We start from the raw sequence: 110,330 nt of genomic DNA on the forward strand, positions 1-110,330 counted from the left end.
TAATCCTGTCAGTTCTCACCAACATCTTTACAGAATTTTTAAAAAGTCTTTTTAATTTCTTTGAAATAAAGTAACTATGAAACATGTTATGAAACATATATTTTCAAAGAAAGAAAAACATGAAAAAGTCCTTTTCATCTTTATGTCCAAGCTAAGAGTCAACAAGCCCACTTGGCATGCTGTTTTTCTGCTTACCACTCCTTTTTTTCTTCTTCTTTTTAATTACACTTTTCAACTATTTAATGCCATTGCTATAAATAACTAGGAAGTTTGGTTTTGGTCAATGAAGGCTTGAAAGTTAAAAGCAGTAGTTAAAGAAAAACCAATAACATGTCAAATAAAAAATATAAGTAGCATATCAATAATTAAATTTTGATTAGTTTAAGTATCAAGTTGATTGAAGTAATACCTAATTCCGAGTTCCTATGAGTGCTTATCATGCAATTTTTTGTGCTAATCAAAGTGGCCACAGCCGTAAGTTTTGAATAAATAGATTAAAGGTAATGATTAGAGAGTGCATGTTAGACAGAAGGTACATTCTATCTAACTTCCTATAACATCATATGCCCTTCCAATTTTGTCTTGCAAACCAAGCCAAATTAAACTATACAAAATTATTCTAAACAGCAAATCGATGTAGCAAATTTATTTCTTTACTATAATGTCTATTTTTATAATACTATAATGTCTATTTTTATAATACATAACCAATGAATAAATTAAATAAAATTAAGTATTTGAGAGACGTTCCAACTCATAAACATAAAATAGAGGTTATATGTAACACAATAATTAAAAAAAATTCTATAAATATTTGTATTGTTCGGTTAAGATCGAGTTAACCCGTGATCATTATATTCGGATAGTTAAGTCCATATAGGTTGAAGCTGAACATTAAAATCTCGATTAAAGTATTTATTATTTGTTGTATTTATGTTTGTTTAATTATTTATTCATTTGACTACATGTTTGACCAAAAATAGTAAAGAAGATATTTATGTCCAACTATTCTTGAAAAGCGAAGGATTCAAAACACAATTAAGAGGTTTGTTACGATTTTTCAAAGATAAGGAGATTGACAAACGTTACAAAAGGCGAGTCTCCAACAAAAAGTAAGTTCCATTCTATACTAGACATATGATACAAAAAAAAATTATGCTTACACTACTTTGATCAATGCCAATCGGTAGAGCTCTACTCAGCTCATTGTGACTTCCAAGCAACCAAAGATTGCAATTATGATAGATCACCTCGAAAACCACCTCCAAGCATCTGCTCTCAAATTTTAGCGAGAACAACATTTTATATATCTTATGAATGAATGATTTGTAGAAAGAAACCTGACTAATTGTCCAAAATCAAAATCAAAATGATATAACCCAACTATAATATATATATATATATAGCATGGTGAAGCTATAATTTGATGTCATAATGCTTCCATGCTTGCCTTAATTACTATATCTATTCACTATTATAAAATAAAGCTCATGCATCATGATCAATAGTTCAATACTAATATTCTATACAATGCTATGATTCATACCATCCATTTTAGTCGCAAGTGTACAACTCTATCAAACAACTGTTAATTTAAGAGTAGAAAAATGGAAAAAAATATTTGCAAGAAACATGAAACGTGTAGATATTAATATACGAAAGGTAGAGAAAACAAAAAATGAATGGAAGTTCCGGAAAACAGGCAGAGAATGTCTCACGTTGTTTCAAAAAAATGTGACAAATGCTAATTACCCTTTGCTTTTTGTCCTTTCTTCCGCGAATGATCTCTTTTTTCTCATGCATATACGTGATTCACACTTTCCTTTCCTTTCATGTGGGTAAGTCAAAATATAAATCATATTGAAGTTTAGTTATGATATGTCAATATAATAAGTATTCAATTTAGTGATATGTGAATATGATAAGTATTACAAAATAGAATAATCCAAAGATATTGGCACTTTTTAAATATATCAATAAAATTGAAATTCTGCAAATCTAAATCATTGTTAAATGGGAGAAATCTGAATATCTATTAGCTTGATTTTAAAGACATTGCTAACATAGAAAAAGGTCAAACAAAGATAAGTAACATATTCTAAAATTTATATGCATAGTATGAAAATGTCTTTATAACTGCCTCATCTCACTTTAGTATCAATATAAGAAGAATATCACATAAAAAAGTATTATCAGAGTGTAGGTTCTCTTATCTATATAAGGAATTAATGCACTTTAAGAGTTACAGCATATTTTTTTGTTTTTATCAGATGCAGTTAGTTTTTTTATATTGGAGTTAATTTTGGTTAATTAAGACAGACATATGTTCCTTTGCCTTTTTTTTTTTATAGATTGAAATATTTCTTAAATGTTCTAATTATAATTTATTATTTTTTTCGAAAAAAAAATAATTACGATCGTAAGTCGCCTTTTATGATCTACACTTGTGAAAAGTATCAATGTCTTCTTTCCTGAAAGGATATTTTCCATTTTTGGTCCATGAAATAACTATACTTATATGTTGTTATATCATTAATGTTTTCTCTGTGTTTTGTGTACTTATATTAAATTTGCATCAGTTTTTTCAAAAGTTTGAATACTTCACCCAGTCAAATATCCAAGAGTGTTAACATCATACCCTTAAAGTATGTTACTTTGTTAAAATCACAAATCTTTTTCTTCCTTTTTTTTGTCACTTTTTCCATTGTGATAGTTGGGTTGGTGCTTTTGAATACAAATTACTAAAAAAAATCATTAAATAAAAATTAATTTTAAAAATAAAAAATAATTAATTATTATATTAATTAAATTAGATATTATTTTAAAAATTAAAAAAATTATTAATTTTTAAATTAATTTTTCTTATTAATAAATAATTTTTAAATTAGTATTTAATTAATTATTAAAAATTTTACTACTAAATTTAGAATCTAAATACCAATTTAAAACTATTTATCAATAATATAAACTAATTTAAAAATTACTAATTTTTTAATTTTTAAAATAATATCTAATTTAGTCAATATAATAATTAATTATTTTTAATCTTTAAAATTAATTTTTATTTAATAATCTTTTTAGTAGTAAATGATTGCAATATTCAAACCATTGCAACTTCTCATGCTATATTAAAATGGTGAAGATATAAAGTTACTCCAAATCTTGAAGCTTGGAATGTGGCATGTTTATTGAAAGTTTAGAAATAAAAGAAGTGAAGAAGACGATATAGTTGGTTATGGAATATGGAAGCGTAGCCTTAAACTTAGTTTTCGTGGGTCATACATAGTTCAATCCAAAAATGTGAGTGTGTAAGGAATATTATATATGTTCAAACGTTGTCTTCACAAAGCAATCCAAAGCACATGCTGTCCAATTCATTGCATCTCATCGTTCTTCCTTCAATTGGAGCATTTGATTTGTTTGACCAGAGTTCAAATTTGGCAGTTTCTTATATCAAAATTCTAAATACCCTTTTTACACTCATGCTTCCTTAAAGAAAATGGTAAAAAACTGTGTCCCCTCTTAAACTTTCTAATTGTCTTTGTGTAAAATTGTGTTAAGTTCACAAAACACAGTAAAAAAAGTGATTCTTCCATGTCATTCAAATCAGAATAGCATTACATCTTATTTACTCTTTTTTTTCCAAAAGAAGGTTAGAAAGAAATTGGGAAACAAAATTGCCCTTAAAGGCATTGCAATATCTTGAAAAAATAAATGGAAAAAAGACTATAGAATACATGTTTATATCATATTGTTTTTGTTATTTAAAGATGATGAAAATGAAATTGAAGATGAAGACAAAATTGACCAAGGGAAGCCGGATAATTTGATATAGAAGCCCTTGAAATTAGGCTTTGCAATATCAAAGATTGTAACCACAGGTCATTCCACATGTGTCACACCAAACCATTTGTGGAGATGAACAGTTGAGTCAAATCACCACAAGCTTTCTGTTTAATTCAATTTTAACTCCCTCTTTTTTTAATGTTTATAAATTTTTGGTTTATAAAGAGTATCTATCCAAAAAAAACAATAAAAAAAGTTTAAAATTGTTCATTACAACAATAAAAAAAGTAATACCCTATATATATATATATACACACACACACCAATGTAATATATTTTAAAGAGTTAGTACAATATATGAGAATGTTCATGTAATATTATTTAAATGATTTAAGAAAGTTAACAGTGGTAAAATATGATTATGTCCCTATTGGGTTAAGGGGAAAATGGAAAAAGAAAAAAAATAAAAGTGTTATTGATTAAATTAAGAAAAATAAAAAGGAAATAAGTGAAAAGTTTATAGTTAATTCGATCTATATGAAAAAATAAAAAATTAAATTAATTAGATAATATAATAAATAAGTATAAATTAAAATATAAATAAAAAAGGATTTGATAAAAAAATAAATTAAATAAAGAATTACAATAAACACTTAGTAAGTAAAACATTATATTTTAGAATAACAATATTAAAATAAAAAATTATTATAAAATTTTAGTAAATAAAGAAATATTTAATTAATAATATTAAAACAAATTATTTTATAAAAATTAAAAATTTAATTCATTATTTTAATAATTTTCTATTAATATTTATTTTATTATAATATAAATATAAAATATTAGTAAAATATGAATAAAAATTAATTATATAAATAAAAATAATTAATTACATATAATCACAAATTTTTTATTATACATTTCTTCGTAAATCTTTATTTAAATTATACGATCGTAAGAACTTAACGTCGTTTCTTTACTTTTATTTATTTATTGTATCTTTCTTTTCCCCCTTATTAATTCTTTTTAATATGATTTTAGAAATAAACGCATCTTAAAAGATTTCATGAGTGTTAGTATATGATGAGTAAGATGAAAATTTTCAAAATCTCTAGAGATCAATTTTTAAACTAATTCATCCTTTTTAGTTGTGTTTTTAACCATTCACTATTTTACAAATTGTTGATGGTGGTTTTGAGGACAAAAATATTTGAGATTTGAATATTTTGTATTAAAAAGTATAACTAAAAGAAAATAACCTATTAGATAGGGTCTGTCAAGTCTATCAGTAATACTATTTAATTTAATTTATTTATTGAACTTAATTTCTTGATAACCAGTTAATTTTATAAAAATAGTTTTTCTTAATTTCATTTCTTCTCTGTAATTCAAGAAATTGATCCCTTAACTTTCATATACAACATACCACGTATTAAAAGAAATAATAACAAATATCTAAAAAAAAAATTTAGATTATAAATAAAGGGGAAATAAAAAAAGAGAGAAAGAAATTAGTATAAAAATAGGAAAAAATATAATAAAAAAGATATGTTGTTTGAATCGACAGAAACAGAAAGTAGAATGATTTTTATCATTAGTTTGGATGAATAGAAATGAGATAGAATTTTTTCTATAAAACACTTACCTAAATAAAAAAATAAATTACTTTAAAGTTTTATTCTACCGTTACAAGTTATAAAGGTTACACATGCTTTTCTTTATTGCTTATTTTTTTCTGATTCGCATTACCATTTTTTTTTACATTAAGGCAAGACTTTTATTGATTTTATTTTCGTTTTAAAATGCTCCTTAAGCAAGTTATATGACTCATTTAAGCAAATTTCACTTAAACGTAACATACTGATACTTGAAGGGATTTTACTTAAGCATGATGTTGCAGTCATTTTAAGCGGAAGTCGCTTAAGCGAGATTGTATACATCGTTTATGTGATTAAAATCTTTGTTTGAATTAAATAAATTATGTTTTTGAACTTTTTTTCTAGATAGTAAGGACACAAATTATTATAAGTCACGGAAAATGTTCAAGTTGTCAATAAATAATGTCTTTCACTAAGAGAAAGTACATTATTTAGAGTGAATGTTGATTTTGCTTTAATCCCAAGTCTCACATCGGTGGGTTCATTGTTCGGAAAGGAGGTTTGAGGGTTATAAATTAACATCTCCTCCTTCACTCTTATATATCCCAATTTGTCTAAATCTAAATTGGCCGAACTCCGTTAACAATTTTCTGGTGTGTTTTTTTTCCTCTTTATCTATTTTATTATTCCGCTTTATTTATTCAATATTATTTGTCGGGTAGCTCTGTTAGAGTTTTGTTTTAGTGGGAAAATTACCCGTTTTTCCCAACAAGTGGTATCAGAGCCTGGTTCGCCTTGGGTTGTTTGAAATTGTTTGTAATATTGAATACAATATTTTGAGTTTGTGATGGGAAGAGGTTGTCAGCAAAGTCAGACAAAGGGGAGAAGAGGGAGGTCTAAGTCTAAAGGTCGAGCCGTTGCCAAAGATGAGTGTGCTTTCTGTCATGAGAAAGGACACTGGAAGAAAGACTGTCCAAAACTGCAGAAGAAAGAGAAGGCTCCACAAGATGAAAATGTTGCAGAATGCAAAAGTGATGTGGAATCAGATATCTCTTTAATTGTCTCGCTTTCAGCATCATCGTATCCAGATGAGTGGATATTGGATTCAGGTTGTACCTATCATATGTGTCCCATTCGGGATTGGTTCTTTGAATTTCAAGAACTTGGTGGCGGAGTTGTTTACATGGGTAATGATAATCCATGTAAGACAGCTGGGATAGGTTCAATCAAGCTGCAGAATCATGATGGATCCACCAGAATTTTGCGGGATGTACGGTACGTGCCAAAGTTGAAGAAGAATCTCATCTCATTATGGGCTTTAGAATCTAAATGCCTAGTTGTGACGATGCGAGATGGAATTCTTAAAGCAACTTCAGGAGCACTGGTGATGTTGAAAGGCGTGAGAAAGAACAATTTGTATTACTACCAAGATAGTACAGTGGTGGGGACAGTAGCGGCAGCAACTTCTAGCTTTAAGAAGGATGCCGAGGCAACGAAGTTGTGGCATATGAGGTTGGGACATGCTGGAGAGAAATCCTTGAAAATTCTTACCAAGCAGGGATTGTTGAAAGGTACGAAGGCTTGTAAACTTGAATTTTGTGAGCATTGTGTTCTGGGAAAACAACGAAGAGTGAAGTTTGGAACTGCAATTCACAATACCAAGGGTATTCTAGATTATGTGCATTCAGATGTGTGGGGACCTGCCAAGACTCCGTCAATCGGAGGTAGGCATTATTTTGTCACTTTTGTGGATGATTTTTCCAGGAGAGTTTGGGTGTTTACTATGAAGAACAAAAATGATGTGCTTGAAATTTTCCTTAAGTGGAAAGCTCAAGTTGAAAACCAGACAGGAAGGAAGATTAAGGTTCTCCGAACAGACAATGGAGGAGAATACAAGAGTGATCCGTTCCTGAAGGTATGCCAAGATTGTGGCATAGTTCGACACTTCACTATTAGAAAAACAACACAGCAGAATCGGGTGTCGGAGCGTATGAAGAAGACACTTGTGGAGAAAGTTCGTTGTATGTTGTCTAATGCTGAGTTAGGCAGAGAGTTTTGGGCTGAGGCTGTGACATGCGCTCAACATCTCGTCAATCGTTTGCCATCTTCTGCTATAGATGGCAAAACCCCGTTAGAGGTATGGACTGGAAAACCTACAACTGATTATGATTCTTTGCATGTTTTTGGTTCTATTGCATATTATCATGTGATTGAATCAAAGTTGGATCCACGGGCAAAGAAAGCTCTTTTCATGGGCTTTAGTCCTGGAGTGAAGGGATACCGTTTGTGGTGTCTAGAGGCAAAGAAGACGATTATCAGCAGGGATGTTACCTTTGATGAATCTGCCATGTTAAAGAAGGTAAATCCAGAAGGAGCTGATAGTACTCCGCAACAGGTGTAGTTTGAGCCGACAGTGGTGATCCCAACACGAAATACCATAAGTGACTCTCTTATGGCAGAAGAAGAGTCAGATGAGGAAGAGGTTCCTACCCAAGAATCTCAATAGCAATCAGCACCAATTGCAGTTAGAAGACAAAGATGAGATATTCAGAAGCCTGCTCGTTTCATGGATATGGTTGCCTATGCACTTCCAGTTGTTGATGACATTCCATCCACTTACCCAGAAGCCATTCTGAGTTCAGAGAGTGGTAATTGGGCAGGTGCGATGGAAGAGGAGATGCAGTCTTTGAAGAAGAACAAGACGTGGAAGCTGGCACAATTACCAAAAGGTAAGAAGGCAATTGGGTGCAAATGGGTATTTGTAAAGAAAGAAGGATTTCCTAATAAAGAAGATGTTCGCTACAAGGCAAGGTTGGTTGCTAAAGGCTTTGCTCAGAGGGAGGGAATTGATTATAATGAGGTATTTTCTCCAGTTGTTAAACATTCCTCCATTCGAATTTTGTTGGCCTTGGTAGCACAATTGAATTTGGAGCTTGCTCAACTTGATGTAAAGACCGCGTTCCTACGCGGTGATTTGAAGGAGGAAATCTATATGACTCAGCCAGAAGGATACAAGGTTGATGGTAAAGAAGATTGGGTTTGTAAACTTAGCAAATCGTTGTACAGATTGAAACAATCTCCGAGACAGTGGTACAAACGATTTGATAAGTTCATGAAGGATCAGAAGTACAAGAGAAGCAAATATGATCACTGTGTGTATTTACGCACACTTGAAGATGGTTCCTACATTTACTTACTCTTATATGTTGATAATATGCTGATTGCAGCAAAGAGCCAAGTTGAGATTGACAGGTTAAAGGCTCAGTTGAGTAAAGAGTTCGAGATGAAGGATTTGGGGAAGCCAAGAAGATTCTCGGCATGAAGATAAACAGGGACAGAGAGAGGGGAAAACTTTGGCTGTCACAGAAGCAGTATATGCAGAAGGTACTACAACGTTTTGGTATACACGAAGATACAAAACTTGTAAGTACCCCACTTGCTCCTCATTTGAAATTGAGTAGCCGTTTATCTCCAACGACTGATGAAGAACGAGAATACATGGCGAAAGTCCCATATGCAAATGCAGTTGGAAGCTTGATGTATGCAATGGTGTGTACAAGACCAGATATTTCACAGGCTGTGAGTGTTGTTAGCAGGTACATGCATAATCCGGGCAAGGGACATTGGCAAGCTGTGAGATGGATTCTACGGTACCTCCAAAATACCTTAGATGTTGGATTGACATTTGAGCAAGATGAATCACTTGGTCAATGCATAGTTGGATATTGTGATTCTGATTATGCAGGTGATTTGGATAAGTGACGGTCTACAACTGGCTATTTGTTCATTTTAGCAAAAGCGCTAGTTAGTTGGAATTGCAGTCAACGGTGGCTTTGTCTACGACAGAGGCAGAGTATATGGCGATTACAGAGGCTGTGAAGGAAGCAATTTGGCTTCATGGGTTGCTTAAAGACTTGGGAGTTGGTCAGAAACAACTTGAGTTATATTCTGACAGTCAGAGTGCTATTCATTTAGCAAAGAATCAAGTTTTTCATGCACGGACGAAGCACATTGATGTTCGTTATCACTTTGTGCGTGAGATTCTCGAAGAAGAGGAGATTGTTCTCCAGAAGATTCACACTACGGAGAATCCTGCAGATATGCTCACCAAGGTGGTTACAAGGACCAAGTTTGAACACTGTTTAGACTTGGTTAATATCTTGCACATTTGAAGTTGGCGCCCGGAGGCGCAAATTTGAAGCACTGCAAAGTTTGTTTTTGTTATGTTTTGAGAAGATTTGTTTTAGGTGGGACTTGAAATTAAGCCAAGGTGAAGATTTGTTGATTTTGGCTTAATCCCAAGTCCCACATCGGTGGGTTCATTGTTTGGGAAGGAGGTTTGAGGGTTATAAATTAACATCTCCTCCTTCACTCTTATATATCCCAATTTGTAATATCTTTTCTCATAATAATAAAAGTAAGCTGTTTTTGCTGTGCTCGGAGATTAGGCTAAATTGGCCGAACTCCGTTAACAATTTTCTGGTGTGTTTTTTTCCTCTTTATCTCTTTTATTATTCCGCTTTATTTATTCAATATTATTTGTCGGGTAGCTTTGTTATGGTTTTGTTTTAGTGGGAAAATTACCCGTTTTTCCCAACAAATGATGGTCGTGAGAATGATAAATTTAGATAACATTCTACTCAACCTATCACGAGACTCAAATTGAATAGATAAGAAAAAGAAAATCTTGATAGAAGGGTGAAGTTGCATTAAAATGAGTTTGATGTTTCTTTATACCTGCAATGAGTTAAATTCACCTATAGGATCGAGGCATGAAGGTGAACTAAACTTTCTAAAGTCAAAACACAATTCAATGAGAGTATAATTTGAGGGTTCTATTTTAACAAATTTCATGAGAGGTTATCAAAGAAGATGACACTAGTGCAAAAAAACTCATTTATTACACCAAATACACATTGTTTTTATTGTCAAACATTGTCCATCAAAATGCAATGATATTTTTTTAAATTAAAACGAGTATAAAATGACGATTGTAAGTATAACCGCCGTTTTAGATCAAAGCGTCTTGGTATAAAATGGCAGTTGTAGGTGGAACTGCCTACAAAAGCAGAGGAGGTTGTAGTGACAGTAATTGTATTGAGTCTTGAATTGTTCAAGTGGAGAGTTTGAGAAGAACAATAATTTTTTATTAGTTCAGTAGTACGTAACTTGTAATTGACATGTCATATATTTTACATAATTTTGGTTCATATCATTTTGTGTTGTTCTTCTAATGCATATTTTATTGTGGAGATTTCATGTTATTTGAAGACCAATGCGAAATATTTCTGAAATTTCGTTAAATATAAGAAATGTTGATTAAAGTTAAGTACTATTAAATTATAATAAAAGTGAATCTTCTCGAAAGGGATAAGTTCATACCTATAATAAAAACGTGAGATTTAACATGCATTAGTGAACACCTCAATGACCATTACAGAACATAATGAATCGAGATTGGATTAATCTGTTCACATAAGTGATGATGGAGTAAAGTTTAGGTGTCCGTGCGTTAATTGTTTGAACGAAAGGAGATTGGATGTTAACAAAACCAGGGAGCACCTTCTATGTGATGAGTTTCTACGATCTTATACAACATGGGCATGGCATGGTGATCTTCTAAGTGTTTACGTGTTGTACATGTGGTAACCAAATCTCGATCAGAAGTCTTGCAAGCACATTTGTATATATTGAATAACACAGATGAGGTTATACCTTACATAGATGCTCATAAAGCCATCGTGAAGGCAAATAACCCAAGACAACTAGCGAAATGGGTCTTGATGGAACATAATATAACTTTCATGCCTTGGTTTAAAGATGAGGTGTTAAAGGATTCAACGACATCAGAGACCTTGACCTGGTTGGCTTCTGGATTCAAGTTTGAAGTCATTTCTTGTACAAGTTACGCAATGAACAATTGTATATCTTACACGAAGTCTATGGATGAAAATAGTACAACTCAAAATTATAGTGCTACTCTTGAAGCTAAGTTAATGCATTTTTTTTTACTTTAAAAGATATAAATTTTGTAGATGGATGAATGACATACTATGGTATTATAGAAGAGATATGGGAGGTTGACTATACTAAGTTTTTTGTGTTGAACCCTGTGATGTTCAAATGTTTTGAAGAATCCAAATCCTTTGAAGGATGTTGAAGCCTCTGCTTTGCTTGGTGTTGCTGTGCTGGTTTAAGCTTTGTTCTGGGGTAGTGTATATGTTGTAATCCACCCTTGTATTAAATCTCAAGCAATTAGCATCTCAATCTTTATAAAAGTAAAATGTTTTTCAAACTAAGTTGAAACAACCGATTGTTTATACTTAGGGGTTTTGAGAAAGATTGAAAACTGTTTTTGAATGGTTGAAAATGTTAAGTACCAAAACAACCGATTGATTCGAGGAAACAACCGATTGTTTGTTTTGGGACCATAACAGAAAAACTGTTTTCTTTGACTGAGCTTTAAAGAGTTTGTTAAGATTTGATAACAAACTATATCTTTGAATATATTCATAAAAACAGTTTTAAGAATTAAGAATCTTTTGACAAAGTTTTTCTAAGAGTTTTTTTCAAAGTGCTGAGATTACTTAAGAGTTTAGTGATTGATTAAGGTGCTGGAATAGGATTCTACTTGTATTGATTTCAGATATTCATCTGTAACAAGTGTAACCTTTGTAATCGTTTGAACAATTCGTTTATGTGTTTGCTGAGATTGGCTGTGTGTTCTTGAGGTGTTCAAGATCAGCAATCTTAGTGTTGGCCAAGGAGAGTGTGTTTCTTGAGGTGTTCAAGGTCATTCTCTTGGTTGTGGTGTAAGTGATCAAATGGTGATTGCTTAGTGGTTATCCTTAGGGTTTCTGAGAAGACTGGATGTAGCTCTTGTTTGGAGTGAACCAGTATAAACAACTGTGTACAATTTCTCTATCCCTATCTCTTTAAATTCAGTTTTGATATTTTGAAACTGGTATAAACAACCGATTGTTTCGCTAAAACAACCGATTGTTTTTCCAGCTTTGTGCTTTTACTGTTTTGATTTGAAAAACTGAATCCTTAATCAAGGTTCTTTTGAAGAATTTTCATTCTAAGCTTAAAAGTTTAAGAAAATCTTTCTTAAACAATTCACACCCCCCCTCTCGTTTAAGGCCATATATTGTAACATTTTGTTCTAGTTTTCAAGAGTAAATGGGTTGACAATAAGAGTGAGGTTAAAATTGATGAATTAGAATTCACATTAGTGGACTTTCAAAAGATAGGTTATTGGGATGAGACATTTATAATGGTTCAACAAGCATCTAAGGTTTTTTATGTCAAATATCCTACGTCAAAACATTGGTATGTTGTTTTACACGAAAAAAAAACAAACAAAAGGGAGGCTATTGATGATATTGAAAATGGTGACCCCCCCATTGATGACTTTTGTACGACAAGTGCACTATGTTGTCAGAAGTAATAATTTGTCCCTAAGGCCATATATCGAACCCACAAGGAATAGTTGAATAATCAAGTAAAAAATTCACTAAATAGAAAACAGAATAGTAAAGTTTGTTGGAATTTGTTATGATTGCAATGATTAAAAAGAAAACAAGTAAAAGAGTTTGTTGCTTCAAATGAAAAAATAAGTATTGAAGTTCATCTTTCTCACTCTTTTGTATTTTGATTAGCATGACAATATTGTGTCATTTGATTGATATTGATGCCCGTATAAAAATCATTTATATCGATTCCTCGCATATAAAATTATTAAGATGTGTCCTAAATATTGACTCACATATTTATAAAAACATTTTATCATTAAGATCAGACGTTGAAAGCAATTAACATTTCAAATCTATTCCTAGCATTCAAATATGTTAATCATTATCATTTGGATAAGAAACTTAGAAGTACTTTCTAGTCAAATCTAAATTTCGAGATCATGGTAAACCAAGCATTACAAACAAAATGACAATACCAATTATCATTCAAGAACAAAATATTATGTTTAGATATCACCTCAATACATAAGAGTTCAAATAGATTAATCCCAATCCCAAAGGGTAGAATTTGCTACACATGTTGGCTGTTACAAACAGGGAGAACAAGAAAAGAAGATCTAGGATGTTTCTCCTTGACGGTTCCCTCCTCTAGGGTTTCTAACACCTTCTATTCTACCAATTGGATTATAATTCACTCAATGGTGTTTTCCTCTCAATCTTGCGTCCCTAGGGTTGTGCCTCAAGCTTCCTATTTAACCTAATTGGCTTGGGTTAAGTGACTTCTCGCTTGGGAGTTATTGGGCTCGCCTAGGCAGTTTCATGAAAAAAGGTACAACGTCATTGTAGCAATCTTGCTTGGGCGAGATCCTCTAGGGGCGTTTGGCTTAGGTGAGTTTGGGCGAGCTTTGGTGAGTGTTGGTGCGTTCCAGCTTTCCCTTTCTAGCTTTGTATATTCTCTTTTTGCCCAATCATCTCAATTCTTTCCTAGAATCCTGAAATTAACAGAAATTTAGGAATAAGTTGTTCTTATTCAAATTAAAATTAAAAAAATATATAAAAAATGTATAATTTCATAAATTAAGGGTTATTTTATGTTTGTTTTATCAATTAATATCCATAAGTGCCTATATTTTAATATGAAATATTACTGAAATCTGGCACTTATTACCCGTTCATGAACACCGATGATAATGAATAAAGATATCGATGTAGTTGATGATGTACATACAACCCGTAAAGACCACAGTGAGGGAATTTACATATGAACATTCAACCCACTATGTACGAATTAGAAATATTTTTTATAATACGAATTTAAAATTTTATGTATTTGTTTTATATGATTTTCTTTCGATACAATTTAAGTAATGTTTGTTTACCTAATTTTTTAACACAAATATGGCTGACGATCAGACTTCGATTTCTTCTACCCCCCTTCCGGAAGATACACCAGAGGACCTACTAGACTGAGGCGTCTCTCATTGAGGCGTGTTAGTGGTGAGAAGACACCTCTCAATAGTGACGTCAACACCAGAATGGCTTCTGGTCCTAATGCTGACACTTTTAGCAGCTATCTTAGAATCTTCGCTCGTGAGAGGATCTCCATGTTGACAAATTCATGGGATGATGTGATTAAGGTTGACCAGAACATGTTTTGGGGATATCCTGGTAATGTATACATTATTATTGTTATCATATATTGTTTTTAATATTAATTGATCAATTTTAATTTCATGATATTTTTTTGTAGACGCATTTTGATATCCCTAATGTGGAACCGCTAAGATCGAAGCTTATATATAATATCAACATTAAATTCTGTTAGTTTAAATCATAGTTGATGACGAATTATGTTTTGGACGTTATAAAGGCTAAAATGCTTGTTTAAAGTACACCAATATTGATGAGGAGACATTGCATCTTTTTGTTCAAAGCCGTGAATTTGAAGAGTGGTCAGTATGTAAAGTTACTTAATTATTTTATTTATGGACCATAACATTAACTACTTAATATTATTTGATTCACTTTGCTTATTTCATTTATGATAGGATCTTCGGAAGAAAGCCCAAGACATAGCATTAAATAATGTGACCTCGCACCTAATGTCCCATTCGGGGTATTGTATGCTTGGACAATCATTGATGATGGAAAAGAAACAATCGAGATAGGGGACTGCTTCTAAAATTGGTATAGGGGTTAGTGAACCTCCACCACCACCTACCCGTCACCAAAAATGGAAGATGACCCGAATTAAAAGGTCAGGTACATTACGTTCTAAGCAATCACGAATAGTCTTAGAAAAAATTGTAACTTATTTTTATTCTATTTTGCATTTATTTTAAAGCATTAATTATATTAAAAACTTAAATGATTTTGGTCTCTTGCAAGATTTCTTGGTTGAGCAAAGCTCCCAAGGTAATTTTGTACCTCAAAGTCGTCAAGATATTCTGGTTGAAGCAATTGGATGACCTAAACACCTTGGTCGTGTACGTGCAACTGAAAAAGGGGTTGGAATTAAACATTATTTCGGAGCTGCACCATGATTCATCCTCCTCCCCCACCTCAGAGACCAAAGTAGAAATGACGACTGAGATATGACAAGAATGCATTATATTAATTTATATTTATGTATTACATCTAATTTAATACAAATGTTCTTTATTTTGTAGAAACCTCATTGAAAACCAAGTCTGAAAAAGAAGCACAAGGTTTCCATTGACAATCCTATAGCTTCTTTAACAACAACGACTAAAGATATTGGTCAAGACCCTATCGAGATTTCATGGTATGATATTGTTTTTGGAAGAAACACTAACATGCCACTATACATATAAATGTCAGATTTGTTAGAATTTGCAGCTGGAAACCAAGAGCTCAATATAACTATAATTCAATTTTTTATGTTGTAATTATCTTTACCTATATTTCAATTTACTTTATGTTAAATTATTATTGATTGTACTTTAACTAATAACTTGTAGGTATTTGTGTGGAGTTTCTATTAATGACCAGAATCAAGATGTCTATGGATTCTTGGATCCCTATTATATTAATCTAATTGGAGCAAAGAAAGTCAAAACTCAATCATACATCACTAACACTTTGAGTTTAGAGGGAATTTTTTTTTATCTTTGCCCTTATATTAATGAGTAAGTTCAATTATAAGTCGTCAATTATTACTATTTCATGTTTTAAATATTTACTAATGATATAGGGGTCAATTGGTAGTTACTTGTGTTATCCACGGTTGATAAGACTACTGTGTGGTTTTGTTCCCTGCACAAGAAGCCATCCACACACCTGAAGCATATAATTGATGTGTAATTACACTATAAACTTAATTGTGTATGTTACTAAAACGTCTACTATAATGCGGTTTTTTTTGTATTGATCACGACATGACGTGGATATAGAATACTCAAAGGTCAACTGAGTGCAAATTATCAAAAGCTGACATGGCTGAACCTAAAGGTTTGTACTTTTTGTCTTCCTCTTTTCATTGTTTATCAATATTAACTTTTAATTTCTATTAAATTATAGTGTAATAGACAATCGGGAGACTATAAGTGTGGCTATTACGTTATGCAATGGATGATTACCATTGTAAGACTAGGCATTAAAACAAATTGGGAGAAGGTAATAATATTTAAATTATTCTTTATAATTCTTTAACGTATATGTATCTTAACACTAATTAATGTGAACCTTATTTCATAATGCAATTCTTTACGGATGAGCAACCACTACCTTCGATCAGCATAAATTATGTGAGACATGCTTGGGCCACATGTTTCCTTAATTTCTATAACTCTAGGATAACTAATCAATAGTAAATGAATTAGATAGATATATAGGAATATGTATTAGTGTTTGTAATATGTTTTTATCAATATATATAATTTAATTCTCTAAATTTATGTATCTGGCCGACTGAGTTTAACTGAACATGTTAATTTATATGGAAAAATACATAAAACATAATGAATTAAAAAAATCCATAATAAATGGCGGTTATGACCATAACCTCCGTTTATAACTCTCGGAGAAGGGTATACAACGGAGGTTACGAACCACCATTTTATACCTTCATCTTTGGTGAGTCTAGGAAAGGGTATAAAATGACGATTATTACCATAACCGTCATTTTATACCTCTTGCATGTATAATATTTGGCAATGCAGGGAAGGGTCGAAAATCGACAATTATGGTAATAACCGTTGTTTATGTATGTCATTAACATGACGATTAAATAATTGTCGTCTATGCCCCAAGAGAATAAACTACATGTTTAAACACAGCGGTCTAAGAGCCATCGTGTTAATGCTAAAATAACTGTAGTTTATGTATGTCATTAACATGGTGGTCAAATAGTCGTCATCTATGTCTCAAGACGTGTTTAAACACAGTGGTTCAAGAGCCGCCATTTTAATGCTAAAATAATTGCTATTTTTAACTTTTTTCGTACCGGTGTGGAGAGATTGAGTTGTCAGGGTTATACTCCAAAAGAACTTTTTTCTTTTATCAAAAAATTGTGACACATTTAAAACAGTTAAAACGACTTTAAACACGATAGAGTAGTTATTGAAAGTTTAATTTTAAAATATAAATTGTCATGTAAACATTATATATAGGAGTTAGTAGATACTTTGAAACCTAAGAATATATTTGGAAAACACATATCACTTATGTAAAAATTACTCAAAGCAATAAAAATCAATAAAATGAATGTTGCAATGTGGCATCTTTCAATCTTTTATCTATTCTCTCTCTTTAAACTTTAATGTTTTGTTGGTATTAGGGAGGAGAAATGAGAGAGCGTAAAATGATTGATTTAAGAGGAAAGTCTAGAGAAAATTATGTTGTTTATATTAAGCCTTTGTTTGTATCCGGGTGATTACTGTTCACTCAGATTGAAAAGGAAGGAAACATCACGTTTGCATCTGGGTGTTTATGGGTATTAGAGAGTGAAGAAAGGCGAAGAAAGTGGAAAAGGGTTCTTTGCTAGGTTGTGAAGATTTGGTGAGAAAGTATTTGGTTTTACCATATTACCCATCACCTATTATCCTATGTGCCATAACAGCCCGTGCCATGCAGTTGCAGATATTCCCTCCACATGAGATTCTCACGCATGAGATTCCATCTTCATAAACACAGATTCGTACAATGTTCGGTGAGTTACTTCAAGTGTGGTGGGTGATGAATAAATATGAAAGAGATGATAAATATGGGAGAGGAGAGGATGTGAGTTATTTGTTTTGAGTTGACGGAGCTTAGAAGTGGTCGGAAATGTGCGGTCGTCGGAGGTGCACGGTGATAGGAGGTGTGCGATCGTCGAAGGTTCGCAAGCGTTGGAGGTGCGAGGTTGTCGGCAATTCGCAAGCGTTTGAGATGTGCGGTTGTCAGAGGTGCAAGGTGTCGGTGGGGTTCCGTTCGTGGTGGTGTTCCGTAGGTGGCGTTGGACGATAGACGGTTTCGTTGGTGGTGGTCGGTGGTGGTTCTGTTGGTGGTGCTCGGTGGATGGTAGTGGTTCGCGGTGGTTGTTGGTGGTTTCGGCATCGTTGTTCTCTACGTTTTCTGCAGGTAAATTTCATAGATAATGGATTTGGAATTTAGAGAATGAAATCTCGAGGAGAAGAAATTTGTAATGTTTACTTATTTTTTTTATTTATGTTAATAGATGTATGTTGTTGTCCTTTAATTTTCTAAGTTCTTTGTTTAAGCGCATTAATGAAATTTTGAATGGATTTTACTTTTATCTGCTAGTTAAAAAAAACTTACTAATATTTAAATTTTTTCTGGTATTTGAAAATACATAGAATTTATGTATAATATTTTTTTTCTAAAAATAAAGTAAAAAAGCTTTATAAATATTGTTTTAAATTTATAAAATAATTATAAGTATACAAAATATTTAAATATTTAATTTTTTCTAAAATCAAGTAAAAAAAATTATAAATATTTCTTTGAACAGGGTTTAAAATAATTATAAGTATACAAAATATTTAAATATTTTAAAATACTACTTTATAGATAATTTACATATAATATTTAATTTTTTCCAAAATCAACTAAAAAAATTATAAATATTATTTTGAATTTATAAAATAATTACAAGTATATTGAATATTTAAATATTTTAAAATATTTAAATAGATAGTCTACTTATAATATTTTATTTTTTCTAAAATCAAGTAAAATAATTTTATAAACATTTCTTTGAATTTATAAAATAATTATAACTATACAAAATATTTAAATATTTTAAAATACTACCATAGTCTACATATAATTTTTTTTTCTAAATTCAAGTAAAAATATATTTATAAATATTATTCTGAATTTGTAATACAATTATAACTATACCACTTTACAGAGTTTATATATAATATTTTATTATTTTAAAATAAGTAAAAAAATTTGTAGTACTATTATTTCTCTAAAATGTGGTTCTTTAGACTTAATAGTTAAACTTATATGATTGTGAAGGATTTGTGACCATGGATAATGATAATCATTGGTCTATGTATTTCAAAAATGTCGAGATGTGTAACACGAATGACATGAATCCCGATATAGTTGGTGTTGATTTCAAAAATATAAGAGCTAATCAATTTGCGGACACAAGTAGCAGCAATGATAAACATTTGCATGATTGGATATGGATTGAATGTGTTGCTTGTGTTAATCAAGACAAATAATGTTATACCGGAGTCTATTCCATAAAAAGAGCATCGTCGGCAAGAATTGATGTCGTACTTGGTCCATACTGAAAGATGTCGTGACATTATTCGCATGGGTCCGAAAGCATTTATTAATTTATGTCAACGAATAAGAGGAACTGGGATGCTTAAAGATACATTCTAATCTAAAGTTGAAGAACAAGTGGCTAAATTTTTACACATCATTGGTCATAACGTCAAGAATCAAAGTGTTTCGTTCTTCTTTCATCGGTCCGGGAAAACAGTGTCTCGTCACTTTCATAATGTTTTGAAGGCAATATTGATGTTGCATGGAGAGTTCTTAATTCAACCAGCTGGGACTGAGGTTGAACCTCATATCTTAAACAACAATCGACTTTTTCCATACTTTAAGGTATGAATATGAGAAACAATAGTTAAATATTTAATTCATATTGTATGCAATGCAGGTTATTTATAAATGTGAAGTTGTTGTGTATTAGAATTGTTTGGGTGCCATAGACGACACTCAAGTCCGTGTTAAAGTCCCCCGAGCTGATGCTCCTCGTTTTCGTGGATGAAAAGACTGGCCAACACAAAACGTATTTACTGCTTGTGATTTTGACATGAAATTCACATATGTTCTTGTGGGGTGGAAAGGAACAACCTTTGATTCCAGGATATTGAAGGATGCGTTTGTACGAGAGGACATTGGTCATTCCGGAAGGTTAGTTGAGTGTGTTTTCAAGTGCAATAAATATTCATTTGGTCACATGACTTATAAGTAATAATTGTTAATGGATGGTTGTAGGCAAATACTACCTTGGAGATGCGGGTTTTATGCTCAAAGCCCAAGTTATAACTCCATATAGCAGAGTTCGATACCATCTAAAAGAGTATTTCCGAAAAGGTCCACAAAATGCCCGTGAGTTGTTTAATCATTGTCATTCCTAAAAAAGAAATCTTATCGAAAGAACATTTGGTGTCCTCAAAAAGCGATTTCCAATTATGGCTAGCGGTACAGAGAACCTCATTACTTTGTGCACACTATGACCGATATTGTTTTAGGATGTTGTATTCTTCATAACTTTCTTCTCGGGGTGGATAATGATGACTCTTTGTTGGAAGAAGTTGACCGTGAGTTGATGCAAGGAGATATAGATGCGTCACACTCGCAAACTCGTGAGGATGACTACAGGCTCGGGTAATAAATCAGGGATACTATAGCGAATGAAATGTGGACAGGTTATTGTAATAATTAATTTTATGTAACATCCGTGAAATTATATTTATATTGTTGTAAGAACAATTTCACGGTTTAATGTTGACATTCCACCTTTATTAATATTTATGTATGAAACTATTTATGTTATTGCAAAAGTTTAACCTATTTTTATTAGGTTTTATCTTGGAGCTCGGGAAGGGTATTGCTTCAGAGTCATTTGCAGGTGTCCGTGAACACAAAAAATGGACTACCGACATGGATGTTTGACTAGATCGATGAGGCTTTTATGGGTAACCGCATTGATGGTAGTTGGACAACGCAGGGTTACACAAACATCGTTAAATCCTTACATCAGAGTGGATTGGTAGGGATTACAAAAAATAATGTGAAGAACAAAAGGCAAAAAAGCCTTAAGGACGGATGACTTGAGATCCATGATCTATTTAGTGGACTGAGTGGTTTCGCTAGGAATCCAAGCACGAAAATTTTCGAGACCGAGGATGAAGTGTGGGAAATGTTGATAAAGGTAACGTATTCAACCTAATGTTCACTTATCGCATACATTAACTAGTAATTATGAATATGAATGTATTTCTTTTCATTAATGAACAAGCAAAGTCCTCGATCGCAAAGTGGCGTGTTAATCCCATCAGGTACTACAAGTTGATGGAAGACTTATGGGGGCTTGATCGTGCTACCGGCCATGGTGGGAGAACAACACTGCAGTCATCAAGTCGAACTCAGTCTCATCATTTTAATGTAGATCTTAATGATCACAATATGGAGGACATCCCAGAGGAGCCAAAAATGGATGTGACTCAATGTGAAACTCCTCGCTCAGCTGATCCTAATGTTGATTCATACATCCCACACCCTAATCTGACACCCCCATTGGTGCCACCTCAGCCATCCCAGCCATCAGGTGGTACTTCTTCTTCTAGAGGCTAAAAAAGAAAAGCCCCCATGGTGGACGTCATTGATCTGCAATTGGAAACACTTAACACAAGGTTTAAAGGATTAACTAATATCATTGGGAGGGGTAGTGACCAGTCAGATAGGTTATGTCATATTGCTGAGCGACAAACCATTTCATTTGAGGTTGTCGCTTTGTCATCACAGCGAGTAGCTAATGCTACGGAAGAAAATCTGCAATATAACAAACATCATGTTGTTGCAGAAGAAGAACGAAACTCCATATTTAGTGAACACACGCGCACACTCCGTCATACATCGACTTTCCATTACTCTGAGTATGATATCTGGGAAATGTTAGTGGAGATGAACACACAGGATGAAGATTTGTTGGATAACTGTTACGACTTCTTGTGTGATCATCCTAATGCAATAAAACAACTTTTTGTCTTGCCTCTCGAGCGATGAATGAGAAAGTTGGTGAAGATAATGAATACAAATCCCTAAACTAAGTAAATATTTTGTTGTATTTTATTATGCATGTATTTTTCTTTTCGAATTTATAATATTATTTATGACACGAATCCCTAAACAAATTAAAGACTTCCATGACTCTTTTGAATGATACATATTTCAATGTATCATTCATATGTTTTTTCGAAACATTATTATTATTATTATACACAAAAATTATCAATGAATTTTGTTTTAATAAACTAAAATACTGCATTAGTACGCATTAATATTTATTTCTTTAAAAAAATTCCTTTATTGAATTATAACTCAAACAAATTATTAGAAATAATTGTTCCAGTACCGGAAATAATCTTTTAATTGCATACAACTATAATTGAAAAATAAATAACTCACAATTACAACTTTATTTTACTTTATTCTAAATAAAATTTATGACAATCATAAATATGATCAAAAAAATTTATATAATTTATATTTTTCTGAAGTTAGCTCGAACACGGTATCGAAAATAATGTTTCAATTGCCGAAAAAATATTTTTAATTAAAAAATAATTATAATTCACAAATAATAAATCAAATTAATTTTTTTTATCAATTTTTAAATCTAAGGGCAAATGTGTAAAATTACATTTTTATCAATTAAAAAAATACAATTTCAATCACACCCATCACATCACTCACAATTTTTTTTATAAACTTCGTTACACTTTCCACTCTATTTACCTTAATCCAAACACCCTAACTTTATTTACACTTTCTCTTCAAATCATCTCAAATCCACTTTTTCATTTTCACTCCCTAATCGAAACAAAGCCTAAAACTTTGTTTGAATTGGGGAGTGGAAAGTTGAGGGTGTGGAGGAGTGGAAGTGTGAAGATTTGAGAAGAAAGTGTGAAGAAAGTTGAGGATGTTTGGATTGGGGTATGTTAGAGTGGATGTGTGAACAAAGTTTATTGAAACATGTGAGTGATTTAATGGTTGTAAGGATATTTTGAATTATTTTGAATTGTGTAAATTGTAAGATTACAAATTTACCCTTGTATATATAAAAAATAAAAATAAATGATAATTACTTTTATACACATTTTATTTAATTAAAATAATTTAAAATTTTAACTATAAATAAAATAATAAAATAATATAGAATTCAAATAAATAAAATATACAATTGAATTCTATTATTTATACTTTTTAGAATTTAAATATTTAAATGGATTTTATATTCTTATTAATAAATCAAAATCTAAATTACTATAATATATAATAAAATTACTAAAATATTAGCCTATAATTTTAAATAATGTATTTTATTAATTCTGATTAATAAGAATTTTTTTTAATATTTTGAAAAATAAATACTAACAGAATATTAAATTAGAACAAACAAAAACTAAAAAATTAAAGGAAAAATCATAAAAAACAAAAATTGAAAAATTTGAAGAAAACAAATTGAACATAACCGATTATGCCTTGACTAAAAAAAATAACATAATCGATTACCCACTATTTTTAGGAGTCTAATCGATTATGTCTTCCCTTAAAAAAGAACTTAATCGATTATGTTGAATATCTGAATAGCATAATCGATTATGTCTATTTTAATAAACAGTACATATGATTATCCTCCTAAAAATAGAGGTTAATCGATTATGTTGTATGCTTAATCAACTATTTTTTGGACATAATCGATTAAGTCCTATGTGTTTTTTCATGCATAATCGATGAGACACTATTAAAAATCTTAAAATTATTATTTTATAAATTAATCTGAAATATTATTATTATTTTAATAATTATATTATTAATATTAATAATACTTTTTCTTATAAATATATTTATATTTTAAGGTATATAAGTATTTTTTATTAAAAATATATTTAATATTTTTTATTTTTATTATGAATATATTAAATATTTTTTGGATATTTACAGTTTACTTGGAATAAAATCAAATAAAATTAAGTAATAAATTATTTTCTATTAAAATTGAATTCTATTATTTATATTTTTAGAATTTAATTATTTAAATGGATTTTTTATTTTCATTAATAAATCAAAATTTAGATTATTATAATATATTATTCAATTCTATTATTTATACTTATAGAATTTAAATATTTAAATGTATTTTATATTCATAATAAGGATAAAAATGTAAATGCTTAAAAGTCTATGTGGTTTTCTCTTTTCTCATTGCACTTTCTCTTCATACATGAAAGGAACCATAAAACATTTAACTTCTCCTTTTCGCATACCTTCCCCTTATCCATTCCTTGAAACAAACAAAACGTGTGATGCATTCTCACGTCTGTCCGCGTGAAGAGTGCACCCCTCAATCCAAAGGTAGCATAAGGGGAAGAGAGGAGATTTGAATAGAAAGATTGTAGATGATTTGATTGATATAGTTAATAATTTTTTTATATTAATATATTTGAAAAAAATTATAAAAAAAATTTAAAACTGTTATAGAATAATATAATTTGTTTAATATATTATTTTAATATTTTTTACTTTAATTTACTTATTTTATCATAATAAATATAATTATTAAAATAAAATAATTAATTATCTTTGTGAACTGAATAGTATTTTCCGTGCAATTCTCTTCTTATATTCTTATATGAGCGGAAAGTTTATATTACAACAAACTTTGTCTTTTTGTGATTTTTTTAAGTTTCAAATTCTTGAAATTAGCATTTTTTTTTTTTGCTTCTCCTTGCTTTGTTCTTGAATTTTTTTCACGTCTAGAAACAAACACACATAAGTTATCTTTTTCTCTTTAATCTCTTGTGATTATTTCTATCCTATGAACTATAAGTATGGTTTTTTATTTGATTCAATTAGATGGGTCTTAATTCATTTATAAGTGTTGGATCGAACAGTACATCTTTATTCTATTGTCTAAAAAGTATGTTAAAAATGTGAAAGAATATAAAAGAGTAACAAATTGAATTTATCCTATCCTGGTTTATGCATCAGATGGAAACAAAATGTTGATGTTATGAAACGGAAGGAGGGCATTTTCCATGCAATAAAGAGATGGTCGTAGTCTGCATATTTGCATGCAAAGAAACAGGAACAATTATGAATGATGATGATGATGTACACACAGCAGTAATTGATGAGGATAGAATAGAGGGATGGCAGGGACAGGGATAGGGTGCGTAGAGGTATCATATTATTAGGCTACGTGTAATCTCTACGTTGAAAGCACCATGACGTAAATGCCACCCACTACGACCAACATGTTTTCTAAGGTAAAAAAAAAAAAACCTAGTTTATGTAGATATTTAATTAACTATAATTTTAATGTTTTTCAGTTCTATTTGTATTGAATTGATGGGTACCCTTTCCAATGGAATATGGGATATACTGAACAGATAAACATGGGTTGCAAACATATGGTAAGTGGATCTAAAAGTAAAAACACTTTTGTCTTCTTCTCTTCCCTTAGCTGCTGCTACACTATATACTACATGCCAAACACTTCTCTCCAAACAACTTTCCCAACCCTTATCTTTGTCCAAATATTTTTGCAGCAAACTTTTAGGATTCGTGACAGCCCTTAGGAAACATAATCACCCTATACACCACTTTTCATTTCATGCATCGCTCTTAACTTCATCTAACATGAGTGTGAGAAGAAGGATATGGTTTCGTATGATTCAAAGGCCAAATAATTGTAAATGGGACTTGGAACCTTTACGTTGTTATCACAACGAATGTTAATTAAGGTTGGGCAAGTTGAAGATGTTCCCCAATTCCTCGCGTGCAAGTTGAAATTTGGCAAAGGGACAAAAGAGATAAAAGATTTTTCGATGGAAATATGGTGGTGCAACATTGGGTGGAATTCACAGTGAGAGAAAGAAGATTATGCCGGCCAAGTAGGGCACCATTATTAACTGCATTATGAGAATCTCCAATTCAGCATTAAACCCAGAGGGAGAAAACGACCACACCTATGTTTCAGAATCTTCTTTGGAAAAGATAGAATACGCTCTAATTTTCTTAGGGTACCTTCACTGCTCTACTGTGAGTTTGGCAAAACTAAAATAAAAGACACTTCACGTCTCGGAGTTAAGTTTAACACAATATATATATATATATATATATATTGATTTTGGCTTAATGTCAAATTTCACATCGGTGGGTTCATGGTTTAGGAAAGAGGTTTCAGGGTTATAAATTAAACTTTCATCCTTTACGGTTATATATTCCAATTTGTAATATCTTCTCCCATAATAATAAAAGTGAGTTGTTTTTGCTGGGCTCGGAGATTAGGCTAAATTGGTCAAACTCCGTTAACAATTTTCTGGTGTGTTTTTTCCTCTTTATCTTTTTTATTATTCCCACTCTGTTTATTCAATATTATTTGTTGGGTAGCTCTGTTAGGGTTCTGTTTTAGTGGGGAAGTTACCCGTTTTTTCCAACAAGTGGTATCAAGAGCCGAAGGTTCGCCCTTAGATTGTTTGAAATTATTTGTAATATTGAATACTATATTTTGAGTTTGTAATGGCAAATAAGAAGAAGAAGCAAAGGATGTATCCAGAGTGTCGGGCTCCTCGTCATCATGGTCGAGGTTCCCGGTGTCCACTTTGAAATTGGCGGTGGAAATATTTGATGGCACTGGACATTTAGGTATGTGGCAAGGAGAGGTCTTGGACTCTCTTTTTCAACAGGGTCTTGATATTGCTATTGAAGGAGAGAAACCAGAAGAGGTAGAGGAGAAAGACTGAAGCATCATCAACCGGTTGGCATGCGGAACTATTCGATCCTGCGTGTCCAGAGAGCAGAAGTATGCTGTAAAAAAAGAGACTTCTGCACACAAACTGTGGAAGGCATTGGAGGACAAGTTTCTAAAGAAGAGTGGTCAGAACAAGCTCCTGATGAAGAAAAGGTTGTTTCGATTTGACTACCAACAAGGTACTACTATGAATGCACACATCATTATGTTTAATCAATTAGTAGCAGACCTGTTGAATTTAGATGTGAAGTTTGAGGATGAGGATTTGGCTTTGATGTTGTTATCTTCTCTTCCTGATGAATTTGAACATTTGGAGACTACGCTTCTTCACGGGATAAGATGAAAACCAAATCAACGACATCAGAATAAGCATTGGTGGCAAGAGGTCGTCAGCAAAGCCAAACAAAGGGCAGAAAAGGGAGGTCTAAGTCTAAAGGTCGAGCCGTTGCCAAAGATGAGTGTGCTTTCTGTCATGAGAAAGGACACTGGAAGAAAGACTGTCCAAAACTGCAGAAGAAAGGGAAGGCCCCGCAAGATGCAAATGTTGCAGAATGCAAAAATGATGTGGAATCAGATATCTCTTTAATTGTCTCGCTTTCAGCATCATCGTATCCAGATGAGTGGATATTGGATTCAGGTTGTACCTATCATATGTGTCCCATTCGGGAATGGTTCTTTGAATTTCAAGAACTCGATGGTGGGGTTGTTTACATGGGTAATGATAATCCATGTAAGACAGCTGTGATAAGTTCAATCAAGCTGCGGAATCATGATGGATCCACCAGAATTTTGCGGGATGTACGGTACGTGCCAAAGTTGAAGAAGAATCTCATCTCATTGGGGGCTTTAGAATCTAAAGGCCCAGTTGTGACAATGCGAGATGGAATTCTTAAAGCAACTTCAGGAGCACCGGTGATGTTGAAAGGCGTGAGGAAGAACAATTTGTATTACTATCAAGGTAGTACAGTGGTGGGGACAGTAGCGACAACAACTTCTAGCACTAAGAAGGATGCCGAGGCAACGAAGTTGTGGCATATGAGGTTGGGACATGCTGGAGAGATGTTACCTTTGATGAATTTGCCATGTTAAAGAAGGTAAATCCAGAAGGAGCTGACAGTACTCCGCAACAGGTGGAATGTGCCCGGAAGCAGGTGGAGTTTGAGCAGACAGTGGTGATCCCAACACGAAATACTACAAGTGACTATCCTATGGCAGAAGAAGAGTCAGATGAGGAAGAGGTTCTTACCCAAGAATCTCAACAGCAATCAACGCCAATTGTAGTTAGAAGACAGAGACGAGATATTCAGAAGCCTGCTCGTTTCATGGATATGGTTGCCTGTGCACTTACAGTTGTTGATGATATTCCATCCACTTACCCAGAAACCATTCTCAGTTCAGAGAGTGGTAATTGGGCAGGTGCGATGGAAGAGGAGATGCTGTCTTTGAAGAAGAACAAGACGTGGAAGCTGGCACAATTACCAAAAGGTAAGAAGAAGGATTTCCTAATAAAGAAGATGTTCGCTACAAGGTTGGTTGCTAAAGGCTTTGCTCAGAGGGAGGGAATTGATTATAATGAGGTATTTTCTTCAGTTGTTAAACATTCCTCCATTCGAATTTTGTTGGCCTTGGTAGCACAGTTGAATTTGGAGCTTGCTCAACTTGATGTAAAGACCGCGTTCCACACGGTGATTTGAAGGAGGAAATCTATATGACTCAACCAGAAGGATACAAGGTTGTTGGTCAAGAAGATTGGGTTTGTAAACTTAGCAAATCGTTGTACGGACTGAAACAATCTCCGAGACAATGGTACAAACGATTTGATAAGTTCATGAAGGATCAGAAGTACAAGAGAAGCAAATATGATCACTGTGTGTATTTGCGCAGACTTGAAGATGGTTCCTACATTTACTTACTCTTATATGTTGATGATATGTTGATTGCAGCAAAGAGCCAAGTTGAGATTGACAAGGTAAAGGCTAAGTTGAGTAAAGAGTTCGAGATAAAGGATTTGGGGGAAGCTAAGAAGATTCTCGACATGGAGATAAACAGGGATAGAGAGAGGGGAAAACTTTGGCTGTCACAGAAGAAGTATTTGCAGAAGGTACTACAACGTTTTGGTATACACGAAGATACAAAACCTGTAAGTACCCCACTTGCTCCTCATTTGAAATTGAGTAGTCGTTTATCTCCGACGACTGATGAAGAACGAGAATACAAGGCGAAAGTCCCATATGCAAATGCAGTTGGAAGCTTGATGTATGCATTGGTGTGTACGAGACCAGATATTTCACAGGCTGTGAGTGTTGTTAGCAGGTACATGCATGATCCGGGCAAGGGTCATTGGCAAGCTGTGAGATGGATTCTACGGTACCTCCAAAATACCTTAGATGTTGGATTGACATTTGAGCAAGATGAATCACTTGGTCAATGCATAGTTGGATATTGTGATTCTGATTATGCAGGTGATTTGGATAAGCGACGATCTACAACTGGCTATTTGTTCACTTTAGCAAAAACGCCAGTTAGTTGGAAGTCTACCTTGCAGTCTACGGTGGCTTTGTCTACGACAGAGGCAGAGTATATGGCGATTACAGAGGCTGTGAAGGAAGCAATTTGGCTTCATGGGTTGCTTAAAGACTTGGGAGTTGGTCAGAAACAACTTGAGTTATATTCTGACAGTCAGAGTGTTATTCATTTAGCAAAGAATCAAGTCTTTCATGCACGGACGAAGCACATTGATGTTCGTTATCACTTTGTGCGTGAGATTCTCGAAGAAGAGGAGATTGTTCTCCAGAAGATTCACACTACGGAGAATCCTGCAGATATGCTCACCAAGGTGGTTACAAGGGCCAAGTTTGAACATTATTCAGACTTGGTTAATATCTTGCACATTTGAAGTTGGTGCCCGGAGGCGCAAATTTGAAGCACTGCAAAGTTTGTTTTTGTTATGTTTTGAGAAGATTTGTATTAGGTGGGACTTGAAATTAAGCCAAGGTGGAGATTTGTTGATTTTGGCTTAATCCCAAGTCCCACATCGGTGGATTCATTGTTTGGGAAGGAGGTTTGAGGGTTATAAATTAAACTCTCCTCCTTCACTGTTATTATATATCCCAATTTGTAATATCTTCTCCCATAATAATAAAAGTGAGTTGTTTTTGCTGTGCTCGAAGATTAGGCTAAATTGGCCGAACTCAGTTAACAATTTTCTGGTGTGTTTTTTCTTCTTTATCTCTTTTATTATTCCGCTCTGTTTATTCAATATTATTTGTCGGGTAGCTCTGTTAGGGTTCTGTTTTAGTGGGGAAATTACCCGTTTCTCCCAACAATATATATATATATATATATATATATGTTAAATTATAATGACATACGTGTTATTTCACCTAGTCTATATTAGATAATTTATATTATTCACTACAAGAAAATTGTAAAATAAAAATTAAATTTAGAGACAAAAAATAATTAGTTGTTATAATAACAAAATGAGACTAAAAAATATTTTAATTTTTAAATTAATTTCTATTATTTTTAAATGGTTTCTAAATTGATATCTAATTCATAACCAAGGTTTTTCTACCAAATTTAGAATTTAAATTATTAGTAGTTGTACCGGTACGGGGAGAGATCGGGACCCACCCGGCTGCCCGATGCCGTGTCAGCCTGACCGAGACCATGAGAACCTGGCCAAGACCTTTGAAGACTTGGTAGACCGGCCGTGGGCCGAGACCTTTGGAGACTTGGCCGAGTGGCCGAGACCTTAAAAAACTTGACCGAGAGGTCGAGACCTTAGAAGACTTGGCCGAGAGGTCGAGACCTTAGAAGACTTGGCCGAGTGGTCGAGAGGACGAGACCTTATAAGACTTGGCCGGGAGGCCGAGAGACCGAGACCTTTGGAGACTTGGCCGAGTGGCCGAGACCTTAGACGACTCAACTTAGACGGCCGAAGACCACAGGTATTTGGCCGATGACCGACCCTTACCATGGGAATTGGCCGATGACCGAACCCCATTACAACTAACGCTCAAACCGAGATCAGTGAAGCTAATCCATCATCAAGAATTAGGTAATGCAACCCTAAGCGGTATTCACCTCGATAAACGGGCCCAACAAGGTAGGCCCACTAGAATAATATAAATAGCACGCATTTCAAGGAGTAAGGTATGTCATTATTACTGTTCACCTACCTGAGAGCTAACCACCCGCTTTACTGACTTGAGCGTCGGAGTGCCTTCGCAGGTACCCCCACCATCCGGTGTTCACCCGACGACCGAGTCCCGAGTGCCGAGAGATAAGCAGAAGGAAGAGAAGGATCCCAGTTCATTACTCAACCACCTGCCCGACCGAAGGAAGGAGAAGAAGACTTCAACAGTTCTCTAGGTCCCATCTCCCTAGCAGGAACAATTGGCGCCCACCGTGGGGCCGAGGGAAACTAGCTGAAGGAAAAAAGTAGATGGTTTCAACAAGAAGCATGGAAAGAATGACTGAAGCCGACCAAACAATGCTGCTGCTGTCTCTCCAGAGGGAGATGGCCGAGATGCGAAGAAAGGCCGAGGAGGCCGCTCAGAAAAATGAACAAGAGCTGCAAGTTCTCCGCAGGGAGAACGAAGATATGAGAAAGAAGCTGGGGGAGGGAGGACCCTCTGTCATACCGACGAACGTGGTTGGCAAGTCCTACACCTCTCCCCCCAACCCGGATGTGGCCGAGGGGACGAGAGGCCGACCCCCTCCCCACGAGACTGAAATGGGCGACGAGTCGTGCCTAATCAGGTCCACCCGGACGACCCTGACGGCCGACCCGAACCGCCGTCACCCCTTTACAAACAACATCATCGAAGTCCCACTTCCTGAGAAGTGGAAGGGTTTCAACCGAGACCGATACGACGGGTCGACCGACCCGGACGAGCATATGGACGCCTACACCACCCATATGAGTCTCTACACCTCGGACGACGCTGTCTTGTGCCGGGTGTTCCCCACATCCTTGAAGGGTGCAGCCCTTAGCTGGTTCACCAAGCTCTCACCCAACTCCATAGATAGCTTTGCCACGCTCATCGCAAAGTTCGAAACACAGTTTGCGACCAGCCGGCCGCACCACCTGACCTCAATCGCCCTGGTAGGCATCCGCCAGGAGAAAGGAGAGTCGCTGAGGACCTTCGTAGATAGGTTCAGCAAAGTGGCAATGAGCATCCGAAATCTGAGTCCGGATGTCGCCATGCACCACATGCTGACGGCCCTGCGCCCGGGGCCCTTTGCCGACAACCTATGCATGCAGCCGGCCGACAGCCTGGACGAGCTGAGAAAGAGAGCCGCTAAGTACATGCAGCTGGAGGAGCTAAGAGAGTTCCGCAACAAGGCCCGTGCCGAGGCCGGTGGAGAGAGGAAGGAAGAAAAAGACCGACAGGCTCGGCCGGTACAGAGAACGGACCGGCGCCGGGAAAACCGAGACCGACCGATCCGTTTCTCGAGGTATACACCCCTAACGGCCGAGCGGGGAAGGATTCTGGACGAAGCCCTTAACGCCGAGCTGATCCCTCCCCCAAGGAAGGTGGCCAGCCCAAATAACGCCGACCGGAGGAAGCAGTGTCGGTACCACCAGAACACCGGACACTCAACCGACGAGTGTCAAGCACTTAAGGACAAGATAGAGGAACTTATCCAAGCTGGGCATCTCCGCCGGTTCGTCAGGAATGGCCGAGACCCACCAGGCCGGGCGGATCCTCCCAGGCGGACGAGGTCACCTCAGCGCGGCCGAGAAAACCAAAACAACAGAGGCGACCGGCAACCCGCAAGGGCCGACCCCCCTCGAAGGGACGATCCCCCAAGGGAGGGCGATAGGAGAGGTAACCGAGAGGTTATCAACACCATAGTCGGCGGTTTCGCCGGGGGAGGAAGCACAAACAACGCCCGGAAGAAGCACCTCCGGGCGGTACACCAGGTAAACGCCGTGGCGTTCCGACCAAGGATGCCACCCATCACGTTCACGGACGAAGACTTTAAAGGCGTGGACTACCGCCAGCAAGACGACCCGATGGTGATAGCGGTCGACATAGATCGATTCACCATAAGGAAGACCCTCGTGGACCAAGGAAGTTCGGTAGATATCCTCTACTGGAAAACTTTCAAGGCCATGAGAATGACCGAGGCCGAGATGATGCCATACGACGACCACGTGGTAGGATTCTCGGGCGAAAGGGTGGGTACGAAGGGGTATATCGACTTGTACACCACCTTCGGAGAGGGGAAGAACACCAGGACCATCAAAATTCGGTACCTGGTCATCGACGCCAACACCTCCTACAACATCCTCCTCGGCCGGCCATCCATCAACCGGCTGATGGCCATAGTATCAACCCCTCATCTCGCAATGAAATTCCCTTCGAAGACAGGAGACATTCTCACGGTCCACGTGGACCAGAAAGAAGCACGGGAATGCTACGCCGAGAGCCTCCGGGTGGAGCCTCTAAGGGCAGACACCTCTCCCCTTCGGGCGAGAAAGTCCTCCCGAAAGGACCGCTCCCCCAGGAAGGACCGGCCCCGGGAGACCCAGCCAACCGTGGCACTAGTAGACCTTGATCCCCGGGCAACCAAGGACAGGCTAGAGGCAAGAGAGGAGCTGACGAGAGTCCCCCTCCTCGACGAAGAGCACAGCACGGCTGTAGGGACAGCCTTGGCGGCGGCCGAGGCTGAGGTCATGCACGCCGCGCTAAAAAAGAATGTCGACATGTTCGCATGGACGCCGGCCGACAAGCCGGGAGTAAGTCCGGATGTCATCACCCATCGGCTGTCCATATTTAAGGAAGCCCGTCCGATCTCCCAAAAGAAGAGGGACTTGGGCGACGAAAAACGACTCGCAGCGAAGGAGGAGGCCGGCAAGCTCCTGTCGGCCGGATTCATAAGGGAGGCCCGATACACGACATGGCTGGCCAACGTTGTCATGGTTACCAAGCCTAACGGTAACTGGAGGATGTGCGTCGACTACAGAAACATCAACAGCGCATGCCCGAAGGATACCTACCCCCTCCCAAACATTGACCGACTGGTGGATGGGGCGGCCGGCCACAAAATTATGAGCTTCCTGGACGCTTACTCTGGCTATAACCAGATAAGCATGCACCCGCGGGACAAGGAGAAGACGGCCTTCATGACGGCCGATGTCAACTACTACTACGAGGTCATGCCGTTCGGCCTCAAGAACGTCGGGGCAACCTACCAGCGCCTCATGGACAAAATTTTCAAGGGTCTAATAGGCCGGGCGGTAGAAGTCTATGTGGACGACATAGTCGTGAAGTCGGACTCGTTCGAGCAACATCTGAAGGATCTGGACGAGGTCTTCAAGGCCCTAAGGGGGGTCAACATGAAACTCAACCCCGAAAAATGTACTTTCGGGGTGGAGGGAGGAAAGTTCCTAGGCTTCATGCTCACCCACCGAGGGATAGAGGCCAACCCCGACAAATGCCAGGCCATACTCAGCATGAGAAGCCCGAACACCGTGAAGGAGGTGCAACAACTCCTTGGGCGGCTGACCGCCCTCTCTCGATTTGTCCCCCGCTTGGCCGAGAGGACGAGGCCGATCGTTCAGTTGCTCCGTAAAGGCAAAAAATTCGTCTGGGACGACCAATGCGAGGAAATCTTCAAAAAATTCAAAGAGTTCCTCACATCTCCGGCCGTCATCCAGAAGCCGAGACCCGACGTCCCAATCCTCGTATATCTAGCAGTCTCGGAAGAAGCAGTCAGCGCTGCCCTGGTGCAGGAAGCCGAGGGCGAGGAGCGACCCATATACTTTGTCAGCCGAACCCTCCATTCGGCCGAGACCCGATATCAGATGATTGAGAAAATGGCTCTCGCACTCGTCCTCACGGCAAGACGGATGCGCCCCTACTTCCAAAATCACTCCATAACTGTAAGAACCGACTACCCTATTTTCAAAATTTTATCTAAACCGGACCTTGCAGGGAGGATGATAGGATGGTCGGTCGAACTCTCCGAGTTCGACATACGTTATGAGCCGAGGGGCGCCATCAAGTCTCAATGCTTGGCCGACTTCTCGGCCGAGCTGACACCACTGCCCACCCTCTCGGACGGTTGGACTCTCTACGTGGACGGCTCATCAAATAAAACAGCCTGTGGAGCGGGAGTCGTCCTGGAAGGGCCGGGCGACCTCCTCCTGGAGCAAGCCCTCCAGTTCGGATTTCGGGCGACCAACAATCAGGCCGAGTACGAGGCCTTGCTAGCCGGGCTGAACCTAGCTTACGACATGGGAGCGCGCGAGGTTACATGCAAAAGCGACTCCCAGGTGATGGTCGGCCAAGTCAACGGAGATTTCGAGGTTAAAGAGCCTTTGCTGCAGCGGTACTACCATGCGGCCAAAAACAGTATCGCCCGCTTCAACAAAGCGCCCTTGCAACACATACCGAGGGAGGACAACAAAAGGGCCGACATCCTGTCCAAGCTCTCGATCACCAAAAAGAAGAGCCACCAGAGGTCAGTCATACAAATATGGCTGAGACACCCTAGTGTGACGGAGGCCGAGGCCGAGTGTCTGGCTATCGAAGAAGAAGAGGCCGACGCCGAAAACTGGATGACACCCGTCATCCAATATCTAACGGTCGGCACATGCAAGGCCGGCCAAGAGAAGGCGATGAAGCAGCAATGCGCCCGGTACACCATGATTAACGAAGATTTGTATCGGAGAGGCTACTCGACCCCCCTGCTAAAATGCATCACCAACAAAAGGGCCGAGTACATCCTGGCCGAGATCCATGAAGGAATCTGCGGGAATCACGCCGGGACGAGGACGATGGCCGCCAAAGTTTTGAGGGCCGGCTACTACTGGCCGACCATTCAAGGCGACTGTGCCGAATATGTGAAGAAATGTGCCAAGTGCCAAGAGTTCGGCCCCCTCCACCACACCAGGCCGGAAGAACTGCATAGCATCATCTCCCCATGGCCGTTCGCCATGTGGGGGATGGACATTATCGGGCCATTCTCCCCAGGGAAGGGGCAGACCAAATTCCTCCTGGTGGAAGTCGACTACTTCACCAAATGGATCGAGGCCGAGCCCCTCGCCTCCATCTCGGCGAAGAATGTACAAAACTTCGTATGGAGGAGCATAGTTTGTCGATTCGGCGTCCCACACACAATAGTAACTGACAATGGCCGACAGTTCATCGACCGAGGCCTACAATCCTTCTATGACGACCTGGGCATCAAGTCCGTCACAGCCTCGGTGGAACACCCACAAACCAATGGGAGGGCCGAGGCCGCCAACAAGGTCATACTCAACGAGCTGAAGAAGCGTCTGGGCAAAGCAAAGGGCCGATGGACCGAGGAGTTGATCGAGGTACTTTGGGCGTACAGGTGCACTCCCCAAACTACCACACAAGAAACGCCCTACAGCCTGACATACGGAACCGAGGCCATGATCCCGGTAGAGGTGGCCGAGCCCACCATACGACGGCAGATGTTCGATCTCACCCTAAACGAGGAAAGTCTAGCGGTCAACCTTGACTTGGTAAGTGAGCTTCGTGACAAAAGCAAGATTTGGGAGGCTGCCTGCAAAGCCCGGGCGTCCAGACGGTACAACACCAAAGTCCGGCCGAGAGGTTTCCAGAAGGGCGATCTTGTCTGGAGAATGCGCAGCGACGCAAGAAAAAATGAAGGGAAATTCTCATCCAACTGGGAGGGACCCTTCCGAGTTCGAGAAGTTGCGCAGGGAGGGGCTTATCATTTAGAATGGCTGTCAGGAAAAATTGTACCGAGGACGTGGAATGCCACGCACCTCAAGTTCTATTACAGCTAAAATCAATAAAATCACGCACTCTTTCCTCACCCAACCAGGGAGGTTTTAACGAGGCGTTTTCATCAAAAGTGTTGGAAATATCCTACCGAAAGTATTGGCCGAACGCCCGCTTGCTCGAATAACATCGCAAGTGCCGGCCAACCGAACGCCCGCTCGCTCGATTAACATCGCGAGTGCCGGCCCACCGACTGCCCACTTGCTCGATTAACATCACAAGTGTTGGCCCACCGGACGCCCGCTCGCCCGATTAACATCGCGAGTGCCGGCCCACCGAACGCCCACTCGCTCGATTAACATCGCAAGTGTTGGCCTACCGGACGCCCGCTCGCTCGAATAACATCGCGAGTGCCGGCCCACCGACTGCCCACTTGCTCGAATAACATCGCAAGTGTCGGCCAACCGGGCGCCCGCTCGCTCAATTAACATCGCGAGTGCCGACCCACCGGACGCCCGCTTGCTCAATTAACATCGCGAGTGCCGACCCACCGGACGCCCGCTTGCTCGAATAACATCGCAAGTGCCGGCCAACCGGACGCCCGCTCGCTCGATTAACATCGCGAGTGCGGGCCCACCGACTGCCCACTTGCTCGATTAACATCGCGAGTGCCGGCCCACCGGACGCCCACTCGCTCGATTAACATCGCAAGTGTTGGCCTACCGGACGCCCGCTCGCTCGATTAACATCGCGAGTGCCGGCCCACCGGACGCCCGCTTGCTCGAATAACATCGCAAGTGCCGGCCAACCGAACGCCCTCTTGCTCGATTAACATCGCAAGTGCCTACCTACCGAATGCAACATTCGCATATAGTGGCCGAACGCCCTCTTTCGCAAGTAAATGGCCGATCGCCCACATTTTCAGATGCTCGAATTTTACATTCGCAATTAAATGGCCGAACGCCCGCTTGCCCGATTAACATCGCAAGTGCCAGCCTGCCGGAGGCCCACCTACTCCATTAACATCGCAATTGCCGGCATGCCAAATGCCCACTTGCTCGAGTAACATCGCAAGTGCCGGCCTGCCGACTGCAACATTCGCATATAGTGACCGAACGCCCTTATCATACTTACTCGAATTTCGACGATCGTAGATATTGCCGATCGCCCTCATATCACTCGCTCGCATTCAATGGCCGATCGCCCTCATTCGCCATTAAATGGCCGGTCGCCCACATTTTCAGTTGCTCGAATTTTACATTCGCAATTAAATGGCCGATCGCCCACATTTTCAGTTGCTCGAATTTTACATTCGCAATTAAATGGCCGATCGCCCACATTTTCAGTTGCTCGAATTCTACATTCGCAATTTAATGGCCGATCGCCCACATTTTACTCATTTGAATTTTACATTCGCAATTGAAGGGCCGACCGCCCATCTTCTTGGGAGACCGATTGAGTAAAATTTTTATGCCAAACTGATAAAAGAAAGTTGGACGATGCATTAATAAACAAGAAAGACCGGGCGATACATCAAAAAGCAAAATAAAAAGGCCACACCCCGGCCTGGGAGGAAATTAAAAACAAGAACAGGTCACACCCCGGCCAAGGGTAAAGCCTAGTCTTGAACTTCCACGCAATCTCCCTCCTCAACCTCGGCCTCCCCCTCAGTGGTCCCAGCCGCCTGAGCCTCCAAAGCCCCCGCCTCGGCGCTTGGAATCAACCGACCCTGGTGAACTTCATAGTCCATGTTAAATTCACCAGTGGCCGGCGGTCCCCCATAAAAAAAATGGGCTTGGCGCACGGCTCGGTCGAAGCACTGCTTAAGCAGCTCCTCCGACTCGTCGTAGTTCCGGTCGAGTTCAGCCTCAACTTGGTCCTTGGCAGCTTGGAGGGCGGCCAATTCAGCGGCCGAGGACGAAAGCTTCTCCTCAGCCACCTTCTTCACCTCGACAGCTTCGGCTACCGCCCTCGAAGCCTCCTCTTTGGCCAAGGCCAAAAGCCGTCTCGCCTCGGCGGCATCTTTCTCAGCGAGCTCCCTCTTGGCAGCCTCCCGGGCGGCACTGGCCGAGAGGTCTTCATTGGCAGCCAAAGACCGCTTCAAGTTCTCGCGCGCCTCGGCCAGATCCTGCTCCAACCGAGAGGCATCCTCGGCATGTTGACCGTGACCTTCGATCCCTTGCTCAACAAGGACAATGGACCGGCACATAAGCTCCAGCCCACTCTTCAGCAGGTCCATGGGGCCGACCGACCGGATCGACTCCCGGGTCCCCTCAGGGAGAGCCACGCGAACCCTACGCGTGAACTTGTGACTACCCCCTAGAAGATCTAGGGCCGAGATCGGCGGTCGATGGCCACCAGCTGAAGCACCGGATGCCTGCTCCACGTGCCGAGGGGAGAGAGAGCCCACCTCGACTATCTCTCGGCGGGAAGGAGGCGGCGTCGGTAGAGAGCCGGGTGAGCGGTAGGTGGTGGCAATGTTACCACCATCCCTCGCCCTTTTCTTGGACTTGTGGGAAGGGCCGGCCTGTTCCCTCTCAGTAGCAGGGGCGGCAGGAGCGTTTGCAGGAAGAACGTCGATGCTTCGACGTCCCTTTCTGCCTGCCGCCCTCTTCCGGTACTCGTCGAGGACGCTTACGCCGGCTGGTTTCTCGTTAACCATCGTAGCTGCAAACCAAAAAACACAAGTTAGAACAGCGAAACTAAATATACCGACCGACACAACAAATGACGAGCCCGTACCCCTAATGGCCGCCCAACGCGCCGTCTCGGTATATGCACCGATTAGCGATCGGCAGGGAAGCTTCCTTGGGAGTGCGTCGAAGAAGGAGAGAATTTCTACCTCCTCCTCACTCCCCATCGGCCTCGGCCAACTCTTAAAATCTTTGGGCTTGGAGGTCCAATATAGGGGGAACCGAGACCGACCAACTCGGTCAAAGAAAAAGGCCGTTGCTTCAGGCCGAATGACGACCTTGACAAACCTCTCCTTAAACCGCTTATACGAAACCGCAAAAGGATCAAACAATACATGCCCCGGCCGCCCGGCCAAAGAAAGCCAAGAGGAGAGACGGCCGGGGTGGGAACCATAATAACAAAGAAAGGAAGACGGGGTGGGGCGAAGCCGCATGGCGTCACATAGCAAGCGAAACGCTTGAAGGGACGCCCACGTGTTTGGGTGCACTTGGGTGGGTGCCACGTTGAGCGCCCGAAGGACGCCCATCGTGAACCTATCGAAGGGAAGGGACACGTGAAGATCAGAAAAGAAACAGGTGTACATGTAAAAGAAAGGAGGACCGGTACCAGCCCGATCCATACACACCCGCTCGACCGGCTCGCAAGGCAAGATCCTAAAGTAGTCTGGATCGCTAGAGCCGTCAGAGTCCTCGCCCGCTTTCAAAACCGGATACTTAGCCAAAAACTTGGCCACAGACTTTTCGGTAGCATAAGTGGACGAGAACTCCGCAACCTTAGGATCCACCCAACTAAGATCCACTAGCGGGACGGCCGTCGGGATAGATTCCGGCCGGTCAATGACACCGGCCGGAGGAAAGACTGGTCGACCAACGATGACGGCGGGGGAAGAGTCCGACCGGTCAACAGCGTTAACCGGGTCATCCCCCCTGACCACCTCTACCATGGGAGGCGCCTCAACCACACCAACCGATAAAGGGCCGGCGGTAGAAGATGAAGAGGAAGAAGAGGAAGGAGACGACCCAAGGGTGGAAGAAGAATGGCCAGACGAAGAGGAAGTAGGCCGAGACACGATCGACATCACTAACCTTTGAAAAACGAGTTGAAGCTTTGCAAAAAGACCGAACGGTCACTCAGTTCTCAGAGCAGTGGGCGAGGGAAGGCTCAGCTATCAAACAAACTCACTCAGAAAATGCAAGGTCTCGACACTGTTGGAGACCCCTATTTATAGGGCCCATGGGCCTCGGAATTCGAAGCGTCGAATCAATCTCAACCGTTAGATCTCTTAGATCCAGCGGTTCACAATACTTCCCGCCCAAAAAACCCCTCATTAATGCCAATCATATCACATCACCAAGGGTCATGTCACGCCGCCCAGGTCACGTCACACCTCGAGAAACGAAACAACCGCACGCCCTAGGAAGACCGGTCGGGTCCCATTATTGAAGACTCATCGGACATAACTCACGCGTCTGCCCTTGAGCCTGGGGGGCAAGTGTACCGGTACGGGGAGAGATCGGGACCCACCCGGCTGCCCGATGCCGTGTCAGCCTGACCGAGACCATGAGAACCTGGCCAAGACCTTTGAAGACTTGGTAGACCGGCCGTGGGCCGAGACCTTTGGAGACTTGGCCGAGTGGCCGAGACCTTAGAAAACTTGACCGAGAGGTCGAGACCTTAGAAGACTTGGCCGAGAGGTCGAGACCTTAGAAGACTTGGCCGAGTGGTCGAGAGGACGAGACCTTATAAGACTTGGCCGGGAGGCCGAGAGACCGAGACCTTTGGAGACTTGGCCGAGTGGCCGAGACCTTAGACGACTCAACTTAGACGGCCGAAGACCACAGGTATTTGGCCGATGACCGACCCTTACCATGGGAATTGGCCGATGACCGAACCCCATTACAACTAACGCTCAAACCGAGATCAGTGAAGCTAATCCATCATCAAGAATTAGGTAATGCAACCCTAAGCGGTATTCACCTCGATAAACGGGCCCAACAAGGTAGGCCCACTAGAATAATATAAATAGCACGCATTTCAAGGAGTAAGGTATGTCATTATTACTGTTCACCTACCTGAGAGCTAACCACCCGCTTTACTGACTTGAGCGTCGGAGTGCCTTCGCAGGTACCCCCACCATCCGGTGTTCACCCGACGACCGAGTCCCGAGTGCCGAGAGATAAGCAGAAGGAAGAGAAGGATCCCAGTTCATTACTCAACCACCTGCCCGACCGAAGGAAGGAGAAGAAGACTTCAACAGTTCTCTAGGTCCCATCTCCCTAGCAGGAACAGACTGAAACGGAAAATTGTTACTAAAAATATTATTTAGGAATCATTACCTATAAATATTATCTACAAATAATATTATTATTAGTATGAAATATTATTAATCATGAATTAGATATAAAGATATCCTTAATCCATGTAATGTAAAAAAATAACTGATAATTTTAGTAAAATTTCAATATTTAAGATTAATATGACTAGTTATTGAACATATTTAATATTTAAGAAGAGTTATGTATAGTTCTTTTTATCAATACCAACAATAATTTTACATATTTTTATTAGTAAAGAATTCATAAATAACTCTAGTTGAAGACCATGTAAGACAAATGATGTAGAGTATTGGAAGTATTGGACTTACTCAATACAACATATATGGCAGAGGTGGTTAGACTGGCAGAAAAAAAGAAGTTGTTGGAGTGCGTTGAGGTTGGTGTAAGGCGGATAAATCTGAATATGTTACACGGATGACACTCTTTTTTTTTGTAAAGCTTATATTCATAATGTTATGACTTTAAAAACGATTTTGAAGTGTTTTGAACTTGCTTATGGGCTTAAAGTTAATTATTCCAAGAGTAAGGTTGGTGGAATGGGTGTAAGCGCTAATCAGATTTCTTAATTGTGAAATTATGAAGGCACATTTTACTTAATTGGGTATGACAGTAGGAGGGAATCATAAGATGTGCTTTTTGGGAAGGGATGTTTGGTAAGTTACAAAGTAGATTAGGCATTTGGAAAGGTAAATTCCTATCTCTAGCTAGTAGGTTGTGTCTTATAAAATTTGTCCTTACCTCCTTACCGCTATTTTACATGTTTATCTTCCCACTAGTACAATCCATCCCCACCACCCCGACATGAGATGTGGAAGGGTGCCCGTATAAGGCCATCAGGACATGGATTTCTAAGTCTACAGAACAAACAGTTGAACGAATTGTAAGAAATATGTTTTCTATGTGTTATTTTAAATTCAATGTGTTGAAGTTTGACAATTTCTTTTCATTTGTTTTAGGATTCTCTTGCTGAGCAATCAACACATGGGACTTTTAATCCATGTGGTCGTAAAGATATTTTTAATGTTGCTCTCAGACGACCTGACCACCCTGGACGTGTTCGTGTAGCTGGATATGGGGTTGGGATTCGGTCATACTTTGGACCTTCATCACATAGCAAGGAACAATCGTCTAGTCAACTTAGCCAAGAGTATTTACTACAATTACATGAACAAATAAAGGTTGAGGTAACTCAAGAGCTTAGAGAAAGCTTAATGGAAGAGTTTAATGTGCGAATGGAAAAGAAGTTTGAAAAGCGGTGGGAGGGTTTAGGACTCTCACGTCAACCACCTACTATGGTAGAAGATGAACCACCTCCGCCTCCAATTAAGAAAGTCAGCACTAAAGGGAGTTGTTCGGCGATTGATATCTATTGGGAGATGACTTTGGCTCAACTAGCCAATGCGAGTTATATGTTGAGTGTAATTCTTTGACCCGATTTGTTGCCATGGGTAAGTGTTATGAAGGGGTCACAATGTTACACAATGTGCCTCTTCCTTCTAATTTCATGAAGGTCACGGTGGAGAAGGTCCTTTTTGGTGATGTTGCAGTTCATGTGCCGACATCAGAAGTCACAATTGTAGCAGGGACATTACTTACTTTCATTGTCTGGCCTAGACATCTCGTCAGACCTATAGACTCTATGGTATATCTTTGCACTAATACTAATAGGATTATATATCAGATATATTACATTCTAACTAATTTAAGTATTTTGTTTGTTTGTTGATGAGTAGCAAGAACCTCAAACAAAAACTGCCTCTGCGAAGTAAGAAAATATTCTCCATTGATGATCCTGTGGCAGCATTGGTGGAAGTTGTTACAACTTTAGATACAACTGTCTTAGAGGTTCCATGGGATGCCAATGGTTTTGTAAGGCATAATGATGTACCGTTGTACTTTTACATGTCTGATTTGTTGGACCTTGCATCTGGAGATCAAGAGATTAACAAAACAGTTTTGCAATTATGGATGATGTAAGTTCAAATATTACAATCTTTATACTTTTGATTTATTAAATATATTAGTACTAACTTATTGAAATTTAGGTATCTTTGTGGATTATGCTCCAATGAGGGGAAACACAATATATATGGGTTTTTAGACCCTCAGGTCATTCAATTAATTGGAAACAAGAAGTCAAAAAACACAAACATACATCACCACTACCTTAGAGAATGGAGGAAAACAAATTTATTTTGCTTCGTACATCCATGAGTAAGTCCTTATTTATTAAATAAGTCATACTAAATTATTGACATAAGAGAAACTAATTGATTTGTTATATAGGTGTCATTGGCAACTATTGATCATATATGTTCAAGATCATACCGCTGCATGGTTTTGCTCTTTGCATAAAAAAAAACCCCTGCCTATTTTAAGCACATTATAGATAGGTACGACAATTTCATTTAACATTTATTATTACTTATACATTATATAATGTTATGTATTCTAACATGAAATCTTATTATTTTAGTGTTTACTCTGGATATAACATGTTGAGTGGGAGGAGAAGTGAAAATGCACAAAGACTCACTTGGATGTACCTTAAGGTATTTAAAGTATATTTGTTCACTCAATTTAATGTGTCTCACTTATTTATTTAATACATTTATTTTCACATGCAGTCCAACAAGCAATCCGGAAGTTATGAGTGCGGTTATTATATTATGCAGTGGATGTTGACTATTGTGCAAGCAACAATTAATAAAGGTTGGGATCTGGTAATACCTCAATACAATAAACACTTTAAAATTTGGGGTTTATTATTCATGTACTAATTAAAAAAAGTTCAAATGTCACAGTTTTTTAACGACCAACACTGGCTAGATTTGGAAGCATTAGAGTATGTGAGAACAATATGGTCAAAGTATTTTGTAACCATGTATAACACCTTAGAATAGATAAATCATTAGAATGACATACTTTTTCATATATTAGCAAAACTTTTAGTAGAATGTTATAATTTGTTGTATGTATTTTTCATATTTAAAATATAATTTTAAATGTTTTTGATTTTCTGGAATTAGATATTTTATGCAGATTTTTTAAAAAAACAAAATATTTTTTTTTATCAACCCACATATAACGACGTTTCCACGTGGAACCGTCTTTAAAAGTCACACATACAACGACATTTCCATGTGGAACCGTCTTTAAAAGTTTTTTTTTTAATTTTTTATTATTATTTAGCATTCACTTATAAAGTCGATTAAATGAACCATCGTTATAAACATGTTTACAACGACAGTTCAGCAATTGTCGTTAAAAATGATTACTTTATAACGACGTTCGTAATAACAACGGTTTGGGAACCGTCTTTATATGTCCTTTTTAACCGTCGTTAATGTATCTTTTTGTACTAGTGTTCGTATGCCGGTTAATGTGTTGAAGGAAGTGGAAAGGATACAAAAGAATTTTTTATAGAGTTGGGGCTTAGAGGGAAGGAAAATTGCCTGGGTGGTGTGGAATAAGGTATGTGATTCGAAGGAAAAAAATGAGGTTTAGGGGTTATATACATAAGAAGGTTTAACTATGCTCTTTTTGGGTATGTAGATTTGGAGACTTATGTCTCAAGAGTGTGGTTTTTGGAAGGAGATTTTAGTTTCAAAGTATGGTGGTTGGAGGAATTTAAGGTCCTAGGCTTATATCAATAATGAATTGATATGGTGGAGGGACCTTAGGAAAGTTTGGAACTTAGTGGAATGGGGTAATGATTTCGAAGATAAAGCAAGGAGGGTAGTAGGAGATGCGAAAGAAATTAAGTTAGGGGAGGATAAGTGGGTGGATAATGAATCCCTAAAGCAAAAGTTTCCTAGGTTGTTTTCGGTCTCTTTAGATGTTGGTCACACTTTATCACAGGTTGGTGCTTGGAATGACAATTATTGGTCGTGGAAGCTGGGATGGAGAAGGACTCTCTTTGTATGGGAATCTAGTCAAGCTGACCAACTCTCACAGTTATTGGATAATAAGAGGTTAGCGAAAGAGGGTGAAAGCATGACTAATAAGTGGATTTGGAGAGATACAATGTCTACAGTTTACACGGTGAAGGCAACTTATAATCATTTAAAGGGGGTTGAGCAAGGTGGTGTTGGGGATTTTCTTGCAAAGTTTCAGAAGTTAAAGACTCTCCCTTCAATGCAAGTTACAACTTGGAGGGTGCTAACTAATATAGTTGCTACTAAGGACAATATTTTGAGACATGACTTAGTTCTGGTAAGTAATCTCTGCCCATTATGTGGTGAGGAAGTGGAGACGGTAAATCATCTATGTTAGAATTGTAGGCCTTAAACAAGAGGGAGGGTGAATTGTTTATAAAAGATTTTCGCAAACTTTGAAGGTATAGAGAAAGCCAATGAAGAATCAAAGAGAAAGGAATTAAGTTAACCAAGAAACAAATCTATTTTATTATATTTCCATAAATTCAACCGGTTGTTTATGCGATTCAACCAGTTGTTTTTATCAGTAGTTAATAAAAACAAGCCAAAACAGATTTAAATGAGATTAAGGATAGAAAGAATCACACAACAAGTTTATACTAGTTTACTCTTATACCAAGAGCTACATCCAATCCACAGAAACCACTGTGTGTACCACTAAGCAATCAACAACCTTGATTACAAACCACACACAAAAAAGGTGATCTTGAACCCTTCAAGAACACACACCTCCTTTGGCAAACAACACACTACAGATGACATGACACCCTCTAGATCTGCACACAACACGTTTACATAATTACAGTATTCAAGAGAGAAAAAGGATTGATCACGCCTGATACAGATTGAATTCAAAAGTTACAAAGCAGTCTTATTCCACTCTTAGACAAAACAATCCAAAGCTTGAAGTAAATCTTGGAGAAAACTGATTTGAAAGATTTTAATATGATATCTGACTACCAGGAGCGTAAAACTAATTATTTAAACTCCAAAAGGTTGTTAAAAACATTTAATGAACGAGCGAAATCAGTTTTGAATCAATTAAAACAGATTTACCAAACTTAACAAATCATGTTAAGGATTTTGAAAAACAATCGGTTGAAATGTCGAAACAACCGATTGGATTGGGTTGACAACAAAGTCAACCAATTTCAAGTTTTTTCAAAACCTGTTCAAAAAACACTAAGTGTAAAACAACCAATTGAAACGATTAAACAACTGGTTATTTTTCCACTTCTTTGTAAAACACTCTTTTTTAAAAGGATTTGATTTAAACCAATTTTGGATCCTAACTTAGAGTGGGTTTACAAATTCAAACTACCCATAACCCACACACATAAGCAACAACAAGGTCTTCAAGCAATCCACACAGATTTGGAGACATCAAAGCTCTTGTTCAACAATCTATTATTCGAGTGTAAGGTTTCTTGGAAAATTTGGGGTCTCTGTTTTGAGTGGCTTGATCTTTACTCGGTGTTTCATTTTGATGCACAAATGAATTTCATGTTGCTTAAGCATGCAGGTATGAAGAAATATGTCAATAGATGTTGGGGGATTTGGGTAGCAATTGTAGGTGAAATATGGAATATGAATAAATGTATCTTTAAGAATGGGAGAGTAGATCTTTTGAAGGTTTTTATTGTGGCTCAAAGGAAATCATGGTCTTGGGTTACAACTAAGGAAAGATTGACGCTCTTATTCGGATTGGTGCTTGGATCCCCTGTGTTGTATGAAGTATTTGAAAAAAAAATGATATTTTGCAAACTGTTTTAACTATTTGTTCAGGACTGTTGGATTTTTTGTGCAAGTTCTTGTTTCTACTATTGGTGTGGTTATGAAAAGAGAATATAGCTCCCGGTCAGGTTAATAGGCAAGTAAAGATTATAGGTTTGAAGAAAGTGTACTCTTTTGTTGAGTAGAAATCTTTGTGACCTGTTGTTGGGTGAGAGTATTTGATTGTCTTGTAATATGGAGTATTGTTATTGTGAGTTTTCGATTGTTACTAGGGGTTGTTTTTGTGTGTATTGTGGTTTGCCCTTTATTGATGGAAGATTAGGTATAAGGGTCTTGACAGGATTTTATGAGGGTTGCTGAATTCTTTTGATGTGACATATCCTCTCTTTTCATGTATATTTGAGGATTGGTTTGTTGTTCTGTAGAGTCTGATTGTTTTGAGCAGATTGATCTGGTTATTTTCTGTATAAAGGTTGAAACATATTTGAAGTGCCTATTTTTATTTTATTTATACTTTTTACTAATAAATTTTTTTAGTGTTTGGACTAGTAATAAGTATATCCTATTTTAGAGTTGTTTCTCATTTAATGTGCATACTATCATAATCATTTCAAAATTATCAGTAGATTAATTATAATTAATTATCACTAATCATAATTAATATCTACCAGAAATTTGATAACATGTTCATAAAACCTTGTACAAAACCGTACCCACTATTTTTCAATACAACCAAAGTTTTAGTTAATTTGATAATAAAAAAAAATCTCATAACATCACATAAATTTAATAAATTAACATTTTCACTTATACATTGACTACTAAACCATGAAAGGATTCTTTAACCAATCTTACACTATAGCCTCATCCTCAATAAATAGGTAAAACATCGTAGTTTTTACTTAAGTAGAGATTTATCAATATTAGGGTTAACGAAGATACTTCTTTAACTTCCACGAAAACCTTGTTGCCTTCTTCAATCCATAAATTTTTTTACTCATTTTTAACAGCCAAAAGGTTTGTCTTGCATTTTTCTATTAACATAAATTTTATGAATTTTCCTTCTTGTGCTTTAAAGATGCATTTTTTCACTTCAAATGTGTTTTTTTCTTAAATTAAAAACATATGTGAAATAATAACTTCTAAAAAGTAAAATAAAAGGAAAAAAACTTTTACTACAAGATAAAAAATTTAATCTATGTACAAGATAAATTTAAAAAAAAAAAATTCATATAAAAGAAATTTACTACTTAACTTATGCATAAGTTAATTTTAACTAATTAATTAATGGAGAAACTAATTCAAAAACTTTTCTCTATTTTTCTATTTTAATTTCTTTTGAAAAGTTTGTATACAAGCTTTGCTTTATTCCTCTATTCAATGAGTGAATATTTAAGAGATGCACTTATCTTGTTAAATTTAATAAGTTTATGAATGCCTTAAGAATTAATTCAAAGTAGGTAACACAATTTAATGATTATAATGGATTGCAACAAAATATTCTTTGTTTTAAACTAGGCATGGAAATCATTTCCAAAGTTCAAAAGCAACTAGTGACAACTTAATTGAAACTAAAAGAGGAATTAGAATGAAAAAGACTTTTTCTAAACAAAAACTTGTCCGTTAGTACAACTTCAGTAATTAATTAGGCTTTGATAGTGAGTGGAAGAGATGAGTACAAAAGAATAAGGAACTTTTGGGGTGAAACGACCCTAATAAATCCAACATCACTTTCCTAATTGAAAGTTACAACTTAAAAGTGATGTTTATTTGGGGTCAAAAAGTTCTAAATGACTGAACTAAATTAAAGCCATCACTTCTATTAGTAGGCATAATCAAAGACTTTTACTCCTAACTCCAACTTTATGAGACCATGCAAAAGGAAAATCATGAACAAATAGTAATTGTTTTGAGAATCATTAATTATATATTAATTTTTCTTTGGAATTTGAACTATTGACATAATAGAAAGTAAAATCATGAGCAAACAAGATGAGTTGGATAACCAAGATTGACTCATCCAACCAAAAACAAATTGGTGGCACCATTTTTGCAATTGATTTTGGCAGTAGTTACTCAATATTTTCTTTAGATTGATACAAAATTGTCTCGTATTTGTTGTATTACTACTAGTACGACTATTTATTAAAAAATATTTACAAATTTACTGATATTTACAATTATTTTAAAAAATACATTTTTTGAGCTCCAGATAGAAAGATACTGTAAATATCATAATGAATTCATAAATCAAAGAGTTCTAAAAAAATAAATTTAACCATTTCTTAACTATTTTATATATATTTAAACATATTTGGGTCTCATATATAATATACATTAAAAAAAATAAAATAATTTTTAATGAAAAAAATAATTAGTTGTTATAGTGACTAAATTAGATACCAGTTTAAAGATTAAAAAAAAAATTCTAAATTAGTTTCTATTATTGTTAAATGATTTTTAAATTGGTATGTAATTAGCAATCAAGATTTTTGTTATCAAACTTTGAAACTAAATAATTAGTAGTTAAAACCTTAATGACTAGTTAGATATCAATTTAGAAATTATTTAATAATAATATAAACTAATTTAAAAACCAATTGTTTTTAATTTCTAAAATATTCTCTAATTTAGTTACTATAACAATTAATTTTTTTTTAGAATTATTTCTATTTATTTTTTTTGTGATAAGCATAATTGTTTTTCCAAATTTTTAAAGAAATAAAACCACCCAAATTACTTAAAAGAATACTCTCTTTAAAAAATAAATTAAAATAAAAATATATTACCAGACACAAATTTTCCATAAACATTTTAAAATAAATTGCAATGATACACAGTGAGTGCTCTAAAATATAATAATATAACATTCCATTTACAAATATATAAAAAAATCATTAAAATTAGTACAAAATACTCATCTAAATTCGTGTTTGATTGAACATTAAAGAATTTTGGTTGTACGAGAAAAGAAAGATGCTATAAAAATCAGTTTTTCATGCATATAACAGATTTTATCGAGAAACATTGGTGTTTTGTCCACCCTAGTTGTGGTGTGTTTGTTTAGGTTGGCATTGTTCGAAAAAAAAGAGAGAATGATTTAGCATATCTGATAGACAGGCCATGTGTCGAGAGCCCAGAAGCTAAGAAAGTGATTGTGGGAGAAACGCTATAATGTATGCTAAGGGTAGTGAAGCACAATGTCACAGACATCAATGAGTGCACCTCAATCTCATCGACCATTCACTTTTTTTCCCAACAACCCTATTAGCACAGATTTTAACACAGACAAAAACACGGAAATACATATAATTTTTAAAATGCAAGACACAGATACAGATATCTATATATTATATAATTATAAATTATATAAATTGACAATAAATATTAATAAATATTTATGTGTACAAGTATGTTTCAGATTTTTTAGAGTAAAAAGATGTTTTTCATGACTAGTTCAAAAAAAATTGTTTCTTATTTTTATAATCATAATAAAAAATTATACAATAAATTTAAGTTTTTAAAAAATTATTTATTTATCTTTCTTAAAATTGTATTAGAACCATGTTATAATTTTTATAAATTCAACAAATATTTTTTGAATTGAACAATTCACCGATAAGTGTATTATGAGTATCGTATGACTGTCGACATCGATATATGTGTTCGACACAGACACATCATTTAAGAGAAGTGTCTGAACTTTCCTGCACCGCTCTCTGTCTCATTCCTTCTAATGCATCCATCCAAACATATTTGCAATTCTCAACAAACAAAACAAACCACTTACTAATATCAAATTTCACATTCGATGTCAAAATAAATAAATGTAATACAATTATAATCCTCAAGACACAATGCAGCAATATTCCAAAAGCTTGATAACATTAAACCCTTCTCCTTCACAATGTAGAGTATTTAGATGATAATGCCTATGACATTTGGCTTGTAAGAAAAACAATGGAGAAGAAATGGAACGAAGTACATTAATTGGAACCCACATGAGCAACACTGCAACAAGAATAGTGGAGAAGAAAGACCAATTTGAAATTTTAAACATTTGAAGAAAGGAGAAAAGGAACATCATATGAACTTTAAACATCATTATTAGTTCTCATATTTAATGAAAAATTCTATGTTTCTTTTTATTTTTTAAAACTTCAACTTAGACCACTTGTGTCATCTCATCATCATACTAACATTGGATATAAATATTAAACGAACAGGTCAAATGTACTTAATTTCAGAACATTAGTGGTCAAAATCATTAAATTTAAATTTATATAGTAAAATGTGTAAAAATGTGAAAACTTAACGGTAAAATCTGCTGTTAAACCCAAATGAAAAAAAATATACATTTTTTTTAATCTTGTGTGGATTATTTGTTTGTACATAGTTATGTTACACCTTCACAACATTAAAGATTTCGCAAAACTCAAATAAAAAGGTAAAATTTGCTTTTGTTTAGGCGATGAAATGATTAAAACTGTGAAGCCTAAATTAAAATACTCATTTTGAATGAAAGTGTTTATGAGTTATTTTTTAGGATATCCATTTTAAGAATTAATTTTCAAAAATATTTTTTTTCAGATTTTTTTGTTGACTTCTTATCTTTCCTTTTTATTTCTAAATTGGATTTCAAAGTAAAAAACAACTTTGTATCACGCTATAGATTATTTATCACGAATTAAAATATAATTTATATGTTTAAAATTATTTATTTATTATGAATCTTAATTATAATATAAATTTTTTAAAATATTATTTACATGAAAGAAACATTTATATTATGCAGTATATATAGGCTAAAATACTAACTTTTATGAATAAATTAAAGATATTTAAGTTGGTTTACTCAAATGTGAATTTTCTAGAAACAAGGTCTCCTCTACATAATTAACAAAAAAAAGTAGAAGATTCCAAAAGTTTTGACCGAAATAAAAATTCAATACACTAAATTTGTAGATTCCAAAGTATATTGGGAGTGATTGGTAATTTTTTTCTTTCTTTCTAAAATGCAATTTTTGAAACAATATATTTTATTAAAATGAGGGTAACATCAAGAAAAGTATTTATGGATTGTTTATTTTTTCAAAAGAAATCCTTTTACATTTAAGACATAATCCGTTTTTTCCTGTTCATGTCATAATCACTTGTAGATTACTGGATAGGATCGTTGTTATTTTCACTGATTATTATTGTTAGTTATACATAATTGTATTTTAGATTAACTTTAACAAAATAAAAAAAGTTTAAAATAAATTTATTTTAAAACTAAAACTAATTAAATTTCATAAATTTTAAAAAATAAAATTAGTGCTATGTGAAACAACAACCCTGAGCAAAAGAGAGCAACATAGTGAAGAAATTGTAAAACTACAGTGAGAGTAACAATTAACGACAGAATGAGAATAACGATACGTAGGCTATCTGTTTATGAAATAAAACTAGTAGAAATGCCTTTTTCGTGAAGGTACATATTTTTATGATAATAAAAAGTATTAAATACAATTAAAAAATTGATATAATTATTATTAAAATAAAAAACTATTATCAAATCATAAATTGTAACAATTTGTTTTTTCGTGAAGGTACTATTATCATAATTTTATTACTATTCTTATTATTACTACTTTTAACACCATTTTAAAATTAATCCCATTTTTTCCCATCAAATGAATCTTAGTGAGAAAGTGAAAACTATTTGTTTGATTTAAATTAAAAAAGTTTAATTAGTGAACTTAAAGTCAGACTCACTTTTATAATTTCGGTTAAGTTTACACTAAGTTATATAATATACAATATTTTCTCATGCAGAGATCTACCAACTCGTATGTTATATTATGAGTACCATCTTACAAAATGAACTTTAAACCTAATTCAATTTTATAAAATCTATGTGAGACGTCTGCATCTATGAAATCTAAGAAATGTTCTTATCTTTAGTTAATAAATATCAAATTTCCATCAAAACTAATTAAAAAATAACATAAAGTTGAAACCTAAACCATAAAGCTAAAAACTATTTATGAAACTTTAATTTGTTAAACTTAAATTAATGTTGTTATGGTTCAAAAAGGTCTCTTGAAGTATGAGGTTCAAAAAGGTCTACTAAATCATCTATATATGTTATCCGCTAAAAAAACAAAGGAGTTTAAGACTTATTGAACTCCTTCTGGAACTAAGTGTGACTCAATAAAATAATTAACAAACCTTGTTTTATAAACAATATGCTCAACAACGTATGAGTAACACCCTCTCTAAAGGCCTTCATATTTTTAGCAAGTTTAGGAACATGAATTATCGATTTTTCACATGTAATAAAAATCAAACACAGATTCCGTTACACGAAGCTTCCTCACAATTAAAGTTCACTTAGTTATATCTAAATGTATTATAATACTCTCAAATCTAACTGCTCATTTTACTATTGTCTTTGTATTCTTTACTTACCCAAATCAAATACGGATTCCTCATATATTATCTCAGTGTTGTTCACTTCTCGAAATCTTAGTAATTTAGCACAAAATTAACATATTGTACTTGTATTACTATTGTTCACTACGAGTTGAAGAGTGTATTATGTAGACCAAGTCTTTAAAATTTGGGAGAATCGAGGAAGAATTGTAGAAAAACCTTGGATTAGTGTCCTTGGTGTGTAGTGGCATCAATAAAGTATGCCGAATGGCATTAAAAGCATCGAACTTGGTAGTGCTTAATTATAAACCCTAGGGCATGTATATGTATTTGTAAACGTAGTTGATTTGTACAGTGATGGCTAAGAAGGTGAAAACGAGATATTTAAATGGCGTAGTAATGTAACTCTAGCGTAGTTTTTAATAAAAGGTATATGTAGTAGTAATTGGTTGAGCATTTAGTTTAGGATAATGATTTGAAAAGTAGAAAAAAAAATGGTTTTAAACGCGCATGCAAGTTGAGATGAATATTCAAAGATATAAGGTGAATCCCCATGAGGAAGGAGTTTATGATCTCTAAACACGTGAGAGGGGAAGAAGTAGAGAAATAGAGGTGTTGTAGGAATAAATAAAAACAAAAGAAGAAAGACAGAAGGAGTACCTTGGGATTGGAGCCCTAAAACGAACATAATATAAGTATTAGCAGCATAAAGGCATGGGTTGAGTCGCAGCAATCCTGACAAAACAGCTATATAAACAATACGGCACCGATTAAGTAATGCGTGTGAATAAGCCAAAAAAACCCATAAAAAGTGTTTAGAAATAGGGAAATGGGTTTAAAATTGAAATGGGTGATCAATTTGAGGAGAATGAAAAATGATAGGTAGGCAATGAATGAGAGTGAGGATGGGGACAAGGTGCTTGAAGAATTGTGGAAGAGAGGATATGGGTAATGGAAAGGGGCGTGTAAAATAAAAATCAAATGTTTCCTATGCGTATAACATGTGTGTCGAGTAAGGTAGGGTGGATGAGGGCACAGGTGTTATAGGGCACTACCCACTGATGTTTTCTTATTCAATCATCAATGCACATTGCTCAACAGCACTAGAGCACCATCTTAAGTAGCTTCTGCTATTACCCATAACTTGTTCACCATAAACTAGTTTTTTAAAATAAAAATAATTGTCAGGGTTGCCCATTCACACGGATTAATTAATTGCTCCATCCTCACTTTTTTTAATGCCAAATTTCATGGTTTCTGGTTTTCCTTTTGTGGTGGGATTTTTTGGTTAAGTATGCAGAGTTTGGTTGGTTGGAAAGTAATAGATGAATGATTTGGTTAGTGACGCAGTCCCCTTGTAGATAGGAACCTTTTTTATGTGATTTGTTCAACACTTTTGGGCAAAGAACCAATGGAAAAGAGATGAAGTGGGAAGGGTGAGAGGGGAACCAAAATGGCAGTGTTGCACTTGCGCACATAATTGGCACTATTATGGTTACTGAGTGGCTGTGATAACTTATTTTCTTGGATAAGCCCATTCTATTCTTTCCCATTAATATCAACCCTCACCGCCCCAATCATCCAACTTTTCTTTTCTTTTTCTTTTCTTTTGTTTTCAGATGCTCCAATTATTCTCACTATTCCATTTTTCCCTTTCCTTTTCAAGGATTCATGTTTATTATGCACACCAATTCCTTTCGGTTCATTTCTGCACTATTTGCTCTGTGAAAGCTTTATTGACCAAGGAAGGAGAATAGGTTAATGAACTTATAGTTAAAAACCTATTTCTGGCTACATAAATCTAATGTTTTAATACAAGTATCTTCTATTAGAATTTAATATCTTAAAAACTTCTTTGTAAGTTCTGTCCTATTATTCATATGGCCAGATATTTTTTTTTTTTTTAAATATCTCCTCTTTGCTTTTTGTTATTTGGTAAAGGATGAGGACTAATGTTCAACAATTGAACAATTGAATTTTCTCTTTTGTAGTTCTCTTCTTTCTTCTTTTTATCGTTTGAGTTTTGACTGTTGATAAGGAAAATATCTGTAAAAAGATTATTGATATTATAGTAAGTGGTGTTTAATGATTTAATTATTATTAATACATATTTTACTTAATTCATTCAAATCCATATAATTCGGTTAATACCGAATACTAACATGTTTTGGGACCATTTTACTACTGACGGTACACTTTTCTTTTGTTTTGCTTTGCATAATTAATATTTTATTCTCTTGTTGCAGAAATAATTTTTTGGGTACATTTTATTAAAATAATATACAAAATGTTGCGTAATAGATAACATACCTTCCATAAATGTAACTGTGTAACAATTATGCAAACTGGTGAATAACAAATTAATAGATGACTAAATTAGTCTACAACCAAAGGTTAGAAGCAAAATTAACACAGATTTTTTTTTTTTAATTTCTTCCCTACTGAATTTGCAAAAAAAAATTAATGTTGTTATCATTTACTATATAAATTATTATAAATAACATAAAACATTTTTTTTATAAATGGTAAGAAAACAAAAATAAAATATATTTTCTCAACTACCTGAAGTTAGTTATTCGTTATAGGACAACGGGTATGTACCATGGGAAATTTTATGGCATAATACAATGCAAAGACGATTAGGTGAAGTTGGAATTTAGAGTATTCAAATTGAATAAAGGAAGAAAGAAAACCAGAAAGTGAATGGTAGATGATAAAGGAAATCAACATGGACATCGTCTTTCATAAAGGAGATAATGAAGAAGACTTAAGAAGGTATCATTCTTTATCCAACATCCCTTGATTTCGAATTTCTATAGTATAAAGTAAGTACAACTTTTTTCAAATTAAAAAAAAAAAACTAGGTATACGATGCAAAACATAAGAAATGCATATGTAACTTAAAAGAAAAAAGAGAGATAGAGTGGGAAAAGAGAAAGTATAGAAGGTAATAAAAATTTAGAAAACCCTAAATTTGATCTTGTAAAATTACATAATTTTTTAAAATTGCGATGAAGAGTTTACACATGTGTATACAATTATTATTATTATTATTATTATTGTTTAAGATAAGATGAGAAGTGGAAGGTGGTGATTAATTAAGGTTGTTTAGAAGAGGAATTGAGGTGGTGGTGTTGATGTGTGTTAGAAAAAAAACGTGATGATTAGAGTACACGTAATGTTGTTTGTTATTGGAAGAATGTTTTGTGACAATGTTGATTAGGCAGAACAGAAGGGGGCGTAGGTTGGGACCGCACAACAACAGTAGTCCGCGCGTGCTACTTAGGCACTACTCACGTGCGACGATGCCCAATGGGGTGCTGCTGTTCTCTATATATACAAACCCCATTCACAGAAGAGTGGTGGTGAAGCAAACAAAGGAAGCAAAATAGGCACTGAGTGAGGTGAGTGTAGTTGAGAGAATGTTGATCATGACACATGGATGCAACATGGATGGATGATTAAGATTTCATCAACAAGGGAAGGTACCAAATAGCAACCTCCTAGCCCAATCGTTATAGCATTGCAGTACCTAAGCAGTAAGAAGAGTGACACAAACACACAGAGTGTGTGAATATACACATATATACGCATAAACTAGGTTGAGTAGTACTATACTAACTTGTTACATCAAACCAATGGAGACACACGGTGAGATAAGGGTGTCAAAGTTCAAGAGGGTTTGTGTCTTCTGTGGGAGTAGCCCTGGCAAAAAGAGAAGCTATCAAGATGCTGCCATTGAGCTTGGCAATGAATTGGTATATATACAATTCCATTATGCTTTTATGCTTTTCTTGCCCATATCTTGTTCTTTTTTTGGAGAAATAAAAGGGTAAGTAAGTAACCTTCTGTTTTACCTTCTGTTTCATTGGGGGTTTAATAAAAAGAATGTGTCATGTTTTTTATTTCATTATAAGTGAGCTGAATTAATGGATTAGGTGAAAATGGTTCAACTTTGTCATATATGACGTCTTGAATGATCTAGTTCCATTGATAATTTCAGTTGGACTAGTTCGTTCTGTTCATACCAGGTTTGCAAGTTGTAACTTGCTTCTGCAAGTCGAAATTCACATAGATTTCATTTTTTTTTCTAGGTTGAGTTTGTGTTTAGCTTCTGTTTAATGTTAGATTGTGTTTTTTTTTTTAAATTTTTACTTTTCCATCATTATTCACCAACCAAAGGGTCAGTCGATCAAAACCATGCCCAATTTTTTTTGCTCATGTGTTTAGATATCTATGGCGCCTTTCACCTTAGCATAAAAAGTATCCATTTTTTTTTGTTTCTTGAACTTTATTAAGCTCAGTAGCTCTGGACAGAACACTTGGCACGGACTTTAGTAGTGCTTGCTGCTGATTGAGCGTTGGAGAATAATTTTCAGTGGCCTTTTCCTTTTTCCAAACGAATCATCATTTTTGCTTTTGTGTTATTGACATCGTATTATCATAAACCTTCTTATTTGCTTCTGTTACTCTAATTTTTCTAGATTGTTTATGTTGTTAATGGTCTCTGAAGGTCTCTAGGAACATTGATCTGGTCTACGGAGGAGGAAGCATTGGCTTAATGGGTTTGGTTTCCCAAGCTGTTCATGATGGTGGTCGGCATGTCATTGGGTATCACTCTCTCTCTCTTTTCCTCACACACTTTTTTATGGTAAAGTTTTCTCTTTCTCTATTTTCTCCCAAGGATTTTGGGTGGAAGGGGACGATCAAGAAATCAGAGCCAATTGTGTTTGTGTTGGTCTCTTTCTCCATTGACTCTATTTGTCATGTTATTGTCTCTTGCAGAGTTATTCCCAAGACACTCATGCCTCGAGAGGTATGTCTGCTTCAGCCAGCTAAAAATGCTTGTAGTTTTTTCTTCTCTATAATAAAATTTTCCAACTTGTTTATTTTTATTTCACTTGTTTCTCTTTATCGAACATCTTCTTTGAGCACGTTTGGGTATAGATTAAGAGTGTTTTTTTTTTCTTTTGCAAGTGATGTCTTTTTAAGTTCAGCATCTTTTCCCTCTGCAGGTTTTCTTTCATTGGCTAAAAACTTTTTCTGTTTGTTTTGTTTTTGGTTTTTAGTTTCAATCCCTTGGATTATAAATTATTGATGTCTGTATAGCTAGGTAAAGCATGAAAGTAAAGCATGAAATAAACAATCCTTCAACTCTCATAATTGCTTAGCTGCTACTTTTCTCTTTATTTTGTTGATCTTATTATCTGCTCCATCCCCTGTGCAATGGTTCCTTTTGCAGCTAACTGGTGAAACAGTGGGAGAAGTAAAGGCTGTAGCTGATATGCATCAAAGGAAGGCAGAGATGGCCAAGCATTCAGATGCCTTTATTGCCTTACCAGGTTAGCATGAACTGATAATACTTGGTTGTATTAGAAAAAGTGGAAATATCAAGGTGCTTGAAGCTTTCTAGTTTTATCATGTACCATTGACCATATCTCAGTGTTTTATTCTTTTGAGAATAATAGTTGAATAAAATATTCCCATGATCTCCTGTGCTATTTTCTTATTCAGCATTCAACAAATTGGTATTGGTTTTTCACTTTGTTAAACTTTTTTTATCTGAATATTATTAAAAGGTTTACCACGCCTAATCATGAATGTTGTTGATGTTGACTAGGCATTAGCTGTTACATACTTGTGTATGTTTGGTTTTGAAGTCTTACGTAATATTGTGGACTAGTCATGTACTTTGAGTATGCATAAATGGACGAGGAATTTGTAATTTTAAGGAGTATTAAACTAGTGTGAGATTTTTAATCAATTAAATTTGGCACTGCTGCAAAACCGGTTTGTGACTTTTCTTTCTTAATAATTCATACATCCCAATGCTACGACGTTTAGAGAGCGACCCTTCAGAAGTAGCTGATGCTGACTTTCCCTGAGCCCTTAACATATGTGGCTAAAATTTCAAAACCTCTGCGGCTCTGAGCAACTGTGGTTCTGGTTGAGTACTATTTTTGCCGCTACTTTCCTTGGAAATATGACGTGTTTTGTACCAAACTTCCTGCATTTAATTGTGAAGGGAAAGTAAAGCTAAAGAAGAACTATCACAAGATAACGTTTCCAACTAGCACCTGCACCTGACATGGAATAATGCCTTACCCTTTTCAAAGGCTTTTAATTCTTAGTTGTTATAATTCTGAAAGTAATTGAGTGCTGAAAATTAGAGAAGATAAAGGAGGAACGCAAAGACAAAGCTGTCAATCACTCTCTATCTTGGGATCCCTCGTATGAAGGTGGATTCCTCAATTTCCAAGAGTAAATAAGAGGGAGAGTATGAAGACAAAACCAATAGATGTCCTTAACGACCTCTCACTTCATGCTATAACATCCATAATGGCATTTTTGAAACAAACCAAAGGGTACATACAAAATAGTAAACATTACTTACATGCATCCAAATATGGAATAGTTAAGTCCTAAATTGTGGCGAAAGAGACAACCCGGTTGAAATGAAACCAACAGTGAAAACTGGTTCTCATACTGTTAAAATAAATTCCAGGTTCTCTTTCTTCTGCTAGTCTATTAATTACCATCTCAATCATGGGTAGCTTACCTTATGTTTTTGTATTAAATGATATATAAACTTATGCAAGTTACATGCATGCAGGTGGTTATGGGACTCTAGAGGAGCTTCTCGAAGTCATAACTTGGGCTCAACTTGGGATCCATGACAAACCGGTAATTGACTTGTACCATTTTGTTGGAGACCTATATTATTAACTAATTTATTCTTTGGAGGTTCCTTGTTCTTTTAGCCTAACTAGATTTGACATTTCACAACTTGCAGGTGGGATTAGTAAATGTTGATGGATACTTCAATTCGTTGCTATCATTTATTGATAAAGCTGTGGAAGAGGGATTTATTAGTCCTAACGCCCGCCACATTATTGTGTCAGCACCAACATCAAAAGAGTTAGTAAAGAAATTGGAGGTAATTTTCATAGGATGACATCAACCAACCAACCAACCAACACTTTTTCTTCCACAGAATTAAGCAGAAAATGATATATTTTATGTTAAATTCACAGGACTATGTTCCCTGTCACGAAAGTGTTGCTTCCAAGTTGAGCTGGCAGATGGAGCAACAACTCACTTATCCCGAAGAGTATGACATTTCAAGGTAGCTGAGTTTGCTTCATATGCACGGAAGATGACTCTAGATAGAATTTTGGAGGTGGAAGAAGCTAGTGTGGAATATCAGTATTCTGTTTTTTGTTCTTACTCTAAAAAGAAGAAGAAATTTCTTTTGTAAAGTACCGGTATTGACCTGAATATGTGAAATTACTTTGTTCCCTTGTGAAACTGATTTCCTTTTAAGTTGTAAGTATTAGGGGCTGCTTAACGTATTGCTCCACCTCAACTAATTTTACGTTTAAATGATCTTTAATGTGCTGACTTTATAAAAGCATCTAGTATGTTATTTGGCCGAGCAGAGCAGCAAACACACAAAATCACTTAGATACATGACTTGATGACGAACAGAATCAACGGGCTATAGTTCAACTTGAATAAATTGCTAATAATTAAGAAATCGACTGACATATATGTTCTTGAGAGCTGATTTTAGAGTTGATCATGTTTTGGCGAGCTAAAGACAAAATACAAGAAATTGACCCCACAAACAGCCAATTCTTGAATGCAAGTGGAATAGCTGGTTGAGAGTGCATTTCCTCACATAGTTGGACATAGAGGCTGCAGTTTGTGAGCTACTCACCAAAATTTAACGTCAAATTATAAGAAATGCTGAGGTAGATTCAGTTTACCCCATCATGCACATATGATATTTCAGCTTTTGGGCCCCTCAGTTGCCAAGCAAATGTGACATTGCCATGTGTTACAGAGGACTATGTGGGGTTCAGAGTTCAAACTATGCGAGGGGCCATTTGCTTGTAGGCCTAAGGTAAGGGATCATGTGCCACATGCATGGAACTGTGGACAATATGATAGCCATGGTTGGTCCTAGTATCATCCATCAATTGCCAGTGGCTGAAAGAACTTCTTGGTACAGTTGGGTCTTTTGGTTTGGAGCTAATTCCAGAAGCTTTGAGTGGTCGCATACTCATCATTTATGATGCTTTGCATTGAAATATTGGCTGAAACATAGATGGCATGGCCAAGAGGGAACTAAAGGAAACACAGCATCCACCAAGGTAAGATTACAATAAGATCTTGACAATTCCTTTTTGAATTTCCTAGTACTTAGATACAGCTATGTAGAGAAGATATTTTCTTTGTGATCTATGAAAGTGAAAAGAGAGGCATTGACAAAATTATCCACACAAAGTTCCCTGTAGTACTTCTTTTTGCCCCTTTTTCTTCCTTTTAAACATTTCACTCTAAAATTGTTGAATTAAGAAGAAAGTGATCCAATGCTAACCTTGTTGAGTATATGTTTCATTATCATATTGAACAGAACACAATAGCTACCCATATTCATCCAAGAGCAAAGAGTGAAAACAGAAAAAAGAGAGGTGAGAGGGAAGTTGCTTTCACCATATCAGTCAACTTATCTTGTATTTAGCAATCAATTAATGGCTAATAACTAAAAACTAAAAGGTTACTGTTTGTTATGCAGTGCTGGTTTTGGCAAACATCCACATCTCTGGACCACTAACCTGTGGAGCACCTTTCAAGTACTATTTTCATGTTAGGTAACATGGTTTGTATATTATGGCTCCTATACATTTTCTCAAGTTAAAAGGACTGGTGGGTGTAGCATAATATTGTCAACCTTTCATCCTACATAGGATAGTTCTTGATCATTGTTACTGTGTGATGGATAAGGAAGTTATCCACATCAAAGGTCTATGTTATCTACATGCTTCACCATATGCAGAAACTAAGAAGCTTTTTGAACCTGCAAATGCAATTTTCTAATTATGTCCGATTATTCCTTCTTTTCGTCTGTTATTTATATCTTTTTGCAAACATAACCACTGCCTTTACTTTTCTGAAGAAAAGCCACGTGTTGATTTGTGGTGAACTTCTTAATATAATGACAGTAAGTTTAAGTGTTATATTTCTCAAGTTTTAATTTCAGACAACTTTTTATAAGCAAGTTTTTTTAAATTTTAATCAGTATAACAAGCTGACTAGATAGGTTTAACCCTCTAAAAAGAAAGTAAACTATTCACTAATCATCTAATCTTAAATTTAGAAGTTTAAATAGTAATTTGGATTTGAGATGAAAGGTAACCAAACAATTCTCTTTAAAATTTAAATTAAAACATCTAACCTACTTTGTTATGTTATTTATCTATTATTTATGGCGTGTTATTTATTATTTATGACGTGTTAATTCAGCAATTTAGAAGAAAATTGTCCGTAGTGTGAAAAGAAAATAACTAATTATATGTGTTGTTACTAGAGATGAGCTGGAATCATCTGAGGTGTACAAGTGGATTGACCTCTACGTTTGAAGAGTTGTCGAGCTTTGATGATGAAAACCGAGTGGTAATCCACCTCCAAAAGATTTTTCGACGCTCAAATTAAAAGAGTAATATTTAAGTGAGTATGTGAGATTGAGTTGAGATGAATATACTCCCTAAAATTATATTTATATTTATAAGTTTTCATTAAAATATTTGTACCGACTAGTCCTCGGACATTGACGTCAGGGATCGACATCGGACCTCACTTACAGAGGGAGAGATCGGACGTCAGTGGTTTGAACAACTATATTGGGCCACGTGAGATGGGCCCCAGAATTACACCAGTTACCAGCTAAAACATCATATATGAGAGGAAGCCCTAAGACACGAGGGATCCATGCAGGTGGTATGTATATAGTCCTTGGAGGCGCTAAGGCCCGTTAGGGTTAGGGTTTCCAAGGGAAGGTGCATGCATGACAAGTGAATACTTAGGGCACCCACAGAATAAATGGCCCCATAGATTTGGTGCACAAGTTGGTACCCAGGCGACCATTCTGTTAGTCGTTGCACTCCAGTTAAGGGAAGTTCCATGTGCCAGATTACGCTAAGATTGTGTAATAGCGGCGCAGGGACATTCTCCAAGGAACCCTAGACACGGGTAACAGAACAAAGGTAAACCCTAGTTTCAACCTATATAAAGGGGACTAAGAACCCTAGCAAGGCACACCGTTTCTAAGACTGAAACTACTTGATACACTTATTGTTTCTTTGTCCTAGTACTGACTTGAGCGTCGGAGTGCAAACGGCCGTCAAAGCGCCCTTTGTCTTTGCAGGTGAGAGATTCTTCAACCAAGGAAGTTCGATTCTCAGGCGGAGATAGGCGGGCAAGAGACTGTCGTTCGAGTCAACCGGCAAAAACAATATTCAATTAACTTATATCTGTTATGAGATATCAAACCGATTTTAACAGCAACCAAAACCAAAATCAATTGTTTAAAGTATATGATCTATGCACTTCTATATGTGGTTAATGTCCACTATCGCAAGTGAATATTATGTACTCAATATTACAACATCAAACATGATATTAAAATGGTTCATAAATTTTTGTTGCTTTGTATTGTTTTATCCACATCTAGTGTTATTTTAAGTAATTTAATATTCAATCTACTTTTTTTTTAATTTAGACTTGATTTTAAACACTTAAAATTAATCATATTTTAATTGATAATTTATTTACTGGTTTATGTATCTTTTTGTGTAGCGAATGAGTTTGTAGTGCATGTTTTATATGTTAAAAATGAAATCTATTTAAGATAATTACTAAACGAGTAAATCAATTTACAAGTCTTTGTAGGTGCAGTCTTAAATAGGTTGACTGATTTGTACCTGTATGGATAAAGAGGGACATAGACAGTACCTGGAACTGGTTGTACAATTGTTGATTTGTCGGTATCCTTTTTACTCCTTTCTTCAAGTCTCCTCCTTTTGTTATTGGTGCTTGGTCGAGGTGGACCTGAAAAAGGTACTCTGACGCTCAAGTAAGTACTCTGTGTAAAAAGTGTATATTGTAAAGTTGATAAAATCGTACCTTACATCTTTGTAAAGAGTTTATTTATAGTGTTTAATCATGGACCCTTGTTGTGATAGGCCGAGTTAATCAAATATCAGTTGCTAACTGATTTATAGCATGATCCCTTATTTATAGGGAGGTATATTGGTATATTGGTATGTTGGTATATTGATGTCACCTGGATTTGGTAGGACATAATCATAATTCGTAGGGAATTTCCATAATTATCATTGTTGTCATTTATTGAGTGCCTTTAATATATATTAATGCGGTCAATCGGTCATCGAGACCGAGTGACATGGCTTGTCCGGTACCAATCGGTACACTTGCCCCCAAGCTTGAGGAATGTTTACTTTAGAAAAGTCTAGATGAGATTGTTGGTTGCTTCAAGGTATGAAGTGACTTTTTTGCCCTTCTTTGATTGTTGACCAAATGACCTTAATGCTTTTAATCTTTTCAATAGTTGTTCGAATGTCTCTATTGACACTTCTATAGTCTTAACAATGTATGTCGAACGATCGTTAGGACTAAGATCCTTTGAGTTGCTTTATAATTTTAAATGTTGAGCATATGCTATAACTTAAATAAGTTGATCCTTCACTAGATTGAATGTCCACTTGATACTTGAATCAAAATAATTTAAGTAAGATGACTCTTTAACAGATTGAATGTCGACCTAATACCTGGATCAATATGATTTAAATAAGCTTTGTCGAGCTTTAAATAAGTCAAACACCGACCAGGCATTGAGGATTGTCGTTTTAAAACAGTTTCCTTAATCGAAACAAACTTTATTTTTACCATTTGGGAGGGATTGCCTCAAGGGCAAAACTTCCTTAGCCGAAGGGTGTAGATTTAGGATATTGGTAGGGATTGTTGCATGTAGTGTGTCGTTCGTTCGGGAAGGGCTACTAATTGTTAAGAAAACTTCCTTGACCAAAGAGTTTCATGTAGTTTAAGTAAGCTGCCTTGATCGAAGAGTTGCATGTAGTGGAAGGACTACTAATTGTTAAGCAAGCTACCTTGACCAAAGAGTTCCATGTTCGGTTGGTAAGGGTCGCTAGTAGTTAAGCGGCTGCCATGACGGTTGATCGAGAAGGGTCACTAGTAGTTAAGCGACTGCCATTACTGAATAATAGTCGTTCGATCGTTAAGGGTTGTTGGTAGTTAAGCGGCTGCCTTGACCAACCGGTTGATCGATAAGGGTCGCTAGTAATTAAACGACTGACATTACCAAGTAGTATTTGTCGTAGCCACAATGAGATGAGGAGGTTCCACCTGTTGTCAATGTAGTATATATTGCAGAGAATAATACTTATCTTATTTTGGGAGTCATCCTTTATTTATAGAGTTTTTCCTGATGTCCTCCCATTCGTCTTTTTTTAACGAGAATAATATGACAATAGATTTAAATGATAATAATCATATATGTTATCTTCAAAATAATATGATAAAATATTTAAATAACAACAATTATATTTGTTATCTTCAAAATAAGATCCCAAAAGATCTAAATGATAATAGTCATATATGTTATCTTCAGAATAATATGATAACATATTAAATGTATATGTTATTTTCATAATCTTGACCTAAGAGTCTTTGGGCATCAGGAGGGATTGCCATGTTAAGGCAAAGATTCCTTGACCGAATGGTGTTGTCGTAGTCACAATCTGATGAAGGGGGTCCCATTGTTGTCAATACTCTAATGATCAAGTGGGTAAGAGCATAACATACATCAGTGTAGTATTTATTGCAAAGAATAATACTTCTATTATTTTTGGGATTCATCCTCTATTTATAGAGTTTTGCCTGATCTCCTCCAATTCGTTTTTTTTACGAGAATAATATCTTGACAGATTTAAATGATGATAGGCATAACATATTTAAATAACAACAACAATATTTGTTATTTTCATAATAAAATCTTTAACAAATTTAAATATACACTCTTTTCACAGAGTACTTACTTGAGCGTTGGAGTACCTTTTTCAGGTCCACCCCGACCGAGCACCAATAACAAAAGGAGGAGACTTGAAGGAAGGAGTAAGGAGACTACCCACACAACAATTTGTCCATACATGTACATGACCCATAAATATAGTTTAATGATTGATTATTGATATATGGAAAATTGTAGGGATGGTAATGCGAATTGATCTGTCCTGCGTTTGGCCCGAAAAATGCGGGTCGAGTTAGCCCACCCCACATAAAGAAAATATTTAAAAAAAAAATTCATTAATTATAAAAAACCTATTTCTTCTACTGAAAAAATAAAATTTTATTCATGTTTCAATTTATTCAGTTAATATAAAAAGTATGAGGGTTGTTAGGAGGTTTGATTAAAAATAATTAAAGTTTTGTTTTGCATCTATTTTTCATGTCTATACGTAGGTAAATGTACCAGAGTATCTTATCACAATTTTGTTACAAAATATTTTAATGAAGATGACTAATTTGTTAAATAATGTCTTATTGAAATCTCTTCTTTATATTAACAAAATTTAAAAATAGGACTTTACTTAAAACTAGATTCACTATCACTCTTAATATTAACTCCTTTAGATGATTAAAGTAAAACATTTCATTTTTTAGTACATTAAATTTATTATTTTAAAATAAAATAAAGGTCTCATTGCAATAATGAGTTTGTGGAATATGATTTTTTTTTTAAATTTTTTATTTATTTATGTGGGTCAGTGGGTCAACTTATTCCGTTGTTGGGCCGTACTGAATGCAGATTATGCAGGACGGACCTAAGTAGATCAACAAACTAAATTAGTGAACTTGTCCTGCACTTTTTGCTAGCGAACTATGGACCGACCCACATGACCTGCCACATTGTTATCCCTAGAAAATTGAGGGGATTGAAATCAATTTTAGAACCATATATTAAAAAAAAAATCCCTTTTATTGTGACTGCATAATGCTCTAGAGATATACTAATTAAACTAGTAAATAAAATTATCAAAACAGAAAATAAGCCATAAAAACAAGTTCATCAAAAACCTTTATATTTCAATTTTTTGTTTTCACTTATACATCTAACCCTTAACAATCAATTATAGTAATATCTTAATCATATATTTTTATCTTTTTAACTTATGATATTAATATATTATTACATATTGAAATGAGATTGTTAAAACAATGTTTATATTTTTAAATGTGTCAAAAGTATAATTTTCAAAATAGAATATGATAGCAAAACATTCCTTTGTTGAAGGACAAAAAGCGAATTCATTAAATCATACATTAGAGTTGAAATTGTATAGAAACGTGTTTCTGACATTAACCCACCAACCAAGAAACCATAGTCGGACATGTATTATTAGAATGATGATGATGATACATAAAACTCTAAAAATATTATGTCTAGCTTTAAAATAAAAAGTTATATTACATAATTGCAGTAATTATACTTCGAGTTAGAAGTGTGACACTTATTCCTTATAATAACTTTTGTGTTGAAATAAAACTTTAGATCATAAATATTCTAGAAGACTCTAAATAATAAAAATAAAATAATTTATTTTTTCTTTAAATTTTACATATTCATTCACTTATGTAATATATAATAGTTAAATCTCTTATATTTTTAATATATTAGCGACTACCTTTTTATTTTATTTAAAAATAATATATTAAATAATTTTAAAAAAATTAAAATTAATAAATGTAAGATCTTTATAAATAAATAAATGGATTGACAAGCTAAAAATACCACCTTGTCTTACCAAATTAATGGTAGACTAACATGGCCACCCTTAAAAATTAATCTTAATTTAGTAATTCGTTTATAATATTACGAACGAACTTATTAATCGTTAAAAATTTATAGTATATGATCCAATCTTAGAGCTCAGACTTAATCATAGTTCACGTGGTTAAGGTGACTAGTTCAACTATTTTAATTTTAATAATTAATAATTACACATTCTAATATAATTTTTTTAAGTACATGTTAGAATTTTCTCTATAAATTGAATAAAAGTAAGAATAAGAGTATTCTTAAAGTCATTTGTTCAATGTTTAATTTTTTTTCTTTCAATTTTCTTTTCAAAACACAACCTATAATTACATAGTTGTAGACGCCATTTTTAAAGGAACACATTCTAAAAACCATAAAACATTACAAAGAGAAAAAACATAAAAAACGAATAGAAAAGAAGAAAGGACATATCATATTTATTTATATTTCTTAACTATTAAGCAAGTTGACTAATGCAAAATGTCAAATTATAAGATTATTAAAAAATAAATTTATACATTGTTTAAGAATCTTAATGAAATATATGTTTTTGAATAAGTAATTTATTATATTAGATACAATAACGATATATAATGTAACAAAGATACAGGCATTACATAATAATATAATACTACAAGAAAAAGTAGATTTAACTGCAAAAAAAATTGACCGTGGCACGTGGACACTAAATAGTGTCAATTAAGCCTTCACTATTAAAAAAATTCAAATAAAGTGTGGGAAAACATGGGTTATACTCACGCAAACTTAAAAAAAAGATGGTTGCGTTGGTGAAACGGTCACTACTACAAATATAAAAATAATAAAAATTTAAAATTTTGAAGGTTAAGCCCATGCTATACATTTTAAAATTAAATTTAAATAAATAATAAAAATGTGAAGGTTAAATTCATGCAAATAATTAATTTTTATCTCTAAAAGTAGTTTCCATGTAATGATTTTTAAATTAATTTTTATTTAATAATTTTCTAAAGTTGGTATCTAAAACCTTGGTATCTAATTAGATACAATTTAAAAATTATTTATCAATAATAAAAATTAATTTAGATATTAATAATTTTTTTAATATATAAAGCAGAATCTATTTTTACCAATATAATAACTAATTATTTTTCTTTTATAAAAACGTTTTTTTATTGAATAATTTTCTTGAAGGGAACTTATTATATAATACACACTTTCCTCATGTTAGGGATGATAAAAAAAAAGTATAGTTTTCTTAATTAGGCTTACGAATACCAAGTTGTGCAACAAATAGTAGATATTTGATCAATCAAAGAGAAGCTTTTACATTCATTCTCTAATTTTTTTTATCTTTCATTTCTCAACAGTTAATAACATTATTACAAATTTTATTTCTACCTTATTTACACTTTCTTAATTATTTTTAATTTCATGTACTCTTTTCATAAAATTCAGATAATTTTCGCATTATTTCTATAATAACTTGAAATTAAGGAATAAGGTTCATTCTTTTTTTAAGTAATTATTTCTGAATTCTATTTATCATTTGATTGTCAACTCAAAATTCACCAATGCATTTGAATTAGAGGAAAAATGGAAGGATGTGAATGAACTTCATTTCCACACTAAACTATGATTTTTAGTGAACCTTAACAATTTGAGTGAATTGGTAGTATGATGGTGCATTGATATATTGCAAGCAGTGATTGTATTAGATTAATGAAACACTAAGGATTTTTCCTAAAAAATATTTTAGGGAAAATACTCCAACTTTTCTTTGTCTTAGACAACTTTTGAAGCTCACTCTTGATGCATGAACATTCCTTTTCTAGCTCTGAGACAAGGTCTTTCAGGTTTTCAGCACCATGTGTTGGGTCTAGTTGCTGGCTATCATTATTCCTTGGGAGGCCAGGATTTCCACTGGACTTTTGTGAGTTCTCAAGATTCTCTGAAACATACAACCAGCTAGAAATTGATGTGCGAAGTCGAAGCTGTTCAAAAAAGAGGACTTGTACAATCACTCGAAGTGGTAACCTTTCATTTTTTGCTATATGGGTGCTTGCTTCCAATGAAAGTTTTTGGCAGTTCATCAGTCTACAAAATTGTTCTCTCTCTAAATCTATCAGCCAAGGATGTGTCTGTATATTTGTCATAAATGTGTTACATTAGAATTATCAAATTCACACAATAATAATCAAATAATACTGCTAATAAACATTACATTTGTATTTTAATGTGAGGTTCACTCATAGTTTTGGTGTTTTATTCTTCCATTCCAACTACTAAACTTTCTTATTCTTTCTCTTTCTATAACAAGCATCGAAAGATACATATAAGCAAGTGAGAATCTTCTCTTCTAGACCTATTTAGATAGCATGAAAGACATTGATAACTTTCATATATATATAAATTCTTAACTTAAAAAAAAATCAAAATTATACTTTATATTTCCCCCCTTCATGTATTTTAAGGCCTTTTTTTAATCAAGAGTTATACGTCACAACTCAGACCATTTGGTTAACTCAAAATGTTATACTGACAACAATTGGGTTAACAGTGAAGACGTTTCCTCTGAGGCGTTATATGGTTTTTTATTTTTGCAGTCATTTTCACAACACAAATGGTTCAGGTTTCATATCTGAAGAGATATCATTTGTAGATACATTATTGATGGTAGAATTTTAATTACTTTTCCGAAGGATTTGCTTCTTGATGTAGCAATTTTTGCATTGGTGAAGGGGTTATGGTATGAAAACTCTGAATGACTTTTGTAGGGTTAGATGGAGTTTCTTGATCTGGTACTCTGCCAAACTTTTAGTCAATATACGTTGGATTTTAATAACTCTCATTGTTTCATTTTATTTATTTATTCTTTATTGTTGATAAAAAATTTGTGATAATTTGGCTTCGAATATGGTCTTACCTTAAGGTACACATCTATTGCATGATATAAACCATCATCCAATGGTCTGGCATAATCTGGAATTGCAGAAGCAAGGGCCTGAAACTTGGGCAACTTCAAATTAACATCATGAGCCACCTCAGCAAGATATGCATCTATTAAATTTGCCACTATTGTCATAGGTGCAAGGGCATCAGTTCTAGCTACCAATGGACCTTCTTCAATTATGCATGGAGAAGTTGATGCAGTTGTAGCCTGGGATATAGACATAAAGTGGTCAATTATCCTATGAATGCAGTCTATATCATAAAGGGTCTCAACCGAGTGTCCCATATTTGGAATGAGAAGATCCACAAGCTCAGCTTGGTCAAGTTGTGATCCAATTCTTTTCTCCAAGTTTTCTATGCATGATGAACTTGCATGCAATATCATGGCTGTGCTGAGCAACCTAAGTAGATACTTTGAGGGTGTGACCCCTTTTTTATTAGGAAGCAAACCCAAAATTTCTTCAAGCAATGATCGTTGATTTGCTTCAGAAATTGCACTAGTAGTGGTTGTTCCAGGGTTGACACTATTTTTATCATTTGCTTGCCTATTCATCAAAGGGACAAACCTCTTAATATAATATATGAGGGATCTAGAAACATTATCTGGCTTCATACCTTTTCCTTCAATGGCTAAAATAAGTCTCTTAAATAAGGGTAAGCTTAACAAAGACAAATCCTCATACCACCAATCATCACTTGGAGATACCGATTTAGTCTCAGAAGAAATTACATTCAATAAGGTGGGATCTTGAGTTGAGTTCTTTGAGCTATCATGTCCTTCCACATTTCTATTGAACATGTTTGGGTCAGAACATGCCTTCATTGCTAATGAATCAATGCATCTTGACACAATGTGTAACTCTTCTGCACAAGTTTTAACTTCCTCACATGTTTGAAGAGCTTTCATAGAGTCTGACCAATTACTAAAGACTTCATTAAGAAATGCCTCAGTCTTTGCAATTAGATTCCCTTCACCATAATTTTCATCCATCTGTAGGTGCTCTGCTGCACATCTCAGACTAACCACATTTGATGCTGTGACATCTAACTTTACATTGTAGAAAAACTTGATTACAAGCGCAAATGTTTTGTCTCCACCAGGAACATCATCAAGTTGTAAAACACGATTTGATTCATCCTCATTTGTGAAATCAGTAATGAGTTTCTTAAGCAATCCACTTCTAGAAAGTAATGGGAACTACAACACCAAAATCATAAATGAAAAAATAAATCAAGACCCAACATGAACACGAATGCATAGTTAAGGCCAAAAAAAGACGTAGAAGGCAAAGAGTGAAAAGTAATAAAAACAACAACAATAATAAAAGTCATAAACAAACAAAAGTTCAATTGAAAAAGGCACCTTGTGAAGAAAAAATGTTGTTTCTTTTACTTTGACAGTAACATCACTTGGAAGTCCGGTTGTGCAATTCCTGGACATAAAGAATAATTTAATTTAAAATCAAGTGCAACATTCATACTACAAATTCTACAAATCAAAGGGTTTTGCTTGTTCTTTATTTGAAATTATGTTTTACATAGTAAAATCAGTTACAAAATAACTGAACAACATGGTAGAGAATGTTGAGCATTATATATATATATATATATATATATATATATATATATATCCAGTCATTGATTATAATGCAGTATCATGAAATCATGTTTTTAAGGCCTTTGCACCTCTATGACTCGATAAATCAACCACAATTGACATTCTTCCAACTTCATCTAAAATTTGGCATGACCCAAATTTTCGTTTCCTTTTTATCCAAGTAAACAGGGTAGTGATAATCTTTTAACATAAATCATATGACATGCACTTTGATCTACTATTTGTTGGGCATGAAATTGTACCAGATATGATCTTGTGATTTGACTTGAATCTAGAGAATATGTGATTTGTGAGATGACAATGTTGATTCCAAAGTCACTCAAGATTAATAAATTATAATCATTGGACAATGCATATGAAACTGAAAAATCCTTTAATCCAAAGAATTTAAAAAAATATATGTTTGGCCCATTGGAGTAATACACATATATATGAAATATTAGTTTGAGTTGATAAGATTTGTTACCATGTTTCACCTTCATGATGAAATGCATCTGATTTTGATCCAAGAATTTAAAAAAATATATGTTTGGCCCATTGGAGTAATACACATATATATGAAATATTAGTTTGAGTTGATAAGATTTGTTACCATGTTTCACCTTCATGATGAAATGCATCTGATTTTGATCCAAGCCTCATGAAAGCCATTTATGGAGGTTGTATGAAGAAAAGAAATCTGCAATTGAAGGGCATGAGAGAAAGTAGTAAAGAGACGATTGGAGATGTGAGTGAGATATGAGAGCAAAGTGCAGTTTTTGCATTGTGCTTGTGATTATGGTCCAAAACACAAACAAGTAGCGAGTCTAATGCTCATGATAACTAAAATAACCGAAAGACATGGTTGTGCAATCATATACACATATCACATCTCTCTCCCCTTTCTAATTAGTGCACAAACATTTTTACACTCATTAGACAAAATACTCCTACTTTATATCCATATAATAATATATATTAATTTTATATTAAAATATAAAAATAATATGATTAAAAGAATAATATATTGAGTTATCAAGTGGATGTGAAAGTAATTTTTTTAAGGGTTAAAATATGTTTTTCGTCTCAGTATACGCGAAACTGACTTTTGTTTCTAATCCAAACTTTAAAACTTTTTTTAGTACTAAACTATTGGAATAAGTTTTTATCAATTTTTTTATATCCTGTGGCACTAAAAATAATCTTTTATATGGAATTTCTTATTGTTTTTGCTGTCAAATCACCAATTATACCCTTACCTACATGGTTACCTGATAGTCACAGAGATGCATTACACTACTCGTATGCTTTTAGTTGGAATATTATTAAAAATGGGAGCATATGGGTTGGTTCGAATTAATATGAAATTATTATCTCGCAGTCATTCTATATTTTGTTCTTAGTTAATGATATTAGGTTCAATTCAAATAATCTATGCAACTTCAATATTTCTTGATCAATGCAATGTATGAGTTAGCATTAAATATTTTAACATTGTAGTCCATTCTGAAAATTTGTTTGTCACGTAAAAAAAAAACTGACAAAGACACCAATTCCAATAGTTTTCTTACTAGAAGTATATAAGAGATTTAAAGTTTGGACTAAGAACGAAAAAGAATTTCACGTGAAAATAAATGAAAAAAAAACATATCTAACACTTTTATAATATTATCAACATATCAACACTCTAAAAAAAAATTACACTCATATAATACAAAATACTCCTATTCCACACCCACATAATAATATATATTAATAATTTATATTAAAATATAATATATTGAGTTGTTAAGTCAGTATAATTTTTCTATTGGATCAAGTTCTAAAAACATTACATTATTTTCTATTTTTGCAAGAAGATTGAGACTTATTTTAAACGATGATGAAATTCATTTGGAAGAAAAATAATTTTAAATTATTGGACGTAATTATGATATTATGAAATCACTAATTTTTAAATTTTTAAATTAACCACTAATTTTTTTTACTGTAAAAAAACAATTAAGAATAAATAGTTCTTTTTAATACCTTTTTAATTTAGTTTTAAGTTATTAAATGATTTTCCTTAATCCGCATACAATATATTTTTTTATTTAAAGTTCATGGTAATGAAAATTTTAAAAGTATTAGTGATTGAACTAATTAATAAAAAAATTATTACAATGATGAAGTACTTATTGATAACAAATGTTAATTGTTAGAATAATCTTTATTGATTTGTCAAAAAAAAATTAATATATGTTGTGAAAATATGCTAATGATATAAAAATATTATGTTAACACTTAATGCAATCAAAATATATAAAGTATTTTAAATAATTATTAAAATAAAATTTAAACATAAATAAATGCATGAAACGAAATTGATAATATTGAAAGATGATTCCAAAAAAAGGTAAATAAATTTATTACTTTTCAAAAAAATGGAAATTTCATGAAAAACAAAAAAAAGGAAAGAAATACTTAATTTGCAAACGTAAGCAAAATAAATAAGGATAATTTTTTTGCAAAGAAATTATAAATAACTTGAAAACATTTAACAAAAAAAGTGGAGAATAAGGAGAATAGTATACTCTTTACATTAGTCATCGTCATATTTGATTTATAAAAATATTTAGTATAATATATTTTGTGACCCTAAAAAATTACATAAAATCCTGATTTGTAAATCATTTTTTACATTTATTTTCCTTTGTCCTAGTGAATGTAATCATGTACAGACCTTTATCTTTTGTTGTGAGAAAGATGAGTATTTGATTAATCACTACGTAGTTGAGGGATTTTAGAATATATTTTGATTTTATTTTTACTTTTTTAAATATTTTTTTATATAAATTGGAGCATCACTAATACTTTTATTTGTTATATATTTTTTCGATTAAAAATAATGCTTGTAAAATGTCCACCTCCCTTATGCTGATACACTCTTAAAAATATGAATTTCGTTTCACATTCTTTATCTCCTTCATTTTTATTCACCACTAATAAATATTTCTTGAAAGAATATTCTTTTGAATGCTTTAAAGAAAAAGTAATATTTTCATACAAGACCTCTAGTTTTAATAAGTTCTTCCTTTTTACCCTTTATATTAATGACCTCTTTAATCCCTCAGATATTTTACAAGAGATTTTCATGAAAAATCTCACATTAAATATTATAACAACCTTTTTCTGAGATTTTATAACAAATTAAACATAATTAGTGTTCCATTAATTAATATGTCAACTATTGCATCTTCTTCTGCCAGACAAACTTCCTCTTCCATTAAGCACATCTCCTTTGCAACCAAATGCAGCCCTCTCTTTCATTAGCTTTTTTATGCAGAAAAATTAGAGTTTAGTGAGAAGAAATTTGCTCCTATTTTGGTTGTAAAAGAAGAAATAAAGAAGATATAAAAAAACCCAAGTATTGATTTCTTATTCTTCCTTTACCTTCTTCTTAACTCTTTTAGAAAGTCATTTCCTTCTATTGAAGAAGGAAAAAATTCCATCCACAATCTAGAGATTAGGATCAATTTTGTGTACTTCACTTGTAATTGTTTACAAGATTAGTCCAACAAGGATACACAATTATTGATGTGCTTCAATTTTCTTGATTTAAAGCATCTTTTTGTTGTTGAACATCTTTGGAATTGAGACCTTCACATCTTTTTCTTGAGTTTCAGTTTGCAGAGTACTGGTCTAGTAATTCATGATGCTGGTTCTTATTGCATGAGTATGGCATCAGCTTACAATCTAAAGATGCAGCCTCCTGAGTATTGCACCACCCCACTTATAAGGAAACTTTGCATGAACAAACACAACTTTATTTTATCAACTATTTGTCCTTGAATAGTAACATGTTGTCTTCTTAAATATTTTAGGTTGAAGAAGATAGATCAGTAAGCAAAATCAGACATGGGGAGACATTTGAAGACCACTGGCGATTCTTTAAAACAGAGACCACATGTTTTGGTGGAAAAGGATGCTTGACATTTGTTAGTAGCTCAGGTTTTGAATTTCTAGCTAGAGAATCTAAAGACATTTTTTGTATGTTTCTCCATTCTGGTTTGTCTTACTACCCTAATGGAGAAAGCAGATTAAAAAACTTGATCGTCTAAAATCAACTCAATAAAATTTTGACAGATCACGTAATTCATATTTGGTGAATTTATTTTGACTCTTCTTTTATCAACATTTTTTTAGTTTCATCAGTAAAACTTCTTGTAGCTGCCACTTAAAAGGTGCTGGTTATGGCAGACACAACATCTATAGATTTTTGTTTGATAGTCTCACAGCGCGTGTTTGGAAACACGTCTAGAGGCACATTCAATGTGATTCTTTTCACATCTTGACTGAAGCAAATAATTCTTGCTTTCACATGTTCAGGCTGTTGGAATCACGTTATCAAAACATTTCCAAACACACTAATAGGTGTTGCATGTTTTGGACTTGCTCTTCATGATGAATTATATTTAGATCCATGGAGCTGAATTTTCAGATTTAGCTGAAAATATCATAAAAAATCCTTACATACTGATTTTACTTTTCATATTTCGAAGATGAGTACAGCAAGAGCTTGGCGTTTCTGTGCATGTCTGTCATGAGAATTATGCTAGCAATCCATCCACTTTAAAAGCAATATTGTGCATGAAAAGTTTATACTAAATGTATGTTAGGTTCACTTTACTTTAAAGAAATAATTGTTTGTTTTTGAATATTTTGATGTAATAATAAATCATTTCCTATAATCTAAGTTATTCCAAACATTGAGTAAGGCACGTCATTTATATGGCACATTAAATTTTGATTCAGTAATCTGCAGAAATCATGGCTTTTTGGTTTGCAGATACCTGAGCAGGATTATTATACTTGTCAGTATTAACAACTATCTCAGTTTTTTCCCCAACCAATTTGTTTGGCATTAAGTTGCTCTTAAATGGAAGAACTGAAAATTATGGCTTTGTTTCTGTCTCTAAACGAGGCAATTTTCTTTAAGATAAGACACTGATGCATTGGACTGAACCATCAAAACATGAGAATCCTAATCCACACGTTACCGCGTTGTGATTGTGGCCTACCACATACACACTAACCTCCATTACACATTAGAGAAGGAATATTGTAGATATATAAGGTGAACTTTGCCTCCTTCAATTATTATTCTTGTTACACTTTTTTTGTTAGTATATGCTTTTAAGCATATAACTAGTTTAGTTATTATCATATTTTTGCTAAAATCAAATTATTGGAAAATAATAAGTGTGAATGATATGTTCTATGTTTTTCCTTCAGCTAAGAATTTTTACATGCTGTGTGATACTTCTTATAATCCTCCTCCTCTCCTCCTTCATTCTCAAGAAGAGTAATTCTGAATTATTTCATAAATATTAGTGGATGTGATTTCAAGAATTTAGATTGAATTTGAAAGTCACCTGGTAACACAATATGGTTGTATAGTAAATAAAAGTGCCCACAAAATCATTATAAGTCAAATCTGAAAACTAGAGTGATGGCAAAACATGACATAAGGTTTCTAGAGGCAGAAAATAAAAGAAATTAAAATATAATATAATTTTTTTGTAATAATCTATCATGTTCAAATGGAGTTCATAAACCTACTATTTTAGAAATTTGGAAAAGAGGCAGCTTGGACAAAAACCAATATGGGCCTTGATGTTTTGAAGCTTGGATTTTATAGATTTGTGCGAAGGCCACTTGACCTCCCCATATACATCTGTTTTTGTAGAATCATGGCATCAAATAAATCAACCTCCAACCCAAAACTCCAACTATTAGATCGAACTTCTCAACACCATTTAAAAATACTTAATTTAAATTATAAATCCTTCATTGAATATTTTTAATTAAATTTTTATTAAATATTTTTATTTTATTGAGTATCTAAAAATTTTATATTTTTGAATTGATTTTACTATCATATTTTTTTCATTAACTAGAATGATTTACCTATTACTTTACATCATTATTCCTGATGTATTTATTGTTATTCCTGACGTATTTTCACATAAAAAAATAGCTTAATTAATTTTACAGTTCTTAATAAATTTAAGTATTTTTTATTGAGTATGTGATTATTGGTTCTAAAGCATGTACAAATGATCATCTGCTGAAAAGCTTAGTCACACCGTTAGACGGTTTGATGTGAAAGGAGAAGAAAATTGTCTAGTGGTGTTACACTGTTTAGTAATATTGAGACGAATTAAACCGTCTAGTACGTGTTTGTTATAATTGTCTTAATGGTTTTGTTTTATAATAGTCTTCTATTACTCTTTCTATATAGGGTCTATATATAGAGTTCTTGTGAACTTTGTTAATAGCTAAAGGTGTGAGAGTTCGTGTTATCAATAAAGTATTTTCTTCAATCTTGTCCTTATTTTATTGCTTTGTTATTGTTGAGAATCCAATAATTGGTGTCATTTGTGATGAGAAGAAAAGAAAGTCAAGAAGATAAAAAAATAGCCACGAAGTTTGACATTGAGAAGTTTTCAGGGTACAACAACTTCGAATTGTAGAGACTCAAGATGGAAGTCATCTTGATTCAGAAAGGTTGTGTTGATGCTTTGAATGATGAAGCGAACATGCCAATGTCTATGTCTCAAAAGGAGATGACTTACATGACCAGCAGAGCAAGGAGTGTCATAATTACATGTCTCGGTGAAAAGGCACTTAGAGAAGTCGCAAAGAAGAAGATTGATGTATCAATGTGGTTCTAGCTTGAGTCATTGTATATGACTAAGTCGTTGGCACATAGACTTTGTCTGAAACAACAATTGTATTCGTTCAGAATGAACGAGCCAAGAACGATGGTGGAACAGTTAGCGGATTTCAATCAGATCTTGAACGACCTAGAGAATATTGAGGTTAAATTGGAGGATGATGATAAGGTTTTACGTCTTTCTAACGCCTTACCCAAGATTTACGAACACTTTAAAGATGCTTTGATGTTCGGGAAGGAATAGACCATTACTCTGGAGGAGGTGCAGACCTTAATAAGGACTAAGGAGCTTCAGAAGGGGTAAAATAGGTTGAGTCTAAACGTGTCAAAGTCAAATGGGAAGAAAGAGAAAAATTCAAGTGTAAGAAGGCATAGCTCTAAATTGCTCAAGCTCCAAATACTAAGGAGGAAAGGAGGAAGATGAAGACTACCATGCATGATAATGGAGTTGGTAGCATCATGTATGGGATGCTTTGTAACAAATCAAATTTTCCTTATGTAGTTAGTGTTGTTAACATGTACATGATAGATCCTGGACGAACACATTGAAAGGCTTTGAAGTGGGTGTTGGATATTTGAGAGGAACAATATCGTCTAGTCTACCGTATAGACAGTCTACCTTTGACAGAGTTGTTGTAGAAATGTATCTGAATGTTGATTATGTAGGGAACCTTAATACCAGAAATTCAACTTATGGTTATGTCTCTACCTTGTTTGGTACTTTGGTTTGTTGGAAATCTAGCCTGCAATTAGTTGTGGCTTTATCTACTACCCAAGCAGAGTATATTGCTTTCACAGAAGGGGTAAAGAAGGCACCATGGTTAAAGAAAATGATTGGAGGGATGGGTATTGTGCAAGATTGGGTGATTGTTCATTGTGATAGTCAAATTGTCATACATCTATTTGATCATCATACTTACCACAAGAGGATGAACACAAAAATCAGACTACATTTCATGAGAGATATTATTGAGTCTAGAGAGGTTAGAATCAAGAATATAACCTTAGAAGAAAATCCAACAATGTATTTACGAAGTCCTTGGCAAGATCGAGGTTTAAACAGTGTCTGAAGTTGGTTAATTTTTTGTTTGAGAAAAAGGGAAGATGAAGCTAGAAGCTCTTCCATGATTTGGAATCAAGGTGGAGCATAATGATGATTGAAATTGAAGCACGTACAACAAATCATCTATTGAGGAGCTTAGTTAGACGGTTAGATCGTTTGATCTAAAGGAGAAGAAGATTGTCTACTTAAGATCGTCTAGTAATGTTAGACTTTCTAATGGTGTTAGATAGTCTAGTAGTGCTGAGATGAGTTAGATTGTCAAATACATGTTTGTTATAATTGTCTTAATGAATATATTTTTGAATGGTCATATGTTAGTCCTTCTATATAGGTAGAGTTCTTGTGATCTTTGTAAATACAATAATTATGAGAGTTATATGTGTATAGATCTTCTGTTATCAATAGAGTGTTTTCTTCAATCTTATTATTGTTTTTCTTGCTTTGTTATTCAGATGATCTGACAAAAATTTGAGTGCTTTAATTGTTACAAGAAAAGTCATTTCAACTAAAGTTTTCTAAATAAGAAGAAAAATAGCAAGAAATCTCATTTCAATGAGTCTCACATTGAGTAGAGATGGATGAGGTGAGTAGTATATAAAGAGAAAGACTTACAAACACATTGTCTTAAGGTTTTGGGTTAAAGGTGGTGTCAATGTTTCTTATATATGGATTGCCTCATGGCTCGAGACCAATTGGATCCACGTCTCCTAAGTTAAGTATTGACTCTCCCCCAACACGTAAGTCGTAATTATCTTTACCAAATGTCATTTTTGTGTGCTCCACATGATTGATTTTATTTTTATTTTCGTATTTAATTTATAAGTTTTTTTTAAAGATAATTAAGGTTCTAGAACTTCGTTTTTTCTTATTGTCCAATTATAAAAATCGAATTGTTACATCACCTCAATTTACACCTAAATTTGACAGTACAGACTTAATTAAAAAAATATTTTTTTTATAATAAAAACTCAATTAAAATTATTTAAATTTAAGAGGAACTTAAAATTTAATTAATTCAAAGTAACTTATAAATGATTTGTATCTCCTATTATACTCAATTTTTATTTGTATATGGTATTTTAGAATATTTCACTCATGATTATGGATAAAATATTCAAAATTTATGAAATACTAATTTTTTATTATGGCAATAATTTATAATTTTTATTTCAACAATGTATAAGAAATGTTATTTTAATTTCAATCCATTTCTTATATTTTTAAAAATTATACATATTACTACAAAAATAAGAATCAATGATAGCTTACTATAATGAGTGTAGTTTACCTGTCATAAAAAATGGTGCGGTGATATTTTTGTAATAATTATGATTTTTATTATGAAGATTAAAATTAAAACTAACATAGTAAGTATTTACTATGTTTGTTCAGGGTAGAACCGATATAATAAATTTTAACTATGTCATTTTTTTATTTCAACTGACATAATAAGTGTTTTAACCTATTTCACTTTCTCTTCTCAAACAATAAATATTTTGAACCCTACGCTTCCGCGCGCTGAAGCTTTTCCTTCCACACTACGACGTTGAAGTTTCTCCTTCCACCTTATAGTAACCCTTCCACTTGTTTGGTTCAGTCCTATGTGTTCCCCATTTTTTACAAAATTTGTTTGGTTCTGAAACTTGAGTTTCCATTTTTTTTCCTTTTTTTTGAATCCCTAAATCCTTCTTCTCCTTCGTGCAGTGTTCTTGGTGTGTTTATATTACCTCCTTCTCCTTCTCATTCTCCTTGCAGCTTCGTACGGTTTTAGGTTTGATGTGTTTTGCTTGTGTTACGAATGCGTTTGCAATTTTTTGAAACTGAGAATGTGTTTTGTTGTTGTATTGAAATTTTCGAGTTTTGAACTTAGTCTTTCAGTGTTTTCTTTTGTTACTCACACTTCAAAGTTTATGTGATTTTTTAAGGGGTGTGAAGGTTCCATGGGGTTATTTTTCCAATGTGAAAAGATTTGTATCCATGAAAGATCTAAAATTACTTGGGTTCAAATCTCATGATTGTCATGTTTTGATGCAACACGTCGAATTACCAAAGTGATGACATTGACCCGAGATGAAGTTATTCAAATACATTTTTATATACTGAATAACACTGACATAGTCATACCCTACTTAACTGCTCACAAAGATATTGTGAAGAAAAATCATCCACGAATGTTTGAGAAGTGGGTGATTAATGAGCATAACAAGATTTTTTTTGAAGTGGTTCAAAGAAAAAGTTTAAAGTGACAACACAAATTTAGATACATTGAAATGGTTAGCATGTGAGCCAAACTATGATGTCATATGTTGGCGTGGCTATGATATAAACAATTATTCATTTTATAAAAAATCTAAAGATGAAAAAAGCACTATGCAAAACAGTAGAGTAATGGTGGTGGCTAAATCAATGCATTTCTCTAGTTCAAAGGATAAAATCTTGTTATGGCTTCAATGTTACTTTGGTTTAATTGAAGACATTTGGGTGATTATACAAGTTTCAGAGTATTTGTTTTTATATGTAAGTGGGTTGAATGTAATTGCGGTGTTGGTACCGATGATTTGGGTTTTACCTTGGTTGATCTAGAAAAGTTCAATTACACTGAAGAGTCATTCATCATGGCATTTCAAGCGAAATAAGTGTTTTATGTCACTGATCCTACTAACAAAAAATGATAAGTGGTTCTGCAAGGAAGAGTCACACATGGTACTAATGAGAAGGATGATTCAACACTTGATATCAGTGAGACTCTATCTTTCTCCACAAATATGCCAACCTTGGATGTTATGATGTTCATGTCACAGTGATAACCATCATGAAGGGTTGTGGGAGAATGTTCCAACTTAACAATGTAAACAATTTACTTATGTTTATTCTTTATAATGCAAATTTTGTGTGTTTACTTATGTTCAATTTGTATAATGCAATATTTGTATTTTTTTTTCTTCTTTTTAGTCTATTTCATTTACATTTAATATTTGTTTGAACAGAGATATGATTGATTCAAATGATGCACCTCCTCCCTCACAAGGTGGGTTCCAAGTCAACTACCTACCCAAAAAAAAGGGTAGACGTGCTGCTAGGCTGAGAGATTTGATTGTTAGTTGTAGTGTTGATCAAAGATTGCCTATCGAGTTTGATATGAATACGGGAAAATTTTTTTGGGAGAGAATAGCACAAAATTCACTAGCTATGTGACCTTGCTTGGTAGAAGTAAGGTCAGTATTCTTATTGATGATTGGGACTATGTTCCATAGACAGTGAAGAATCAGCTATCGCATACTATCATGGTATGAAAATCTTAATCAAAATAATTCAATCATAAGAAAACTAAAAAAAAAAACATTTATAATTGGTATTTATTATGCATCTCACATATGATGTCCCAAATAATAGTTTGTTGAGGAAAAATGGATTTCATATGATGGGAAACGATAAAGGGGTTTTAAGAGTGACCTTACTAGTTGATATATTTATGGTCAGTTGAGTAATAAGAACCTTTGTGAGATATACCAGTTTCTCGATGGGGAGACGTGACAAACTTTCCGGGAGAGACGATTAGACCTTGCCTTTTAGGTAAATTAAATTTTACATTTTAGGTGTATTTTTCAATTGTTTTCTTATATATATTTTTATTAATTCTTTATATGTGTAATGTATATAATAGGAAAGGAGAAAAATTGCACAGGACATTCAGAAAAATAATGTCCACCCCCACAGATTGTCTCGTGGTGGATATGATAGGTTGGAGAGAATTATGATTTTGTAGGCCTCTTCCTCGGCTCCCAGTGACAAGTCAAGTTTGATATCTCCACCTCTCTGCCACGAAAAATAGAAGAGAGCTCGCAAAAACATTATCAGGAGATTACACTTCCGAAGAAACGCATATCATAAATTATTTTGATATTTTAATGAAAGTTGATTTTAGTGTTAAAATTTGCATCAGAATGTTTGTTTTGTAGGATGACTTGGTGGAGCAAAGCTCTCAGGGAACATTCGCTACACAAGGACATGAAGACATATTAGTAGTTGTCATTGGTCATCCAGAGCATCCGGAACGTGTTCGTGGTACTGGACAAGGGATAGGCATTAGGCAACTCTTTGGTACTCCAACTCGACATGTTACTTTATCACAACTTAGTGAGGCCGACAAGAAACTTCTCAAAGATGAGTTTAAGAATGAGTTATCCCCAAATTGATGGATGAATTATTGTCGGAAATGCGAGCAGAGTTAGTATCCATGGGAGTGTCCATTCAACCTCCTACTGCTCCTTCACCTTCAGAGGTTTCCCCTATTCTTGTCAGCACAAAGGGAAGTTGTCATACTGTTGAAGAATCACAGGATGGTGGTGTTGATATCCCTGTTGACTGTGAATTGTACATTGATGATCCTCCCCAACATTTGGTGGCTTTATGTAATTTTTATTCCAATTATATATTTTTTATTTATATTTTTTTTATTTTCATATATTTATGTGGTCTTAGGTAAAATCTATAAGTTAGGATTGACCATCCACTACCAGAAGATTAAGGAAGATATGATACGAGTGGTGGTTATTGATGTTTGAGATTCTTCTAGTCAAGTTCCCGTGCCCACTAAGGATGTTCAAATAGTAGGACATGCCCCAGGGAATTTTACCATTTCGCCAACTAGATTGGCAAAGTCGATTGTAGTAGGGGTTGTTTTTATCCTTTTTAATATCTTCACACGAATTATATTTCTATACTAATTTTTTTAGGATGAGTCTAAAAATTCAAAAGTTGTCAACCTTCCAGAACCACAAATGTCTTCTCTCCAACAACTTGGTGCAATGATAGTGACAATTGGAAGCAAATTGTCCAATTAGATATGCCTCATAATGTTGTAGGCAGGACTAGTAGCGTTCCTTTTTTTATATGTCAAAAGGATATTTGTGAGATTGTTACAGGTACTGCTCAACTATCTATATCGGTTTTACAACTTTGGTTGTTATAAGTATATTTTCATTAACCTTAAAATATTTAATATATTCATATTTTACTTTAACACTATTTTTTCAATGTTTAAGGTATTTACATCACCTCTGCATCGAGAAGAAGAATGCTTATATTTATGGATTTCTTAACCCAGTTGTCATTCAGAGTGTAGGAAATGAAGCGAGTGAAGTGCAAACATACTTAATAGAGACATTTAAAAATGCAGGCAAAGAAGTGTATTTAGCACCTTACTTGCATCAGTAAGTATATAATTTTAAATTACAGTTAATTAATTTGAAACTTATTTATTATTAATATTATTATAACTTGTAAGAGTCATTGGCAGTTGTTGGTCATTATTCCGAGTCATTTTCTCGTGGTTATCTTGTGTTCGGCATAAGAAAACTAACACTTTGGCCATCAAACATTTACTAGACGCGTAAGTTTTCTATTGTATTATATTTCCTACCTTAATGATTAATATGAATTAACGAATGTCTACCTTTTTATAGGGCTTTGGAGACTCATTCGAGACTGCAAGGTCTTCCACATGTAGTTAGGAAGAAGATACAATTAATTGCACCTAATGTAACTTATTTGTCCCACCACTATTTAATTATGATATAAAATATTTTATAGTTGTGTTTTAATTTGCAATGTTCACATCAATCGGGAAGCTATGAGTGTGGATATTATGTAATGAAGCACATGCACACAATCATATATGCAAACATTACTGACTCATGGAGAGAGATAATAAAAAATTTACTCAAATACCTTAATTATTTAGTTGTGAATTTCACTTTTTATTGATTAAGTCAATTTTTTTGTAGTTATTCAATGATCCATCTCCTTTTAAGGATAAAGACATAGAAGACATTAGAATGCATTGGGCTTCATTCTTTTTAAGTGTTTCTGATAAGATATAAATTTCGTTAGTTTATTAATCAATGAATGAGTTTGTCTGTAAATTGTATAAAATTGTCTGAATAACATTGATATGTAGGTGATTGTTATCAATGAATGAAGTAAAATAGATAAATGATTAAGAGTTTCTGGAAATTTTATGCAATTGTCTGGAAACATTGATATGCAGGTGATTGTTATTAATGAATGGGGAAAATTTGATCAATGAATGGATTTTTCTGTAAATTATATGCGATTGTGTGGGTAACATTGATATGCAGGTGATTGTTATTAATGAATGGAGTAAAATTGATCAATGATTAAGTTTGTCTGAAAATTTCATGCAATTGTTTGGATAACATTGATATGCAAGTTGTTAAAATTATAGGCCTTAAACAAGAGGGTGGCAGATTGTTTATGAAAGATTTTCGCAAATATTGAATGTAGATTGGGAGACAATGAAAAATCAATCAATTAGAAATCAGTTCAGCCAATTAGAAAATTGTTTTTAATTTGATTGCAGAAAATCAACCGGTTGTTTTTTAGAAACAATTGGTTGTTTATACCAGCAGTGTTGAAAATCAAAGAAAAAGTAGTTTTAAAGAGAGTAAAGATAGAAAGATTAACACAAAATGTTTATACTGGTTCACTCGTTACCAAGAGCTACATCCAGTCCTCAACAACCACTGAGAATTCACTAAGTAATCAAACCTTGATTACAAACAACACACCAAAGTGGTGATCTTGAACCCTTTAAGAATACACATCACCTTTGGCAACACCACACAATTTTCAGAACAACCTCTGAACCTGCACAACACTAATTCACACAAAATTACAGTGATCAAGAAAAAAAGGAATAGAGTACACCTGAGTGCAACCAAAGATTAAAGCACATTGAATACAGGACAATCCTATTCCACACTTGAGAATGATCAAAAGCTCTTTGAAATCTTAAAAACTAATTTGAATGATTTCTCTTAGTTGATTAATAACCGGGAGCGTAAACAATTTATTTAAACTCCAATCAGATGGTCAAAAACATTTATTTCAAGAACCAAAATCAATCGATTGAATTGATTTAACAACAAAGTCAAACAAAGTCAAGCTTTTTCAAATCCTTTTCAAAATATACTAAGTGTAAAACAACTGGTTGAATCGACATTTCAATAGGTTGAATTTTCACTTTCTTTATTAAAACATATATGTTTCAAAAGGATTAAGATTCATTAAACCTTGGATCATCACAAGAAGTGAATTAACAAATCCAACTACTCTAGACACACACACAACCAACAACAAGGATCCTCATGCATTCCACTTGGATTTGGAGAAATCAAATAACCTTGTTCAACACAAGTGATTGTTATTAATGAATGGGGAAAATGTGATCAATGAATGGGTTTTTTCTGTAAATTGTATGTAATTGTATAAATAACATTGATATGTAGGTGATTGTTATTAATGAATGGAAGAAAATTGATCAATGGATGAGTTTGTCTGCAAATTATATGCAATTCTTTGGATAATATTGATATGCAAGTGATTATTATTAATGAATGAGGGGAAATCGATCAATGAATGAGTTTGTTTGAAATTTATATGCAGATGATTGTTATTAGTGAATGCTGGAAAATATATAAACAATCGTTTTTTTTCTAAAAAAGGCAAACTTACTATGATGATATAAAACAATCGTTTTTTTTCTAAAAAAGGCAAACTTACTATGATGATTATTGCAATAGATGACATAAAAAGTCTTATTTGTTATGCGGGTATATGAATATTTGTTATAGAAAACCACTTACTATGACTGTTCTGATGAGAATCATCATAGTAAGTCATATTTTCTATGACGGTAAAATATCAGTCATAAAAAGTTTTGTCTGAACATATTATGACAAGTATTTTGTACATTTTAAGATGGTTTATAGACAACAATCAAGTAAATCAACTTACTATGTCTATTTTTTAACCAACATAGAAAGTGTAGAGTTTTTATAACTCCTAATTATATGTCGCCATCAGAACCGTCATAAAAAGTAATGTAAAATTGTCATTTTTATTTTTTTTTGCACTAATGACATTTTTAAATATATATATATATATAGATATTATAATATTTTCTAGACACTAATGTTTTTCCAACAGTATCATAGCTTCAAAATAATCATAGCATAGACGTATTCCTAAATTCTTAATCTATAGTGATATTTTACATGTGTTATGGGAGAGGTATTCTATGATACTTTATTAATATCTATTGGTTCCAAGACACTTCTTTATTTATTTTTAATTAAAATAAAACTAGAATTTAGAACAAGTGATGAGTAAACTCAGTATCATCCCGGGGCAATTTGTTGGTTTCTTAGTTTAAAACTCTATTTGCACCTACTTACAAAAGTTCCCAATTAATTTACTCCATTGTTACTACTTATGGAAGAACAGCAACAGCAATAATCAAGACAGAAGAAGTTGTGTGGGGGAATCAATGAGGACTGTAAACTGTTGAGCACAGGCTTACAGTGAGTCATACAAAGTTTTACTGTCTTTTGAAATAAGCATCATGAAAAATCAATAGAATTTATTGCAAAGGGCAACCTGTGATTCAATATCAGTCATAAAATATGTACATTATCAGTATCCTCTGGTTATTTTCATTTTAAAAAACAAAGTAATGTATAGATGTTGTAATAAACTATAATATATTTGAAGTAAAGGTAAGGTAAGTTTGTTCTGGTCCATAATAGAAATCCGTTGATTGAGTCATTCTTGTAACCATTTAATGGTTGGGAGACATGCATTAAAAGTTGGTTGTGTGAGGAAGTTTCTTGTTGCAGTTGGATTATAGAGCAGAAGATGTACCAGCAGTAGCCTAGCAAGCACACTGCCCAGAAAGATACAGTGAGAAGAAGGGAAGAGAAGAGGTTTTCTTGTGGTTGTGACAGTGCCAGAGTGCCAGTGGTACCTACTGTACCCACCATGCCTATGCCCTCTGGCCTCAGATTGGTCCACACTTTGCACTGTACCACCCCATTCTCAGTTACATTCACCCACACTTAATATTCATCTTTCAACTTCTCTAATACCTATTCACATGTCTAATTTAATTTAATATATTTTTCAACCACCACCTTTGACTCTCTTAAATAGAATCCTCTTATAAGAGATTAATCCTTAAGTTTTCATCATTTTGATATTCTTCACTTCTTTTCATGGAAATCAAACTAAGGTTTTTCTCTACAAACTTTATGCATATTTCGGGTAGTTTAAGTTAGGATTAGGTCTCTTTCATAAACCTAATTTTATTGTCAAGGAATGTTTATTCAAACATTATGATAGTGTATTTTTGTTGTAGGTTATAAAATTTACATACAACTTAAAGGAGAAACATGTCTCTCAACCCACTCAAATTAAAGTTTGTGTGTGGTCAAATGTTTGATTAAATTTATTAGATGATGACTAATGAGAAGAGATTTGTTTTGGATAGAAAAGGACAAATGATATAAGAAAAAACTATAATCACTGTTTTAAATTTAAATAAAAGTACTTACATATACATATAACTGAATTTTTTAACTAATAAAACTTTACACTATCTTTTTTCCTATCTTTTAAATACGGTCTAAGTTTTTTATATCAACCAAGAAATCTATAAAAAATTTAGTTTCATATAAAATAAGTACATAGACTTTTATTTATTTTATCCATGCTTTACAATACATACATTAATTATTTTTCATTTTCAAAACAATAAATAAATAAATAAGAACACATATTTTATGTTGTCTAATCTGTCACATGAATTCATTGCGTTAAATATTAAATAGAATCAATTACAATTACAAATGAAAAAAAAATCAATCAGATTTAAGTTTCAGGAACTAAAATCCTCTAGTGCTTAAGAAAAAAAAAATATAAAGTTCAGAAGATTTAGAAGAAAAATATAAAAAGGATAGAATAAAATAATATTTTTCATAAAGTACAATTAACTTACACTAAATTAATGGATAGAAATTTTCCTAGGAAAACATGTTTAGAGAAATTTTGTTCAGAAAGACAGTTAGGAGAGAAAAAATAAAATGATTTTGTCTTCAAATTAAAATGAATTTAGACATAAAATAAAAAGAAATTAGAAAAAACTATATTAAGAAACTTTACAAAATTAATTTATACACAGTATCTTTTTGATAAAATTCTTTCATACTTACCCAGTGGATAAAATCATCTAAACATTTTTATTTGCAAAAAAAAAGTATTTATTAAGGAGGAACAAATATGCAGACTAAGATACAAATTTCAAAAGTTGTTAAAATACTATGAAGCTTTCTACTGCTACAAGTCAAATTTTGCTCTATAGAAACACCATACTACTGTTGTTCTACTATAGAAGCAAACCAGCACTAGACTATTTAAATCTATTTTATTTATAACAACCCCACACTATAATAGATACTATAATAGATTTTGAGGAAGTAGGTAACACCCAATTCCAATCTCAAGATAGCAGAAAGAACCCTGCAACAAAGGTAAATGTAGGACTAGAATGTCAATCCTAAGCTGCTACTCTTCTGTTACAAACATTTAGTACATGTCATTTCTGCTGGAACTGCTATACAACTCAGTCCCTCATCACTTTCAGCATTTGCACTCCACCTCCCATCTGCAACATATTAAAGGAAACAAGGAAACTGCACTAATGAGAAAAGGAACCATAACATAAAATTTGATTTAAGATAGATTCCTAAATAAGAAACTCAATAACACATGACATGACCATATATATAAACTTGCCTTACACTCTTCTATTTTTAATTTATGATTGTTATAATTTTTTTTTTCATTTTACTGTTTTGAAGCTTTAAGTGTTGGATGAGAAATTTGTCATATTCATATAAATAGAGTCTAAAAAAATAGTTGAAAAGTTAACAGTGGTTAAAATTGCAAGTGGGAGTGGGAGTCGCAGTCAGAGTGATGAATTAAAAATTTGAAAGGGATGAATATAAATGAATGAATGTCAATGGGACACAACATTCCAACGTGTGGAAGATTGTTTTGTCACACTTTGACATCAACCTCAATTCTGAAAACATATCCCATCCAACAATGCAATTACAAATAGAAGAACACAACACACACAAAAGAAAATTATAATTAAGAAAACAAACAAAGAAATGAAGCATGAAACGTAGCATCTCTCCGTCCACGCACTGCCTCCCTTTGTTGTCTTGTAGTTGTCAAACTAACACGCAAACGTGTCGTCCTCACACTTGTCACTTCTTTCATCCTCTTCATTAACTAACCATACCTATTAATCTACATATAACTTTTTCTTCTTTTCAATTTTTTAATTTCACTAATCTTAGAAAATTACTAAATTAAATGTTTATGTAATCATTAAAAACTTAAATACAATATGTAGCTTAGCTGGGTATGAGACTTTAGGTTGGTGTATCATTTTTTATATTTGTTAAGAAAATAACTATATAGAAGTGAAAATAAATAAATCAATCAGAAAATACCAGAATTGTTCTATCAGTTATGACACTTTTGATCAAATATTGAATTGAAGTCATTAGCAAAAGTAATTAACATGGTGCATGTGGGGTTGCCCCTTGTGGACATAAAACAAAGAAGAAATAGAGTAATGGTTATGTTAATTTGAGAGATGAAAGAAAGTGTTAATATTGAAAAAGATAATAATAGAGGATATTGAGAAGTGAGGGATATGAATATTAGGTTTGGGAGAGGTGATTGAGACAGATGGAGAGTGGAAGTGCAGAGACAAATTCATTGGAAAGAAAGGAGGGGACAGAGATTCACTTCAAAGTCCCCTTCTCAAGCGTTCATGCCTGGGATCAATGAAAATAATGAACCTTAATCAATCAAAACAATCCACATCACATCCACCTATCATACCCTCCATTTATTAAACACTTTCCTCTTTTTCTTTTTCTTTTTCTTTTTTTATAAAAATTTATATATATGATATTTTCTTCTGTTTGCCTCTATCATTTCCTCTCTCTATCCATCCACCATATATAAAATCCTGCACTGTTTAAACATTATTTTCTTTTTGGAAAATTTCTAAGCCTCCATTTGAAACTGAAAGGAAAAAGATAGATAATAAAAAAATAGATGAGAGATAAAATAAAAATAAATATTATTTAATTAAATAGCAAAATGATAAAAAAATGTTTTTATTTATAATATATTTTATTTGATTTATAATTAGTTATTAATAATAATATTATGTTATTCATTTATTATAAAAAAGATATAATAGAAGACTCTTTCGTCAGTTATTATGTCAGGTTGTTTTGGCTTGAAAACATGTATAATGAAAAATAATATGAAAAATACATTTGATTATGTTATAAGGTATAGTTGACTTATGTTGTCTTGTAATTAGGTCTTGTGTTAATTCTCTGTGAACTTTTTTTCTTTCTTTTCATGTATTGTTTTCCTTTTTTATTTTTTTTTATTTTTTTAGTTGAATGAAACAAATGTACAGAGTCTTGTTAATTGGTTTATTAAAAAATTATAATATTCATGTTAATGTTTGAAATTATGTAAGTTTTCTAGCGAAAAGTTTCATTTTGTGTAACTTGGTCAAAATATTCTTAAGGAGTTGTTTTTCTTTAGGTGTTTTTATTATTTATAGACACAAATAATTACAATTTGACTTTTTATTGATTAATTAATCGTGTGTGTTATTGTTGCGGCTTACTTCCCAACTACTCTAATTAGGTGGTTTAATTTATCAAGAATCTATTTCCAGCAATTATATACTTGTGATGGGCTTAATGACTCTGTAAATCATGCATAATGGCACATAATTTATGATTACACATAATACAACATGAAATAAATGTTCATATACACCTTAAACTATTCTTTTCTTACTTAAAAGCACTAAATTATTAACCTTTATTCATGGTATATAGTCCTTCATCCAAAAACTAAAATAAATACATTACCAATTTAATTATCTTAAAGGAGTTTTTTTTAAGTACATCTTAAATTATTTCTTATATTATTAATAATATAACAATTTTTTGATTTTTTACGTCTCGGGAACGCTCCAAGGATGTTGAACAAATAATTTATGTGTCATCAAGGTTAAAACATATGCTTATGTATAAAGATTGATCTAATAGCTTGAATATTTCAAATTAATTATAAAATGTCATGGTGAGACTAGCCTAATGTTAGATCTTCAACACAAATTTGTTATAAAACTTTCCGTTTCATGCAAAAAGACGTGAAAAATTAAATGTAACCCCTAAACAACTATGAAAACACTTGTTCTACTATAATAAAAAGGTATAACTACATATTAGCATCATGATTCATATCCTTACTTATGAGAGGCTATGCACTTGAAGGTTGTGTTGGAATAATTGGATTACATCAATAAGGATGAAGAATAGCTTGTTGAAGAAAGAGAAGAGGAGTGAAAGAGAAGTAAATACAAAAAAAAAACATGACAAAGAAGAAGAAGTAAAAGAGAAATTTCAAGGTAGGCTAACAAGAGAAAAAAAAAATTATAGTATTTGTTATCATCAAATCGCATAGAGCACTTATATATATAAGACCGTCTAGTGAGATCTTAAATTGTCTATAAGTGACTAGATCGTCTAGTGTCTCAACAATTAACAACATAAACAAAACGGGACACATTGAGTCTTTTTAACAAAAATGGGGACTACACTGAGAATAAAAAAATTGAGGGACCACATTGACTAATTGTGACAAAATTTTGGGACCAAAAAATCTATTAAAGCATTTTTTTTACAAACACAACCAAAATAGTGAAAGTAAACAACTCAAGAAATCAAATATTGAACCCTATAAGACTTGATTACTCACCTCGTAACACTCTAGTACTATACTATGTATGAAAACCCTATCCAAAAACAATCTAAAGATTATAAATGAATCGATAAATGAGAACAATATCACCTATAATAAGATCAACACAATAGTAAAGAAAGATAACCAAGTTAATATTTATGTTTTCTTCAAATCAAGCTATTGATCATAGAATTGAACAAAGAAAGCTTTAAGAACATTTTCAACTTAGTTTGGACTCTCTCTCAATAAGTTAAATGATTTCAAATATAATGGTTTTGACAAAAGAGAGTTATATAGAATTCAATTTGTCAATTTTAATAGATTAAAATTACGTTTTAATATGTTAATTTCATTTACTAGTGGAGTTAATCAATTAACTTGTTGATTCAACATATTAAAACAGAAGTGTCCAAAATATTGATTGAGCTTAAGTGGTTTTAATTTACTAAAAACTTATTTTACAGATTAAAACAAATTATAGATGTGAAAATCAGGAAAAACACAAGAAGGGGAGTTGAATTGTTTTTAAATTAATTTAAAAAAAAATCAAAAATATTGTCTGATAGTGGTTATTTAGACAATAGTTTTGTATATCAAAATATCAAATAGGGGCTTTTGTGTCTCATAGAGTACAACAAACACAACTTTATAGTTTAACTGATTTTCTTTGTTAAAGCGTTTTAAACATGTATTCTCGCAATAACTCTCTTTCCAAGTTAATATAGATGATAATAAAGTAAATTATAAATAGATGAGGGAAGAGAAGAAATACACAAGGTATTTTTGTATTGATTTGTCTGACTGTGCAGACTACATCCAGTTCTCAATCAACAAATTGAGTTCTACTAAGTAGTTTAATGTTGTAAAGTCTGATACGAGTATTCTTTTGGCTCATAACCCTCATGACTAACCCGTTGAGTATTGTTTCGGCTCCTAACCACTCTTGGTTGATCCCGTTCAAGTATTGTTTCCACAAACCATTTATGAATCAACTAAGTATTCTTGTACAGGTCATTCTTGACTTAACCAAATATTCTTTCACAAGCCACTCTTGATTCAAATGAGTATTCTTTGAATAGCATCTACTCTTGGATAATAATTGAGTATTCGTTGCGAAACATCTACTCATGGTTAGGATACAAGAAATATGTAAGTAGTGATCAACAAATCACACAAGTTCTCACTAGAGAGGATTATCGTACGTTGACGTATATGATATTTGTAACTCTTTTCTAAGCTTTTTAATGGACGCAAAAATTTCAACAAAGTTTCAACACCATACAACATGGCCTCTATGGTTTTTCTTATTCTTGGATTGATTTATATAGGCTTTGAAGAAAGTAGCTATTGTAAATAGTAAAGAACAATTGAATAATAACATTTCAACAAAAGTGTTCAAGTGTAGAATAACAAGAAAGAAAATGCAACAAAAGCAAGGAAGACATACAATTAAAAAGGCAATAAATGCAATCATAAAATAACAAATGCAACTAGAATGCAAAATAAGTTTTTTGGAAATATCTCGATTTGACAAAATTTGTCATTAATTTACTATATCGTTTGTACTAAACATATATAATATGTTGAAAATCTTTTATGAAAAATATATTTCATCATGTCAGTTTGTTGCTACAAAGTTGTGCAACTCAAAATTGCTTCAGTTGTGATCTATCAAACACAAGAATCACAATTTGATCATGTGTTAGAGTCAATAAAAAAATATCATATACAAATTATTCAGTGGGGTTATCTAGTTGCGTATGACATGCTACGTTAGACAAAAGGGTTACAAATTTAGTATTTAATAAAACGAAACAATGTCTAAATATTGTCATTCACGCGAAAAGTTTTTTAAATTTAATTAAATCACAATTCAACCATCCCTTCTTGTAATTTCTCTATTTTTCACACAATTCATCAATGATAGATCTAAGCATACGCACATGAGTCTCTTCGTCGCATTTTATTATTTCCAATCATTTATTCGCTATATTTATAAAACAACAATTTTTTTAACAAGAAGATTTTTCTCAAGAAATATTTGAGTCCGCTCTTATGTCAATATCTTATGATTTAATCTTATAGACCATGTTGAGGAGGAGAGACTTAGGAATCCATTTTGGTTAGTAACTACAAATAGAATGTATACAAGGAGATTAACTGGTTAAAATAGTAATTATCAACTAGTGGGGATCGACTATGAAATAGTGAGAAGCATATTTATCAAATATAGTCATCAACTTATAAACATCACTAGCAACTATTACACAAAATGTCTTTCTACAAAGAGAACAAAATAGTTATCAACAACAATATGTAGATAATCAACAACTAGAAAAAAGATCAATAACAACTTATTCGTTTGACAATAACATAATTCGTTTGATAGATATGTTAGTTTATCTTAAAGAAATTTGTTATATACTACTCATGGTTAGATTTTTTCATTTACATAATCATGTAGATGATATATTATGATTAGTGACATCGGGGAATTTAGAAAATACTTTATATTAATTTATGAAGTGCTATTTTAGTATTGTGCTTATGACTATTTTATTTTATTAGTTTATGAAATTTTTTTAAACTTATGTTTGTTGAGTTTATATTCTAGATCTAGTTTGTTTGCTTGAATGAAAGTAGGGAATAAAAATATAATTTTACACAAGGATTTTGAAAATAAAAATAGTATAATTCTTTCAAAAATCTCAATGAATATGATTCGAAATTGGTAATAAATATTATATATATATATATATAACTAGTAGCCAATTAAGTGTGATTAATTAATAAAGAAACTTATTTTCAATTCAATTTACTAAAATAAATTATTAAATAGAAATTAATATTATAAAATAAAAATAATTAGTCACTATTTAACTAAATTAAATATTATTTTAAAAACTAAAAAAATTATTGGTATTTAAATTAGTTTTTATTATTAATAATTTTTTTCTAATTTGGTATCTAATTAACTATTAACTAAAGTGAGTAGTTAAAACCTTGATAGTTAAATTATTTATTAATAATAAAAATTAATTTAAAATATTATCTAATTTAGTTAATAGTGACTAATTATTTTTTATCTTTAAAATTAATTTTTATTTAATAATTTTTTTATAATAATTCATGAGAGTATATTTTTTTATTATTGGATTTCAGGAATAACTTCCACGAAGTTGACTTATTTAAAATATGGAAATCACAATTATAACCAGAAATTACATATGTTTTTAGTCTTTTAAATATATTTTAGTTCTCTCATTTTTTTTCATTGACTTAATATTTTAAAATTTTAATTTTATTATTAGCAATCATCTCATTATTGAGTATAACATGCAGCATAGTATACCAAAAAAATAGATCTATTTTTAAAACCAGACAAAAATTTATGAAAATCAATCAGTCTAGTAAACGGGAGTTAAAGAAATGTTTTAAAATCTAATCTAAAATATTTCAAGATGAACAAAGAAAAAAATTCACTCACTCACTCACTGTTAATAAATATGAGTATTAAATTTGATTTGGTTGTTTATTTTAATTTATAAGAAATGTGTACGTAAGAATATGAATATGGAAAGAAGAAAGAAGATGTTTTTTATTATTATTAAATTAATGGTATATAATTGGGTATAATATCATATAATATTGCATACAATAATTGCTTATAATTTGATAATTATTATTTCCTTAATATTTTCCTTAAGTCTAACGGGTACCCGTCGTCAAAAAGTGTTCCTTAGTGTCTCATAAAACCGACTCATAAGGTTGAGGTTTGCACTCATTTATAGTTGATGTGGGACCTCCAATACAGCCTCACGCCGAGAGTGACAACCCATGCGTGATAACATATGTGGTCCGATAACAGTCCGATAGCGGGTGGCTTGATAAACCCAACAAATACTCACTAAGATAGGATAGAAATTGGCTTTGATACCATATAAGTAAAAAGATGGGAATAAGAAAGCAGATGTTTTTTTATCTGGGGTAGGAGTTTCTCTCCCCAAATTACAATCTAATTAGTCATTATTAAATTAATGACATATAATTAGGTACAATATCGTACAATATTGCATACAATAATTGCATATAATTTAATAATTATTATTTTCAAAATATAATTTCAATTTTAATTCTGAGTATTATATATGTCTATTTAATGTTATTTTATATTATTATTATTATTATTTTAACAAATTTAAGTTGGAAGGAAAAATAATGGTCTGAATATTTTTCAAATAAAACATATGGTACCCATATGACAATTATGTTGAAAGATTAAAACAAAAGTAATTATAAATCTACGTTGAATAGAGGACATTTTAGCCTACATCATAATTATGAGCTAAGGCAGTTGTGGAAGCAGAAAAAAAAAAGAAAAAAAAAAGAGGAAATTTTTTTTGCATGGGTGAGAAGAAGACACATCCCGAAAGGAGATGAAAAAATAAAAGAAAAAGAAATGAGAAAAGTAAGAGTTTGTTGGAAAGTTGATGGAAGAAAAAAAAGTAAAGAAAGGTGTTAACATCGAGCATGAGACAAGTCATGAAGGGTGTATTTAGTGTTGGTGGGCTGGGTGCCTGTAATTGGTGTCGCCAGTTTCCATCGGAAGAGGAACGACAACTTCCTACATTTGACGTCTGCTCCATGTGTTTTCAATCTTCCTCTTCAATCATACCACACATCTATCTATCCATCTCTCTATCTCTATGCTGCACATTCTTCCCATCAGATCACCTAACTAATCTCTTCTCTCTTTCTATCTTCCCCACCACCACTTCTCATTTACCAAGCTTCTTCTCTTCTTCTTTTTTCTTACCATGTCTCTTTCTTCCCTATTACCTACACTTCTTTCATTCATATAAAATATTAGATGTTAATCTTACCGATTTACAAGATTAAATTATACTTAAAATTTATTTTTTAATATAATATAATATAATACAAAAATTATTTCAAATTTATCTTAACAAAAATTGGTTGATTTTATCATATTACTTGTTATTAAATTACTATCGAATCATCTATTTAGTTATAAATTTTACCATAATCATCAAATCTTAAATAATTAAATTTGAGTTCCAATAACTTATTTAAAAAACTATTTTTTTGAAGTGATTAGTAAAAATTTGTAATGCATATTTACGATGAGAAAAGAAAATGATGGTAGCTTGCATTATTCCTTGAAGGGGATATGGGTTTTGGCATAACATAAGAAGAGGCTCTTCTCTTTATTGGTGCAATCTGGCCTCAAAAAGAGGGAAAAATTAGTGCCGCCACATTTGGCAGTTCTGCTAGTTTTTAACCCAAACAGGTACAATTGGACCATCCTATTCTACAATTAATACTATATATCCCACCTATAGTGTGCTGTAAATTATTATTCGCATATGCTTTGCTTCTTTTCCTGTTTATTTTTCAAATCAATCTTCCAAAAATAAAACAGATCCAAGAAAACAAATCAATCATGCTCTGCCTTTACCCTTTAACCAGCTTGGGTAACTAGGTTACTCCAACTTCACTTAAATTGCAACTATACAACTTTGCACAATACTACTCTTAAACTCATCATCATGTTTTGGGGCAAAACTATCCTCAACAACCCCATTTTTTCTTTACTATTATTTTTACTAACAAATCAATTTCAATTTCTTAATATCATCCCCATGTTATGCACACGTGTAGAGATTAGAATTAATAATGTAGTTACCAAATCACAAAGCAACTAATAAGTCTTACAAAAATTAGTACTAAAACATTTAAATTTTACGGCTAATTAATATAGTCTTTTAAATGTTTTCATCGTAGGGTCAAAAATTGTCCACCAGTGTGGTAGATGTTGGGGGGTATTTGTTGATTATGGCAAGTAATTAATTAGACAGTGTAGAATACTAAACATTTTCACCTTAAGATTGAATAGTTAAACTAATTTACCCTAGTATATAAAATTGTTAACTAATATTTAATATTGTATCCGTGTAAATGAGGTGATAAGTTATTAATTAGCAATTTTTTGGTGGGTTAAATCGTGAGTCCAATTTTTAAAACACAAAATTTGTCTAACACCATATCCACCAAGAAGACAATAAAAAGTGGGGTCATACTCGAGTCTTGACTACGTTGGCTTCAAAGACCATGGAACCTTGGACCCACCATTAAACTTCACAAAAATATAATGTTTGGTACGATACTACCTGAATTTTAAATACATTTAATCATACGTGAATCAATATCATTTACATTAGATCTTCATACCATGTTATCTTCTTTTTTTCAAATATCACATCTTAATTAGAGTATTTAGTAAATGACCAATTCATTTAACACAGTTCAATTAGGTGGGTAATTTGAATAGTATTGGCAAAAAAAAAACATGTGTTCAAACTTTCGATTATGGTAATGTGCATACTATAAACCATGTTTGTGTTTGATAAAAACTCCTTTTTGTTTTTCCTCTTGAAATTGTTTGAGTGAGTGGGGTAGCCACCAAATTGAATTGTATTTGTGTGTGTGTGTTCACATGCTGAAAGCTAAGGTTAAAACTAAGCAGTGGGGTTGAAGCTATTACCTATGCCACAATCCCACACCCATACACATAGCTAACCACTTCCTTCCACCAAAAATAAAACCATTTCTGTCATCACTTTCATTTTTTTATAACCCATTTTCTTTTGTTGTCTAAAGGGTTTTCCAAATCCACGAGATTGTCTTAATCTTTATGATATTAAATGTTAAAGATTAAATATTATATTATTTTGAAAAAGTAGAATAATAATAATAATAATATGAGTTTCTTCACTAGATTTAAAAAATATCTATAAGCTGAAAATGTATGTATATATATATATATATATATATATATATATATATTTGAAAACAGGCGATACAACTCAGCTTCCTTTAAGATGTGTTTGTTGTTTTGCTGGCTTCTGAAGATAAGGGTTTACTTTTGAGATCCGAAGAAAATGGCGAAAAGAAATTTGATTGAGAAGGAGGAGGAGGTTAAAAGAAAAATGATATTGTGATGGTGAATTGTAAATATCTTTAGATTATGAATTAATAAGAAAACATTTTGAAGATAAAGTTTAAAAATGGGAGGGTGAATATTATTGTGTTGTGAGAAGGAAAATAGGAAACAGTTGCAGAGACAGAGAGAGTGGGATTATTATTACTAAGTAGTCCACCAGCAAGGAAGCACCACCCTTTGATATTTGTAGGTAAAGAAAGGGTTTTTGTTTGTTTGTTTATTGATTTATTGAATTATTAATTAGTTAATTAATTAATATTTATTTTTGTGTTAGTTTGTTTGGTGTGTTGTGTCATGGTGCGTGTGTGCTTTTGGAGTCTTGCATTGCATTGCATCATCCATAGCCCAAAAAACAAAAGCCTTCTCTGCTCTGCAAAGAGTGTGGGTCTGTTCCTCCCCTTTTATCTGTGCATCCATGTCGGCCACACACTTCGTGGCTTTCCAATATTTGAACCCCAAAGATTCGCTTTTCTGAATTCCGTTTTTTTTTCTTCTCTTCCTTTTCCCGGGTCTTTGTTACCTCAGAATTTTCTGCTTCAATTTTGGAGATCTTCCTGCAGAGATTCTTGTGCGGGCAGTTACAGATTTTTCTCTTTTCTTTTGTTTCTTCTATCCTCTTGCCCTTTTTATTATCTTCCTTTTACCACTCTCAGAGACAAGACAGCGACTCAGACTGTTCTGTTGTGTTGTGTTGTGTTACGTTCTCTGTTCTGTTCTGTTCTGTTCTGTTGTGTCCTAGATCTTGAACTGTGTTCTGTAACATGTTCATGTTCATGTTTCTGCAATGATCCACTTTCAAACTTATCAACCTATGTCCAACTCTCCCTTCCAACTTCACTGAAACTACCTTCTCTTCACAAATTTGGTGCCCTTCAACTTCTTCCTTCAGATTTCTAATTTTGTAAAACACACCACTCTTGCTTCCATGAAAGCCACTCTTTGACCCCTTCAATTGTCCATGACATTAGGTTTTTTTAATTTATTGTGTCAAAGTTGTGGAGACAAAGCTATTTATTGACAACAATTTAGAGAGATTTGAATTGGTCAGTCAGCAAAATTGGGACTCGGAATCAGAAACTGTGGGCGACTGGGATTCTCTTTCTCAGTGGAAATAAAATTTGCAACTACCACTCTGAGTTTTCTCTGAATTGTTGTGGACAGGAGTGATCATATATATGCTTTTTAAGGTAAGAAAGAGGCTCATAAAAATGCAACTGGGGTGATATTTTAATTCAGAAATTAATGCTTTTTTATCTGAATCCTCACGATTTTTTGTCATAAAAAGGTACGCTCAATTTGGGAAAATTTACAGTTGGAGTGAGCGTTGTTGAGAGAGATGATTACGTTCATGGACTCAAAGGAGAAATCGAAGGAGGCGGAGAAGTGTTTGGATCCTCAACTATGGCATGCGTGTGCAGGTGGCATGGTGCAGATGCCAGCGGTGAACACCAAGGTCTATTACTTCCCTCAGGGCCATGCTGAACATGCATGTGGAGCGGTTAACTTCAGGACCTGTCCTAAGGTTTCGCCTTTGGTTCCATGCAGAGTGGCTTCCATCAAATACATGGCTGATCCTGAGACCGATGAGGTCTATGCCAAACTCAGGCTTGCTCCTATGAGCGTCAATGATGCTGATTATGACCGTGATGTTGTTGGACCTGAAACTCAGGACAAGCCTGCTTCATTTGCAAAAACCTTGACCCAATCTGATGCCAACAATGGTGGGGGGTTTTCTGTACCAAGGTACTGCGCTGAGACAATTTTCCCAAGGCTAGATTACTCGGCTGATCCTCCTGTTCAGAACATCCTTGCCAAGGATGTCCATGGAGAAACATGGAAATTTAGACACATCTACAGGGGCACGCCGAGGCGACATCTGTTGACCACTGGATGGAGTACTTTTGTGAATCACAAGAAGCTTGTTGCAGGAGACTCAATTGTGTTTTTGAGGGCGGAAAACGGGGATCTGTGTGTCGGGATTCGGCGAGCGAAGAAGGGGATTGGTGGAGGACCTGAGGGCTCCTCTGGGTGGAACCCTGCTGGAGGAAGTTGTCCTATGGCCTATGGTGGATTTTCACCTTTTCTGAGGGAGGAGGACAACAGAATCCTGAGAAATGGTAATATCAATGGGTTGAACCCAAGTGTGACTATGACGGGCAGAGGCAAAGTGCGACCAGAAGCTGTTGTTGAAGCTGCAAATCTCGCGGCCAATAAGCAACCATTTGAGGTTGTTTACTACCCTCGGGCAAGTACTCCGGAATTTTGTGTGAAGGCCCCACTAGTAGAAGCAGCACTGCAGATTAGGTGGTGTTCTGGAATAAGGTTCAAGATGGCCTTTGAAACTGAGGACTCCTCACGGATAAGTTGGTTCATGGGAACGATTTCTTCGGTTCAGGTTGCCGATCCCCTTAACTGGCCTAACTCACCTTGGAGACTTCTCCAGGTAACATCATACTTTCTATACGGTTGCCTTTGAACTAGAATACAACATTACATATTACTGCAATATCATGAATTGCTGCTGATTTATTATTAAGTCTTATAGGGTCAATCATCCATGTTAATTTATGTTGGCTGGCACCAATAGATTCAGAAAACATGTTGGTTGTACATTCACATATGATTGTGTCTTGTTTTGTAAGTAGTTGCATTTGGCTGTGTGTGAAGTCAGAGTAATTAGGTGAAGTTATATTTATAGGTGACATGGGATGAACCAGATTTACTTCAAAACGTGAGAAGGGTGAGCCCTTGGCTGGTTGAATTGGTGTCAAACATGCCTGCCATTCATCTTTCCCCATTCTCGCCACCAAGGAAGAAATTGAGATTGCATCAACACCCAGATTTCCCCCTTGATGGCCAGATTCATTTGCCAACATTTTCCGGCAACCTTCTAGGTCCCAGCAACACCAACCAGTTTGGTTGTCTACCCGAAAGTACTCCTGCTGGCATGCAGGGAGCCAGGCATGCTCACTATGGTCTATCCATATCGGATCTCCACTTCAGTAAACTACATTCAGGTCTATTTCCTGCTGGTTTCCCGCCTCTTGATCACGCTGCTACGCCAATGAGAATCTCTAATAACCTCACATTGCAAAAGCCCACCATCAGTGAGAATGTCTCTTGCTTACTATCTATGGCAAATTCTACTCAATCTTCAAAGAAAATGGATGAAGGGAAGAAGACACCCCAGCTCGTGCTTTTCGGCCAAAAAATTCTCACCGAGCAGCAGATCTCTCTCAGCAGCTCCGTTGACACCTTCTCCCCAGTTCTTAACAGAAATTGTTCCTCCGATGGACATGCCGATAAAGTGGCTAATTTTTCTGATAGTTCTGGATCGGCTCTTCATCAGCATCAGCAGCAGCATGGCCAACACCAACACCAACACGAACGTTCCTCTTGTGAGAGGTTTCAGTGGTACAGGGATAACCCCCAAGAAACCGAGGCCGGTCTGGAGACTGGTCATTGTAAAGTTTTTATGGAGTCAGAAGATGTAGGAAGGACTATGGACCTCTCATTGCTTCGGTCCTATGATGAACTCTACAGAAGGCTGACAGACATGTTTGGCATAGAAAAATCTGAGATGTTAAGTCAGGTGCTCTATCGCGATTCAAATGGAGCTGTCAAACACATTGGTGATGAACCATTCAGGTAGGAATAATCACAATCACAGCCATATTGAATTATTGAATTGGAAATTGTAGTCGGTTCTAGAGTCTTGCATGTTTATCTCTTTCATGTTGTTGCAGTGACTTCATAAAATCAGCCAGGAGGTTGACTATTCTCATGGATTCTGGCAGCAACAATGTAGGAGTGTAGTGGGGCAAAATAAACCATTCTTTCAATTGTACAGACGCTTCATCAAGTCCTCTATTCCCATTTTCTGACCCTTTACCCCTTTCCTGCTGCTGCAATGGAAGGAAGGACCCACTCTCATCTAATTTTTTAATATCCACCCCCACATAAATGTTTCTATTTCATCTCAAAGGAGATGCTTGGATTTTGGGTTTTGGATTTTTGGAATTTTGATTGCAATCATCATAACTCGTGTTATCCTCTTCTTTTTGTTTCACTCCTCTCTTCAATTTTTTGTGGAGGAAAAGGGTGGAAGGACAAGGAGAGAAGTTAGAGATCATATAAATATGTTTGGTTTGGTTTGCATGCAGTAAAAATTCAATATTCAAGCCGAATATTTGTCGAAACATTCTTGCTTTCACCTATTCACCTGTTCAGAGATTGTACCTTTATATTATTGCCGCGGCCTTATAAATTATTTACCATTACAACTTAATCTTTGCATTAAATACAATTCCAAGGCTTAAAAATGTATGTACCATCATCACCTAAAGAGACATAGCTCGTGTCAAACAAAATTGGTAACTGCGTTAGTAAGATTTCTGGTGTGAAAAAGTGTCCCAAAGCCTAAAACTCAAACAGGCTTATAATAGAAAACTGTGGCACGCTTTCATTCTTTGTGTGACATAAGCAATGAGAAGGAGCTAGAAAAATGTGAACAAGTTTCCAATCCAGAGACACATCATGTTTGTGGTTGATCTTACCCATTGAACCTTTCTTGCTTGACCCGGAAAATTGAAGGGTAGAACAAGAAGCAAAGAAAATAGAAAAGAAAAACAAGATTAATGAAGTTGGTTGGAAGTGTAATCACGGGATAGAAACATAGGTGGAGTTGACTTAATCAGCACTTAAGAAACCAGGTGTAGAAAGATTAGGAGGCATGATTTGAAGCAAGTAAAAAAGTGCCACATGGAGGACAAAGGCATGGAACAAGAAGGAAGAAATGAGGAACATGGAAGTTTGATGAAGCAAATATAAAAATGAAAAATTCAACGAAACATAGGTCCCATGCTGATGGCGGAAAGTGTGGAGGACAATTAATAGTACAATTAATTGATGTTATTATATATAATAAGTAAAGGGTTATTGGGATTGCAAAAACATAGTTGTCAAGGAGAAAGTCAATAATGTGTTAGATTGGGAGCGTGACACCCATAAAATATTCTTAGCAAAAAACAAGATTATGGTAACAAGAAAGAACGAACGAAAGAGAGGTGGAAAGCAGAGAAGGACTTTGACTCCCCAAAGAAATATAAATAAAAAACAATATATTATTAAAATTATATTATATATTTATGTAGAATAAGAGGGCGCACGTGAGAAGGTGGGGTCAGGGTGGCATGGTAAAGTAAAGGTAAGGGAAAAAGTAATAATGGGTTCACGTGTGGGTGACGTCATCGACGGTGGGTTTACGCATGTGTTGCGGCGTGTTGGCGACCGGGCTGTTTTCCTGTTACGTCCACCTCATTGTCTTTTTTTTTTCACCTTTCACCACACTTACATAAATCTCATTCTACTGCTGTAAACTATCTATATAAAGTGTAACTAATAATGGATAATTAGTCACTTTCATAAATAAACTTTTTTATAAATCCAAATAAATCCTGTTTACCTTCAAAATTCAATCTTTGGAAAATGGAATTCCCAACTTTAAATAGTGCTTCTATATATAGAATTTCAGTTTTCGAATAACTAAATTTTGATTATTTTTTCTTTTAAGAAAATTATTAAGTAAGGAAAGAAATAATTAAAATTATAAAATAAGAGAAAAATATTGAATATGTAATTATAATTTGGGTTGTGTAATTTAATTTGGAATATAAATTAGTATTATTATGAGTTGTATAAAAAATTAATAAAAACATAAAAAGTATTAAATTGCATTACATTATTATTATTATTACTATTATTCATATAAGTTTATAAAAAAATACATTTTTTAATGCAGTAGCAAGCATAAACTGATAAAAAATTAAAGTTGTATTTTGAAATAAAAAAAGTTATATTTTGTTTTTTCTGTGTTTTATAATGAAATGGGAAAAAATAAATATTAATAAACATAATAAATATTCTAAAAATAGAATGAATAAAAACATATTTTTATTAATAATTCAATTATAAACTAATATTCAAAATTGTGCTTGCCATAAGTTAAATTATTTAACAATACTATTTTAACTCACATGAAATATTTTAGCTATACTAAAATAAATATATTGATAATAATAATTTATTAAAATAATATAATACAAATTTTTAAGCACATTTGTTGGTTGTAATTACCTTTTCCATGTCACTTTTAAGTGCATATGACTTCATATTTTTCTCTCATGTTCTTCCACAAAATTTGAATAATTATAAAACACGTAGTTATTAATTTTCAAGTGGATGTGAATGTTGTAATTATTTCATGTTTCTTTTTAATCTTTCAAGGAACACTCAAGGGACTATTGAGTAACTATCTGTGTGTGTCTCTCTTCAAATCAAATAATTGGTAATGTGATTCTCCTATAATAAAAGAACTGCTCTTGTACTAATTTAGATTAAAAATTAATTAAACGTTAAACATATTATTAATGAGTTTAATTATTCATATCTTCACAATTATGATCTCTTTCTTCTAAACACATCATTAGTGACTCTTCATGCTCTTTGGTCGTGACATTTCTTGTATAAATAAATGTCAAAGTCATAAAAATCACTTTGTTTTAGGATCTTGATAAACTTCTACTTTTACTTTAGTTCTTATTTTAGAATTCTTTTTTTTTTCAAGTGAAAAATCCTCTTTGCATTTATCCTTTGATAGTCTTTTTCAAAGGTGGTGTATCCTCTTAATCCATTTTCATTTTCCTTTTTTATTCTTTTCTTCTTTCTGCCTTAATTTCCTTGTTGTTACTGATTCTTGTTTCTATTTTGATTTTCTTTTTGTTATTGGTTCTTGTTTTTACCTTGATTTTCATTGTTGTTGAATTAAAATCCATAGATTCTTCATGATTTTGCCAACTTCTTTTGTTTTTCCATGGTTTTTGTTGAGTTTTCCAATACTTATTGAGTTTATCAAAATCCTCTCATCCATCCAAGAATTACATCATTTATGAAACATAAAAATTTGTGAAATTGAAGTTATTGATTTTTTTCATGTGTATTACCTAATTATCTTGAATGTGATCAATCATTAATCTCTATCTCAAAAGATCATTTTAAGGGATGTTTATGAAGTTTAGAACCTACCATTGTTCAATTTACACCCTAGACGATATGAAGGTTGACGGATAGACATAGGTACAATGTATGACATGCAATGTCATGTCCATGATTTTCACGGTGATCCATAACTACACATTGTTTTTGCATTGACATCTATTGCTTTGCAAAAATAAACAATATTCTAGAAGATCCGGATTGTTGATTTTAGATGTAATTCTGATTAATATTCTAAGTTAATGAATAATGTCTCATTTAGTGACAAGATTCTATTTGTGTGTTTTGAATTTTGGATCTATCAAACATTCAATATGAAACAACAAAATTCAAACACATTTAATCAAAACAAGATTTAATCAATTCAAAATTGAATTATAATATATTTGCACTTATTAAAATGAAGAAACAATTAAATTCATGTGTTAACAATCAATTCAATTAGTAATGTTCACAAATCTATGAAAAATGATTATAATGGTTTGACCATTGAAGGAACAATGTAAAAACAACTAGAAGAAAACAAGATCAACAAAATACAAAAGAAGAAAAAAAGAGATAAATATGAAGAACACAACATTTTCTTAAGAGAAAGATAAATACAAAGAAAATTCACCATTAAAATTTGAAAAACTTAAGATTAAATTCATAAAAATAAAATATTTATTCTTATTTTTCTACACGTAAATAAAAGTACTTATTATTATTTTATTGGATTTTCATATATCATTTCACTTATAAACTTGTTTCTCCATTATACTCATGAATTTTAGGATCAAATCCCTTATACATACTTACAAGATAAACAAATTTCACTAAGACAAACAACATGTTGATTAACACGAGTTTATGATGTTTGTAAAAACAATTCAACCACTTATTCATATAAATTTTGTTTGTTCTCAATTGTTATGTAAGACTAACTTCAGAATAATTAAAACACAGTGATGCTCAATACCAATAGCTAAATCAAATGCTCCAAATGAACCATACGTAGTGAAGCCAAAACTATGCAAAACTATGGGAATTTCCTATCTCACAATCTATAATAAAAAGCCTTTAACATTTTATTATTTACATAATTTTGAGAGAAAAATGAATTTTTCCAAGCAAAGAGAATCAAGACAGGGAAAATATTTTGCTCTGTTTATCAATGAAAATAAAATCATTGTCAAACATAAGTATATATGCCATATAAATAGGACAAATAATCACACAAAAAATGTCATGCTTCCATTCATAATAAAATATTCACTCCATTACATAAAGTGTTTCTTGTGAATACTTAAAATGTCACAGACTACATAAAAAATTCACTATTAATACTTAAACTGTAATAAAATTATTCTAACATATTAAAACACACATAAAATATGATATAAGAACCAAATAAAAATATGTTAGTATAAAAATAATATAAATATTATTTATATTCATTTATTAGTAAATACTAGTAATAACGCAAGTTATGATAGTTGTGTGGTAATAAAAATGATAAAAGTGATTATATGGTTGCGATGATGATGATAATAATAATAAGAATAATAAAAAATAAAATAAAATAAAGAAGATAATAATAATGATGATAATATAATAATAATAAAATGATAATAATAATAAAATAATAATGATGATGATAATAATAATGATAATGATAATAATAATGATGATGATGATAACAATGGTAGAAATACTAAAAAAAATTATTACATAACTAATTTTAAAAATAAAAAATAATTAGTTTTCTTATAAAAGCTCTCATGTTAAGTATCACTATAAA

At 33.8% G+C, this 110,330-nt stretch overlaps 5 protein-coding genes and 1 long non-coding RNA gene across 8 annotated transcripts; 5 read left to right on the plus strand and 1 right to left on the minus strand.

The window, feature by feature from the left end:
* Nucleotides 1–31,800: 31,800 nt before the first annotated feature.
* Nucleotides 31,801–38,110, plus strand: LOC150025940 (uncharacterized). The gene is made up of 3 exons (XM_090304829.1): nt 31,801–33,847; nt 34,847–36,234; nt 38,054–38,110. The coding sequence occupies exons 1-3, from the start codon at nt 31,801–31,803 to the stop codon at nt 38,108–38,110; spliced, it is 3,492 nt and encodes a 1,163-aa protein (XP_090160955.1).
* An 18,737-nt stretch (nt 38,111–56,847) lies between these two features.
* LOC137828802 (cytokinin riboside 5'-monophosphate phosphoribohydrolase LOG3) lies at nt 56,848–61,055 on the plus strand. 3 transcript variants are annotated; one of them, XM_068635509.1, is made up of 7 exons: nt 56,848–57,505; nt 58,261–58,358; nt 58,533–58,563; nt 58,990–59,089; nt 60,361–60,431; nt 60,541–60,684; nt 60,782–61,055. In XM_068635509.1, exons 1-7 carry the CDS (start codon nt 57,386–57,388, stop codon nt 60,875–60,877), a joined length of 660 nt encoding a protein of 219 aa, XP_068491610.1. In that variant the 5' UTR covers nt 56,848–57,385; the 3' UTR covers nt 60,878–61,055. The 3 variants fall into 3 exon arrangements, with proteins under 3 accessions (XP_068491610.1, XP_068491611.1, XP_068491613.1); XM_068635510.2 differs by lacking the exon at nt 56,848–57,505 and adding an exon at nt 57,657–57,778; XM_068635512.2 differs by lacking the exon at nt 56,848–57,505 and adding an exon at nt 57,799–58,182.
* A 42-nt stretch (nt 61,056–61,097) lies between these two features.
* On the plus strand, nt 61,098–62,627 carry LOC150025941 (uncharacterized). The gene is made up of 3 exons (XR_016523014.1): nt 61,098–61,903; nt 62,167–62,224; nt 62,329–62,627. It is a non-coding gene; the product is annotated as an uncharacterized LOC150025941 (long non-coding RNA).
* A 7,530-nt stretch (nt 62,628–70,157) lies between these two features.
* Nucleotides 70,158–73,648, minus strand: LOC137828803 (BTB/POZ domain-containing protein At5g03250). The gene is made up of 4 exons (XM_068635513.2): nt 73,590–73,648; nt 72,743–72,812; nt 71,354–72,577; nt 70,158–70,568 (listed from the first exon to the last, which is right to left on the minus strand). The coding sequence occupies exons 1-4, from the start codon at nt 73,646–73,648 to the stop codon at nt 70,158–70,160; spliced, it is 1,764 nt and encodes a 587-aa protein (XP_068491614.1).
* Nucleotides 73,649–84,973: 11,325 nt separating this feature from the next.
* Nucleotides 84,974–86,523, plus strand: LOC150025942 (uncharacterized). Its single transcript, XM_090304830.1, has 5 exons — nt 84,974–85,131; nt 85,531–85,722; nt 85,803–85,970; nt 86,223–86,298; nt 86,350–86,523. Exons 1-5 carry the CDS (start codon nt 84,974–84,976, stop codon nt 86,521–86,523), a joined length of 768 nt encoding a protein of 255 aa, XP_090160956.1.
* Nucleotides 86,524–101,578: 15,055 nt separating this feature from the next.
* On the plus strand, nt 101,579–105,696 carry LOC137828804 (auxin response factor 18). Its single transcript, XM_068635514.2, has 4 exons — nt 101,579–102,684; nt 102,783–103,940; nt 104,196–105,145; nt 105,244–105,696. The coding sequence occupies exons 2-4, from the start codon at nt 102,834–102,836 to the stop codon at nt 105,311–105,313; spliced, it is 2,127 nt and encodes a 708-aa protein (XP_068491615.2). The 5' UTR covers nt 101,579–102,684; nt 102,783–102,833; the 3' UTR covers nt 105,314–105,696.
* The last annotated feature ends 4,634 nt before the right edge of the window (nt 105,697–110,330 follow it).

Source organism: Phaseolus vulgaris, chromosome 7, assembly GCF_051622355.1.
Source record: "Phaseolus vulgaris cultivar YP4 chromosome 7, ASM5162235v1, whole genome shotgun sequence".
NCBI classification, from domain to species: Eukaryota; Viridiplantae; Streptophyta; class Magnoliopsida; order Fabales; family Fabaceae; genus Phaseolus; species Phaseolus vulgaris.

Excerpts from the sequence above, each read along its gene's own strand:
- LOC150025940 (XM_090304829.1), top strand. The coding sequence starts at position 31,801 with ATGGACGCCTACACCACCCATATGAGTCTCTACACCTCGGACGACGCT. Across the intron at positions 33,848-34,846 it reads CATGGTTACCAAGCCTAACG|GGAGGATGATAGGATGGTCG; the intron begins GTAACTGGAGGA and ends CGGACCTTGCAG. Across the intron at positions 36,235-38,053 it reads GGACCGAGGAGTTGATCGAG|GGCCGACCGCCCATCTTCTT; the intron begins GTACTTTGGGCG and ends TCGCAATTGAAG.
- LOC137828802 (XM_068635509.1), top strand. The coding sequence starts at position 57,386 with ATGGAGACACACGGTGAGATAAGGGTGTCAAAGTTCAAGAGGGTTTGT. Across the intron at positions 58,564-58,989 it reads AGACACTCATGCCTCGAGAG|CTAACTGGTGAAACAGTGGG; the intron begins GTATGTCTGCTT and ends TTCCTTTTGCAG. Across the intron at positions 60,685-60,781 it reads AGTTAGTAAAGAAATTGGAG|GACTATGTTCCCTGTCACGA; the intron begins GTAATTTTCATA and ends TTAAATTCACAG.
- LOC137828803 (XM_068635513.2), bottom strand. The coding sequence starts at position 73,648 with ATGGCTTTCATGAGGCTTGGATCAAAATCAGATGCATTTCATCATGAA. Across the intron at positions 72,813-73,589 it reads CATCATGAAGGTGAAACATG|GAATTGCACAACCGGACTTC; the intron begins GTAACAAATCTT and ends CTTTATGTCCAG. Across the intron at positions 70,569-71,353 it reads CAATAGATGTGTACCTTAAG|ACACATCCTTGGCTGATAGA; the intron begins GTAAGACCATAT and ends ACAAATATACAG.
- LOC150025942 (XM_090304830.1), top strand. The coding sequence starts at position 84,974 with ATGCGAGCAGAGTTAGTATCCATGGGAGTGTCCATTCAACCTCCTACT. Across the intron at positions 85,723-85,802 it reads TCGGTTTTACAACTTTGGTT|GTATTTACATCACCTCTGCA; the intron begins GTTATAAGTATA and ends TCAATGTTTAAG. Across the intron at positions 85,971-86,222 it reads TTAGCACCTTACTTGCATCA|GGCTTTGGAGACTCATTCGA; the intron begins GTAAGTATATAA and ends ACCTTTTTATAG.
- LOC137828804 (XM_068635514.2), top strand. The coding sequence starts at position 102,834 with ATGATTACGTTCATGGACTCAAAGGAGAAATCGAAGGAGGCGGAGAAG. Across the intron at positions 103,941-104,195 it reads CACCTTGGAGACTTCTCCAG|GTGACATGGGATGAACCAGA; the intron begins GTAACATCATAC and ends TTATATTTATAG. Across the intron at positions 105,146-105,243 it reads ATTGGTGATGAACCATTCAG|TGACTTCATAAAATCAGCCA; the intron begins GTAGGAATAATC and ends ATGTTGTTGCAG.